Source organism: Panthera leo, chromosome F2 (genome assembly GCF_018350215.1).
Source record: "Panthera leo isolate Ple1 chromosome F2, P.leo_Ple1_pat1.1, whole genome shotgun sequence".
In the NCBI taxonomy this organism is placed as follows: domain Eukaryota; kingdom Metazoa; phylum Chordata; class Mammalia; order Carnivora; family Felidae; genus Panthera; species Panthera leo.
Genome location: NC_056695.1, coordinates 74,536,548 through 74,677,409, shown reverse-complemented (window position 1 = coordinate 74,677,409; position 140,862 = coordinate 74,536,548). Strand labels below are relative to the sequence as shown.

Here is a 140,862-nt window from a genome sequence, read left to right as displayed (position 1 = left end):
CTCTGCCCTCCCCTCCACGTTCCCATAGTGGGAGCTGTTCCAAGGATGCGGTCTTAAGAGAGTAAGGTGATATTGACACCATCTGGATGGTACACGTGACTGAACCCTGTTCAGGCCTCTCTGTCCACTTAAGATTCTGGCAGGCGGGTGCCGAGACCTTATCTTGCAGTGCCCAGGACAAGCCTCGCATATTGGTTCCCTTGTTTATTTATTTTTATTTTTATTTTTAATGTTTATTTATTTTTGAGACAGAGAGAGACAGAGCATGAACGGGGGAAGGTCAGAGAGAGAGGGAGACACAGAATCTGAAACAGGCTCCAGGCTCTGAGCTGTCAGCCCAGAGCCCGACGCGGGGCTTGAACTCACGGACCGTGAGATCATGACCTGAGCCGAAGTCGGACGCTTAACCGACCGAGCCACCCAGGCGCCCCAGTTCCCTTGTTTATTAAACCCGCCTCCTACCGATCTGGAGTAGCCTGCCTCTTTCTCAGTTTCTCCCCGCCCTTTGTATTTGGGGCCAATTTACAAACTGGCATGGGGGAAATGTTCTCCCTGAGCCTACACTGAAAGGTACGTCTCCCTGTGCCTTCTAGTCCTTCATCCTGGTTTTCTCAGGTAGCCTCACGAAGCAAATCTGCTCTTTATCCACACGAAAGCCCCCAGAAGCTTGACAATTCCCATTTCAGTCCTTCTCCCCATCCCCAGCTGCCTGTTCCCTGGGTTAAACTGCCCCTGCTCTTCAACTGCTATTTTAAGTCACGGTTTTGAGTCTCCCTGTCACCCTGTCCCCTCCTGTGGACACACGTCAGTTGGTCAAATGAAGCAAGTTTTCAACTTAGAGCTGAAAAAATGCAGTGAAGAAGGTTCTAAGAGGAGGAGAGGGAGGCAGGGGCAAAGATCCCGAGACAGCAGCACATTCCTGTGTGTTCCACGATCAGCAAGGAGCACTGGTTACCGCAAAGCATGAACCCAGGGGAATGTAGGTGAGAGATGACAGAGGAGACCACTGAGAAGGTGACCGCCATGGTCTAAGAGCTATGACTCTTTGTATGCCCTGGTGTGTAGATGTAGGGCAAGGTCCCTGCAGGAAGGTCAGTGGGAAATGAAATCACAAAGGTGGGGAAACCTAAACACGAAGGGCTGACATTATCTCTTTATGTTTATATGTGTCAGGCACTCTCCTAAGTGTTTTATGGGCTTTCACTCGTTTACTTCATCCAGGAGATAAGGTTGTTATAAGGATTGAGTTCCCATTTTACAACTAAGGGGACGGAGGGACAGAGAAGTAACAACAAACTCCACGGGGGAAAACTGGGGTACAGCTGGAAGGGGATTTTTAGTTTCCCGACTGCCGACCCCACATGCTTGTGCACCAGCCTTGAGAACGTACATTTCCATCTGAGGTCAAGGACGTCACTAGAGTGTGGCAATGTCATCCACACGTGGGTCCAGGGGCCCCACAACTAACCCCATTACGTCCGACTTGAATGGGAGGGAGCCAACTTGGCATGGTTATTTTGTGAAGGACTTCCACCCGGTCAACAGGGAGCCACTGATGGTTCTGAGGTCCCCTTTGACCATTGGCGTGACGCTAATAATGGAGATGAAAAGATGTGTGTCCTTGATCTCTGAGGCTAGGCAGAGACAGAGCTCATCATCAGGTTCTAAATTAACAGAAAGCCCCTTGGAGAACTTGTGAGGCTCATTAGTATTAGGGATGGGTTTGGAGGACATGCTTATCTGCACTTGTTCTTGGAACATTCCCATTGGACGCATCCTTGCTTCTGAGTGTTAATTAGAGTTTCTACACCGCAGCTTGGAATTTAGTGGGAAATAAGTTGACATAGGTTAATTCAGTGGACAAAAGAGACCATCCTTCCTTGAAGTTTCATTTGCTTCCAGGCTTGGCAGCTGGACAAGGTCCGAGGGCAGCACCTGGAGATCCCAGAGTGCCTTCTCCAGGTTGGGTAATATCTCCACAGCCTCTTTCCAATTAGCAATGTTAAAGCCTCTCTCCGGGCTCCCGGATCGCTTAGGTTAATTGAAGGGCAGAATGGTGAAGCAAAGTCCGAAACATCAGTCCTGGAGTTCTTGCGCTGCCTTTGAGTAGCTCTGAGACCTCAGGGAAGTTACACAACCTCTCTCAGCCTCAGGGTCTCCATGTACAAAAACAGGAACGAGAAGAGCAAGTTGTCCCTTGGAGCTGGCTGTCATGCGAATCCAAGGACCGAGCATGGAGTTGTCCTCAAGAAAGCCCCGTCTCAGGGTGCACGGCTCCCCAGCGTGGTTCCATCGCTGTCCCGTAGGCACACCTACTTTGAAAATGTACCCCCTCGTTGGGCCGCCTGGGTGGCCCCGTCGGTTGAGCGGTCCGACTTCGGCTCAGGTCACGATCTCGCGGTCTGTGAGTTCAAGCCCCGCGTCGGGCTCGGTGCTGACAGCTCGGAGCCTGGAGCCTGCTTCGGATTCTGTGTGTGTGTCTCTCTCTGCCCCTCCCCTGCTCGTGCTCTCTCTCTCTCTCTCTCTGTGTCAAAAATAAACAAACATTAAAATTTTTTTTTAATAAAAAAAAAGAAAATGTACCCCCTCGTGGTTCTAAGCTACAGCTGAAAGCACAGCTGTGTCTCCAGTACCCCAAGGAGCTCTGTTCTGCAGAAGAACTAGATCTCCCATCTCTTTGCCAGGGCAGCCTCCCCGGGAAGGAAATTTCAGACGCCCAAGGGGAGAGCCGGCGGGATGCAAGGGCTGATTGTACTTTACCCTTTGACTTGGGCCAGCAAAGGCACAAGTGGTGAATAAAACCCTCCTCTAACCTGTGCCGGTATCTCTTACAGACAGACCATCACATATGAGGATTCTACAGCTACCACTGTACGTATTAGGATTCTCCTTCCATACCCCTGAGGACCTTGCCACTTCAAAGCGTCTGATCTCCAGGAAGTTTTGCTCCTAACGGCACCTTTGTCACTCCGTCACTTCACTGAAGGGCTGCCCTGAGGCAGCAGGAGCCAACTTTCTTGGCCAGTGCCGGAAGCGGAGTGCCTGGGAGCAGCCTCGACTTGACGGAAGCAGGAATATCACTACCCCAGCTCCCTAGGCCCCTGGAGAGGACTCGTCTGAAGTCATGACCCGCCCTGGCCCCCAAAACTGCCCAGCAGGGTTGAGCCAAAGTCACCCTCCGAGGGTGTCGCAGACTATGAGCCTGGAGTCCTCTCTTGTCCAGCAAGAGAGCAGATGCAGAATTGAATACGAGAGAGGCTAGTGTCCGGGAGCAGACAAGAGCCCCAAACAGGGGTTTCATCTCTGTATTTATTGAGCTCTCGAGACCTCACGCATGTGGTGAACGTGAAGAAAACAAGATCTTACACATGTGAAGGTCGAGAAAACAACCAGACAGTAATCATTAACTTGTGCGGGTAAGAGGCCAAGGGCCTGGGGGGCAAGTGGAGTTTGTAATCAAAGTACATTGGTGCCAGATGAACAGTCATTTCCTGCAGGTAATATAACCAGTTACTTGTGATCTGTTACAATACCTCGCTGGCTAACGTTGGGCGTTTTTGTCCCGTGGCGACGGCTTTCCGCCCCCAGCTTTTTCCTAACCCAGTTACGTAAGTAGAACCTATTTCCCCACATGTGGGATTTTGCCTGACACCGCAGCCTCGCTTGACCTCTTGCCCTCCCCAAGCCAACTTTCTCACGATGATTTTGTGCAAACGCTTGCAACTACACCACTTTCACACGAATTATGCCAGGGGCTACTTCTAGAGAACCCAACTTAAGACGGAATAAAACTCAGACCCTAAGTATTTAGCATCCGCTCGGTGCAAGGCACCGAGTTAGGGTTTCCTCCTCTTTTTTTTTTTTTTTTTTTTTGAGATACATTATCTCAGGGTGGTTCCGTCAGTTAAGCATCCAACTCCTGATTTTGGCTCAGGTCATGATCTCACGGTTGTGAGATCGAGCGCCACGTCAGGCTCTATGCTGACGGCATGGAGCCTGCTTAGGATTCTCTCTCTCTCTCTCTCTCTCTGTGTCTCTCTCTGCCCCTCCTCCACTCATGCTCTGTCTCTGTCTGTCTCTCAAAAATAAATAAAACATTTAAAAAAGTTAAAAGTTAATAAATAAATAAAATACATTATCTCATTTCATTGTCACAATTAACGTTTTGTAAGTACGAGGGGTAAGGAAGCTGGCACCCTGAGATCTAAGCCCCTGACCTCGAATCACACATCTGGCAAGCAATGAACTTCTAGTCTGAGTGTTCCACACGCTTGTGTCTTCCGTCTGTGCATGGCAGGGTGGGAAGGCTGAGCAGGTCACTGGGTCCCCTGCAACCACACAGCAAACTGTCACCTTTTCTGTAGATTGGAGTTTCCATAGAATATTTTATTTTTTAAACAAGGTTCCGTTTAGGGGCTCCTGGGTGGCTCAGTCGGTCAGCGTCTGACTTGGGCTCAGGTCACGATCTCACGGTTCACAAGTTCGAGGCCTGCGACGGGCTCTGGGCTGACGGCCCAGAGCCTGGAGCCTGCTTTGGATCCTGTGTCTCCCCCTCTCTCTGCCCCTTCCTCCGCTCATGCTCTGTCTCTCTCTGTCTCTCAAAAATAAATAAAAGTTAAAAAAAAAATTAAAAAAGAAAAGGTTCTGTTTAAAAAGAGCCAGTTAAAAACCACTGCGCGGTAAGTGCTTCACGGGATAGCTGTGCGGATGAAATGGAAGAAGGAAGGCAGGGTGCTTGGGGCAGAGCTTGGCACACAGCACCCAGCTGATAAATAAATGTTAGCAGACGGAATTCTGTATTTATAACACGCGCTCACCATTTATATGTGCTCGTTGTAAATACACCATCTATAATTTAAGAAAACAATATATTTTCAGTAGATGCAAATACTCTATGTCTAGTTAGTAGAAATAAATTATAGAGACATGCACATATGCATTATTTCTAGTGCAGATTTAGAATACATGGGTACGCACGATCGGACTCTCAACTGGGCACAGGGGTGGCTTCTGGGATGCAGCGCCTCAAGGAAGGTGCAAATTAGCTCCATTAAGTGGCGACCCCGTTGCTGCCTCAGCCCTACCCCTACTCTTGCCCTCATTGTCTGCTGCGTGTTTGTCAGGACACTGAAGAAGTTTGTCTAACCATCATCAACTCATCCCAGCTCTTTGCTGCCGTGCATCAGCAGAGAGGACCTGTGAGCAACCATCACCCCCCACACCCAAGCCCGTGCCCCAACCCTGAGCTCCCCTTCCCTTCCACCCGTGGCCTGGCAGATACTGGGGAAGCCCTGCTAAATGCGAGGTTCTGTGATAAGCACCGGGACAGACCCGGTGGAAAAACAGTAACAGTTAAACCCACACGGTCCCCAGAGTGAGCAGGAATGACAGCAACCGACCACTTGCACCGATAAGTGTGCATGACCGGCTGCAGTGGCTCAGTAAGTGTTTGGAAAACGGTATCAGGAGGGGGGACCTGGGTGGCTCCGTCGGTTGAGCGCCCGACTCTTGATCTCAGCTCAGATCATGATCTCGCCCTTCATGAGTTCGAGCCCTGTGTCAGGCTCTGTGCCGACAGTGTGTAGCCTGCTTCAGATTCTCTCTCTCTCTCTCTCTCTGCTCCTCCCCCGCTCTCTCTCAAAAATACATAGATAAACATTAAGAAAAAAACTGTATCAGGAGTCAATACCCGAGTACCTGTAACCATTACCTGAATCTGGAGTCCCACGCTTATTGTGAGAAACCATTTCCTTCGGCTGCCTGGGCTGCTGTGTGGGTTCTTTGACAACTCCATCTGGAAGGACACTCAAGAGCCTGAGTGTCCCCGCCAGCTAACAAGAGCTGGGGTACTAAGACGATTAGCCAGGCCCCTAGCCACGGGGACTCAAGTCTAATGGGAAGACTGATGGTGTTGAGGCATGCGTTTACGGCTCGATGAGTGGGGCGCTCCGTGCTCCCGCTAACTTCGGCGCTTTCCTCCACCCCAGCCCTGTCCACACTGCGCCGTGACCATCTATTTGCCTATTGCTCTGGGAGAGGGACCAATTGTTTCTGAGTCTACGTCTACCTCAGTGCCAAGTTCTTTTCAGTACCTATTTGTCAGGGAAATTCGGAACCATTTGGAGATGGGTGGAGGCTCAATGGGGACTGGGGATGAGACAGGCAGATGACTATTAGCAAAGATGCTGGGAAAACATAAGTCAAGTGTGTTCAGTGTGTCTGGAGAGATCAGAAAGAACATCCTAGAGAACAGGATATTTGAACTGGCTCTTGCAAGATGAGTAAGAGTACGTTGACCGGTGAAGAGGCAAAATGGCGGCCCAAGTCAAAAGACCATTGGGTGTTAGGTGCAGATGCCTGGATAAGCAGGATGGGTCCTGGGGAGGGATGCAGGGAACGTGGCTAGAAACGAAGCAAGGTTAGAGGCAGGCTGCAGCCAGCTACGGAAGGCGTTGGTAAGTCAAATATAAGTCAAATGCAATGGCAGTGGCCAAGAAGGATTTGCAGCAGGAGACTGATGGCTGCTAGGGAACCAATTAGGAGTGGCAGGGTCCAGGAGGTAACGTGGGTGAGTCTCGCCACAATCCCTGGGGCTTCGGGCACACGAGGCCAAAGCTCACCACGTTTACAGTTGAACAGGTCACAGGCACTCCCAGAGACAGCCTGGACCGGACAGCTTCTCTTGCTACACAGTCAGCTGATTCGGGATCCATTATCCCCCCCTGTGACTGACAAGAACTCTAATTTTTAGACGAGTCAGTTGCGATAGAGGGAAATCCCACAGGGCATGATGACCTCATCATGCCGGGAGGGGTCTCAGAGGCCACCTGCCAGGGCAGCGTTCCACTGACCAGGGTCAAGGAGCCTCAGGACTTTTCCAAGAAAGCACAAAGTGGGCGGCAAAGCCCCGTCTTCAGATCCCAGTGAAGGGGGTGGGGGATCCTAGAGCCTTTGCACCATCCCCTGTGCCGGAAGTCTTAGAAAGAATGCTTTCGATTTTTCTAGGCACAGGGCAAGTGGGGGTGGAGGCCTGAGGCTGCTCCCTGCCTGGGAGGTTGGGGACTGAGGATGCTGTTCGTTGCCTGTTTCCCCCGGAGGAACAATTCAGCAAGGAGTGTAGGATGCCCTCACCCTGAGATCTGCTCCTGGCATGACTTAATTTCCAGTTCTGCTGGAGGCTGTTGATATTCTTGTGCCCCTTGCTGGGCTGGGCTGGGATCTGAGACGCCTGTTACCGGAGATGGGTAACAGGGTTCTTTCTGCACATAGAATCCTGGGGAAACGCAGCAGCACAGGCGGCTTCCAGGCCAGGAGCTGCCCATCATTTTTTGTCAAAACAAGACCACCTCCCCCATCGCTCTGTTTGCTCCCCGATCTGTAATTTAGGGGCTTGAGGCACCCCCCCCCGGAGTCAGGAATGGGTGCCATTCTCACTCCCGCCTACCCCACCCCAAACATCCCCCGCTAATGAGCACTTTGACCATGAGGACAAATATCAAGCCATTACTCCCCACCCCCAGTTTTCCTTTCATTCCATAAAATCAAATTCAGCCTATGAAGCAGTTGTTAGAAACATAAACTCTTTGAGTCTACGTGTTTGAAATGAAAGGTATTTTCTAATCAAAAGGAATTTCTAATTTGCTGCAGGGCTCCGTTTGCTGAACTTCATCTGTTTGAAATGCCACTTCCCTGGGTGACATAGGCTGGTGTCTGGGAGAGAAGAAAGCAGCCCATCAGCTTGCTCTTGGATCAGCTGTTGGAGAAGTCACACACACACACACACACACACCACAGAAAGACATCAATATGGAGGGGCGCCTGGGTGGCTCAGTCGGTTGAGCGTCTGACTTCGGCTCAGGTCATGATCTCACGGCTTGTGAGTTCGAGCCCCGCGTCGGGCTCTGTGCTGACAGCTCTGAACCTGGAGCCTGCTTCAGATTCTGTGCCTCCCTCTCTCTCTGCCCCTCCCCCACTCATGCTCTGTCTCTCTCTCTCTCTCAAAAACAAATAAACATCAAAATAATTTAAAAAATAAAAAAAGAAAGACATCGATATGGAGAGGTCTGCAGAGGCCCAAGGTGCTTGGGTCAGATGTGTCTGAAAACAGACGAAGCCCTAAATGAAACTCACCAGGGGAAAGCCACAAGCTGTTTTACTCATCCAAGTGTTTATTCAACACATCCTTATTTATGTTTGTTTTGGTGTGGAATGTCTAAGAAGGATTCACACATGGTCCTGCCCTCAAAGAATGCCCAAACTGGTCGGGGGTGAGATAGGCAGATAACACATCACAACACAGCACGAGAGCCTTCGTGGAGAAGGACACAAAGTGCAGGACAAGAGAGGAGAAAAACCGGATCCCAGGAGCCGCAGAAGAGCTTCCTGGGGCAGGTGTGGGGTGGGGGGAGCATTTTAACCGAAATTAGTCAGGACTCTTTCTAATCCCAAGTCACATTGGCTTTAAAAAAAAAAAGAAAGAAAGAAAAAGAAGAGGGATTTCATGGGCCAGAGGTAGAGATTCAGGTCTGGATGGACCCAGAGGAGTTAGCAGGAAGAAAAGCCAGTTCAAAGGCCCTGAGGCAGGATTCTCACCACCTTTGGGCTTGGCTTTGTCATAAGCTCCTCCTTGGGCACTTCACCTAAAGTAACAGAAAATGGCTTCTCGTAGCTGGGAGCTCCCAAATCAGTTCAGCAATTCCAGAGAAGCGAAGAGCTTCCTCCTTGCAGCTCCTGGGCTGACTGACTCTCCCTGGGCCAATCCCTGCCTCCAGCGGGGTACAAGGTGCTGCCTGGGCAGGCGGAGGAAACGTGCCATCCCGAGAGTGTGAGGAAGAGGGAATGGGCCACACCAGCCCTCTCCAAACTGCATTCTCTCCAGAACATCCCTTAAGGAACGTCGTGAGCCAGGCGCTGCTCTGAGAGCTGAGGCAGCATCGGGGCAGAAGGGGGAGAGCTCCATGCCCTCGGCAAGCTCGCAAATGGGTAAAACGCACAGGGCAGGTGCCGTAAGTAAAATGCTTGGGAGCAAAATAAACCAAGGATGGTCTGGGAGAGGGGCTGCAGTCACCAAATTGAAAGGATTGTCTGGGAAGGTCCCCAGAGGAGGAGACGACACTGTGCAGAGGCGGAGGTGGCCAAGGACTGAGCCAAGGGAATGCCTGGGGTCGGAGGGAAGAATGTATCCAAAGCACTGAGGCCGGAACCGGCTGACAGCCTTGAGGGGCAGCGGATGTCCCCTTGCCCCTGGTGATGGTGGCTGAAAAGCACATCAGAGGAGGTGGGATGGGAGCCACAGCAAGGACTTGGACTTTTACGCCCAGGGCAGCGGCAGCCCAGGGGACCAGCATGGGGGCGATGTGGTGTGTCAAGAGGAAAGTCAGGTGCTCTGATCAGAGTCCCGAGGGTGGGTCCCAGGGCGCAAGGACAGGAGACACTCTGCTCGGTGTCCAGGATGCACGTGAGCAGACGTGGGGGAGAGACTGTCCCTGACACACAGAATGGCCTGGACAAGACCAGACATTCAAGGGGCAGTGTGTCCGAGGCCCCTGTAGCTGTACAGGTAGAGTATTTAGGGGAAGAGACTGTGTCTGGGTTGCAGCCACCATGAGGAAGGCACAGGATGGGTGGCCGCGTGTGGCCCAGGCCGGGCTCCAGGCTCAAAACTGGAGGCTGTTGATGTTCAAGAGTCTCTGTGGAGTCAGAAGCCTCGTAGAATCAACCCCTCCTCATCTTTTCTCCCAGGAAACTGGCAACTGTCAGAATGACCACCCAAGGGGAACGTGATTTGACTTCCACTTGCACCGAAGGAAATCGTGCCCGTGCAGAAATTTAGAGAGAGGGGGAGAAAATATATCCTGGAGGTGGTTGAGTTTCCATTTCTTCTTCACAGCGTGGCAAGCTGAAATACTAAAAATGCTAGACGAAGAATATTGCAAACAGATAACCACTTGTGTGTGTGTGTGTGTGTGTGTGTGTGTGTGTGTGTGTGCGCCTTCCCAGGAAAGGGTAAGTGACATTTGGGATTCCCTTGGCAGATGATAATATCAGTGAACATTGGTGAAGCAGTGAACTTGGCCAAGCATGGCCCACAGGTGCATATCATTAGCACACATGGGAGCAGCTAAAACGTACTGGGGTCTCGCTCCCAACAAGTGTGGGGGAGCCCGGGGTCTTAGGAAACCAGCACCCCGCTGCCCCCTGCCGACAGACGCTCAAGCAGCTCCACAAACACCCAGGAAACCCACCCGTACGCCACACGGATGGCTTTCTTCATGAGCCAGGATGGTCTCAGAGGCCAGAAGATGCTCAGGGTAGAACAGCCACGCCCAGGGCCACAACCATCAACTCTGACCTTACCTTATATGTGTTGAGATTTTCGGAGTTGCAGCACTTTCTGGGGCCTGAATCCTTTCTTTCGTGGCAACCCTGTACAGCACGAATTGAGCCAGATCCGGGTGATGCTGGTGTTTTAGGTCAATAGGACTTGATTCTTGTCGGAAACTTCTGGATGCCCCCGGTACCGCACCTCCTCCCTCCACCAGGTCTCTTGGCATCTGCTCTCAGGCTGAGCTGCGTTTGCATAGATTTAATTCTCAGAATTACCTGCGAAGCGAGGGCCATTACTACCCCTATCTTTTGGTTAGGACACTGAGACTTCGATCAAAGGCAGTGCTTCAAGGTCGCTGCCCGGACTTGACTCCAAGCAGCCCAGGTCGGGAAGCCACGTTTTCAACCACATAGCTCTGTGCCTGGTGTCTGAGGTTAAGAGTTGAGCGTGAATATGGTTTAGAACCCAGCAGAGGCATCGTTTGTAATCCTCACCAGTCCCCGAAAGCTTTTGTCAGGTGAAGACGTGGGCGTCAGGAACCCAACACTGGTGTCAGAGCTCTCTCACTTATGAGGTGCCAGAAGTGGGATCAGAACCCAGCTCAGCCCCACCCAATCCACTGAACTTTGTTTCCCCACAGGACTTGACAGCTACTAATGGCTCATTCTAATATGCCCCGAGTCATCTTGCCTTGGTCCTCTCTTGTCTTCCTAGAGAACCCAACTGGCACATCCCTGACGGTTCAGATGCAGCAAGGGGGAGTTTTTGCCCCGATCTGTGTTGTTACCATTCCTGACCGGTCCTGGAAGAAGTGAGATCATCGACATTCCTGTGCCTTCCCGGGCGCAACCAGCCTGACCACAATTCAACTAAATGGGTGCAGGTCACTCATGGCAACGACTACGGAAGAACTGTGTTGGAAAGGATGGCTGGGTTGGGGTAAAATCAACACAGCTTGAATGACCAGTCCGTTCTGTTGTGAAGGCACATCCACTGTAGTGGAAAAGGACACCAGACACGAAAGCTCCCGCCTTCCCGTCCTGGCCACACTGGCCACACCACATGTCCGCTCAACACTGAAAACTATTCTGCGACTCAGCTGCCTCGGCTGTAAGATGGCCATCCCCCCACCCGGATGGAGGTAGTGAGGCCTCAGTGAGGGCAAACATGGGAAAGCACCCAGCACTCCATCCACTCGCAGTAGGAGCTCAAGAAACTCTGGTTAAACTGGCTGAATCTGAGTCCAACCGCTGACATGTGTTGACTAATGAGGGAATATTGATTGGAGTGGCTATTATCACTGTGTCAATAAGATAGGGAGTTAAACCTATCTTTCCCTTTTGGTGACCGGCCATGTTTGTAGAAGGGCCTTGTAAAGCCAGACTCGGCACTGGCCTCGGCCGCCTCTTGGTCAGGCCCGTGGTGAATGTTGTTGGCTTCTATTCACTGCTCTGAAATGCCATGGAGAAACTCAACTGCGCAAATCCCAGAAGCCACCCAAGGATTTGCCACTGCCCACTGGGCTTCTTTGGGGCCCTTTCGGCCCCGAGATCTGGAAGAAGGAAGCTGGTGTTGGGGAGGATACCCAAAGGGGCCCCGTGACCTGAGACTCGGGCCTCACTCTTCCACTGAGCGGCTGTTTGGCTTTGAAAAAGCCACTTCCTTTTCCCTCTCAGTTTCCCCAGTGAGAAGGGATGGGGTGGAAATCTAATCAGCACAATAACTGATTAGAAGAAGAAATATTTTCTGAGCTCAGAGGAGCCCACCATGGCCTTAAACCTGTCATGTCCCCCATCTTGCCTAATCTTCATGACCTTCCTGCTGGCAGGGGGGCAGCCTCCCCACTTTATGGATAAGGAACCAGGAGGGGAGATTAAAAAGTGAGCCCGTCATCACAAGGGATGCAGTGACAGAGGTGACTCTGGGGGCTAGTCCCACAGGCCCAACGTCTGAACGCGTGAACACTCCCTTCTTGGTTCTTTCGTGAAGATGGCCTCTGAAGGTCAACTCTGATATCTTAGGAGCTGGTAAGTCCAGAGTTCTAGCAAAACTCTGAATCACATTCTCTGCGACCCTGAATGCCATTTATTCTGCCTTCCAACAGGCAACAGACGCGAAGCCAACCTTCTGGGATTTAGGTTCAGTGCTTGCATCCAAGTCAAGAGGGATTTGGGGGACCGGAGAGGACACAGCACCAGGGCCCAGCTCCTGCCTTCTCTGGCCTCCGTAGAATGGCCCCACGTTCCCTGCAGCCATGCAGTCAGAGACCCCAGGGCCTGCCCCACACCTCCCTCATTCTGCCCAAATGAAATCAATCCCCCACTCTCGCCCAACTCCATGGTTCCAGTCCCCCTGCCCCTGGGAGGATCCAGCTTCCCCTCCTTTAGGTCAGGCTCTTTCTGATGTCCCCTGAGCAACTGCCCTGCCCCTGGTTTGCCCCTGTAAGCACATTCTCCGCCACCTCCGTCATGCTGATTCCAAAGTAGATGGCGGGCGTTATCATGCTCTTGCCAAAGCCCTCCGATAACTCCCAAGAGACAGAGAGTAAAGGGCCGGCTGTCAGCTGAGCTTCCAAGAGCCGCCATGATCTGGCCGCCCCCTCCACTTCCAGCCCCACCTCCCCACGGCCCCCTGCACAAGGCAGTGCTGAGCTGCCTGTCTCCACCCTTGTTCTTCCTCTTCTCAGAACCCTTTGTCCACGCTCATCACCTGATCACCCTTCACCCGCTAGCTCCTCCTTGAAGGCCAAGGTGTAACCCCACAGGGAGCCTCCCTGAGCCCTGTGGTGAGGACTGCAGGCGGGGTCTCCGCCCCCTGGCAATACCTCCCTACTCACCTGTCTCACCCATCAGCAGTGACTTCGAAGTCCACTCTGCTTTTCTAAATGTCCTCAGGCCTTTCCACCAGGGCTTCCGGGCTGGGGCTGCAGGATCTGTATCTTTAGCAGGCAAGCCCTGTTTTCTCTGGAAAACATGGTTCTAATTAGCGCTGACTCCCCAGGTTCAGACTGGGGCTGGTTCAGAGTTCTCAATGATGGGTCACGAGCAGGACAAAACCAAGCTGTTAAACCAGAGTCTCTTTAGAGTTTCTAAAACCTTCTACTCCTGCTTGACCACTTCCTTACCATTAAAAAAGCTGCGTATTGTTCTCCAGGCCCAGTTTTCCTTCCAGAACACAGTTCCAGCTAAGAGGGCAATGGGTTTTTTGGAAGATTTTCTGCTGTTTGTTCCTGGCCCATCTCGTTATTCTTGTTCCAGGTGATTTCAAACCCTCCCCTCGCAGAATCCAGAGGCTGGAGAGAAGGATAGCAGCCACAGGGTCATTTGGGTCCATTTAAAAGGGTGACTCTTTTTAAAGGTTGATGATTTGAGAAAGAAGAATGTTGCTCTGTGGCCGCAGGGATGCCTGTGACTAATTAATTTTTGACAAGCCCAAAACTGCAGGGTCGAGTGAAAATATCTCTAATAAAAAGTTTGGTGCCAAGAGGAAGAAAGAAATAGCATTTAGCAAAGACCCACTTAGCAAAGACCAGCACGGTGCCAGCCGTGGGATCTGTGCTTGACATACGTTGTTTTATTGAATCCTCTCAATATGCGTCCATTTCATCGGTGAGAGAACGGAGCCCCAGAGAAGCATATGTGTCTCCCAAGATTGTGTGATTATTACATAACAGGAGCAGGGTTAAAGGCTCATTGCTCTGTTCCCCACGTCTGTGCCCTTTCTACCGATTGTATCCAAGCTGGCACGGCAGTCAGGGAGCAAGTGTCCAGAGAAAGTCTGCCCTCCGAAGTTAGCAATGGATGGGGCCTCAGTCAACCTCTCTGGGCTACGGTTTCCATCCTTGCCTGTTGTGAGGCTGGGTTTCCTGGGTGCTTTCACGGAAAGAATCTTCCTCAGCCTGTAGACAAGTCCTTGCTCTCTTTGGATCTTACTTTCTACATTCCGGGTGAAGTTTTCCAATTGCGTTCCTTGGAAGTCCTGAAGCACCACGGATCCTGCAGTGGGGCTCGAGGTAGAGGAAGTGGGGTGGGTTTCTGGCCAGGTTCCCCCTTTTACCTTCCACCAGAATAATTCCACGTTGGTTGGTTTACGTATGAAGGCTGCATGAGGTTCTTATGAAGGAAGAGACCCATTGCTACGAATGAACGAATGAATGAATGAATAAGTGAGTAAAACAATGACTACAAAACCCAATGATTATGGAAGCTCTAAGGCCTCATCTCCCTCAAGTGCACTGGCCAGAAGTATTGTTCACCAAAGGTCTTTGTACAATGGTGGTGTCGAGGGTGTTAATGTGTCCACCCAAAGCCAACGCCTGCTGTGGACTTGTGGTGCCCAAATGTACCAACAATCGAGTTACTATCACGCTGCTTAGCCTCCTGGGGGGTCGTTCAGGGTGCTTCACAGTCTGTAAAGTACGTTCGTACACACGCTTGCCCGGTGACGTATGGTCAGTTCTACCGAGATCGGGAGCCTCGTGGTAGACGATTTGGAAAGCTCCGTTGTAATGGCCCCAGATTCTTGCTAACATACTCACGCCAGCTCCTTCGAGCCTCTGGAGACTTCCATTTGCCCTTCAAGGTCACTTCAAGCGCTACCTTCTCCGGGAAGACACACACACTCCCTTCCTCTTCTGGAGCCGCCCTTGACCCTGGTGGAGCATGTTCCAAGTGATGTGGCAGTTTAGCTGCTACTGCTACTTATCCTCCCTTCCTCCTGTACCATGACCATCACAAGAGCTCATGGCTCAGTTAACACCTGAGGAGATGAAGAATGAATGAAAAACGAACCAGCAAGGGCACAGGTACCCAGCTTCTAATATTAGCTAAGCTCTACCTCTGTGATTTCTTGAGTAAAATCAGTCCCACCCTCACGCTCACCCGATGTCACGTCCACGTGCCTGCAACTGTACCAGGTGCAAGGGACACAGTGGGGACAGGAAAGGCAAGACCCAGTCCTCGTGGCGTCTCCACCTTGCTTGTACAGTCAGAGCCCCCGTCACACAGAACGGTCGGTACAAACACTGGTGTCTGTTTCTCGAAATCTCTGCGAAGACCGGACCATGTCTCGCGTAGCTTCGTTACCCCCACACCCAGCTCAATGCCTGGCAAACATCAGGCACTCAGTGAATGTTCGGTGAATAGATGTGACCCCTCGCAAGCCAGGTGCCTCTTCCTGCCCCTGCTTCTGGGTCATACCCAGGAGCTAGGACTAAACTGTAAACGCATTTCCTCATATTCCAGGAATCCCAGGCATTGGGGTTTCCTGAACAAGGCATTTCCTGAACAAGGCAAACTTTCATTCTTCGATGCGTACGGTATCGCCCTCCAGGCCGGGGCCTTGATAAAGCCCTTCCTGCGAGCCTGCACGAGTGTTTTCCTGCACATACACATACGCATGCACATACACCATTTGGCAACACTGTTCACTTTACGGCACAACACAAACATGATTTCATGCCACGAAAACAAAACAGAAACGCATCTTCTCCTTCTGTCAGCTCTGTCCCGGACGCCACCGAGGCAGTGAGGTGGGTGGCAGGAAGCTTATTAGCCCAGGAGTCTGCTTGGCCGCCCCTTAGCGGCAAGAGCCCAGAGGAGTCACCTCGTCTTTCTGAGCCACCCTCTGTGGATCTTCAAGTCAGAATGAGAACGAATAGAGAACCACATTCCGGTTACTCACTCGCCTTCGCTGGTAGTTTTGCCCAGAGAAGCGAGGCCCAGAGCCCAGATCATAAAGGCAGGCAGGGGAGTTCAGGATGAATAGGGACCAAGGCACCCCAGAAGTGAGGGGGAATAGCAAAGTGCCCCGCCTGTTTGTCTGTTGGCTTGTTTGTGGCGGGGGGAGCGTGTAGGAGTCAGACAAATCTCGGGCAAATCCAATCCCTGTCTTCTACTGGCTGTGTGCCCTTGGGTAAGTCACTTCGGCATTTTGGGTCTCACTTTCATCATCTGCAAAATGGAAACAATAATGCTCTATCTGACCTCAGGATCTATCACTGTTAGGTGCCTCCTTCCTGCCGTGGCTTACATCCTTACCTCTCTGGTTTCGTCTGCAGCGGCCTGAACGGCTCATCAAGGGTGTCAACAATGCGCTCAAAGCATGGTGTAACGCCCCCTCGAGCGGCTAAAATGTAAAAGACAAAATTATTCATCGTCAGGAGGTACAGAGCGGTTGGAGCTCTTGGCCTGGCAACGTCTACAAACGTAGAATACAGGCCTATCCCTTAATGGAGCAACTCCACTCCGGGATATGTTTACCCAGACACATGCTTGAATACTCATCGAAACACTGTTCGTCACTGGGGGTCACCCGGATCCCAACCACGGTAGAATGAATAAGTACCCGAATGGTGGCACTTTCCTCCCATGCGATATGACACGGCACTGAGAGCACAGCCTCTATGACTACACATGACAGCACAGAGGAATCTCACAAACATCATGTTGAAAAGGAAGCCGGAGACGAGAGCAGGCACGGGCATGCATGATTCCATCTATATAAAGTCGAGAAACATCGCAAGTGGGTGTTGGGACGTTGGTGGAGAGTAGTCAGTGGAAGTGATATGGCAGGAAAGCTTCCGGAAGAGCTGACCATGACCTGCTTCTTTGCCTGTTTGCAGATTCTGCAGGTATGTGAAAGTTCACTCACTATGTGAGAGTTCATTCCGTCATATGTATACTTATGGTGAATACATTTTCTGTGTGTTTGTGGATACTTTATTATTTAAAGAAAGAGAGAAGGGAGAAAAGAGAGGAGATAAAGGTGGGAAGGCGGGAGGAAGGGAGGGAAAAGGGAAGAATGGAAGGAGGGAAAGAGGGAGGAAGGGTAGAGGTAGGAGGGAAAGAAGGAAGGAAGGAAGGAAGGAAGGAAGGAAGGAGGAGGGGGAGGAAGGAAGGAGGGAAGGAAGAAAGAAAAGAAGGAAGGAAGAAAGGAAGGAACGAAGGACAAACATTTCTTTCAAAGGAACCGCAGTATGGCTTACAGCTGACCTTTCAACAAAAATGATGCAAGCCAGAAGACAATGGAATGACACCCTCAAATTCCAGAAGAAATCGCCAACTAGAATTCTACATGGGCAGTAGAAATCGATTTTGAAAAATGAAAATGGAATTTTTCAGAGAAGCCAGAAGAGAAGGAAATACCGGATAATGACCGTTCTTTGGGTTAGAAGCAAACGGTCCCAGGGAGAAGCGTGGAGGGGTGGGGACCCTGGCGAGGGCAAACAGAGCTGAGTAAGGACCTCATGGCATGAAGCAATCATTGCCATGTTTGGTGGGTTTTAAAAGGTATGCCAAGTCAAAAAGCAACACACACACACACACACACACACACTTACATGCACACACACGTGCACACACACAGGCAGATACACACCCCAACGATGGTTGAGCCAGGCTAGCAGTGCCCGTGGGGCTGGTGAGAATTCAGTGAGAAAACACCTGAACAATGCTTCACACTCTGTGGAGATGAGGCCGTGATGCTCAGAGAGGCCAGGGCACTGGCCCAGGGTCACACAGCAGCAAGGGGCAGAGGGGAAAGGCCCCCCACTGCTTCCAGGTCTGCCTGTCTCCCCACCCCAGCTCCTCCTCAGGCCTCAGCCGCCTCTTCTGGTTCAGTTCACACCCTCCTAGGAGGCTTTCGTTGGCCTGTCGGCTCTGACACCTGTCGGGGCACAGCGTTGATACATTTTTACATAAATCTTTCACGTTTTTTCTTGCAGTGATGGAGATGAGCCAGACCTTCAGCCCCGCCTCCAACCTGCTTCTCTCAGTTTCTTCCGTCACTCGTCTTCCATATAAAAGTGTCACCTATCGGATAGAAGTCATCGCAAATAGAAGTTTCTATTTCATCCTTCTCCGTCCTACCTGGAGCGGGGAGGTGGTGGTCCGGGAGACTCCATATCCTTACCCTGTCACAGTTGTACTTATGGCTCAGTCTCACTTTCTCCAGTGGCCCCCCCAGTGACTGCGGTGGGGGTTAGGGGTCCAGCACGGGGTCCCTAGAGCTGGATCGCCCTTAGGCGGCGTCCTGGGCCTCGGTCCCTCATTTCTTTGCCTGTAAAATGAGGCAAACCGTAGGGCTGGTGGGAGGGTCAAATGAGATTATCTAGATTAACCATGTAGCAAAGGGCAAAAAATACTAAATGTGTTGTGGTGGTGGTTACTGTTTTCCAGGTAATTCTCCGGGCTCTTTTTGTGCATGGTTTTATTTCATCCTGTGGAGTCTGGATTCTCTGCTGCATCGTACGATTAAGGAAGCCGATGCTCTGGGGGCTTGTGTCCCATGACCCAGGTCAAAGACCTAGCCTCCTAGCTGTCACATGGGAGCAGGCGGAGGGCCGTTAAACCACAGACTGCAGACCCCATGACCCAGGATTCTGATTCGGTAGCTCTGGGGCGGGGCCCAATAATTTGTACTTCTAACCAATTCTCAAGTGCAAATCCAGGAGCTAGGATTTTTTTTACAAAAAAAATTTAATGTTTATTTTTATTTTTGAGAGAGAGTGGGACAGGGGCAGAGACAGAGAGGGAGACACAGAATCCGAAGCAGGCTCCAGGCTCTGAGCTGTCAGCACGGAACCCGACACGGGGCTTGAACCCACGAACCTTGAGACCATGACCCGAGCTGAAGTCGGATGCTTAACCGACTGAGCCCCCCGGACGCCCCTGAAGTGAGGGAATCCTGCAGAAGCGAAGCTTCCATCCCTCTCCATTCGCCTGCAGCTGGCACGACGCCCGCCTGTCCGAGCAGGAGCTCTGGGGCCACCTCTTGCGTACTGTGACCGAGCCCAGCTCCGTGCCCGTCCCGGTGGCAAATCGCCTCTCCCGCCGCTTGGCCACCGTGCCTCCCAGCGTCCTCATCATGCCCTAAACCCACCCCCACAGGGCAAGAGCATCGGTGCTTGTCGCAGGCAGGCCTCTCAAAATGAGAAGAAGAAACCTTGTCCTTGGAAGGTCTCTGCGAAGGTCAACTGGTACGAAACCAGTGGTTCTCAAAGTTCGGCCGCGCGGCACACTCACGCGTGGAGAGTAAACCAAGATGCCCGTGCTCAGATTCAGGCCCAATTGGTCCAGGGTAGGGCCAGGGTATCGGCCCCTGCGGGGTCGAGCTGGCTTCTGGATCTCCTCCTCTTCTCCTGGTGGGATTGCCTGGGTGCCCCACATCCCCCTCTGCTCACATCGCTCTGTCCGCAAATATGCTTGTGTCTCAGCCGAAATATCAGTGAGCTGAGCAGTGACTGGCCCTGTCCCCTTGGTCAAAGCCGAGGGCAGTCGGCGAGGAGCCGAGGAGGAGGGGTGTCGTTACAGCCGGCCGGCACAAGCCCCCCCGCACCCCGCCGCCGTCCTCCCCGACAATCCATTCTAGAACCGTTTCCCCGCATGCTGCCCCTTCCCCACCCCCGGCACCACCGTGGAGCTGAGCCCGCCCCACCACAAGCTGCCACAGAGTAAAAAGCAGAGTCTGGGATTCCGGCAAAGCTGGGTCTTGTCACAAGTCAGGCTGGGACAGTCACCGCCCCGCTCCGAGCCACAGCTGTCTCGCCTGTCACGTGAACGCACAGTTCCTGCCACCCGGGACTATCGTGCAGTTCACGTGCCACAGGGGCAGGTGCTCAGGGAACGCCAGGGGCTTCCCCTTGTCTTGTCTGACAACCTGTGAGGTGACCTCACGGAAGTGGGGCCGCTTCTCAGGGAGTGAAACGACTCTCTACAGCTTTCCCTTGGGGGACAAAAATACGAGGCGCTCCGAGAGCAACGAGGGCAGCTTGAAGCTCTCATTCTTCCATAATGAGTCTCCTGTGGGCACTCACAGCATTACAGTGACTGAAGGGCCAATCCAGGTCTCCCACTGAACAGACAGGAAAACTGAGGTCCGGGGAGAAAAATAGCAAAGCTTGGACGAAGGTACACGTCTCTCGACTGTCAGGGGAATGCCTTTTCGCGTCACCTCACCGTCTTCCTTTCCTGCCAACGTGCTCTCAAAGCTCACACCCAGTCGGGCAGCAAATCAAACCCAGCCCAGCAAGTGTTTTGAAAGTCCTATGATGTCGTCTAAGGACTGAGGATTCCGGGCTAATCGGAACGGATCTTCACACACATCCCAGGCTGTCACCGGTCAGCTCGGTGGCCTTGGAGAAGCCACCCACCTCCTCCACCTGCCTTCCTTCCCCTCTGCAAAATGGGCACGGCAATAATTACCTCACAGAATTGTTGCAAGCATTTACTAAAATACCGCGTGGATAAAGGGCTTAGCCTAGAACCCAGCTTACTACTGGAAATACCACACGATAGACGCTGGTGGGGTTATCACGTGGTTGGGGCCGGGCCGGGCACCGAGGTGATGGAAGGGGTTAAATATGGGCATGGTCTCCTCCTTCTGGGGATTTAGGATAACAGGCTAAGATGTCACGTTGGGGAGAACTCAAAGAACAAATGCCAGGGAGAGGGCGACGAAGTGGCTTTGTATGAGATAGGGAGCAGGACAGAGTTTACAAGACAGGAAAATGAAGAGAAGCATAGATAGGGTTGGCCTCCGACGGAAATGAAATGTGCATGTGACATCTTTTATTTTCTTACTTAAAAAAAAAATGCACGGTATCCGATATTAGATGCATTTCAAAGTAGTTCCCTTGGGAGGTGGATGTCCTTCCCATTTTACAGAATAGAGAGAGAATACGGGCGCAGAGAAGCGAAGGGACTTACCCAGAGCCACACTGTTAGACACTCTCAGGGCTTTTTGTGTGTGGTTTTGTTTTGTTTTGTTTTGTTTTGTTTTGTTTTTAGTGAAAAAGGAACATTTATTGCTACCTTTTAGTTTTTCTGATACATTTTTTTTCCACGGAAGTGAAATTCACATACTATACAAGTAACGATGTTGTTTAAAATGTACAATTCAGTGATGTTTACTGCATTCACAACCTTGTGCCCTCACCACCTCTGTCTGGTTCCAACACATCTTTCCCACACAAGCTAAAATCTCTTACCGATTCAACAGTTACTCCTTACTTCCTCCTCCCCCCATTCCTGGCAACTTCCCATCTGGGTTCCCTACGAATGCATTCACCTGCATTCGTAGATAGTTCATATAAGTGGAATCAAACCTTCACTTCACGTGTTGTTTTCCAGACTTATCCATGTCGTAACAGGTGTCAGAACCTCTCTGTGGCCGACCGATACTCCGCTGTGTGCGCGTGCCACGATTTGTTCAGCCGCTCATCTACTGACACGGGTCCAGTTGTGTCCGTCTTTTGGTCATTGTGGGTAATGCTGTTACAGGGGCGCCTGGGTGGCTCAGTCGATGAAGCCTCCGACTCTTGATTTCGGCTCGGGTCACGGTCTCACAGTTCATGGGATCGAGCCCCGCGTCCGGCTCTGCACTGAGAGTGCAAAAAATAAATAAACTTAAAAAACATAATGCTGCTACAAATATTCACGTATAAGCATTGGTTTGAATCCTGGCTTTTGAACCTCTACCTAAGAGCTGAATTGCTGGGTCATGTACCAATCCCATGTGTACCTTTTTGCATTTCCACCAGCAAGGTCCAAAGGGTTTCGGTTTCTCCATATGCATATCAACACTTGCCACTTTCCTTTTTTTTTTTTTTTTTTTTTAATTTTTATCACCATCCTAATGGGTGTAAAGTGGTATTTCATTGGGATTTTTAATTGCATTTCCCAAACACCTGATGCCACTGAGCACCTGTTCATGTACTCATTCGCCATTTGTGTACCCTTTTTTTTTTTTAAAGAAACAGCGATTCATATCCTTTGTCCACTTTCTAATTGTGCTGTTTGTCTTTTCTCATGTGTTACGCTGCGAAAATCCTCTCTCTCTTTTGGATACCAGACCCTCATCAGATAGATGGTTCGCAGATATTTGCCCCATTCTGTGGGTTGTCTTTTGGCTTTGTTGATCATGTCCTTTCATGCACAGTTTTGCATTGGAAGAAGTGCATTCAATGCTTTCTTTTGTTGCCGGTGCTTGTGACGTCCCCAGGGGTGATGTGAAGCCCTGGTCCTCTAGCAGGACATCGAGGGCCCTCCCGCTGCACGCTGGCAGCTTTCCCAGGGGCAGTGAAAGATGCTTGCACTTGAGGTGAAATGAACCAGGTCAGGAGGCAGTAGGAAGCCACCAATGAGCGAGGCCTGTGAAGGACAGTTCAGGGTCAGGGGTGGAGGCCCTGTGGCAGTCTCCTTCCTCTCTGCACAGCTAGAATGGCCACGTGGGGCTTAGTTGTAGCTGCCTGAAGGCCTGTGCCGCAAGAGGGGCTTGGAAAGGCCCCACCCCAACACAAGGGGACCTTCAAACAGAGCAAGGAACTGGGGCAACCAACTGGGGAGATGGTGACAGCAAGGGAGGGGAGGGGCAGGAGAGGAAGAAGGGGAGAGAGGGACATCCAGAGTGAGAACAGATGTTGGAAAAGAAGTTGCTTTTCCAGGGGTGCCTGGGTGGCTCAGTCAGTTAAGTGTCCAACTTTTGACCTCCACACGGGGCTCCAACTCAGGGAGACTTGATGTAGGCTTAGGTCATGACCTCATGGTTAGTGAGTTCGAGCCCCGAATTGGGCTAAGCACTGTCAGTGGTGTGAGAAATACGCCCACTGATACAATTAAAGGAGGGACGCAGAGACTCGGGAGCAGAGCGAAGCGAGGCTTTAATCAACATCTTGCAAGAGCGAGTGGCTGTCTGACGGACAGGCTCACCCTGGGCAGTTACAGCAGGCAATTTGTCTTCTAGCAGGCAAGTCCCTCCCCCGATTTCTCATTGGCCGAGTACTGTAGCGGTAAGTCCCTCCCCTGGTTCCTCACTGGCTGAGTACTACAGAGGTAAGTCCCGCCCCCGATTTCTCATTGGCTGAGTACTACAGAGGTTACAGCCTGACCCAAAAGTCACCTAGGCTTACATAAGGCAAAAAGCAGTCTGACTGGAACAAATGTACATTTCTCGTGGTGACACAGAGACTTCAGTTCTTTGGCCGATGCTCATTGCAAAGCCTGCAAAAATCAGCCTGAGAAACAGAAAGGGGAAGAAGAACCAAGAAGCGAAGTGTCCAAGGGTTTGGGACTCCATTGGTGGGGGGGGGAGGGGTGGGGGGGAGGTGGGGGGGGTCTTACATATTTCCATTCAGGTTGTAAAGGTATTGTTAACTAGACAGCACAGCTTTTATTTGGTATTTCTGAAAATGGGTCATCTCATTTCTCACAGTGGGGAGCCTGCTTGGGATTCTCTGTCCCTCCCCTGCTCGTGTGCTCTCCCCCTCAAAATAAATAAATACACTTGAAAGAAAGAAAGAGAGAGAGAAAGAAAGGAGGAAAGAAAGGAAGAAGGAAAGAACAGAGAGGAGAGGGGAGGAGAGAAAAAAGAAAACAAAGAAAAGGAAAGAAAAGGAAACAAAAGAAAAAGAAAAGAGAAAAGAAAAGAAAAGATAAAAGAAAAGAAAAGGAAAGTAAAGAAAAGAAGAAAAGGAAAGAAAAGAAAAAGAAAAGAAAATATAAAAGAAAAGAAAAGGAAAGAAAAGAAGAAAAGGAAAGAAAAGAAACGAAGAAAAGAAAAAAGAAAAGAAAAAAGAAAAGAGAAAAGAAAAGAAAAAGAAAAGAAAAGAAAAGGAAAAGAAAGGAAAAGAAAAAGAAAAAAGAAAAGAAAAAAAGAAAATAAAAGAGAAAAGAAAAGAAAATAGAAAAGAAAAGAAAAGAAAAGGAAAGAAAAGGAAAAGAAAAAGAAAAAAGAAAAGAAAATGAAGGAAAAGAGAAAAGAAAAGAGAAAAGAAAAGAAAAAAAAACCTGCTTTCCAAACTCTCAAGCATGGAGCCCACACTCCACCGTGGGCACTACGGGCGGGGGGCACCCTGAGGGTACTTGGAGTGAGGGCTGGCCTGTGAGAATAGTTTCAGGCTCAGATACATGTATGCATGTGCTGAGTGTCTTTACACACGTGACCTCATTTACTCCTTCCAGCCTTTCTGTGGAATGTTTATTTTTTTTCTCGTTCATACGTGAGGAAACGGAGACTCTCGGAGCCAAGACAATTTGCCAAAGAGCCCGTTACAGACAAGGAACAGACTACATTTGGACGCTCACGTCCTGCTCCCCAGCGTGGGGCTCTTTCTGTTGGGACTCAGCTATGAACACAGTCACAGAGTGACCCTACGTGAAGCCTAGAGGTCACTTTAAGTCAGGGCCAGCTGTGCACGTGGGATGTGGCACAGAGAGCCTCGCTACTTGGAGCGAGGTCCAGAGTCCAGAGGCCCGGCCGCATCGCCACCCCGAGAGCTGGTCAGAAACGCGGCATCTCAGACCCTGCCCCGGACCCGCTGGCTGAGCAGCCGCGTTTTTCACCAGACCCCTGGGTGATCTGTCTGTACATAACAGTTTGGGAAACATCTGTCTAGGGCTATCGTTTCAGACTTCCAAGAAGAAGTTTTACTATTAGAAATAAGGATAATAGCTCGAGTTGTCATAATTAGGCTCGGCCTCCTGGTCCAGCCACAGACAGGTCCAGAGTTTTCAAAATATCATGCGGCCGGAAAAGCTTATAACTGCTTTATCAGCCAACGGCTGACCTCAGAACCTTTGGCAAGACAAAATGTTCCGCTCTCTCAATGAGATCAATATTGCATTTCTGGTGATGTATTTATCTCGTTACCATTTCTGACATAGATTATGTAAAACCGCCCCTCTTGTTTCTGCTTTCGTTGGTTTATTTGAATTTCTGACTTACCGGACGCTTACGCAACAACTCAGATGAGTCTCCCTCCGTGTCTCTGGTGGCCCCACGGGGGCCTTGGCTCCTGCCCTCATCTCAGAGATAACAGAGCTGTGTCCCGCCCCGATACTCTAGTAAGCAATTAATGGGATCCGGCACTGGCTGAGTCCTTACTGCCTTCTGCTCTTTGAGGCTTTTCTGGACTTGACTGTGGTCCTTTCCAGACCTTCTTTCCCAACCTCACTGCGTTTAAAGAATGCTGGGAGAAAGGAGGGACCCGGCTCAGAACATACGCAGCTAATACTAAGCAGAATCTTCCTCCCCTCTCCATGGTGGGGGTGGGGCTGGGGAGAGCTGGCAGCTCAGGACCCAGGATGGGACCCAAGGAGTCAACGAGGGAAGGTGGAGGTCAGAAGAGAACGGCACTAAAAACCCAGGGCTCTAGGGTCAGTCAGAACTGAGACAGGATCCTGTTCTGCCTCATATTTGCTGGGTGACGTTGGGTAAATTTACTTACCCCTCTGAGTTCCCCTGACCTCATCCATAAAGTGGGGATGATCCGACTTCTAGGAGTTAAATTAAATGTAAGTAGAATACTGGGTCCCAGGCCTGTCATGTACACTCAATAAAAGGGAGCTGTATTTTGAGTCTAGAGTCTAGAGTCATCAAGGGACAGAGCCGACAAATGTCACGAATCTTCCAGTATTTAAAACACAAACAACCACATACACAATCATGTTTTCCTGTGTAAAATTCAAGAAAGGTTAACTGAAAACTTAAAAAGCAGGGGTGCCTGGGCGGCTCAGTGGTTAAGTGTCCAGCTTTGGCTCAGGTCATGATCTCACGGTTCAGGAGTTCGAGGCCCACATTGGGCTCTGTGCTGACAGTGTGGAGGCCCGCTTCGGATCCTCTGTCCCCCTTTCTCTCTGCTCGTCCCCTGTTTGTGCTCTCTCTCAAAAATAAATAAACAGGGGTGCCTGGGTGGCGCAGTCGGTTAAGCGTCCGACTTCAGCCAGGTCACGATCTCACGGTCCGTGAGTTCGAGCCCCGCGTCAGGCTCTGGGCTGATGGCTCGGAGCCTGGAGCCTGTTTCCGATTCTGTGTCTCCCTCTCTCTCTGCCCCTCCCCCGTTCATGCTCTGTCTCTCTCTGTCCCAAAAATAAATAAAAAACGTTGAAAAAAAAATTTAAAAAAAAAATAAATAAATAAATAAACATTTTAAAAAAAGGGGGGGTGCCTCCTGGGTGGCTCAGTCGGTTAAGCATCCGACTTCAGCTCAGGTAATGATCTTGCAGTTCATGAGTTCAAGCCCTGCATCAGACTCTGCTGACCGTTCAGACCCTGGATCCTGCTTCTGATTCTGTGTCTCTTTCTCTCTCTCTACCCGCCCCCCCCCCCCCGCCCAACTTGTGATTGCTCTCTCTCTCTCTTGCTCTCTCTCTTTCTCTCTCAAAAATAAATAACAAATAAACGTTAAAAAATGATAATTTTTTAAAAAGGTAAATGACTTCTTTATAGTCTTATTGCAATAGTGACCCATGGGCCAAATCTACCCATGGACGATGTTTTATGGCTCACAGACCAAGACTAAATTTTGCATTTTAAAAAAGAATTTGACCGAGGCGCCTGGGTGGCTCAGTCGGTTAAGCGCCCGACTTCGGCTCAGGTCATGATCTCACAGTTCGTGGGTTCGAGCCCCACGTCGGGCTCTGTGCTGACAGCTCGGAGCCTGGAGCCTGTTTCGGATTCTGGGTCTCACTCTCTCTCTGCTCCTCCCTTGCTCTGTCTCTCTATCTCTGACTCGCTCTCAAAAATAAATAAACATTAAAAAAACATTTTTTTTTTTTTAGAGAATTTGAGAAAAGTTTGCTGACCTGGATCAGAGAACAGTCCTGGAAACATGTGCCTTATCAAGTGTGTCCTATGTGTCCAGCGGCCTTCCCAGATGGTCTTGCTTAATCTTCCCAGTCAACAGACCCAGCGAGACACCCATCATCGTCTTGTTTTACTGATGAGCAAATGGGGGCTTGGAAAGCTTAAACAATCAGACCAGGATCACAAAGCTAATGAGCGGCTATTCCTGCACTAAATGCCCTGCTTCTCTAAACCGATCTCTTTACTGTGAACCTTCTGCATTGATTTGACAAGAGTCAAAACCAAGAAAGGAAAATCCTCAAATGCCAAGGATCCACTCAACAGCCCGAAGGAGTTGGGGAGCTCCAGGCTTGAGGCCCTGGCAAGGAGGGCTGAAGTCAGCTAAGCCAGGAGTGCAAAAGGTCTGGGTCAACCAACGAGAGACCTGTTAGGCTGCCAGAACATACGGTTCTATAGGTTGTGCACTGCACAAAAAAAAAAGATGAGCAGAGGCTGAAATCCAAATCACCCTCTTTTGGCCAAATGTGTTCTCTGCGGCAAGACTAGACCTGTCAAAATCAAGTGGGAATTTCCTTCTCGAAAAGGGATCACCCATTTCCCTGAGGGGTGGGGTTGTACTCACCCATCAGTCTCTAATTGCATAGAGACTCCATGTAAGCTAGCAACGTCCCGACTGTGTCTGAGGATTTGGAGGGACCCGGGTCTGAGTGGTCTTGAAGAGAGAGCCATCTTTACCTTTAAAGCACAGAGAAAGGGAAAGCAAATACCATTCCTGGGGTTTTACAGACGGGGGTCCCAAGGCTCGAGGCGGGCCAGGTGACTCAGTGGTGGTAAAATCTGGAGAACTGACCCTCGGGTTTGGCAGTCTTTCCTCTGAGGCCTGCGGTCTCTGAGGGCATATCTCGAAATGCAGAAATTAGACCGACGGGCATCGAAGGCGGGGCTGCAGGATGGCCCCGTGTCTTCATAACTCCTTGGAAACACAGTTCCCTGTGGTAGGAGTTTCTCAGATTTTTTACAAATGGTCATCATGTTATTGATGATGATACCCAGTAGGTACCTGGTGGAAAAAAAGTAGCGGCAAAAGCAGCAATAAATTGGGGCAATTTTCTAGTCAACATCTATTTTCCAACAGAGTGCTACATTTCAAAGGTCTTTTTTCAATCCCTGTAAGTTTCGAGCTGGGGGCAGTGTATTTTGGGGGCAAGGGAATAGATATTTACATCAAGCACGCGGACACCGGGATGTGCCTGGGTGCGGCCCCTTCTGGACGGAGATGCACTGCGTGTACAAGGTCACTGAGCTTTACGCTGAAGGTCGGTGCACTGTGCCCTATATAAGGGCAAACGTTCCTTCTCTGTGTCTTTCCGCCATGGGCCTTCCAGAGGCCTCGGCGGATTTCACCCTCACGCTACTCCTGAGGGATGATTAATGGGTTGGTGGCGCAGATTAGGCGCGATGCTCTGCAAACCCTTGGTCACCACGGAGGCGGCGAATCCACCTCCTGTCCTGTCTGCCCCTTGCCCCGCCCCCCCCCACCCCTCCACTCCCAGCCCTGCTTAGCCTGCCTGTGACACTAATTGCAGCGGGTGCCTTTGTGTGCTGATGACCTGAACAACTGGCCGGCTGCAGGTGCATCAGCGTGGACTCCGTCTGGAGACCTCCTGGGCCCCACTTGTCCTGTGCTGGCAGGCCTCTTTGCTGGAGGGCGGGGGAGCTTGGGCGGGTCCCTCCTGGTGGTGTGAAATGTTCCGTTGCAGACCCGGCGAAGCAGTCATAAAACTATTTTAAACCCCAGCTGGAAGGAGGGGCAAGCCTACTATTTCTGTGCTAGTTACTTGAGATTGCTGCTTCTTAAACCTGGAAAATACAGCGTGTGTGCGGGTACCTGTGTGTTTACATCTATGCAAGACGGGGGGGGGGGGGGGGGGGGGGGGGGGGGGGGGGGGGGGGGGGGGGGGGGGGGGGGGGGGGGGAGGGGGGAGAGGGGAGGGAGAATGTAGAAGGGTAAGCACCCGAAATTTCTTTGATTTCTTTGATCTTGGAGCCTGCCTGCCTCCTTTTTCTGCTGCCTTGTGAGTCTGGGCAAAGGACACAGACAAATGTGTATTCATTAAAAAATGCCTCTCGAGTGGCTAATTTGTGCAGGGGTTTGGAAGAACCGGTCTTTCTTTGCCTTTTCTCCACTTCTGTGTTTATTGCAGGGGAAAATGCTGGCTGAATTGAGCAGCGCGCAGAAAGGCTAAAAGATAATCCCTCTCCGCTGTGTTCCCCTGGAGATCCAAACAGGCACACACAGGTCTAACCAAGTCAAATCCCAAGTTGCCAAGTCAATACTGCGCTCCTGCTATGCACCCGAAAAGACAGGATTGAGTTGTTCCCTTGTTTCTGCAACAGGCATTTATCCGCGAAGCTCCTGCACTTGTCCGAGACCCTGAGCAGCGCCCAGGGCACTTAGGAACAGGTGGACCCAAAAGCTCCCCCCTCGCATAACCCAGTGGGAGGAGAGACACATACTCTGATAAATATAACACGGCGTGCTCCCTCCCCAGGCTCTTGCAAAGTGAGGGAGGGACAGGAGGTATCTGCTGGGCGGAGCCTGGTTCATGTTGCAAACTGATCTCAGCTGAAGTTCAGAAGTTCAGAAGGCGGAAGGGAAGAAAATGGGCATTAACTAAACTCGTCTATGTTCCTGGCATTGAAGCGTTTCCCACACAATGTGCAGCGTCCCTCCTAAGTCCCTTGTGAAGGAAGAGTTTCTTCCCCTAAGCCTGCAGATAAGGACACAGAGGCCCAGAGGTGACGGTAACTCGTTCAAGGTCAGAGAACTAGAATGTAGCAGATCGGGTTTGCAGTGCATTTTCCCTGGCACCAGCAGAAGGGCATAGGGTGGGAAGGGGTCAGTAGGGGTGGGGAGGTCGGCTGGGTAGAACATTCCACACAGAGTTTGCACTTTATCTTCCAGGCAAGATCCCAGCTTGGCAGCTTGGCAGACCCCGGGGGGCCAAATGCGGGTCAAGCTGAGCATCACCTAGCATCGAGGAGAGAGAAGTGCACGGTATCACCTGTACAGCCACAGGCCTATGTGACATGGGGCGAGTTACTTAACTTCCCTGAGCCTCGTTTTTCTCGTCTGTGAAATAGACAAAACCAGTGTCCATTTCATACCAGTTCCCATCTCCCAGGGCTGCTGGAGGGACCCAGGGAGCCGCACAGGTTACCCTGCATTGAGCTGTGCCCTGAATGGCAGAAGTGCATAATTTATGTTATGTTACGCACAATTCTACTGGAGATGTGGCACCTAGCACAGTTTCTGGTACCTAAGAGTGGCTTAATACATGTTGATTGTTTGTATCTTGTGCTTTTTCTAAATGATCAAATGCCTTCAATGCTTCGTTGATCTGTGTCGCCATCGGGTAAAGAAGGGAAGTATTTGTCAGCTACGGATGCCATCTTGAGGCAGGGGCATTGTTTATAAATTGAGCACGAAACCTTCTTTGACCACTCAGAAGCCAGGGAATGAGGAGAACTCACTTTCTTGACCCTCCATGAGTTTACATGGAGGCCCTGATGTCAGCCATTTACAGATGGCTCCCATGAAGTCTGCACGGGGCTTTTTCTCCGTGGCTGGCTTCCAGATGGTGAAAAGTTTCTTCCTCTCCAGTGTTGTTTGAAAAGCACCCTGACGTCGCTGCAAAAGCTAGATATTTCTTTTTGCTCTACCATCAGCCATTGTGTAATCTTGGATGCGTGCCCCGTCTGTTCATTAGCTGATCTGATATTCATAATATCCCATTTAATAAATGGAAAAGCAATAGAAATTAAGAGACCTGCCCCAAATTACAGAGTCAATTAGCTTAAGGATAAATAGGAATGAGGAAAATACGACAGACGGGGAAGTCCTGGCCGGATCTGGACGGTCAAGAGGATTCGACACCTGCTGGGCAGGTGTATCAGACCCCCCCCCCCCCCCAGCACACAGCCCAGCTGCTCAGAGCCTCCCTCTCCACACCCTGGAACCCTCCACGCGTTCCCACGCCAGCTCAGCCCCTCCCACCATGACAAGCTTCTCCCGGGGTCTCTGCTGCTTCCAAGGTGGGATTCCTAGAGCCCGGGCATGACCAGCATCCTTGGCCCAGGAAGTGCTGGTGAGTGGATGACCCATGAGGCCAGACCTGCGATGGATGAGAAGTGGAAGGAAGCCAGGGAACTCGCTCCCCTCCCCCCCCCCCCGCCCCCCAGTCTGCTCGCTGGTGCAGCAGTTCTGAGTCTCTTAGAGACGGTCCTGGTGATAAAACAATACCAAGTGGTGCCCCCCTCCCCATCACATACCCCCCCACTGTGTTCCACTCCCTCCCAACTCGCCTCCCCTTTTCTCTCTCCAGCTTCTTTGGAAATCTCTCTCCTAGAGTAACGTGATAACGAGCAAGCTTTTCCTCAGCCTTTGCTCGGTGGGATTCGAAGAGAAAGTGATTTCGCTCTCATTATTATTAATTAGGATAGCTAAAAGGCAGGAGGAGGCAGAGTGTGACAGAGAGAGGGGGAGAGGGGGTGCCCTTGGCAGTGGGCGGGTGTTAAAGAAGGATCATGCACATTCCAGGAGGGACACAGTGCTTCCTTGCACAGACTTTGCAGCCGGCCGCCCGGGTTTGCGCACCTCTCTCGTTAGTTACAAGCCTCCGAACCTTCAGTTTCCTCATCTGGAAACTGCAGGTGAAAATAATTCTGACGTCACAGGGGTCTGCAAATATTAAGAGTACTGATATTTGCCAATGGGGTGCCTGGGTGGCTGGCTCAGCGGCTCAAGTGTCTGGCTCTTGATTTCGGCTCAGGTCATGATCTCATGGTTCATGAGATCGACCCCCAAGTTGGGCTCTGTGCTGACAGTGTGGAGCCTTCTTGGGATTTTCTCTGTCTCTCTCTTTCTCTCTCTCTCTCTCAGCCTGACCCCTCCCCCAAACTCTCTCTCTCTTTCTCAAAATAAATAAACTTAAAAAAAGAGTACCCGTATTTGTCAACCACCTTAGAGCAGCGTCTGATAGGTTGTAAGTATCATTTACGCATTTGTTAAACATACCAGTCAATGGACGACTCTCCCTTGACTTTGCCTGCAGGACTGTAAGGAAGTCAGGGAGTTTCTCTGAACCACAGAGAAAGTAAAATGAACGGTTTGAATTAATAAAGGGCTTGGCCAGTTCTGGCCCTCCATTTTCTAAAGAGACCCCGGGGCACTAATGTGAATCCAGCACCGGTTGTGGGTCAGGGAAGGTCTTAAGATCTTATATATAAATGGTCTTCAGATTTATATAAATCATGCCGTAATTAAGCCTCACGAGAGGTCTGTGACGTTATGGTGAGTTCCCTGTATTTGCCGACGAGAAAGAGAAAGCTCAGAGAGGCTGAGTGACTTGTGCACGGTGACAAAGTGAGCTGTCAGTACGCAAACTTGGGTTGTCTGGAAGCCCCACCGCAAGGTACGGTCGGGGTCTAGGGAAAAAGTGGGACTGTAGAGATCAAAGCTTGGCTGTTCAAGATGTGGCTGAAGGGCTGGATGCCTTCCTGGAAACAGATGATTGAATGGGAGTCATTCCACGTGCTCGACGGCTCATGGTTGAAAGGGTGACAGCCTCCCAGGGGTCTGGGACAGAGGTGTGAGGGGTGGATTGGTGGGCGCGCGCTGACGCAGGGTCTAGGTAAGGAAAGGAACACGCTGGGATCAGAACTCACGCGTGTGTCTCTCCATCCGCCAGGTCACGTGCACCTTGCACGTGGTGGGTGCCCAGCCCTCGTTGGCGCGTGGCTACTTCTTTCCCAGAAGTTTTGGACAGAGGCATCTTTGATTTGGGTTTAAAATTTTTCTTAAAGAGGGGGCGCCTGGGTGGCTCAGTCGGTTAAGCGGCCGACTTCGGCTCCAGTCATGATCTCGCGGTTCTTGAGTTCGAGCCCCGCGTCGGGATCTGTGCTGACGGCTGGGAGCCTGGGGCCTGCTTCGGTTGCTGTGTCTCCCTCTCTCTCTGCCCCTCTCCTGCTTATGCTCTGTCTCCTTCTGTCTCAAAAAAAAAAATAAAAACATAAAATTTTTTTTTTAAATACCAGAAAGTTTTAAAAAAATTAAGTTTATTTATTTTTGAGAGAGAGAGAGAGTGAGCAGGGGAAGGGCAAAGAGAGAATCCCAAGCAGGCTCCACACTGCCAGCACAGAGCCCAACGTGGAACTCGAACCCACAAGTAGTAAGATGGTGACCTGAGCTGAAAGGAGGAGTCGGAGGTTTAACCGACTGGGCCACCCGGGCTCCCCAGAGCCCTTCTATTTTGTACACAAATAAATAAAAATGGGAAAAAGTGGAAGTTGTGTTTTGAGGTTTTGATTATTATTATTATTCTATTATTGTTACGAGACAACGTTTGCACAATTGAAAACTATTTGAGTTTTTAAAAATGTTTTAATATGAAAATCAGTAAAAAAACCCATTTTCCCTTAGCTCTTTCAATTCAACCTCTAAGTCTCTTTTAACATAGACTATATTTTAACAATTACTTTCAAGGAGTCTCTTGTTTAAAGAACCCTAAATAACTTCACACAATGGGCCCAGATAACAACTGGATTCCTTAAATCCTCTCCATTGCTTCAACCGACGTGACAAAAGCCTGCCTAAGTATTTCAAACATCTAGTGAAGCAGTAATTCAACTTATAACCAAGGGTGAGACTCTCGGATTCTTCCGAACAGTCAAACTTGGCACACTTTCTAATTAAAAAAAAAAACAAAAAACTTTCCCAATGAAAATTTACAAGTCTAAATTACCTCACTGCTCAGTTACATTTTAATTGGCATGATCAGACTAATCTGACTCTAATGCATCAAAACCTTTTTCTTTTTTTTAATTCTACCACATACTTCGAATATCCGCCATATGCTGATTTCCCCCCAGACTTGACTTCTGGGATTTCCTTTCTCTTCACTCCGCAGAATACATTCTGAACTTTGCCAGGGCAGAAGTGTTCGGCACCAGGAGAAGAAACAAGTTGTTTTAACATCACAAGCAAGTCCCGACCTAAACTTATGAAATTATCGACCAGAGATTTCTGGCCAGAACACAGGGGCTGAGGGACAAGGACGATTTTTTTTTTTTTTTTTTCTTCACGACAGTTGGCAGGTTCAGGCTTTTCTAGTCGCTATGGCAACAAGCAACTCCAAGCCCACACTGCGCACCTGAGATGGGTTTCTGCGCTCTTGCCCCTGGATCTAAGTTGAATGATCTAACCTCTTCTAACCTGGCAGCACAGACTGCTAATTGTCCCCGAATACGTGTGTCGCACAGTGTGTGTCCCAATATAAGGACTGCGTTTACCAGTGTCCCCTGCAGCTAGGCAGCTGGGAGACGGAAGTGGAAGTCCTGGGGACAATCTGTAGAATGAACGTAAAGGGAAAGGGGATGTTCTTATCTCCTTCTGGATGCCTGGAATAAAGATTTGATGTCTGGAGCTGGGGCAGCCAGGTTGGACCAGGAAATCAAGTTGGGGAGGATGGTGTGCTCTACAGTGAAGCAACGAGCTGGCTGAGCCTGCGTCCCTGACCCTGTACAATGCTACACCAACCTTGTGTGCCAGGACTTAGGAAAGGGAAAAACTAACTTCTACCCAGTGAAGCCACTGTGATTTGGGGTTTTCCGCTGTCGAACCTAATCCTAACTGCCAGATACTACTGCCTGATTTGCGTAGGTGAAATTCTGGATCCTTCCCCCTGACCCGGTACAATGCTACACCAACCTTGTGTGCCAGGACTTAGGAAAGGGAAAAACTAACTTCTACCCAGTGAAGCCACTGTGATTGGGGGTTTTCCGCTGTCGAACCTAATCCTAACTGCTAGATACTACTGCCTGATTTGGGTAGGTGAAATTCTGGATCCTTCCCCCCGGAGGGGATTCTTCACCAGTCAGCTATTTGACTGCCCGATGGAATTCTGCCTCCTCCCGTGTCCGGTTGTAGACCACAGTCCTAGGGCACCCCAAGTGATTTACATGATTTTACCAAATGGATGCCCCAAATCGGTAGCAGGTGTCGTATCTCTTAAAGCTGAGGCTATAGCTCCCAACCCAACGCCACAGTAGATTGGGCTGCCCCCAGAATCATTAAATGCAGATCGTTAAATGCAAGAAGCTAACGTTAATTTATATTTTATGAGTCTGTAGTTGAAAATACATAAGTGAGCACCAAAATACCGAGTAAATCAATAGACGCGAAAATAACAATAGTTAACGTACTGTGCACTTACTGTGTGCATGGCTAACAACCACCCTATTTATCCTAGAGGGTGAAGTCTATCGTTATCCTCAGTTTAGACATAAGGAAGCTGTGGCCACATGTTTTCCCCCAGCTCAGCCGTGGAGTCGCACCCCATAAACTAAGTGATAGAGGTGTTCCCAACTGTGTTCAGTCTCTGTACTGTTTTAAGGATCCAGCCAGAGAGAGAATAAAAAACGCACGCATGTTTGGTCTCAAGGAAAGTTAGGGCGTTCAACTACAAGAAATACAAAGGAATGATTTCAGGGCTTTTTTGTAATTTCTCCGCAACATTTATGCCTGTCATCTTTATTCTACCTCAATGTGGAAACCTATCCCAAATTTGGACATTGGCTTGCTTTCTACTGAGAAAAGTAACTTGCTCTCCTTTGGCGGGGGGGGGGGGGGGGGGGGGGGGCAGCGCTGGGGGGAGGGCATGGGGCAGAGGGACACTCAGAATTTCAAGGCCGCCACCATGGGCGTGTAGTTTCAAGAAGAGGGAATTACAGGGCTTTCTTCCCCCAGAGATGCAGTTGGCCTGGCAGGACCCTGATATTTGGCAGCTCCCGTGCTGAGCACTTTTCCATTCTCATCTATAAAACATTTGCAGGAATGTTGACAAGTATAATATGCATAAGAAAGATACTTAAATTAATAATGGCCATCATTTATTGAATGCTTACTAAGTATCTGGCACTGAGCTACTAATTTTGTATATATAATCTGTCTCCTTAAAACAACTCTGGGGGCCAGGTACCATCTGCCCATTCTGCAGACAAAAACTGGAAGGCTCGTGGGTCCAGAGCCCCCCGCCCCCGCCCCGCCTGCTGTTTCCTCCACAAGCAGGCACGGCTGCTTTGCAGCTTCCCAGTCTGCCTTTCACTCAGTTTCCCAGGTTAAGGTGCTGGTTCTTCACTGTCAGAAAACCTTCTAAAGAGCCTGAAGTTTCTTTTCCAGAACGAGAGGGTTAACCTGGGGGGGCCCTGATGGATTTCACATCCAGTAATTGCATTCTGCTTGTTTTGATGTTGCTCAGAAATAAAATCATCGAAGAAACATCACAGAACAAAAGGTTTCCTGCCGCAAGGACCCTTAAGATGATCTAAGCCAGCAGTTTCAATCCCGGGAACAGTTTGTCCAAACGGCAATTCAAGCGGAAGGACACGCACAGCGCAAGCCATCGTTGTGAGCTCCCTCTTACCCCTTGTTGCACTTCTTTGGAAAGAACGTCCATCATGATAATTAATCACTGATCCTGTAACATCCCCGGTATCCACCCGTGCCATGAATATTTGCTAAATGGATTAATGGAGGTGGGTAGCCAAGGTGCAATCCCCCTGAGGGATGACAGAGCCCAGTTTGAAAACATCACTCTAACTCAACCTCCTGAGCGTACAGACAAGAAAGTTGAGGCCAGAAAAAGGAAACTGTCCAAAGTCAGGTGGCTGCAAAGTCGCAAGAGCCGGGACTCGGGGCCAGAACATCCTATCAGGAAGACTTTGTCCCTGGTCCCTTTGGAATTTATGGTTGAGCGGCTGAGCGGGGTGCCGTCCACGCGTCCTTGTAGCTCCATTACGGAAGGAAGCTGTTTCAAAAGGCCGATTCCTGGACCCCACTGCAAGGCAAGTGAATTTCGAGTCTCTGGGAGTAGGACCCGGGAATCTGAGCTTAGAATAAGCCTCCTGGAGTCATCCTTGTAGGCAGTGAACTTGGGGAAATGGCCCTTACGGGTTCCTTGTCTGGCTCCAGGAGGTAACTGGAGACGTAGCCATGATCCTTCTCCTGCTTGAGGCCAGAATGAAGAGCCGCTGACTTGGGCGGGGTGGGGGCTGGGGGGGAGTTACCTATAGTTACGTTCTTGAAAGATTGATTTATTCCATAACCATTTATTGGCCATCACCACGTCCTCAGGGCTCCGACCTTGTCCCTCTTCATTTTCTACAACATCCCCAGGTGACCTCATCCACACCAGGTCCCCCCCACCACCCGTTGTCTGTGAATCTAGTCCTGCAACCCAGTCCCGAACATACTACAGCCTGCAGCCTGCCACCGCCTGCACCCTATCCCTTCCCTTGTGTCTGCACGGGCTCGTGACGGGGAGCACAGAGCACAAAGATGAGGCTATGTTACTTCGGAAGCGAGGTCATAAAGGGCATAGGGCTTCTACCCGGTTCCCCTGGGATGCTCCCCGTCTCAACATCTAGCCTCTATGGCCACGTGGAGGTGCTCTGGCGGACTGAGTTTCGTCTTCAAGTCAACTCATCCCCGATCCCAGACCCACGAGTGAAGAAGCCTCTGGACTCCGGCCTCAGCCATTCAAGGTACTCTCAGCTTCCCAGACACGTGGGGCAGAGATAAGCCCACCCTGCGGGGTTCCATCCAAATTCCTCACCCCCAGAACCCAAGATCAAACGCAGGCAGGAACAGCCGTCTCATGCCTCTAGTTTTGGGGATGTTGTGTTACGCAGGGTTGGTAACCAGAGTCAGCGGCAAATGAAAAGTCCCGCAAAAAACCGAAATGGGACATGTGAAAACGGTTCCTTTCTCCTTCCACAGTCCAAGGTGCTGTAGTTTAGAGACGGTCACCATCCACTGAGTGTCAATTATTTTTGCAGTTGGGTTACAAATAATAATAAAAAATAAATCTCAGGGCGCCTGGGTGGCTCAGTCGGTTAAGCATCCAACTTCAGCTCAGGTCATGATCTCACGGTTCGTGAGTTCGAGCCCCGTGTCCCGCTCTGTGCTGACAGCTCAGGACCTGGAGCCCGCTTCGGATTCTGCGTCTCCCTCTCCGTCTGCCCCTCCCCCACTTGCACTCTGTCTCGCTTGCTCTCAAAAATAAACAAACGTTAGACACTTTTTTTTTTTTTTTTTTAATAAAAACAATCTCACTATGGTACCTTCAAGAAACCGGGCTGAGCATGGTTAAACGTTCTCCCTCACAAAACAAGGGACCTGAGGGACGATGTTACCCACCCTGAACCCGTTGTGAGGCCTTCGGGGATCAAAGGTTTTTCTCTCAACCTATCATGCTTCTGCCGGCCTCGCCATGAAAGATGGGTGATGCCTGCCCAGATGTCTCACTTCTGCTCCTTCCTCAGCTCAGACCCCTGGCCTCTGCTGGATTCCCGGAACGAACATGGCCTCCAGTCTGGACACCCCAGCGCCGGCCTCCCGAGGCTGCGGGAGTGGTCTGGCCAGCATGCAAATGTCGCCGCGTCCCCGTTGCCTCTGCCCGGTGTGTGAAGTCTCGGCGCCTCTGCCAGCATCCAGAGCGAGGTCCACAGTCTGCACCACCCGGCTTAGCAGGAGGTAAGTGAACCTGCACACCGCACCCACCCCCCTCCTCTCACCTAGTTCTCCCTGAGATCCCAGGACACCTGTCCCCCAGGAGCTGCCCTCCGGTGGAGGAGGTCATCAGGAAGACGTGACTGCCGGCTGACCCGAGAGCTGACCCCGGGGGAGCGGAGGGCCTTCTCCCCCTCCCCTGTCCTGGGAATGTACATGCAGTCTCTCCCACACCCTGTTCCCACAGAGGGAGCCGTCTTCAGGGACAGGTGTTGTGGAGACCACCTCGACGGCGTATATGACCGAACCTCACAAAGGCCTCTCTCTAAACTTTTAAGATTCTAGAAGGTGGGTTCAGGTATCTATTCATCGTGAGGCACTCAAGATCAGGCTTGTAAGTAAGTTCTCTTGCTTATTCAACCTGCCACTTACCAACGTGGAGTGACCCGCCTCTCCCTTCGGTCTCTCCCTGTCTTCTGTGCGTGCGGTCAGTTTCAGACTACACTCCAAATGCTCCCGGGTTTGTGAACCAACATCCTCTAAGTGACCTCACGACACCCACCTGTCAGCCTGTCACAGCGCTGCCCCAACGTGGTGAAATCCCAAGCATGGTCAGTCCCCTGCCAAACTGTGGGCTCCTGGTGGGCGGGGACCGTGTTGTGCCCACCTCCACGTCCCCAGCATTTAGCATAGTATGTGGTGAATTAAAGTGGGCCCCAAGTATCCAGTGACTGCTGTCCTTACAAAAGGAGGAGGCGCGCGTGCACACACACACACACACGCACACACACACACACAGAGCCATGTGAAGGGATCATCTACAAGCCAAGGAAGGCCGAAGATTGCCAGGAGCCACCAGAAGCTGGGAGAAAGGCACAGGCCAGATTCTCGCTCAGACCTCCCAAAAGGAGCCAATCCAGCGGAAACTTTGATTTCACACTTCTGGCCTCCTGAGCTGTGAGAAAATACATGTCTGCTGTGTGGGGCCCCCGGCTCGCGGTAATTTGTTATGGTAGCATCCAGGAGGGCTGGACCCAGTGTCTACGATGTGTAGGAGGCATGGTTCTCTAAGGGTCCTGCAGCCCAGAACAGCAAAAGCTCTGAGAATACAGTGATCAGTGCTAAGAAGCAGAGTTCCCTCATCCCAGGCCTTGCATTAGACCTCTGGATCTCTAGGCTCAGAAGTTTGGATTGGCATCCTTAGACAATGGCAGCCATTGAAGATTTAAGGGTTTTGAGCTTGGGAATGCCTTGGGGGCAGTGAAGGGACTTTGGGGAAAAAGGAACCTGGCTACATGTAGCTGTGTATGGTTCTCAAGCATCTGGCAGCAAGTAACAGAACCATGACCTAAAGTGGCTTAAACAAAATAATTGTTCTAATACAACAGAAAGTCTAGAGGTAGGCTTCAGGTACGGTGTGATCAGGGCTCTGGATCTACTTAGCTTCGGTTTGTCTCCCCTCATGGGTACAAGAGGTCGTCCAGAGAAACTTGAGCTAAAAATACCTTCGTGTTCACGTCCAGTTGGAAATAAAGAGAAGCTTCCCAGGCCTTACTCTTAAGGACTATTTTCCTAGAAAACACAAATATATTTCTTTGTCTTCTTGATGCAAACAGGGATTAAATCTACGTATTCCTGAGCCAAATTCAACACAAATATATTTCTTTGTCTTCTTGATCCAAACAGGGATTAAATCTACGTATTCCTGAGCCAAATTCTGGCAAAGAGATTAGTGCAGTCATGATTGGACAAGATTAATCAGCTGCCTTAGCATGGATGTTGGGTCTAACATGTGTGAATAGTGTAAAGCGTGTGATCCTGCAGAATAGTTCTGCTGACTCAAATGCCCCCAAGATTCTCAGAACTGGAAGGGGGCTTAAGCGTTATGAGTCCTGCAGTCCCCATAATGCAAAACGTGTAGCTCTCCTTCCACGTGCTTACTCTTCAGGTGGGCACTTGCTGCCTGGGCAGCCCATTCACCGCTGGGTTGTTGACCCAGGACCCGGTGAAGCCTGCCAGTCAGATTCCTCTTCTGGAAAAACTAAAATCCGGAATAGATGAACAGTGGAAAGTGAAACTGTGAAACAAGAAGGACTGTTTTGACAGCTGCCCCGCCGTACAGGGGCTGGGGCCGCAGACACCAGGAACATTTCAGGGCAGACCCTAGGACTTAGCAGAAGGAGACCGTGGGCAGGGATGGAACAGAGCAGAGAGGGGGCAAGAGCAGGGAGAGAAAGCGGAGGGAGGGAAAGAGGGACAGAGCCAGAGCCAGGAAGCCTGGCTGTGTCTCTCCTTCCGGCTGCTGTCAGTACATCCCCCTATTACCTCTTTTTATCTTAAGGGAAGTTGGGGCCCCAAAACCGTGGTAAGTAAAACCCTGCCCAAAACAAACGGCCACGTGCCCAGCGGCTCTGAACTCACCGCTGACAAGCCGGGCTGCCCTTTTCTGCCCAATCACCCAGATAGCATCAGGGCCCATTAGGATCCCTCCTTTCTGATGTGTGAAGAAAGGGGGCGGGGAGAGGATGAAATCAATTTCCTTCACCATTATTACCAGAGCTTTGCAGTTGCTCTGAACATACGGGGGCGGGAGGGGGGTGAGCATTAAATCAATGTCAGGGCTCCCTGGGGGGACTCACTGTGCAGACACTCCCAGTAATGACTATGGCGGCTGTACTAGGCAGGGCATGTTAGGAGACACTCGGGATGACAACGAGGAATGCCCTCACACACACCCCTGACACATAGCCCCGGAGGATGTGGGCTCCCCGAAAGGTCCGAGGGCCTCGCAAGTGCTGCCTCCATGGAATAGAGGACAAACCCGAGAGGGGGAGAGGCCCTGTCTGTCACCTGGTAAGAAATAACATTGCAACACAACTGAGGCGGGCGAGAAAAAGCCTGGCCGGGTTAACCCCTCCGAGACCGAGACCGGGAAAAGGTGCAGCTGATGGAAATCTTTTTCTAGATAAGGTGGTGATTTATGCATGCTTCACCATAGAGTCACTTAATTAGGAATTTCCATTTTACTGTGGAGTCACCGGCGGGAACTGCCAAGGACCTAGGGCTGAAATTAAGAGCTGTCTTTGGTTCTTGGCTGCAAAGGAGAACCAGCAGCTGGATGTTTGGGGGCCACTTACTTGCTGGTCTGAATCTGGTCGTCTTTCCAGATTCACCTAGGATAAAATGGTGCAGTCTTAATTACTAATTCTTTAATTTTCTAGTGGTGAATTTTCGCACTCTCTCCCCTCCTGTTTTTCAACCTGCTCCTTTTCTACTTCTCTATGCTCTGAATAGCTCCCTTTTCCTCCTCCAAGGCTGAAAAGTCTCCTGGACCACCCTTTACCCATCCTCCCCCCCCCCCCCATTGTGAGTAGGGGCCCACGCCAGAGGGCCCAGCATCCATGAAAGCCAACTTTCACTGGGTACTTACTATATGATAAGCTTAGTTCAACATGGATGGATTCACTCGTTTATTAGAACAACCTTATGGGATAGACAGCAATCAGTCCCATTTTCACAGAAGAGGAAACTGAGGCACAGGGCTACCTAAGCTTAGATTCTGTAACCAGCCTATGATCACACATCCAGTAGGTGCAAGACTAGACTGGAAGCATTAAGTCCCATCCAGCCCCTGGTCTGAAGCACACTCTGATGAATGACGTGCTAGGGAGCTATCTCCACTGCATAAAGGCAGACCTCTCCAAGGGAAGAAATGGAAGCCAGAAGAATTAAGCGCCCCTCAGGCCACGCTGTGCCTCTGTCCTCTGAGCATTGCTCAGAGAAGTTACAAAAGAGGCGAAATCCCTGTAAGGGGATAAAAGCTGTACAATCACACGTTTTTAATGCCTCTTAAACCTGACGTCCAGCATTTAGTCTCTAAGACTGTCAAGTCCGTCACTGAGCAAGAAGTCTCCACTGGCCTCACTTCCCTAATAAAGGAGAAACGGCAAAACCCCCACAAACCTGAGTCCCCCAGGGGGTCCGGTCCCAGAAGCCCCAGTCCCAGGTCGCCGTGGGACCTGCCCCTGCCTGGCGTCCCGCTGCCTGGCGCTCACCCTGCCCTGGACCGCGGTGCAGCCTCCGCATCTGGGAGGAAAAAACTGCGGCGGGCAGGCGAGCCGGGGCGGGGACCGCGCCGCGGTGGCCGCTCTGCGGCTCGGAACGGGGCCCAGGCTCGGGCCTTACCAGGGCCCCAGCCCCGCCGCGCTCCTCCCCTCCCCCTCCCTAAATCCCACCTCGAGTCCCGCGCCCTTAAAGGAAGTCCATGGCTTTGCCCGGTCACCAACAGGGTGTCGGCCGGCCCCTTCTGTGCTACGGTGCGGCCGACTTGGGCTCTTCAGGACACCGCCACGTCCTCTGGGCGGGCGCCCGTCGCCTCCTCCCCGGGGTTGACCCCACGGGTCTCCGGGCGATTCTTCCCTAGTCTTTCCAGCCCGTGGGCGGCGGCGGCGCGGAGTGTCGCGGAGCTGTCCCCGCAGAGCCCTCCCGGGGCGGCGATCCGGTCCCCGCGCCGCCTCCGGCGTCTCCCCAGCCTGGCCTCCGCCGAGCCGGCTGCGGTCCACGTGGCTCCGGAGCTCGCAGGAAGCCCCGAGCGAGCCGAAAGCCGAGCCCAGAGCGGGCGGAGGGGGCGCGGGAGGAGGGGGGAGGGGGGGGAGGGGGGGGAGCGGGCCCGGGGGGCGGGCACTGGGCGGAGGAAGGGGAGGGCCGCGCGCAGCCCAGGCGCCCGCCCCGCTCCGGCGCGCCCCGCTCCCGGCCCCGGCCGGCCAGGGAAGCGGCCCCTCCCCGGCCGCCCGCCGGCCCCTCCCGTTACACCCGGGGGAAGGTGTTCCCGAGACCGCTCCCGTCCTCACCCCGCCTCCCCGCTTCCCCGGCTCCAGCCTCCGCCGGCGGAGCTCCACTATGCCAGACAGTTTCGACACTTTGCAAAGACAAAGACCAGAGGGAGGAGGAAGAGGAGGACAGGGAGGGCGAGGAGGAGGAGGAAGAGGAGGACGGCGCGATGTGAGCCGGGAAGGGGGCCAGTGTTCGGGACAACCCCCCCTTTAGTCTCCCCGGAGCCCCTCATCTCCAAAGCCGCGGAAACTCCAGCGTGTCTCCGGCTGCGGTGAGTGAGCGCGCCGAGCCCAGCGCGGCCGGGGTGAGCGGGGGGCTGCGTCCGCCGGAGTTGGGGCAGTTTCGAGTGTGTTCTCCAAGTGGAGGGGCGGTTGCCCGGAGCCGGGAACAGAAGTGGTCGGGAGGGGTCTAGGAGGGCTTGACAGTGGAAGTGGGACTGTAGACCCCGGGCGCCCAGGGGAAGACACGCGTAGGGAGACCCCCCCTTCCTTAGCCACGGCGTCACCGGGGTCTTCGGGGGAGGGAGGAGGTCCGGGAGGAGGCCGGGGCTCCGGGATCTTTTGCCGTTATTGGAAGGGCTGCTGGGACCTCAGCGGGGAGCCTGCGCCAGGTCTGGGGCAGCGGTCCCCGGGGTGGCCCCAGTGACATTGCACCGGCGCCAGGCTGGAATCTCCCTGGTCCGGGCCGCCAGAGGGCGAAGCGGCCAGCGGGGCCGCCGGTGGGATGAGTCCCCTCGGGGTGGCTGGCTCCGGGGCTTTCGAGTGGAGCGAGGGGCGCGGGGACCCGCGGAGGCCGCCGGCGATCCGGTAGAGCTGCGGCGGGACAGTGTACGGATCGAGCGTCCAAATCCGCTGCGAGCAGGAGCACATCCGGGAGTTGGCCGTCGCCCCCGGGGACGCCGCCGGCCCACGTTACTCCGGAGACGACCGAGAAGTTGGCGCCCGGGACGCGGCAGCTGGACGTGGCGTGGTGGGCAGGGAGGTATTGGGTGGGCGCAGGGGAGCGTGGCGGGGGTGGCGCGGGTGGCAACTCGAAACTCCGGAGTCCGCCCCAACCCCGTTAGGCGCCGCAGCTGCAGCGAAAAAATCTGACAAAAGTTAGCAACTTGTCTGCGTCTCGTGGGCGTGTGACCTGCGCGGGGCAGGGGCCGCCGTTTGGGAGAGCGCAGGGCCAGGGCAGCGGTGACCCTGGGGCGGAGCGCCCGGATGGGGCTACGGCTAGATTCGGAATCCGGACCGTGGCGCAACTTTGAGCTCCTCCTTTTCGCTGAGCCTGAGTGTGTTTGAGCGTGACCTTGCGGGAGGAAGCGCGGCTGAACTTGAGATGGGGGTTGAGGCTGCGCCCGGGCTGCCTTCAACGTGCCCCGCGGCCCGGTCTCTGGGGACGGGCGTCTGCAGCGTCTGGGTTCCGATCGGCGGCTGGAGCCCGGAGTCCTTCCAGCCTGCTACCCGAAGGTCTCGGCCAGCGCCTGCCACTCGCAGGGCTCGGTGGGGGCGCTCGGCGGGCGGACACGTGCGCGCCCAGAAGTGCGCGAGTGGTGGGGGCTGGGCGGGTCACTGCGTCTCACGGGCTCTGTGTGTCCCGCAGAGGGAACCGGCTTCGTCCCTGAGGGCAGCGACCACTTGGCCGAGGGGCCGCATCAGGCATCCGCCTGGCTCTCACGTGCCCCACCTCTAGGGACTCCTGGCTCCTTCTGGCTCACCACCCTCGCGGGTCCCCTCGCCACGCGGATTTGGGCCGAGATGTCCCCTAGGGAGACAGCGAGCGCCCACCGCCGCTAAGGCTGAGCGTGTGTGTTTGGCTGGGGGGAGGGGGAGGGTGGAGGAGTGGGGGGAGAAGGAGATTAGCAGAGAACGAGGTTGTCCAGGAGCGGTAGCCACCGCGCCTGACACACAGTAGGGACTAAGGCTGTTTGAAAAGGCCTCTAGATGGAAATGCGCTGGCAGGGGCCGGAATGTCCCCTTCTCGCCTTCTCCTCCCCATTTCTACCACCGAATTTACGTTCATCCCCCTACCAAGGCCTTTCGGCCTCTAGGCGTGCCTTGAGCACCTACTACGCGCCGGGTTCAAAACTGGGCTGTTTAGAAGCTGAGGGCGGAGCCGCCTGGTGTTCCTTCCTTGGAGCTGCGTAAGGGCGCCCAGGCGGTTCGCAAAAGGCAAGGCGCACTGCCCCCTGCAGGCTGCTACGGAGACTGCTGCTTGTGTCCGAGGTGGGGAAGGGGCGCCAGTGAGGGCGCCTTGCCTGGGCTCCTTGGAGGTACCTTCCTGCACCTCTTCTTCCTTCCCCCAAAGCCATGGCCTGGCTGTTTTCTGAAATCCCACAGTTGGCTGGAAAGATCGACCAGAGTTCACCATTCCAGCACACTCCCACCCTCCCCGTAGATCCCAGGTCTTTCATCATCTCCGTCTCTGACCTTCGAGCCTGAGACTTGGAACTCCCAGAATCTCAGTTTTCATATCTGTAAAATGGGGTCATCGCTATTACTTTACAAATGTGTTGCACAGAGTTACATAAAATTGTGCGAATACGTGTGCACGTGTGGATATACACATTCACACATTCACACTACATATGCATATCCACATACGGTGGCTCAAAGTCCGGGGAGAGGAATCCCATCTTCCAAAATATTTAGTTTTGCTGAACAAATAAATAACAGAATGAGTAGGGGGCCCCTTCCTCTGCCTTTGAACACCTCCACAAGCCTGGCAATGTACTGTCCCTGCATTTTGCCAGTCCAGGCTTTACCACCGGGGCAAGGCGAGGGCCTGGGCCGGAGCAGGATCTTCCCCTCACCTCACTGGGTGGGCAGGCCTGCGGAGGCCTCTTGAGCCTTTGGCTGATGGAGAAAACAGGAAGTGTTGCCAGAAGAAATGGCAGAGGGTTTTTTTGTTTTTTTTGTTTTTTTTTTTTTTTTTTAGGGGGTGTGGATTCTGCTCAGTGTGGCTCTGAGTAGCCCGCTTGCTGACCTCAGGCCTGTGTTCCCTTTCTGGGGGCAGGCTAGGCATTCCCCCAGCTGGACATACCAGCAACCCTCTGACGTCAGGGACTTCCACAGAATCGGCTGTCTGGAGCCTTTGGTCCCCTAGGTATGGTGGGGCGGGTCCGTCTTTGGGCCTGGCAGCGAGGGGTCCTTGCAGATCCTGGAGCCTCAGGGATGTGAGGGGCTCTGTCTCCCCTCTGCACCAAGCAACCCCTAGGCCAGGATATCTCCTGGGGGCAAGTTCTCAGCAGCACCCTCCGCCCCCAGGAAGGGGTGCCTTTGAACCTCCTGGTCAGCTCACCTAGCTTGAGTCCCTTGCTGTGTGTGGCAAGCTGCTGACTCAGAGGAGTTATATTTGGACAGGGCTTTGCCTTACGGGATCTAGACCTTAACCCTCTCCCCAGGCTCCCTCCCACACCATGAAAAGCAACCAAAGTAAAGTAAAACAAATCCACCAGTGATCTCCTTATCCCGCTTCCCAATAAATCCTATCTACACAAAGGACAAGCACCACCCTCCCGTGGAAGAGCTGGCCTGGTCACAGAGAATTCTAGAATAAGGCTCACATGCCCTTTGTTAAGTTGTGGACCACACGTGTAACCTTGGCTCCCCCCTTGCAGACCCAAGGCTCTGAGAGCGCTCTTCTCTCATTTGGGCACAGGAGCCCCAACCTTGGGCCCCAGAGGAAGTCCCGGAGCCAGTGCGCAATTGCTCTGTAATTTGGCACCCGTCTGTTCCAGGCTCTGGTCTCAGTTTCACTCTCTGCAAAATGAGAGGCTTGGAGTTCTGCTGACATGGCCTTGGGGCCGTTAAAGGCTTTCTTCATGAAGACAGCCTGTGCCCTACTTGTTTTTTGCTCCAGCACCGTCCTCAGAACTTTCCGGGCATTCCTGGCATCACAGACAACAGGGCCACCCCGTGCAATGACGCCTCCTTACTCACTGCGAGTGCTCCAGACTCCCAGAGCCCACGCCCGCTTGGTGAAGTCATTCGTCAGCAATTCTCAGCACCGGACATTGAGAGACGCCCCAGAAGTTTCAGACTCCGGGGTCTGAAACTGGGCAGAGCCGAGGTGGCATTTTGGGGGAGCCCCGATGATGTGTATTGCAAACAGGGACCTTGGTGACTTCACCAGGACCAACAGGGTTCCCACTCGAGCTGAAAATGTTCATAGAAGTCATTTTGTCCAATATTTTCATATTAATTCAAAAATACTGAAGCCCAGAGGGGAAATCAGGGGACCCTGAGTGACAGAGCTGATCTAGAAAACCAGTTGGTCTCATAAACTCCAAATAGGTGAGTGCCCTGTGTTTTCCCTTCCCCCTACCCTCATTCTTTTCCCTACACTGAAGTCCTTGTTTCCCTCTTGGAAACCCAACATTCCTTGGGAAGCCTGAGGTTTGACGGTTTCTTGGGTCTTGTTGGGCGGATTGTTTTGATTTCCGTTGTTCCAACATTTATTAGGAACTTACCTGTGTTCTACTCACCATGCAAGATGCTGGAAATAGAGAGTTGTAAGAACTCTGATCGACCCTTGTTACCATCCCCCCAGAGGTCACCGCGTGGCGGGGAGGCGCACGGGTGCACTTGAAGAGTTTGTCGCAGTATGGTTTGCACGGGGTGGGAGCACGCATGTGCCGAGGGAGGGCTGGGACAGAGAAGGGAGTGGATTCCTGTGCCTTGCGGGACCCACAGGGAAGAATTCACTGGGGATCCAAAGCCCGAATAACCAGGGAAGTCACGACGCAGGAGAGCGAAGGTAGTTTCTTGCCTGCCTAGAACTGGTATCTAATTTACATGGTGTGCGGCTAGTGAGCCCAAGAAAAGTGAAGTAAAATAAAATAACAGGCCGGATGTAGGTCTGTTCTGCGTGGTTCTGCAGAGGTGAGGGAACTGGGATTTCAGGGTTTCAGTGATGTGGCCCCGTTCCTGCAGTAGGTGTCGATTTCTGGTTTGCTTGGGTGGGATTCATCATTGCCGCTCAGCCAGAACGCAGGTCCCTGAACTGAGATCTTCCAAGGGTTACGGGCGCTGCAGTGATGGCCTGTCAAATAGAAAGTAGCTGCTTTGCTTTCGCTTCAAGAAAATACAATTCTGTGCTTTATTTTTCGTCCTTGTCCTTAAACTTGATGGCAGAATTACATGGCTGCGTCGAGAGAGGGGGTTTTAAAAGGCATGGCAGGCAGGTGGGGGACAGTGCCCAGGTTTTCAGGCACATGACCACATCTAATTGTGTGAGCTCAGGCAGGCCCTGCACCTCGGGCGCTAGGGTTCAAGTGCAGGTAGGTTATCTCAGGACGCACGGTGAGGGTTAACGATCCTGCACGGAAGAGTGCCTGATGCCCCAGCTGAGAGCCCGTGCGGGCGGGTGAGCACAGGAGGTGCTGCTTTCTGGAGGCACCGGATTCAAACAGAGCACTTGGGAAATAAAGGAGTTGACTGAAGGCGGAAAGTTCTGGAAAGCTCATGGAAAAACACTTGACGTACGAGGCCGGTGTTGATGTTAAACAGTTTGTTAATAGCCCCCACTGGAAGAAGCAAGGCCAAACGATGAGGTTACAGGTACAGCGTGCTTTTCTCATTCCTGTGGGTTGTGAAAAAAAAACAAACAAACAAAAAAACAAACTTTGAAAGTTTTTTTATCCCTAGGGCTTGGCATGGGGAATTACCAGGAGCTGGAATATGGGGTGGGGTGGGGGGAGGGCGGCGGGGAAGTGCACGGGTGGGGGTGCGCCGTGCCCTGAGCCCTTCCTGCGTGGCCTGACAGGCTCAGCGACAGGTGCGACCTGCGTCAAGTTGAACACACGCCACGTGGACTCGGTCTGTCGGGGTTCACGCTGGGACGAGTGTTAGAGACAGGACTTTGGTGTCAGGATGTTTCTTACAGAGTCAAGTGGATCCAGGCAGGGCAACCCCTGGCCTCGGATTCAGGACTCCTAGCTCCTGGTCCTTATCCCATACCACCGGGTTCCTGGCCGAGGACTTAGGTCCATCACCGAACCTCTTGGAGTCTCCCGTTTCCTCGACTGGTAGATGGCCGTCTAGAATTCCCACCCTGCGTGGGACAGTTGGGAGGTGCCCCCAGCAGGAGGCCGTGAGCTTGCCTTATTGATAATAAATAGAGTAACACCTGCTTTTTAGTAAAGCACTTAGGGGTGTGCCCAGTACAGCGGCAGGTATTTTGAACAGAGAAGGATTCTGGGTCCCAGTAGCAAACACGCACTCACAAACTGAGTGGAGGGTTTACCTGAGCCCAGTTACCGTCCCCCCCCACCATCTCCTACCCACCCCCCTCGCCCCCCAAGAGGCAGACGGAGGGATGGGTGAGGGGCCCTGGGAGTGTGGCATAGGAGCTGCTAGAAGCCTCTGAAGAAAGCCTCTCTCCTCAACCTGGCAGGGAAGAGCCTGGGAGATAACGCTGCTCTCTTGATGAGTCCTGCCTGCCTTCCACAATCCTTGGGGCACCAGGAGCTGAGCCCAGCCAGCAGCCAGAGCCCAGAGAGTTCCTTACTGGGGCCTCTCAGGAGCAGGACCGCCCCTGGAGGGTGATCTGGCACTCACCTGCCTTCTCATTTGATTCTGCAGCAGCCTGGGGCGGGGGTGGTCACAGGATTCCCAAAGGACAGAAGCCGGAGGCAGGAGGGGAACTCCCGTACTCCAGGCCCTACCTCTGGGGGAAGCCGGACTTTTAACCCTTGTTCTCTATTCCCCTAGTAAGATAAAAGAATCAAGTGTAAGATACCATTGGGGCACCTGGGTGGCTTAAGTGGGTTAAGCACCCGACTTCGGCTTATCACGATCCCAAGGTTCGTGAGTGCGAGCCCCGTGTCCCAGACCCCGCTTCAGATTCTCTGTCTCCTTCTCTCTGTTTCCTGTTCTCTTTCTCTCTCTCTCAAGAATAAATAAACTTTTTTTTTTTTTAAAGTGCAAGATGTTGTTATGAAGACCTTTGGGACTTCAGTAGCATCTTTGAAAGAAGCAGAGTAGCCTCAGAATTAAGGTTTTGGTCTGAGGCTTATCACTTATTTCTCAAGGATCAAGTTACTTACCTTGTCTGGGTCTCAGTTTCCTCTTCTGTCATGGGGATGATACTCCGTAGAGTTGATGTGAAAAATCAAAGAGTCGCTCAACAAATGTTGGCTTTTGTGCACAAGGGTCAGGGTTCAGACGTGTGGTTTTGGGGTTGGTGGAGATTCCTCCTGTCCTTTTAGCCTATGTGATATTCAGATAATACTCTTTGCATGTTTTTATCTTAAAAGTTTTTTCCTTCGGGGCAGCTGGGTGGCTCAGTCGGTTAAGCGGCCGACTTCGGCCCAGGTCATGATCTCGCGGTCCGTGAGTTTGAGCCCCGCGTCAGGCTCTGTGCTGACAGCTCGGAGCCTGGAGCCTGCTTCAGATTCTGTGTCTCCCTCTCTCTGACCCTCCCCCATTCATGCTCTGTCTCTCTCTGTATCAAAAATAAATAAACATTAAAAAAAAAAATTAAAAAAAAAAAAAAAGTTTTTTCCTTCCAAAAACATCCGGGGATGTTCTTCTGACTCTGCGTATGTGTATGTGTGTACATATTTTTTTCTCCTGTGAAATATGTAGAAGTTCTCTAATCAAGTCTGATTCTGGAGCCCTTAAGAGAATAAAAAATAACAAGTTAAACAGCCTCAGTCATTCAGAGGTGAGCAGGAAAGGACATTCGTTCCAAATTATTTGGTGGAATTAAAAAAGAGATTGCTAATGACTTTTGGTAGGTCCGCATTTGGGTATGCAAAAAAAAAAAAAAAATCTTTTTTTTTTTTTAATTCCACCAGCGACCTTCAAAAAAGAAATCAAACCCAAATGGATATCATTGTGATAGATTTTGCTACATTAAAAAAAAAAAAATCTGTTTGAGTCCACATTGAACTAACAGACCAGAGTGGCTAAAAATTCCCTTCATGAATATTTACTTAGCAGAGGGCTCTTGAGAAAAACCCAACCGAAAAAAAAAAAAAAAAAAGAAAGAAAAAAAACCCAAAGCAAACCCAGCTTCTTCTCTAACTGAGAGGGTGGAATGACTCCAAAATATTGTTTCATGCTCAAAAAGCCTACAACAACTCCACATGAAAGACGAAAATCCATCTAATTGGGCATTTACCTTTTCAGAAATAAAAGGCTCAGTGGAAAGAAAAGAAAAGGAAAGAAGAAAAGAAAACCTCTTTCCTTGGAAGACTAGACTGGAGCCCAAAATAAATCCCTCGAATCGCTTGGCCCGGTGCTGCGGGGCCTCGTTCCCCCTCCCTTTCTTTATTGTGCTATTGCGGTAACAGGCAAAGAGAGTTGCTAGCGGTGTGGGAGCTGAAGTACCTCTTGAAACCCCTGACCTCTGCGTTCACAGCCATGGGCATCTGCAGCCCTGACCTTATTTGGGCTCCATTGCAGCTCCCCTAGCTGCTACCCTGGGATTAGGGTCCTGCCCAGGTTGCAGAGGAAGTGACTTACCCAAGGTCACACGGTCTCTGCAGGCAGATCTCCCATGTGCCCGCAGTTACCGACGTGCAAAGTGGGTCGCTCCTGGGAAGGCATAAGCCCACGCCTCCGACGCACAACAGCACCAGACAGTGGCCTGGCTGCCCCCTCACTCATCTAACTCAGCCCATCGCTCACAGCCCCCACCCCCGCCCCTCCCACCTTGAATGGTACAGACGAGTCGGGTGACCTGGTCAGCGACTTGACCCTTCCTTTGATACTGCTTTCCTAGTCTTTATAGCAGCCCCGTAAGGTCACTGCTTGTATTTCCCCCCTACTCCCGTTTTACAGATGTGGAAACTGAGGCTCAGCGAAGTGAAGCCGCTTGCCCGAAGTCCCACAGCTAGAAAAGTGGCAATTCCTAACTGCTCCGTTTCTGCCCGAAGCCCGAGATCTCAGGCCTCATGTTGTGTAATTCCCAGGATCATCTGGTGTCTCTACATCGGGGGGCCGGCAAGGGTAGAAATAGACTCCCTCAGAGGTGCAGATATAGAACACATCGCACTGGACATCTGTCCCCAAGCCCACCCAGGCTGCGTGCCATCCCACCCAACGGCCACGGCAAAGGGACCCAGGTTCTGTAGCCTCTTCTTTGGCGGGAGCGCGGTCCTGATTGTCCTCTGCACGCTGTGTCCCGACGGGTGGGGCTCCAAGGCTTTTTCCCTGCTTCACCATTTGGTGCTGGCTGGATGGGTTTATTGAGCTAACCTTGATAGACTTGCCGGATTTTTCTGCCTCCGTGTCGGACCCTGTGTTGCTGATGGCAAGCACCCTTCCTTCCGGTTGTACTCATACATCGAATTCTGAGATCCCCATGGTGCCTGGGGATTGAGGAAGGTCTGGGAGCCCGCGGGGGTCGGAGACAGGGCTGTGAGCAGCAGGAAGGCTTAATTAATATGAAGCTTGTCACCAGGCATGCAGACCCACCCAGCTCCCCAGGCAGGTGTCTTTGAGCGACCTGCTCCAACTAAAATGATTAGTAGAAGTTGCTGTTGCAACACTGGAAAATTCCCTTTTAATAACATCTTCACAATGGAGAGAAAGGTCTGCTGTTGTTCTCCTGCCTCGAAAACACCGTTAATCCTACCACCTGGTGGAGAGTCTGATGAATAAAGACCTTTGCTTGGGAAACGTACCAGCGGCCACAAACAAGAATGTCCTTGTGGGGGGTATTCCTGGTTGTTGCTAAAGCAAAATCTTAGATTTGGGACCTCAGTCTTCCGGCAAAAAAAGGAAAGTAAAATGAAAAAGGGAGATTAGAAGCCAGCGAGGTCGTGCTCCCCCACCTACCAGAAATTTCCAATGAAAATCACGCCTTTCAGAGTGGTTTGAAGAATTGGTTCCGACATAGTTTTTCTGTCTCCTGCTAGTTTTTCTGTCTCTACCTATGACAGGGAACAAACTGAACTAAGCAAAAACGATCTGTGAACTCTAGGATCATAAAAACTAAACTGATGTCTCTACCAGGCCAAACGTCCGAAGAAGGTGAAAAAATTTACTGGCCCCGGACACAGCTTTGAACAGCAGAATATCTCCGCATCGTTGGGAATCTGCCCTGGGGTGAAGTAAAGGAGGTTTCTCCTTTTCTCTGAGCAGGAGCCACAGTGTCAGAAGCTGTGACGGGATCTGGAGCCAGGGGGGTGGAGAGGGAGGAAGGTGTGTTTGAGTAGATTGAATGATAACACATTACAGACGGTGCACGTTTATAGAGCATGAAACAAGAAGGAGCTGTAAAATGCCAGCATTTGCAAAGAGGCTTAGCAGTGCCCTTGTTTAACCTTCCCCTATTCCAAGATTTCAATTATTCATCTACTGAGTCATTCATTGATTCGCTCAATAAAAATACTGGCTCTGCCGCGTCTTAGCTGTGTGACCTTGAGCGAGTTGCCTAACCTCTCTGTGCCTCCATTCCTCATCGATAAAATATGGGGAATAGTACCCACCTCCCAGTAGGTACTAAACGAGCACTAAATGAGTTGGCACTTAGTGTTTAGAAGGTGCCCTGCAGAGTGCCCACTCCAAGTGCTTGCTAAGTGTGTGCTTTGGTCGTCATGATCCCTGTTCCAAGTGTAGAAACCCCTTGCACGGTGTCCCGGGAATTGTTTCCTCCCTTCCACTCTCCCCTGTGGTGGTTCTGCGTCTGCTTGAACACCGCTAGCGATAGGCGAGATCCGTGCCCCACGCAGTGACCCTTTGCTCTCTGGTCACCTCTGTGGATTAGGAAGCTCTTTGCCACACAGACCTTCCAGCCGTGGAGGGCTTCCTGGAGGAGGTGATAGGGTGCAGCTCTGGGGCTGTCCGAATTTAAGGCTGAGAAGTGGTCTGGGCTTATGAAGCTTGGGGGTGGCACTGGACCCTGGAGGCACCTAAGACTTTGACGTGACATTTTAGATATTCCCTGCCCCCTACTTTACAGCTAAGCAGACAGAGGGCCAACCTGTGTGATTCCTCAGCCCGTTAGCGGGCAAAGCCGGGGCGAGAAGCCAGCCCGCAGTTCACAGCTGCCAAGTCCTGCCTTTACCGCTGGGTTTCTGCCCGACTTGGGAAGCTCGGGGTGTCCTAGAGAGCGAGCCTCCCTTGTCCTCCCCAGGCCAGCAGCCAGGGACCCCAGCGGCCGGGTCTCCTACGTGACCCCCTGCACCAAGCCCTCTCTGCTGCTCTGTTGGCACAGTGCTTACACCGCAGCCTCCCAGACCACCCCTGCCCACGGGCTCCTGTAGACCTCCCTCTGAGCAAGGCTGGGTTGCATTTTGTGGATTCTGGCGGCCGTCTGCCCTTTTATCCCTCCGGAGTTTCTGCTCAGGAAATACCGCGTTCTGGACATTTCGGGCTCATTTAACGTTCTAACCAGGGCTCTGCGGTCATTATAGTTATCAGTGTTTTGACAGTTGGGAAAGCTGAGGTTCATTAAAGTTGGCCGTTGGGCCTGAGGTCCCCCAGGTTGAGTCGAGCGGGGTTGGGGGGACCTGTTACACCCCCCCCCCATCTCGCGTCACCAGATCCTGCTGTGACACGCCCACGTGGCAGACACACCCACGTTTCCTGGGTCCAGTGTGTCTGGTCTGACCACCCGCACTCACACACCCCTGCCCACCTGCCCCCCCACCTCCCTTCCCTTCCTTTTGTTCTGAAGAATCAGATAAGAGGCCAAAAGAACAAAGCCCCCCCCCCCTCCCCCCCACTTCACCAAGCCACATTTCAAAGGGCTATAAATAGGACGGTTAATGGTGGCATTCAGCTCGGACAGACTCTGAGTGACGCCAGCCCTGTCCTCTGGCTCAAGGTTTCCATGGTCAGCACAACTTCGCTTTCTTCACTTCCTTCCCTTTTTCTTTCTCCCTCCCCCCCACCCCGCCCTCCTTCTTTCCCCTCGTCCACAAACTGTTGTTCAAAAGTACATAGTTGTGCCTCCCTAATTAGGCTGCGATTGCCTGGAAAACAGACACAGGCATCTTCTTTCACAATCCCTCCTAGATCTGAGCGCGATTCTGGGCAGTACAGAGAAGCCGGGAGGCCCAGAGGAGGCTGCTAGGCCTCCAGCGTCGGTCTCCCTGCTCTGAAGGCGAATTCAGGTTCCCCAGCGAGGAAGGCCGAGGGGACACCTCCGGGAAGGCCTGGGGCCGGAGGGGGCGGCGAGGGCCAGGAGAACACGGGCTCCGGGGCAGAGTGTGGGGGACACCGTTTGTCATCTCTGAGACTGGGGCAGGTGACTTCCATGTCCGAGCCTCAGTCTTCCCACTGGTGCTCTGTGGCCGCACCACCCATCTTCCTGGCTGGGAGTTGGGCTCGACAGAACAAGAGAGGAGGGGGCATGGGGGAAAGCCCCAGAGAACAGACAGTCTTCAAGCTGGAAGACGGTGGGATCTGGTGACAGTGGCAGTGAGGGTGGAGACAGCCAGGGCCCAGGGGACTTCATGGAGGAACCCTGAGACGGAAGCAGGGCACCCCCTCCCTTCGTGTGCTTTGAGGAAGCGGGTTGTAAGAGAGGAAAATGGCAAGGTTGCGGTTTGGGGGTTCTGAGCAACCTTCAGTTCATAGTGAGGTACGACCGAGGTTTCTTTACCTGCTTCTAGAAAGAGGCGTAGCCAGACCTGCGTTGTTGGAAAACCAACAGACTGAGGCTCGGGCCGGTGGGAGGGAGTGACGGCCAGCCGTGTTTGGGGTGTTTGCCTCGGGTGAGAAGTTCCCACGTCTTTATTTCTCTGGGCTTGGAGAACAGACTGCATTCGGTGCTGGGAACCAGAAGCTGAAGCCGCTGCAGAGCTGGGAGCCACCGATGATGTTAGGGAGCCCAGAGCGGAGGTGCAGGCCAGTGAGCCGCCCCAGCCCTCCCCCCCAACTTACACATCTGTGGGGTGTGAGGTGGGGAGACGACCTTCTAGAGCCCAGCTGGGCCAGAAGGCGAGGAGACGGGTCTGTGTACGAGGTGACCCTGACTTTGAATTGCACCTCTGCCCCTTGCCTAACCTGCGGCCTTGGGCAAACGACCTCAGAGCGTCAGTTTCCACGTCTTTGAAACGGGGGTCAGCCTGCCCCCGGCCACCAGAGGACTGCTGCGCAGACCGAATGAAATCATGCACACAGGCTGCTCAGCCCGCTGCTGGCCTCATGTCCACATCCATCCATTCGCTGTCGGTAATCATAACGTCTCCCCGAAGCTGCCAGACCAGCGCCTGGCCTCCGAATTCAGAAATCCACTCGGTCGGAGAAACCGCCCCCAGCTGAAGCCCTGTCAGAGGGGGAGGGGACGCATGAGAGGACAGCCCTCCCAGGACAAGCGTGTGTACTTCCTGCCGGGTACAGTGCCCTTCCTGCCAGCCCGCCAGGCCGGGGCCGGCTTCCTCAGCCCCTGGGCCGCGAGAGGGCAGACACGGCTGCCTCAGGAAGGGGCCGCTCAACTCCTCTACCCTGGAGCCGGCCCAGGCACCTGTGGCTCCCCTGCCCTGCACCCTGCTCCCAGCTGGCCAGCAGCCCTGCTCTGGGTACCCGGCTCCTACTCCAGGCGTTTCTGGGTCATCTCACTGCCCAGCTTCTGATCCGTCCCTGCACCTGCCTACATCTGGGACACCCGTCCCCGTGGCAGACAGATCTGCCCGTCTCTGTGGTCATCTCACTCTCCACGGTCGTGATCATCGTGTTCCGGACAGGAACTCGGATTAAGAAACCACCCACTTGTGCACTGACAGGCTCCCCCCTGGGGTGCAGGGTGGCGCGGCTGCCGGCTGTGTGCCCGCACCCCTCCCCACTGGGTGGGCTCCTCACTGGCAGAACCCAAGAGTGTCCTGTGGTCCCTGCCAGGGCCGAGCAGCGAGCTCGACGGGCGCACCCGAGGCTCAGTGAGCGCCGTCGTGAACTACGCCGTGCTAGGCAGGGTAGGAATTGGTTTATCACTCGGCCTCCAGTCTTGACTGCGACCTTGAACGAGTTGCTTAGCCTCTTCAAGCCGCCAGGTACTCATCCGCAAAATGATGCAAAAATAGTTCACATGACATCCTTGTGAAGATTAGCAGAGCGTTGGAGAACAAAGGGCTTAGTTTGGGAAAGTGCCCGTGAGCCATCACAAGTGGTCTCGGAGGCTCTCGCTACTGCGAGTTTTACTTCATTGCCGTTGTTGTTAAAGTGATTTCACGTTGGTTTTTATCCGCTTGTTTCGCAGTAGAGCCTTGCAAAGTAGTGGAAGCAGGTGCGGTGTCCGTTTTACTAAGGAGCAAACTAAGGCTCAGAGAAAGGCCGTTTGTCTACAGTCACGCAGCCTGGCTTGACCGGCCTCTCCTGGTCTGTCGGCACCTCCGGCAGTAAGGCAGATTATTTTGGAGTATGACATGGCCACCGGCCTCTGGGAACAGACTCCTGTACCTTCAAAGGGCAGCAATATTACTCAGCCGGGTCCAGTGTTCACGGTTATCTGGATCATCACTTCTCACGTGGAGGAGAAAGCCGTGATTTATTAAGCGAACCGGCCGCGCTCCTCCAGGGGTGATGCAGAGTTTTGCCTCCAGCCCCCTCCCCTGCTCCCCAAAGAAACAAAATCAGAGAACAAAACCCCCTGACAAGATGTATCGTGTTCTATTGCATGATGGGAAGGAACGTCAAAAAGAACGTCAGGGGGCTCGCCGATGGTGATGCTCTGTTAGGGGTAAAGGAGGAATGACTTATGGGCCCTCATCTCCCACGTAGCAGATAGAGTTGGTGGACGTGTTTCTTGCTTCCAGATCTCCTGGTTTAAACCCAGCAGTTGGCGTCTGAGGGCCTGGGCCGGGAGCGGCTACCAGTTGGATGGATAGAAATGAAAGGGCGAAGGCCCGGGAGAGGAAGGGTAGGGAAGCACGTGGAAGGGTAGGGAAGCACGTGGAACGTAGGGAGATGCAGGAGGGCAGGGTGCCGCGGGAAGAGAACCACCTCGGAAGAGGTTTTCGGGGCGCGTGTTGACAAGCAAAGGCCAGGAGAATCTCCGTGCATAATAGCTAGGCTGCTCCCTAGGACCAGCAGGTGCAGAGTGGGGTAGTTACCTTCTCTGCGCGCTTAGCCCCCCAGTTGTGCGCCAGGAGCTGAGAAACGGAGGCCACGGAAGGTGGGCGACACCTGGGGGACAGCTGTAGTTTGGAAAAGCCCCGCAGTTGCAAGCTTGCCAGGTCGGGGCCAGGAATCCCGCGCAAACGAATGAAGGTAAGCACAGCAAGCCGCGGGTGCCCGACGGCAAGGTGGCTAACCCAGCTTGGAGTGTGGAAAGGAGTACGTTAAAGAAAACATCTCGGACGGGTGACACGTGAATGTTTCTGTTCGTTCTCTCACTCAGGAAACAGGAACTGACTTTGTCCCACGCGGTAAGCCGCGTGCCAGGTGGTGGTGACGGAGTGACATGTAGCACGGGCACACCTGTGACCCCAGGGAGTTATCAGGCCAGTGGCGCATGCTGTTTGGGAGCACAGGGAATTCTGGGCAGTGGCGGGGACCGGCCTTGTCGAGGCGGCCGGCAAAGCTGTCCCTGGGAAAGGCCGTCGATACTGAAATCTAAAGAGTGTGTGGACAGCACAGAGGGAAAGAGGACGGTGCCAGCTGGTGATGGGAGGGAGGAAGGTCGGGGTTGCAATTTACACGGATCCCTCCGGGGGCCGCCAAGAGCAGGGAAAGGCATCAGAGGAGGTGGGAAAGGCAGGTCCAGCCAGGAGGCTGGGGCGGTGAGCAGCTCACCTTAATTCTTCTTTCAGACAACAGGGGCTGAAAAGAAAGTTCCATCCCGGGTGCTTGCATTTGCTGTGACACTGAGCCCCAACTGCTGTGGCTCAGGCCACTTGGCGTGTCGTCTGTGGCCACATCCCGCCCCCTCGGCGAGCTCCAAATAGAATCTATTTATTGTCAACACCAGGCGCCTTTAGACAAATCGTGGGTCGGTCTGTAACTAAATCCTGTTGACCTTACATCTAAAATAGCTCCTTGAACCTCCCATATCTCCTTTATCCCACAGCCCTGCCTTAGTTCTGGCCCTCCTCCTCTCTGGGCAATCACCCACACAGGCCGATCTTTCGTTTTATTATCGTGAGGATTAAAAGAAAAAAAAAATGAAACCCAAGTTAGTTAACATATAGTGTAATAGTGACTTCAGGAGTAGAGTTCAGTGATTGATCTCTCACATATAGCAACCCCAGTGTTCATCCCAACAAGTGCCCTCCTCAATGCCCATCCCCCATTGACCTGTCTTTCTAAGTTGCAAGTTGATCGTGTTTTATCACCATTGCCGGCAGCGTAAAGCTTACTTGGTGATTGCATCGGTGAGCTTTCCCTGCCTAACAGGCAGCTCCAAACCTTAGTGCCTTAAACAGCAAACACTTGTTATCTCTCCTGAATCTGTGGGTTGATTGGACGCTCCTTGTGGTCCCCGCAGCTTGGCTGGGACTCAGTGGGGTGGTCCACGCACTGGGCAGGGAGGGGGGGGGGGCAGCCGGGCTGGCTGGGATGCCTGGAGCCTCTCCCATGGTGTTTGTCCTCCTCCAGGGGACCAGCTCAGGGGCCAGTGTGGCCCCAGAGTGATTCCTAGCAGCGAGGAAGGGGAAGTTTTGGGCACAAGCGCCTTTGAAGCTTTTTGTCTTTTGTTATTGGCTCACTGGCTAAAGCAAGTTACATGGCCAAGTTCGGATTCAGAGGGTGGAGAAGTGGACCTCAGTTCACGTGGGGAGAGGGAGCAAAACCACTCTGCAAAGGAGCGTGCGTACACAGTGGCCAGAGAAAATGGGAGGGGCCGTTACCGTACGCACCTGTCCTGGCGGCTACGATGAGGACAGTAGAACCAGACAGAATGGGGGTGTCCCCTTGGGGGCCGCTCTCTACCCCTCACTGCCTTTGTCATCTTGCTCAGGGTTGCTCACAGGAGCTCTCCCAGCTCCAGCTGCCCATCCATTGAATGGGAATGATCCTGGAGACCACCCCAGGGATTTCGTGAGACAACGTGTGGTCGGTACATCTCTCAGTGCTTGGGGCACAGTAAGAACTCAACTGTGGGTCTCTGTTCTTACTCAAGGGTGAGGCCTTCCCAAACCATCTCCCACCCGGCCTCCCTGGTGCATCCTAGCCCTGATCTCACATACATTTTTCTTTTCTCATCTTCCTCAGAGACCCTTTCCCCAACCCTTTTCTTTTTGCCAAAAGGCGTTTCACTTGAGCAAGGAGCAGCTAAAACGATCCATCTGGCCTCCTACTGGGCTGGTCATTTCTCCCTTCGCTCTGCCAAATATCATTCACGTCCTTGTATCGTGTTGCCATGAGATGCTTATTTATTTTTCTGTCCTCTCCACCAGCCTGAGCTTCTTAAAGGCGTGAACTATGGTTTACTCACCTTTCTGTTTCTGGTGCTTGGCTGTGTGCACTGAACGGGATAGGTGTTTCTTTCAAAAAAAATACTTGACGCATAAATCACTGGGTGGGTGTGTGGGGCATTGGGCGAATGCCTTTTAATCGTCCTGAGTCATTTTCAAAAGACCACGAATGAGCAAAATGTCAAAAGTGACTTCAACTTTTCTCCTCTTCCTCTTCCCTTCCAGTTGGGACCGTTTTCAGACTCCACCTTTCTGACCTGGAAATGCCAGAAGTGACTATCATCGCCAGGGGCTGTGGCGAGCAAACGTTTTGAGCTTTGTGGCCAGGACCGGAAGTGGACAGTCCCTGGGCATACTTAGGTAAATGACTGCCCTCTTCCCCTTGCACGAGTGAGAGGTATTGTCTTTTCTGGTTTCTTCCGTAGAATAATCTTGAGTCGCGGAGGAGAGATGTCTTGTCTTGATCTCTTTATAATTTGGCCTGCCCTCCCCGGGGACATTCCGTTAAGAGGGAAGGCTTTCTCCTAAAGGGAAAAATGTAGGACCGTTAGGATATCAAGTGACCTCTTTTTCTTGAAAGGAAAGCCTTCTGTGTTTTCATTAAGCAAGTACTTAAAAACCGGATTGGGAACAGCCTCGTATGACCAATGCCTGCCATCTCAAAGAAGGTCTGGAATGATGCTGTGCTGGAGTGAGCATCAGCAAACAACTATGACCCACAGGACAAAACTGGCCTGGCCATTTTTTATAAATAAAGTTTTATTGGTACCCAGCCACACTCCTCTGTTCAAGTATGTCTGTGGTTGCTGTCACAGCACACCAGCAGTGGTGACAGAGGCTGTGTGGCCTGAGAGCCTGAAATATTTAGTCTGGTCCTTAATGGAAAAAGCCTGCCAGGCCCTGGACTAGAGTTAAGCTGTCCGCAGGTAGCCACTCCATATACAGCTATTTAAATGTTCATTCATTAAAATTAAACAAAATTAAAAATTCAGCCCTCACTCAACACTCACCACATTTCAAGTGCCACATGTCACCACATGTGACCCACGGCTACCATTTTGGACCGTGCACATTGAGAACGTTTCCATCAGTGAGGAAGGCGGGCTTGGGGAAACTTTGATCGCCCTGCCCTGGGCTGTCTCTCTTCGATCTGCCAGTGTTTAACTCAGCTTGGATATCATGGCAACCACTGTGGAAGAAGGAAGGTGGGTGCATGTATTTGTGCGTGTGTGGCTGTTCTATATGATTATTGGTGAGGACATCTATATCTGTGTCTACCTGCCTGTCTATAAACATGGAATTGCTTTTAAAATTTCTTTGGACAGCCAACCTGTGATTGCTGTATATAATTCCATGTAAAAACTAAGCCGCTTGGACCTTAGGATTTATTGGTTTTATATATACAAATAGGTCGATACAAATAGGAGCCTTTCTATGGTCGTAGGAAGGTCAGACACAGTATGGGGTCTCCTGAAAAGGGGAAGAAGCAATGGCCATAGTGTCTCCATAGGCTGAAGATAGGGGCAAGGGAGGTGAGAAACGAAGAGAGGAGGAAAATGAGCTAAAGGTATGATTTCTGTGAGTCTTGAGAGAATGAGGAGTGATGGGGACAAAAGATGATAGGGAAAGGACTGTGGGTTTACTTTTAAAGAACGTGTTACACACATTAATGATGATTGGGACCTTGTCACATCCCAGAAATGGTCTGAGCACAGAAGACCCTTGGGGAGAAGCTTGGACTTGGCAATAGTCCCGCCATCTTGGATGGGTCAGGACTGGGGGTATAATAGGAGGTTCCTCTTATTGAATAAGGCAGTGCAGTGCAGAATAAGAGGCCCAGTCACTGAGATGCCCAGTGTTTACGGATGGGTCTGAAGAGGGAACAGAGAAGAAACTCTAGGTATCCAGGAGGTCTATGGGCAAAGGCCCTAGGTTGTGTCTTTAGGAGCTGGGCTTAGTCGACCTTGGGTTGCCCAGGAACTAGCAAGAACAAAGCAGAGATTCGGACGATGGCAAAAGATTGAACTGATATGTGTCCGTACGTGTAGATCTGAATGGGCCCTACCTCTCTTCTCTTGGTTGGTCTTCAAACTCAGCACCGTTGCAGGTGAGGGCTGGAAGCACCTGAAACGGGTGTTTCCATAATGGACCTTCAGACGATGGAGTTGAATGCAGATATGAAGTAGTTAGAAGTCACAGTAAGAAAAGGTATTGAGTGTTGTGTAGTTAGTATCAAGCACGTCAGGGATAACAGGGGTGATGGTGATGATACTGACAGTGATAATATCATCTATCCATTTTCAGCTTATTATGTGCTGGGTACACTGTTCTGGTAACAACGATATTATAAGAGCTTCAGATTATTGTGCTAAGCACTATATTCACTTTTTCTCAGTATGTGAACCCAGGGTATTCTTTTCAATTGATTTTTTTTCAATTACTTTGTCTTGATATAATTGCAAATTTACAGATAAGTTGCAAAAAACAGCCCCCCAAAATTCCCGGGGACCATTCACTCGGATTCCTTAAGTGTTAACATTTTATTATTTTTGTTCTAGCCTTTCCTCTCTCCATTTTTTCCTAAAATCAGAAAATTCTTACAATGACGATACAACTAAGGCAGAAACTTAACATTGATTTGTTACTATTATCTGATCCTTAGACCTTATTCAGATTTCAGCAGTTGCCCTCTGCGAGGTCCTTCATAGCAAAAAGAAGCCCATGTGGTATGTGTCCTTCTTGGAAAACTTCCTTAGCCTTACATTTCGTGACATTTTTGACACGTTCAAGCCAATTATTTTTCGGACTCTCCCTCAGTGTTTGATGCTGCCTCGTGATCCGATTTAGATTTTATGCTTTTGCCAGGCATCCCACAGGCATCCCACAGGGTGTCCTGAACGCCTCACATTGGAAGGCTGATGCTGGGCTGTCCCATTCCTGCATTGTTGGCTTTATCAGTTGGTTAAGGATGGAATCAGCAGTTGGTCAAGGAGCCTTGGATCCTTTCGGTGGAGAATGGCATCTAGAAATATCCTCTGGTCACAAGATGTGTCCATTGCTACTGAGGTGGCATTGCCTCTAGGCCCTCTGAGCAGGCAGAGCTGAGAAATGGGCAGTGTGTGTGTGTGTGTGTGTGTGTGTGTGTGTGCATGTGTATACATATACATTTGTCATACATATACACACATCCGTATTTATAGACATGTGTATACACATCTGTATATACACCCGTGTACGTCATATGTATGTGAATATCCATACATAGGTACATCATCGAGATCGTTTCTAAATCAACTGATGTATTAAAAACACCACGAGCGCACACGGGAGATGCTGGCTACAACGTTCTTGATACCCACATCTGTCTTCCTGACGCTGAACAGTCACCCAGGCCCAGTGCCAATACCACAGACCATCCCATTTATTAAACTATGGATCAGGCCCTGTTCCAAACTCTTCCCTTACCGTGACCACTCATAACAGCCCAGTGGCCCAAGTACGGATGAGGAAACGAGAAAGGAGAATTAACTTACGCAAAGCGACACGGCTGCTAAATGTGGCAAGTTTACAGCGGGCGCCTGTTTGCCTGTTGGCACTGGACCAGATGGCCTGGGGAGACCCCGCTGCCTCGGATGAAAAGCCGAGCCAAAGGCGGGGCAAGTGTTCGTCCCCGTGGATCCAAGACCGCTGACACCCAGAGCAGCAGGAAGGCGACAGCACGGTGGTGGTCACTTCCTTCACTCCCCAGGAAATGTTTACAGGCGGCGTCCCTGATGGAGTCGCGAAACACACAACAGGGTGTGCAGAGATGCACATGGGGCGCAGGAGCGTGCAGCCGTGGGGGACTGTGTATGTGCGCACGAGCGTTTTCGTGGGGGGAGGGGTGTTGTGTGGCTGCTCTCCCGGGCTTGCAAAGACCTTGATCAGGTTGAGGGTGTGAATGCGGAAGTCGGCGTCTCCGGGGGAGAGGGCATTTCCTGTCTTGCAGTGGGGGTATTCCTGGCCCAGTTGCTTAAGCTCAGAGGCTTTTGTATCCCTAGCTCCCAGCAGGACGATGGTAGGTTGTGAATTTGACGAATGCTAGTGTCAATAGCGTGTGCGTTAACGACGATTCCTGAGCCCTTTCTATGTGCCGGGCACTGTCCTGGGCAGACAAAGGGAGCTCACGTCCTGGCAGAGAGTGGGGAAGAGGAAGAGACTGGCAGTAAGCAGGCACCTAACCATGCGGGCGGCAGGGCGGGGGGACAGGTGGGGACGAGTGTAGGATGCTGGTCCAGGAGGAGCTGTCGGTGGAACCCAGTGACACCGCCCAGAGGAGAGCACAACAGTGGAGGTGAGGAGGCCCCCGATCGGAGGACCCACGGGGACTCCTCCCTGGCGTTCGCTCTGGAAAGCCAGGCCCGTTTGCTCCAGTGTATCTTTTCAGGCTCGAAGAGCCATGTAAGTGGGCATTATCCCTCAGGACTCAAGCATTTCCTCCAAAAACATAAATGTTATCAGCGGGCCCAGAGGCGGACTGGAGGCGAAGGCAGCCTCACTAAATAAGAGGCAGTGTTGGTGGTCAGAGATACGGACAGCAGTGAGACCCAGATGGAATTTCTATTGCTGATAACCTTTAAGAGAAGAGCAAGGGTTGGGGAACAGGGGCTGTTCCCCTGGAAGAGAGGAGACCCGGGGGCCCCGGCTTTGAGCATCTGAAGACTGGCCAGCACCTTGTACCCGACGATTTTAAGGAGGGCGTCCTAGCGGAGTGAGTAGAATTAGCAGGGAGGTTTCGGTTCAGGCTGTGTTTTTCCTTCTCACCCATGCGTTCGTTCGTTCATGCACACATTGATTGATTGATTCATTCATTCATTCATGCAGCAGACGCTCTGGGTCCCTGGCACTGTGCCAAGCAGCCAGCCTGGGTGACGGGTGGGGAGGGAGGACAAAAGGGGAAGACAAGAGCTCTGTCCCTTGAGATATTAATACTTTCATGGGAGAAGCAGACAAATGAACAAGTCAAGAGTGTGCGCACTTTCAGTTCTGAGTGTGGGGAGGCCTGAAGCTAAAACAATTTGGGAGTTCTCTTTGAGAAATAACGATACGAATTATGAGTTTCAAGTGAAAGACAAGCCCCAGCTAAGTGGGGTGCTGCCAGGGGCTGGGGCTTAAGCTTCCCGGGGCCGGGACCTCCTGCGGCGTGGGTGAGAGTGCTCTCTCTCCCGGGGTACCCGGAGCACAGGGGGTGCCTTACAGCAGGAGGCTGGACAGAGCTCGGCAGAAAGGCTGGCTCCTTAGGTCCCCCAAGCCCTTGTTCTTGGGCTAATCCGTTAGGGCTAAAGACCTTTCTCTTCTTAGACTTTCAAAGGCAATTTCCTTGCCGTCTACAAGGGATCTGTCTACCTTATGATCCCACTTCCAGAACTGTTTTCTAAGGAATCACCTGAACTTCGCGAGTATAAGTGCTGACAGACTGTTTGCCAGAAGGTCTGACTGCGGGTCACGTGCTCTCCTAAGAGCCCTGCGCATTGACACATTTAACCCCCCACAGCCACCCTGGGGGCTCCCTGCTCTGTTTCACCAGAGATGGGACCAGACCGAGGCACAGAGTGGCTAGGTAACTTAACCGCGGATGCACAGCTGTCAGCAGGTGCGGGAGCTGGGCTTTCAAGCCACGTGGTCGGCCTCTGGAGCCCAGTCCGCTTGCTGTGGTGCCCGTCCATCCATGATCCTCGCTGCCTGATTCCTTTATAGCAGCGCATCAGAGACAGCCCGAGTGGCCAAGGTTAGGAGAAGGGGCCAAAGTACGGTCCCAGAACTCGTGGATTGTGGATTGATCCACACAAGGAGCTTTAGCGACAGACACATCACAGGGCTTGATTGCAGGTGCGGAGGTGGAACACAGAGAAAACGAGAGTAGACGTTAACTGCGTGTTAACAGTGCTTGAAACTCCCTCTCAGCTTCCCCCCCACCACCCCCCGCCCTTCCTGGACAGGCTCATTCGCAGGTAGTTTCTGAGTGCCCGACACTGGAGACGCAGCGGTAAGGAGCTGAGACCTGGTTTCTGCTCTCATGCCGCTTACAGGGCAGGCTTCTGCGCTCTCCCTCTGCTCGCACTTGTTCCCAGCACCTTGCACGGCGTATCTTCCCGCAGCCCCCATAGATCCCTCACTGGTCCTGGTGCCCTTGGAACCAGTGTCTCCCTGCACCTGTTACCTCGTTTGTAAAACGGAGCGGGGGACCCACACACCCTCTGGCCTTGGGAGCGCACACTCCTTACAGTTGTTGAGGGAGGCGCACTTTGCAGGCATCATTAGTATCTTCTAGAATGGTCAGGCACCCACAGCTGAGACCGGGGCAGTTGCAGCAGCGCAGGGGCCTCCCTGGGTGCTCAAAGATCCAGTTCTGGTCGACGGCCAGGCTGGAAGGGGGGAAGCAACAAGCCACAAGCCTCACCCCAAGCTCGCTGTGACCCCGCACCTGCCAGCCGCGGGCCCTTAACCTGCTGAGCCTCGTCGTTCCCTTGAGAAGATGCGGCTGGTCCCGCCCGGCAGGCGAGGTGGACCCCACAGGGATACGAAAGCTCCGAGGGTTCACTGGAATAGATCTCAGGGTGGACTGGGCCTGGCGCCTCCTCCGTCTGTCTGTCTCCGGCTCTGTGACCTGGATGCCCGTTTGTAAGGAAGACAGTGGAGCACCCACCTGCCTATCGGGGTAAGAGGGTGTGCACAAAGCGGGGCGCGGTGCCTGGCCCGTGACCAGTGCTGACCCCTCACGTCTGTGGTTATTCATAGCTGAGCCAGAGCGGGGGGCCGCGGGTGAGCCGTGAGGCTGTAGCAGAATTTCTTCCACGGGAGGGTGGACGTTCTGGGGTAACCACTGCGGCCAGGCCCCGTGGCCTTGATAGTACTCGTGCCACAAGAAGGGGGGCCACCAGATGCGTGGAAGTTTTCTATGTGATTCTGGAAGCCAAGCCCCCAGATTGAGTTGGCCTCAAATGACTGATGTTTATTCCACTCGTGCCCGGATGGTAAACACTTGGGCATTCGCCAATAACCTTTGTTCCTAAAGGGCATTCAGTCATGTCCTCCCTCTTTTCAGTGTCCACGTCCCTAATGGCCCTGGGACAGAGTCCACATTCCACAGCAGGACACAGCTCACCATGACCCGGGCCCCACCTGGGACCCTGGCCTTATCACTGCCCCACCCCACCTTCTGTGAACCACAGAGTAATTTTAAGAATACTATTCAGAGTATTAGAATGGTTTTTTTTTTCAATGTTGATTTATTTTTGAGAGAGACAGAGTACAAGCAGGGGAGGGGCAGAGAGAGAGGCGGACACAGAATCCGAAGCAGGCTCCCGGCTCCGAGCTGTCCGCACAGAGCCCGACGCGGGGCTCGAACTCACGAACCCTGACATCATGACCTGAGCCCAAGTCGGACGCTCGGCCTGCCGAGCCACCCAGGCGCCCACGAGTGTAGACTGTTAAGACAGATAGTCTGAGTCTAAGTCACACTTAACTTGCGTACTGTACCGTGTTGGGCAGGCCACAAGGCCACTGTCTTGATCTGCATTTCCTCGTCTGCAGAATGGACGCAGAAGATGTCAGTGATGCGAGCCTCATAGGGTGCTGTGTGAGCATTAAATACGTTAATATATGTAAAAACGCTTAGGACCCTTCTGGACACACAGCAGTCCTAACTGCCGGTGCTGTGTGTCAAGTACCCTTCTGTGTCAGTCTCAGCCTTCAGACTGCCTGGGGCGCTCCCCTGGGCCCTGCTGCTCTTACTGAGCCCCCCGGGGACATTGCCCCTGACCAGAGTCAGTGTTGTGGCGGGGCGGCCCTCGTTAGGGTTAGGGTTGCAAATACCTCTCAGCAGCAACTATGGGGAAACCTTGGGAAACAGTAGGGTTTATTATTTACCAATGCTTGAGGGTACACAGCACCGCCCGGGGGGCCACACGGCGAGGTCACCGGGAGAGAGAGGGACAGAGAAGGAGTTCTGCCTTTATTGGGGTTGAGGGTGGGGCACTATGTTTGTGCAGCTTTCCTCTTTATTGATGAGTTTATTTATTTATTTATTTATTTATTTATTTATTTATTTATTTTAACGTTTATTTATTTTTGAGACAGAGAAAGACAGAGCATGAACAGGGGAGGGGCAGAGAGAGAGGGAGACACAGAATCTGAAACGGGCTCCAGGCTCTGAGCTGTCAGCACAGAGTCCGATGAGGGGCTCGAACTCACGGATCATGAGGTCGTGACCTGAGCCGGAGTGGGACACTTAACCGACTGAGCCACCCAGGCGCCCCTATTGATGAGTTTAAAACGTAGAAGCAGGAATTAGGGCACGGGAGGGGAAAAGTGGGGTCGCTCGAGCCTTCAGTTACATCGGCACCCAAGGCTTTCTAAAAGCGGAACTTGATGGGTGGGGCGGCCTCTTGTTTAGGTTTTGTAGCTGGCCTTGCATTTCTTTGAGACGGATGTCTTTAAAGTGTTTAGGCAATCAAAGCTTAACAACAGGTACCATCACGATCGAAAAAGCCAGTTGTCAGGTACTTGAACTACAGATAGTAGACACAGATGGGGCTATGGCTATAGATACACGTATGCAGATACAGATATATTCTATGTTTATCCTAAATAAATTCACTCTCCATGCAGCCTCCAGGACTTGGAACTCGCGGTTTGCATATGCACATCTCTCCGCCTAGAACACCCTTCTCTTTGTACCTTCTTTTTTTTAAAATTTTTTTTAACGTTTATTCATTTTTTTTTTTTTTTTTTTTTTGCGAGACAGAGACAGACTGTGAATAGGCGAGGGGCAGAGAGAGAGAGAGGGAGAGAGGGAGATAACAGAATCCGAAGCAGGCTCCAGGCTCTGAACTGGCAGCATAGAGAGCCTGACGCGGGGCTCAAACCCACAGACTGTGAGATCGTGACCTGAGCCGAAGTCGGATGCTTGATTGACGGAACCACCCAGGCTCCCCCTCTTTGTACCTTCTTGTTTAAATCCTCCCTCTTCAGAACTCAAGGGTCACCCCTTCTGGAAATCCTTCCCCCTAGCCTGTCCCACATCCTCCCCCTGGGTCCCCAGGAATACCCCTGTATGTGTCTTGACCACACTGCCTGCCATGCATGGCCTGTGCATGTTTTCCCCGTTAGATTGGCAGCTCCTTGGGGAACAGGACTGTGATTCGCTCTTCACGGGGACTTAACTGAAAACCCACCTGTGCCGGGCACGTCTCTGTGTCTGCAGGGCCGAGAATGGATACGTGAAGGCAGGCACACCTAGGTGACCACTTGTGCCGGGCACACAGAACCAGCCCCGGCTGCCGGTTTGCAAAACATGTGGTACAGCTAGGTGACCACCCTCTGGGCTCCTCACAGGCTTGGGTGCCCTTGGGGATTATTTCTCTCTTCTTCAATACCCCCCGGGGATCAACCAGCCCTCCACACTTCTTGTGACTTCTGCTTCCAGCTTTCGGAGTCCTGGAAATGAGGGATCCCACGTCTGGGGGCTCAGTGGTCCTTTAACTTTGGGATTAGCCGCTATCTCCGTGCTGCCTACAGCTCAGCCTGTGTGCCAGCACGAAGAGCTGCTGATTATAGATGTACATGCCTCAGGTTAAGTTAAGCAAACACACCAGCCGCAATAGCCAAGTGTACTTTCTGATCTGCATAATGGGGAGGAAGAAGAAGGACGTGGGAAGGGACCAAAGCCAGCCCGTCCGAAATCCATTTGGCAGGCACCGTCTTGCGGACCGTGTAAGTCCCAGGGCTGTGCCACCGTGTTGCTCAGCAGTCTTCACGTAGGCACTTCCTCACGGGCACTGAAAATGTCCTCTGTGTTGGGAGATTGGCCATCAGGAAAAGAGAAGGAAGGGGAGGCTTTGGGGCAGGAGGGATGGACGTGTTCATTCTGTTGGGTGAATAGAATGGAATCTCTGCACTTCCAAAGCACGGCAGAGGTGCAGTCACTTAACTGGAACCTCCTCGAGGGCAGGGGCCCTGTCCTTCCCTGTTGCGTCGTCAGTAATTGGATGGGGTTGGGGGTCTCTCAGGGGGCGCTTCTGGAGTTGACACGAACAATTGTCGCATTGTGTGGTTGTGTAGTGTTTCATCAAGTGGTAGTACTGTGTGGCTTAACCATTTCTTTTGTTTTAATGTTTATTTATCTATATTTAGAGAGCGCGCGCACCTGAGTGCAAGTGGGGGAGAGGCAGAGGGGGGCAGAATCCCAAGCAGGCTCCGTGCTGATCTCAAGAACCGTGAGATCACGACCTGCGCCGAAATCAAGATTCGGATGTTTAACCGAGGAAGCCACCCAGGTGCCCCAAGCATTTCTGTTACTGCATATTTCTGTAGAATACATGCATATAATATATGTATATATGTGTGTGTGTATATATATATATATAATATATGTAATATATCATTATCATCATCATGGTTATAAATAATATTTCGGTGAGCATCTTTATGCTTTTAGCATTTTCCTTCATTTGAACTATGCTCTTCAGATAAGTTCCCAGGACAAAGATCCTGAAAATGTTTTTGCCACCTGTTACCAGCTGTGACTTTGTTTCGGAACAAAGAGAGGAAGGCAGACTGGGGGACAAGAGCTGAAAGCCCATCCCTGCTGGGGCTAGGGAAAACCAGGGCCTGGATGCAGCAGGAATGGGGTCTGGGGTTGGCAAGGGAGTCTCCTTTCAGCTGGGCTCTGCTTCCAGGTCCAGGAGGAAGGGGGGAGGGGAGGAGATGCAAATGAGGAGACAGGAAGTCCAGACAGAGAAACCTGCTTCTGGTAGGAGAGAGAGGGGGTCCTGGGGCCCCTCCTTTCTTGGGAGCAGTGTGCCCCATGATGGGGGAAGGGAGGGCACTCTGGGCCATGTGCAGGTGGGACTGGAGCTTGTGAGGTGCCTGGTTCATCTGTAAAACTGGGGTGTCGGTAATTCACAGGGAGAAATGTATTTCTGCTGCACAAACAGAGATCCTGACATTCTGGGCGCCTGCGACATCTGCAAACCCTTTGCTCTGGTTTCTGGGCACCGTGGGCTTCAGGACATTTGTGGAACTCCGGGGTTTGAAGGTTCCACAGGTCTTGAAGCTCAGAGTGCCATTGGCCTGGGAGGGGCACAGAATGCCCACATACTGTGGAAACCGGGGGGGGGGGGGGGGGGGGCGGAGGAATTCCAGAATCCCCTGGGAATCCAGAGAGCTCTGGCTCCAAAGTCATCCCTCTGAAATAAAAATAGTCAAGAAAGACAAAGAACGCACGGGAACCCACCCACAGCAGGAAGAGGCATATTGGCTGTCACAGCATCTGGGGACCCTTCGGGAATTTTGCACGTAGGGGCCCGGGGTGCTCTACATCCTGCACGGACAGTCCTTCACGGGCAGGAAGGGTCGGCCTGTCCCAACTGCCAAGTGCAGCCTCCCCAGGACCCTGCGGGATGCTGGCGTGGGGCAGCGTGGCATGGTCCATGGTTCATAAACTGCCTGTGTTCAGACTCCTTTTCATTAAGGACTTCTTAAACACTACTGATGGTCCCAAAGAGCATTTGTTTACGTGGCTTATATCTGCTTGTTTTTTTTTTAAGTCTTTATTTATTTATTTTGAGAGAGCGCACAAGCAGGGGAGGGGCAGAGAGAGAGGGAGAGAATCCCAAGCAGGCCCTGAGCTGGCAGCACGGAAGCCCCATGCGGGGCTCGATTCCGTGAACCATGAGATCAAGACCTGAGCCAAGATCAAGAGTCAGACACTTAACCGATTGAGCCACCCAGGCGTCCCAACACGGCCGATGTCTGTTAATATGTTCCAGGTTGGTTATTAAAATTGAGTTGTGCTTTTCATATGTATTCCTTCATTTAAAAATAACAATAGTAGGGGCACCTGGGTCGCTCTGTGGGTGAAGCATCCGACTTCAGCTCAGGTCATGATCTCATGGTACATGAGTTTGGGCCCCGCGTCGGGCTCTGTGCTGACAGCTCAGAGCCTGGAGCCTGCTTCGGATTCTGTGGCTACCTCTCTCTCTGCCCCTCCCCTGCTTGCGCTCTGTCTCTCTCTCTCTCTCTGTCTCTCTCTCTCTCTCAAAGAAAGAAAAATACATAGAGAAAATAAAAATAACAATAATAAATTAATCGCATGGTAGCACAAATATGAAAAACAACTACTTTCCAAAACAGAAAAGTAGTGAGAAGACTGGTATGGTTTTACAAATCTCTTCAGTGTCTTAAACGAAAGCAGCTGGGTTCTCCTCTCTGCTTCTGCATTTGATCTGCGGTAAAATCCCTGTCACTCACCTCTGGGAAACTCCCCTGTACCTTTGTGAGAGAGGGAAAAGGAAATGACATCTTAATATTATTATGAAAATGGTTTGGCATCATGAACTCCCTGGAAGGGCCTTGGTGACCCCCAGCGGTCCCAGGAACATAATATGAGAAGTGTGGGTGCAGAGGTTAAGAGTATAGCTTTTCAAGCAGGCTGCCATGGGAGGGGGGCTCTCACATCCCAGGTCCACTTGGAACCAGCTGAGTGACTTTAGAGAAGATACTTGACTTTTCTGTGCCTCACTTCCATCCTCTATAAAATGGGACAATAGGACCCATTTCATAGGATTGATATGGAAATTAAGCAGTGCCAGGCACATAGTAAATGCTTCGTGTGCTATATAACTTGGTGCACATATACATATACATGCTATATGTGTGTATATATGTATATACTGTACATGAACATGCATACATTTGTGTGTATACTATATATAACACGTATCATATACATACTGAAGCCAATAAAGTATTTTTAAAGATACTACAACAAAAGTCACACGCTTCAAATTTTTCTTTAGTGTTGATTTATTTTTGAGAGAGAGAGACAGAGCCCAAGTGGGGGAGGGGCAGAGAGAGAGGAAGACACAGAATCCGAAGCCGGTTCCAGGCCCTGAGCTGTCAGCACAGAGCGTGATACGGGGCTCGAACTCACAAAGTGTGAGATCGTGACCTGAGCCGACGTCCGACACTTAACTGACCAAGCCACCCGAGCGCCCCCAAAGTCGCGCATTTCACATCATTTCTAAGAATCAGAATTTTAAACACAGCCATTTCTTAAGGCGGTATGTCTGTCCCCTTACTGGGGTGAGGGACCCTTTGGGCACAGCCATGGTTGTGCACAGGGAGCGCCCCGCGGAGCAGAACCGTAAGGGCAGGACCCAGATGAGAGGTCAGCTGTGCAGCCCTAAGGCCGCCAGACTGCTGCTCCCCTCTGCTTTGCTTGCCTGGAGACCCGAGTGAGGGCTCGGTGACGACTTCTGACTGTACGCCTCCTTTTCTCTTCGTCTGTTTGCTGGTGACGCAACCGTCTTCATTTGGCCGCCCAATTGAAAACATCTGGCCACTGGGCAAGACAGAAATCAAAGCAAGAGCCTGAAGTTCCCGGCCCAGGGATTTCCTGAACCCCCCGCCTGTACCTGATGGATAGCACCGTGCTCAGTCGGGGGCGCCTCGCATGCTGGGAGCCTTGTCCCAAAATACTTTTCTCTGGAAGTTCACGGTGTGAGCCTTACAAAGGCATATACATCCCGTTAGCCTTTGGAAATATGTGCGTAGGTTCAAAAAAATGAAAAGATAAAAGGTTGGCTTGGATTATGTCCCCATTGCATTGCACCTGTGTGAAGGCGTCAGGGAGGTTTCGCCCTGAAGCCTTTTCCACCTGCTTCTGTGCAGATTGCTGCTCCCCACTCTGGCTCATTCATTAATTCAATTAACAAGTATCCGCCGAATGCTTCCCCGTGCCAGGTGGGCTTCAGAGAGCTGGGAATGCCTCCGTCAACAAGCAATCCCTTGTGGCGGAGGGGACTTCTGATAAAACTCCAAAGTTGGGAAATGGAGTCTCATGTTTGCAGGACGGTGAGAAGTGCTCAGAGGGAGTCATCAGAACGCTGCCGGTAGAGGGTGGCTGGGGCTGGCCACGCTCCAGAGGCTTGGAGGAGGGGAGAGCCTTGTCCATGTGGCACCATGGGACACCATGTGTCCCCATGGGGGACAGCCATCGTCAAACCCTAAGGGGGCAGGAGCATACCTGGGGAATCTGAGTGGCAGACACCCTGGGGAGCCCCTGCAGAGCGAGTGAGGGGCTGGCAGATGGTCAGGGAGGAAGCGGGAAGGCCCGTCGTAGTGGCCTCCCTGGCCTTCGGGTGACCAACATCTCCAACTGCGACACCGTGCTTCTCAATGGACCGCAGTGACCTCCTATGGCTAATTCCCTAAGCTATTCGGATCACAACCTTGCCTCCTCTGGGAAACCACTCCTGTACCCATCTCGGGGCCCGGACCCCTCCTCTGGGTGCCCACGACATCCCACGTGGGCCTCTAGCCTCCTGTCCCCCAACTTCAGACGCAAGTTAATCTGCCTGCCCGTTGGTCTTCCCATCAGCTGGGTCTTTCAGTTGTTTGCCTGCCAAGTGGTCCTGAATTTCATGACCTCCTGCCCCTTTTGAGGAGCACCACCATCGACCCCCTAACATCGGACCCGCTAGGGTCCCCTGGGACCCTTCTCATCCTGTCTTCAAATGGAGCTGCTTCAGAACCCCACTCGCGTTCTCCCCGGACCCCTCCCGGGCCCTCAGCCCGTGCTGCCTGGCACTTGGCTGTCGGATTCCCCTGCGAGATGCTAAATTCTACGGGGCAGGACGGGGTCCACGTCTGAAAGGGTGGCCTGCACTCCATGTGTGTTGCGTGCCCTGCGGCTGGAGAGCCGGGAAGTCCTTCACTGCCTGCTCTGGTCCGTCAGGATGGGGACTGGCTGCTCAGGGTCTGCCCCAGAGGCTTTGGTGCCTGGTTCCCGAACACCTGTTGCCCCCTCCACCTGCCCCGTATGTACGTCCAGCTCAGCACCTGCAGGGTCCATGTGTCCTCACGTGAGCTGTTCCTCTGCCAAGAGCCCCCCACCGCCCCCCGCCATTTCTTCACCCAGCAAGTGTGTCTGCCCAGCTCCTGCCATCCCTGGAAAACTCACTGATGCCCCATCTGCTTTAGTGCTGGCCCCTGCCCCTCTGTTCCCAGTGGCACACCATCCTCTTACCATGGTGGCTGAGGGCTAACGTGCCAGAAGGATTCATGCGGCCCCACACTTGCAGGGGCAGCAGATTTGATCTTTAAAGGGCCAGATAGTAAATATTTTCGGCTTTGTGGGCCAGATGGTCTCTGGTGTGACTGTTCAGATTCTGCCATCGCAGAGCAAAAGCAGCCGCAGGCAATGCGTAAGGTGAAGGGGGGTATCCTTGTGTTCCAGTAAGACTTCATTTACAAAAACAGAAGCCAGGCTTGACCCGGGGATTGTGGTTTACTGACCCTCGGTCTCGACTCCATCTAGGCTGTAGAGGGAAACAGCTGGATTAGCCTGTATGATGCACCGTATGCGGATTTTTGTGTCCCCCCCACCCTCACCGCTGGATCTGGGCTCTTTGGGAATGCACGTTGGGTTGAACGGAGCTTTGCACCCTCAGTGACTAGCACGGTGCCTGGCACAGGGCAGGCAGCTGGGATACACGAGTGGGTCGGTGAGCCAGGGGATGACTGTGTCACAGGTACTGAGTCTAGTCCTCTGGGCTAGGCCCGCGCCTTCCCTCCAGGCGTCTAAGCCGCCCCCCCCCCCCCGCCCCGGGCACTCAACTAAATCCCCTCCTCCAGGGGCACCATTTCTGGAATGATTTTATTGAGCTCCGGGTGGGGATGGGCACAGTCCTCTGGAGGTCGCCCTAGGAGGAGTCTACTCAGCCCTCTTGACCCTGACATCTGGGAATGCCTCTCTTCTGGAAGCCAGTGGGCAAACCCACAGATCTGTCCAGCCTTGACCAGGGCCCCCCTGGATTGACCTATCCGCAGAGCTGAGATGGGGGTTCGGGCAGGTAGAGCTTCCTATGTGCTGTTAGTCCCTGGAAAGGAGGCACCGAGCTGTGAGACCCACCAGCGGGCGAGCTGTTTCCTTCCTGCACCGCGATTGTCCCGGGCTCTGCGTGGGCCTTGAGTCCCCACGTACACTGAGGCAGAGCCCCATGTGCCCCCCCGCCACACTATCTCATTTAATCGTCATACCAGCCTATGCCCTGGGTAGTATCAATAAAATGAGGATTTTATTCGGGGCAGACCGAGTCACAGAAAAGTAACTTGCCCGAGCTCCCATCATCCAGGGGCAGAGGGAACCACATGGATCAAACAAGCTGCCTCTCCAGCCTCCGACACCACTGCACAGAGAACTGAAGCGATCTGCCCACGATCACACAGCATTTGTAGTAGAGGCAAGATTTAAAGCTGGGTGATTCGATTTCTAATCCGGTGCTTTATCCACAAGTCCGAACCCCTTCTTTGGCTTTTGACCTGTAAGTCAACAGAGCCAAGGTGCCTCCCTTCCCCTAGAGTAAAACAACCTCTCACCGCATCCTTTGCTAAGAAGCCGCCCTCTTCTCCTGGGGCTGACAGTGCAAACACACACCTGAGTTGGCCAGGATGCGTGTCCCGGGCCTGGGATCAGCCGGATCTGGGTTCAAGAATCAGTACTCAGTTGGGCTTGGGCAAGTCGGCTGGCCTCTCTGACCTTCTGTGTTCTCATCTGGCACCGGGGGCTGCATGGCCCACATTGGCCGAGGTGCTCTGAGAACTGAGCGTGGTGATGTGTCCCAGTGTCCCCGCCCCCCCGACCCCATCACTGCGCCTCTGTTCCCGGGAGATGTGGCCTCCTGTCTCCACTTCCTCACTTATTCCCGAAGCTTCTTCAGCCCGTCCGCACCGGGGAACTGCGGCACAGCCTGCCCACGGCATTCAGCTGCCAAACTTCAGCCCACGACCGCCTGTGAGTAACCACTCTGACCTCTGACCTCTGACCTCATCCTGGGCAGTGCTGCAAGTCCAGGAAACCACGCCGGGCTGTTTCCACCCCGGACGCCATGGCAGCTCCCTTTTTTGTTCTTGCCCTGTCATCGCAGGCTTTTACAGTGGTTTCTCTGTGCCCAGAAGTCCCAGTATTCTCTCCGTTTCTCTCTGACGTGGAATTATATATCAGGAACCCACAGCGATTAGGCTCCTGGCCCCTCAGTGGATGCCTTTTTCTCTGGAGACGGATGTCTGGGTAAAAAGAAAGACATTAGGGGCGCCCGGGTGGCTCAGTCGGCTGAGAGTCCGACCCCGGCTCAGGCTGTGATCTCGCGGTTCGTGGGTTCGAGCCCCGCGTCGGGCTCTGTGCTGACGGCTCGGAGCCTGGAACCCGCTTCGGATTCTGTGTCTCCCCCTCTCTCTGCCCCTCCCCTGCTCATGCTCTGTCTCTCTCTGTGTCTGAGTAATAAATCAATGTTAAAAAAATTAAAAGTAAATAAAATAGAAAGGAAGGCATTAGCTGGTTGAAGCCAACTATATGCTTAGACAGACCCTTTAATGAGACCTCCACAGGGATTTGCTGGCTCTGGATGTGGGGAGGCTTAACGTCTTCATCAACCAAGTCTTCTAGAACAATCTACAGGAACCCGGACCCTGGGTGCTGGCTGGGGAATGAATGATGGCAGAGTGAACAGCACGGGTGGGGGTGTCTGGTGTCCAGGGGACTCCAGGGCTGGACAGAGCTGTCAGCTCAGGAGACCAGGCCCGGGGTTTGCGTCCCGGCTGTACCACTTCCAGGCTGGGCGACCTTGGACAAGTTCTTAAGCTCTCTGTGCTTCAGATTTGCATCTGAAAAATTGGGATGAGTAAAACGTGTTCAACTCTCATTCAAGAGAGGTATTTTTTTGAGTGGTCAGCGATGCCTTACCTGGGGACAGCGCTGGCCCCACCTCAGGCCTTCGGGAGGTCCCGGGAATCCCCCGAGAGTAGACTGTGCATTTGACACGGAGCAGGGAGGGGGTCTGGCCGTGCGGATCTCGGTCGATGGCCCGTCTCTTCTAAGTGCTCTGCGCGAACTCTTGGCCCCTCCAGATGCGGCTTGGAGGCAGGTGTCAGTTTCAGCATCCCCATCCCTGCTTTAGAGGAGGGAAAGGGCACAGAGATGCTGAGATCCTTGCCCAGGGGTCCCGGCAAAGATTTGCCAGAGCCAGATTCAGATTCCGGCGACTTGGCCCTGACTCCACGCGCTCACCCACCAGGCCTTGCTGCCTCTTGGTGTGTGGGGAGAAACAGTCTTGCACAGGTATGGGTTGTTGTGACCCGACGCGTGCTATGACAGAGGCGTGCCTGGGGGACGGGCTCTGTTAGTCTTTTGGCTAACGCAGGTCTAGATTCCAGGCTCCTCCTCTGTGGTGTTAGGAGGAACCAAGGAAGGGCTGTGCCCCACCATCCTCCCGCTCTGTGCAGCCCCCCTTTAGTCTGGCCGGAAGCAGAAGGCCCCAGAATCGGGGGGAGAAGGGGGGAAGACGGGAGGGGGAGAGACCATGGAGCAGGGGCGGCACAGCACAGACCCATCTGTTTGGAATCAGACGGGCACTGAGCACAGTTGGCCAGAAACCGGTTCTATTTGGCCAGAAAGCAGCGTGGAAACATTCTGCCAAGTCTCGAAGCAGAGCCAGCTCTCCTGAGTGGCGTCCTCCTGGTCTCTTGGTCTCTTTGCTGTAACGCTCATTTCCCAGCAGTGTCCACGCTGGAACCCGGGGACCTCCGGTTCGCACACGAAGCCTGGTTTCCTAGCAGGGGCCGCCCAGCAAGGCACGTGGCCATTGAATGCCTTCCTGGCGAGGACTTGAACCCAGGCTTGTGGATGCCGGTGCTTGGATCCGGGGTCAGCTGTGCTGTGGGGTAGAACGCTTCAGGTCGGAAGGCGCGAGTCCCATTTACTGCTCTGTCCCCCGACCAGCTGTGTGGCCTCGTGCAAGTGGGACGACCTCTCTGAGCCAGACCTTCGGCTATGACATACCGTACGTGATGTGATACATTCCCGCAGGGAGGGTATAAGGAGATCCAGCCACAGTGAGCCTGTGTCAGAGCTTTCAGACTCCAGGAGGGACCTGTCTGCATGCCTCAGTGACAAGCACTGAGTGATTAGTGCCGCTAATCCACAGGCTTTTCAGCTGGGCGGTGTGAGGCTGGACGGAGCCCTGGGGAGCATGGGAGTCGGGGACAGTCTCCCCATGCCCTCATTCCTGGGAGCCATTTGTGTTATTTTTATTCTTTTTTAATTTTAAAATATTTTGCTCGGTCTGCATTGTCACACGCCCATTACCTTCCGTCCCTTGCCGGCGTTCTTTATTGCTTGCTAGTTTTCCTTCTTCACTTTGGGCCTAAGCCTCTGGAAATGAAATCCCAAATCCCTGGGAGGCTTTCTTGTTAAATCGAGCCCTTGGGAGAGCTCTAGGTCAAGGTTCTGGGGAGACTCCAGCCCAGCATTGGGCTGCTAGAGAAGGTTTTAAAGGTGCCATTATTTTTTAGGGTTTGTTTTATTTTGTTTTGTTTTGTTTTTGGTACTCTTATTAAAGTAGCCATGACCACGGAAGAAAATCCTGAAAATAGGGAAAAATGTAATGGCCCCGAGGGTAGGGAAGGGGGCAGATAACTCATGGAGCCCTCTTTCCAGAAAGTACCTACGTTAGCATTGTATTTCCTTTCCCTGGATTTTTGGCTCCTGTATTGTTGAGACTATAATTCTGATTCTGATACCCTTTCTTTTGTTTGTTTATTTTTTCCAATTTAACAGCATGGCAGATGTTTTCCTGTGTTATTTTGAATTCTTCTTGAACGTTATTAATGATGCAGACTTTTCCATCATATGATGGGTATTTGAACATATGAGGTTGCCCTTAATAGTTTCTTTAATGTGGAGCACATTGGCACTCTCTGGCATTTTGCTATTAAAAATAACCTGGTGGGGCGCCTGGGTGGCTCAGTCCGTTAAGCATCCGACTTCGGCTCAGGTCACGATCTCACGGTGCGTGAGTTCGAGCCCCGCGTCGGGCTCTGTGCCGACAACTCGGAGCCTGGAGCCTGCTTCGGATTCTGTGTCTCCCTCTCTCTCTGCCCCTTCGCCGCTCATGCTCTGTCTCTCTCTGTCTCTCAAAAATGAATAAGCATTAACATTTTTTTAAAAAAAAATAACACGGGGATAAGCCTCTTGGGCACAGACTTGTGCACATCAAGCCATTTCCTGGAGGGGAATTACAGAGTGGAAGCAAGAAGGCTTTTGGGGCCTCTGATGCCCCACACGAATGGCCTTTTGTCACAGACAGAAGGCTGACGTCTGGCAGAGCTAACGGGAACACAGCCGCCTCTGCAGGGGGCTCGCGTTGCCCCGGAAGGGGGTTCAGAACCCATGCGCTTCCTACTGCCGGGGAAGGTACCCGGTGGGCCAGGCTCAACCCCTTTTCTCGAAGAGGCTCTAGGAGCTGTGATGATCCAGGTTAAGTTCCTTAAAGCTGGAATGACTAGCAGCACTCGGAAGGCAGAAGTGTCTGTGCACAGAAGGTTCTGTGATGCTGGAATAGGTTTGCCCCCAGCAAGACGGAGCTCAGCATAGAACGTGCCCAGCACACCCACCCCCATGGTGCGTGCTCCTTGCGGGGCCCCTGTCTTCCGTCCTCGCCACCGGCCTCTGCACTTCTGACCCACAATGCCTTTCCTTCTTTGCTGATTCTCAGGAGCACCTGGGATCTAAGCTGCTTCGTGCACAAGCCTTCCCTGCGGTGGCCCCACCGCAGGGAACGTTACATTACGTGGCACGCAGCAGGTGCTCAGTACCCAGGTACTGAATGAGTCAGTGGTGAGTGGGGGAGAGTATAAAGACCTTCTCAGAGGTCCCGAAGCAACCATACTTGACCACGTTCATTTACTGGATTCTTTTTTTTCAATGTGTATTTATTTTTGAGAGAGAGAGAATCCGAAGCAGGCTCCGGGCTCCGAACCGTCAGCACGGAGCCCGACGCGGGGCTCACACTCCTGAATCGTGAGATCATAACCTGGACAGAAGTTGGGTGCTGAACCGACTGAGCCACCCAGGCGCCCGCACTTCTTGGAATCTTAAATATGTGCCCGGCCTCCAATCCCGGACACGCCCCAGGTCGCCCGACGAGCTGTTTCTGTCATCGTCCCGTGTGTTTCCTGACTCCTGACACCTTGACGTTATCACAAAAAAACATTTTCCTCATTTTTGTTTTTTCTATGAGCCAGAAGTTTTCTCCCTGTGACACATGTGAGAACATTCTGGAATGTGCTTAATGGTTTCCTCCATACTTTGGCTAGCTCTCTAATCCCACCCTGGAGTGCAATTCCTGGGGCAGAGAGCGCGCCTATGTGAGACTTGCCCCAGGACTGTGGGTGGTCCCTAGAATGGCCGACCCCGCCCACCCTCCCATTCGCTGGGCATGAGGCTCTGTGTCTGCACGCACCAGAGATGCTCGGCATCACAGCACCCCCTAATTTTTTGCCAGGCTCAGAGGCATCGAGTGCTGCCTCGTCCTGTCTGCGTTTGCATTTCTTGGATCGCTAGCGAGGACCCTGACTTCTGCCCCTGCCTTGCCCTCGACCCGGCCCCTCACCAACCCCACGGCCCCCAGGATCACTCTCTCTTCTGCCTGTCCTTCAAAGTAAAGATAGACACTTGCCCCTTCCGCAGGCTCTGGTCTCCGGCCTCCCCCTCTCTCTGCTCCTCACGCTTCCAGAAAAGCAGGATGAGATCATGTTTACAAACCCAGTTCGGGGCTCTCACCCCGCTGGGATCAAGGTCTGTGCTAACATTACACAGGCTGTGCAACCTGCACCGAGGGCCTTAGCCTCTCTGAGCCTCGGAGTCTTCCCTTGCAAACCAAGTGTTACAAACAGCACCTCCTGGGAGAGTTTTTTTTTTTGTTTTTGTTTTTTTTTTTTTTTTTTTGAGAAGTCGGAGATATTATTCGCACGCAGTGTTTAGCACCTTGTACAGCCGGGTACCTGGTAGCTGTTGGGTATCAGAGTCCTGGTGATCCTGCATTGTCATTACCTGTTGACGCGACTGGCCTCCGCCGCTTGTGAGGACTCCAGGGTGGGGCTGCTGTCACTGCATCTTATATTTTCAGCTCCCGACAGTGCCGGGCAAACAGCAAGACAGTAATGACGGGTTGGTCTAGATGCCATTTTAAAGTCCCTTCCGACCCTGAAATTCTATGATCAGAAAATTACCTGGGAAAAAGCCTTCCTTCCTAAGGTTTCTCAATGGGGCTTTATTACACACTGCAGGTAATTATAGAGGCCGTGGCAGGAGCTCTGCGTGGCCCGAAGGCTGCCCGGTGCATTTCAAGGACTATCATCTTTCCACTGACCGGGGGACTGGAATCCCGGCAAAGGCAAGGGCCTCTCCCTTCACAGGGCCGTGAGAGGCAGCCCCGGAGGACCCAGCCTCAAGCTGGCAGTCCTCCACTCGCTTCCCCGGGGGCTGGCAGGGCGGCATCTGGTGGCGTGTGAATATCAGGAAAGTCATGGAAAGCAGGAGCCGAGGAGGCCTTTGGAACCTCCGGTCCCGGGGGCACGGTCTCCCAGGTGCACAGGGGCCACGTGGATAATACCGACGGATAAAGAGGCCCGGGTAAGCGGTAGGGAGTAGTGGGGTCTGTGGCAAACTGGCACACTGACCAGGTTCTGACCAAAGGAGATGGCCACTGCTTAGCCCCGGGGAAACAGGAGTGCCAGCATCCTGGATCTTTTGTCCTCTTGCCGAGGAAGCCAGAGGTCCAGATTTTTAGGGACAGTTTTCTGATTTTTAAAAGTTATAGCAAGGGGCGCCTGGGTGGCTCAGTCGGTTGAGCGTCCGACTTTGGCTCGGGTCATGATCTCACGGTTTGTGCGTTCGAGCCCCGCGTCCGGCTCTGTGCCGACAGCTCAGAGCCTGGAGCCTGCTTCGGATTCTGTATCTCCCTCTGTCTCTGCTCCTCCCCTGCTTGCGCTCTGTCTCTCTCTCTCTCTCTCAAAAATAAACATTAAAAAATTTTGTTTTAAAGTTACACCTAATTCAGGGGCACCTGAGTGGCTTAGTTTGTCGAGCGTCCGAATCGACTTCAGCTCAGGTCGTGATCTCCCCGTATGGGATGTGGGCTTGAGCCCCGTGTCGGGCTCTGTGCTGGCTGTGCGGAGCCTGCTTGGGATTCTCTCTCTCCCACTCTCCCTGCTCCTTCCCGCCCCCACAATAAATAAGTAAACTTAAAAAATAAGTGACAGCTCACTCAACGTCTTGTCGATTGCTGTAAGGCACAGACAAAACATGCCAGGAGGCAGCACTTTCCATGCCCTGTGATTTAACACAAGCTTTGACAGATTGGGAAACTGAGGCTCAGAATTCGGGAACTTGCCAAAGGTCCCCTCGAGTGGTGACCCCAAGGGACGTAAAGCACGGTCCTTTGCAGCTTAGTGCTGGCATGTTGCCCACCACACTGATGCCCACCACCCTTTCCCCCGGGCAGGCACTGAAGCCCAGAGAAGCAAAGGGACTTTCTCTAAGTCACACAGCTTTGTGATGGCAGAGTCTGGAGTAGGCCTGGGCCTTCTGAGCCTGTCCAGCCACTGTGCGGCCAGAGACGATCCTGGAACGGTGTTGGCAAAAAAACTTGGCCCGGAGCTTGGCACGGGGCTCGTTCTGAGCGGGGGCCAGTCAGTGGTCAGCGGCTGGCCCACCAGTGAGCAGTAACGGTAAGGTACCACCGCTGACCCGAGCGGAGGACAGTTTGTGGGTAGTTTGTAGGCTTGCTGAGCTAATAGACTCAACCCCGAGAGTGCAGAGAACATCTCTGGTCTCTCCTGAAGCGTCTCTCCAACCAAGTGCCTGGAGTCTGATCGAAGGACATGACCTTTCCCTGAACTGGCATCCTCAGATGTGAAGTTTCAGACGGAGTGGGAGGTGTTTATTCTCTGTGACCAGCCCCATGGCCTAGGAGAATGAAGCTGGGCTTACAGTTATGAGAGTAAGGAGCCAGTTCTAGCTCACCACGTCCCGACTATGACACTGGCTGGCCATTTTAATAATTGTTGCCCTGCTGACGTCCCAGAGCGATTTATTGTGAGAGTGTAGTCCGGCCGATGGGTCCCGATTGCCAAAGAAAATGCTAGAGAAACGTAAATTATTTTCGGCCTCAAATTCCTTTTGAGCTGGGGTGGGAATGCTAGGGAGGAGTCAGAGCATCCGGCAGGTGCAAAGGCCCCGAGGCAGGAATGAACCTGGGGACTTCAAGAGCAGATATGGAGTTGGCAGGACTGGAACAGAGAGATCAGGGGAGAACGTGTAAGAAGCAGAAAGAGGTGGCCCGTGGACTGTCAGGAACAAGGGGAGGTCTCTGGAGGGAGGATCCAGCTGGCTGGCATCTCACAGGAAGGTGAGCTCCTCCCCACCCTCTGAGGCACAGCTTTCTACTGAGGCCTGGGCAGGAGAACAGAGAGGTCCAGAAAATGGAGAAAACACAGTAGGGCTGGGGAGAAGGATCACCCCAAAGACATCGAGGAAGCGGGGTGGATCCTCTGGTCTGTGAAGTGTGAGTAGGGCTTGGACTGAAGACAAGGCCCACAGCCCCCAACTGGCAAGGCCAGGAACCCGGCGGACCTTGAGGGTCTTAGCAAGACGGACCCGGGTCATGTCTGGACCCTGTGTGTCCACCTGTGCCCTGAGATCGCAGGACCACACGGCCCCCCGCCCCCCGCCATTCCTGCCAGCCTCATTCATTTGCTCAGAGGTCCTGCCTGAGAACCCAGGAGTCTGAGAAGGCTCCCGGGATCCCTCCACTCCTGCCGTGAGAAGGCAGTGTGGTTCCGGTCCCACGGAGCCGGCACAGGGGGGAAGGCAGGGACCCCCCAGAAGGAGACTGGGCAGCTGTTAGAAGGAAGAAGGGCAGCCACAGGTGGTCCCTCCTTTCTTGACCCCTGGCCATTCGCTTCTCTTCCACAGCACACGTCCGCCCTGTGCGCCCTGCGGGGGTCACAATAGAGGGCCGGCGGATGTGGCCCTGGGGGGCGCCCTGAGCTAGTCGGTGACCCTCGAAACCACAACGAAACGCACACATTCCCTGTTGCCCGGGAGCAGGAGGGGGTCACACGAAGAATGAACTAGGGCTTGGTCAGGCGTGTCGTTTGTTCTTGAGTCCTGCGATTCCAATACCATAAGAAATGACATCTCTCTGTTATTTGTATCACTTTGATTGTTCGTGCACTAGAGCTCGCTACTCTTTGTAGCTGACAGGTCACTTGCATTTCTCCTGAGCTGTTGTGCCTTTCTCGTCCTTTCCCCACTTTAAAAAATAGGCGTGTGTATGTCTGTGTGTGTGTGTGTGTGTGTGTGTGTGTGTGTGTGTTCTTAGTTTGTAAGAGCTCTTTATATATTACGATCAGCCAGGTGCCACAAATATATTTCCTGGTTTGCCTTTATTTTTCTCTGTTGTTCAGGGCATTTAATCCCATAGACAGCTTTTTCTTTCAAGGGCCAGGCAGTAAATACTCTAGGCTTTGAGAACCATAGCCGTTCGGTCACTGCTCCTTACCTGTCATTGTAGCACAAAAGCCATCACACGCAATATGGAAATAAACGTGCACGACTGTGTCCCGATAAAACTTTATTTACACGAATAGAGGGCCAGGCTGTAGTTCACCAACTGCTGCCTTACGGAAGTTTCCATTTCTAATATGCTCCATCTTTTCCTTTGTGTAAATACGGAATTTTATGCGGAACAGAGGACTTCCCCGCTTCAAGGTTAAGTGAAGGGGGAAAACTAGAAGAAGAAAAAAGTACTCACAAGTGGTAAGAGCAAAATGCCCCATGAGTGATTCATTCTGGCAGTTGGTTCAAGACAAGGCATCCTGGACGTCCTGGCCCGAATCTGCACGTTGGACATCCCAAGTCCTCGGGGGAAGGGAGGGAGGCCCCCGCTATAGACGAGGCACAGGGCGGGGTCAAGGCCAGAGGCATCGAGACGCGAGCAGGGTGGGCCAGAGTGGAGGATGGCTCTCGAGGGGTTTCCTGTGCCCTGTGTGCCCTGTGCCCTCCTCTCTGACCTTTGTTCTCACCACCGACCTTGACTTTCAAGTGTGTTCTCAGGGGACACTCCTGTCCATTCAGCCAGTTAGTCCTGGGTAGCCCCAATGGGACCCCAAGCGAGGGTCCCCAACTTCCCCGGACGCGACGAGTCCCCTTTGCTCCCTCTCCTCCCCCCCAAATCTGGACCCTCCTACGGACTGAGTTGTCAGCCTGATGTTAAGGAATCACACGTGGGTTTTACGCCACGCCTGAGGAGACTGCTCTAGACTTGTCTTCGGATCCTTTCTTGCAGGGGTTCTTCTAGTCAGCGCTGCCTGCAGGAGACAGCTTGCCTGTCAAAAATTTTAATTAAAAACTCAAAAGCCCCAGCAGGTTCTGCAAAGGGCCAGTGGAGAGATGCATTTGCTTGTCCGGATTTGCGGGGTCCAGTGGCTTTCCTCCTCCTTCCCTCCCAGCTTCCCTCCCCTGCCCACCCTTGGCTTGGGTGGCCTCAGGGCACCCTGAGGACAGGACGCTTGGGTTTGGGTCTCCAAGTGTGCTCACAGAGAGACCCTTTACTGCACCTTGACGGATGCTCCTTAAGAATACAAGTGATCGGGGCGCCCCGGTGGCTCAGTCGGTTAAGCGTCAGTCTCTTGATTTCGGCTCGGGTCATGATCTCACGGTTCGTGAGACTGAGCTCTGCCTTGGGCTCTGTGCTGATGGTCCAGAGCCTGTTTGGGATTCTCTCTCTCTCTCTCTCTCTCTCTGCCCCTCCCCTACTCACGCTCCATCTCCCCCTCTCTCAAAATAAATAAACATTTTTTTAAAGCTAAAAAAAAAAAAAAGGGCGTGATTACATGTAACAAGGTCTGTGGTCTGTAGCCCAGGGGAAGGGAGATGACTTTCAAGTCCCGTGTCACCATCAGCGCCAGCCCCGGAGCCTGGCAATCTGGATTCAGGTACTGACATTGCCATCTACTGGCCATGTGACCTTGGACGAGTGACTTCACCTCTCTGTGCTTGCCCCAAGAGGAAGTGACACGAGGCCCCTAATACTAGGTTGTTTGGAAGATGAAATGGCTTAATCCACATAAAGCGTTTGAAACTGTGCACATGTGAGTCGTTGGTAAACGTTACCTGCTAGGTACCTAGTAGGTGTCCACAGTCGCCCTTCTGTGTTTCCATTATATTCTTTTTCACTATTTCCCCAGGGACTTAGAGGTTCCCTGCACGTCTCCCTCCCCCTACACCGCTAACAAAAGCCCCAAACCCGGATAACCTTGCCTCTCCATCCTTCGCGGGCCTCGGCTTGATGAGAATTTTCAGAAGGTGTTTGCTGCTCTTTTCAAACCCCCTGAGATGAGTATGTACTGCCAAAATGTGCAAGTACATCGAAGGGATTTAATTCGGGCACTGGGTAAGAACGCTGGAGACTCAAAGAGGGAGAGTGGCGAGGGTTTCGCTCCTCTGCCCTCTGTCCGCTGTGACCGATCACTTAGATTCCTAGTGGAAGAGTCAGTGGCTGTTACGGAGAATTGCACAGTATGAGGACTTCGGAAGAAAGAACTGGGGGCTGGCCCCCTCCGACTCCTGCTCCATCCCGCCCCCCACCCTGGGCAGAGGAGAACCGCCCCCCCACCCCAGCCCAAGCACACACACTGTCGGTGGTGATGAGACCAGATACCCGTGCCCAGCGTGCCGAGTCTGCGAGCCGCCTTCGCTCCTCTGTGTCATGGCTACCGACGTGCCCATTTTCCGGACGAAGAGACTGAGGCTCCAGAGGCTTTCAGTACTGGTTTCAGGCTGGCTGGCAGGCAAGCGGCAGAACCCGCTTCAGAGAGCAGCGAGCCCCTTCGAAAACCCACCCTCTTGCCTCAACTCGTCTCCGAGTTGAGCAGATCTTCCCCCACGCCTCCCGCAGCCGCGTTTCATTTGATGTGGGATGAGACGGAAGGACAATGAAATATTTATCGGCCTCGTGTCTGATGGGCACCTTCACATGAAAGCCCAGAGAAGCCGTGTGGAAGGTGGAGCTGGCACTTGTCGAAATAATCCGGCGTGAAAGGTGGCGTTGGCCTGGGGGCCCCGGTGGTGTTCGCTGTGGCCTGCTGTTTGATGTGATCCGGAAGCTTCAAGAAGAGGGGGGTGCTGCCTTGTTCGCCCTTGAGTCCCCAGCATCCAAAACAGAGCCTGGCACATTCTGGGCCCCGATGAGTCTTCGCTAAATGACCGAGGGCGTCTGGTTGCTCATTATGAAGCCAAGGGTTTGGACCAGGCGGTTGCCGAAGAGATCCCTCGCTCTTGCAGAGTTCTCTGAACTTGAAAACGTTTCACTCGTGCAGCTTCCTCTTACTGACGGTTGTGGCTCAGGCCAGCTCTGTGCAGGGATCTCCGTTCCCTCCCAGCAGAGCCTGAGGCAGGCGTTCGGCTGTGTGTGTGGATTACCCAGGAGGTGCTCCAGGAGAAGGGGGGGGCGGTGAGGGGGACAGGACAGAGCAGGGTGGGGGAGAGAAGCTGAGAAGGGCTGGGCCTCCAGCTGTAGTCAACCCTTAGCCGACTCCATGGGACCCCTGAGCACAAAGCGCGCCCACAATAGGGTTGGTTCCACACTGAGCCAAAGGATGCCAGCATCCCGTAACCCCGGGCACCTCCGTCATTGTCGGGGGGCTGCCCGGGGGGAAGGGGACCAGGGTGTGCTCGCCTCCCAGGGAGGGCAGCTCCCGTCCAACCGGGCTGATCCCCCAGAGCCAACGGTCACAGCAGCTGAGGGGGGGAATGGCCATTCAGGCTGGTGCCAAGACCATCTGCTCTATGGGGACACAGAGCCGTCCAAGTAGCCCGACCCTGGCTACTTGCGAGAAATGAAAACCTGAAACCTGCCTTTCCAGCTGAAGGGACTCCGGAGGTCACTGGGAGTAATCTGCAACCTAAGGAAAGCCCAGCATCTCTTGGTTACCAGCTCCTGCCCCTCGGTGCCACTCAGGTTTCCTGCTTGTCCTCTAGGCCAGCCCAGAAAAGAAGATTTTCTTTTCCTCGTGTCCCTACTCTGTGCCAGAAACCGGGAGCTTTGCACGGCTCGTCTCACTTAACTCTCTCGATAACCCTGCGACGTGGGTCTTATGATGCCGGTGTCTGCACGGCCTAAGCCCTGGCTCTTGAGGTAAAACATCTGGCCCGACGCCTTGCAGCTAGCGGTGCAGAATGTCACCTCCCTCTTCTGGGCCAGAGCCTGTGATCTCTCTTCTCTCTGTGCTGCCTCCGTGAGCTTGGGTTGGGGCAGAAGAGGCATCCGTCTGTCTACAATCTTCTAAGGCTCCCACTCGCCTTTGGCGTAAGGCAAGGCCTCTGGGCCTGGCTTCCCAGGCCCCTCTGGGTTTTGCCACCTTCCCACCTATTCCGTCGCCTCCCTCATGTTGCCTGCCACCACCCTCAACTGTGGTGTGAGGGGGGGGAACTGGCATTCGCTCACTACCTGAAAACGTTAGCTCTTGGTTAGGGAGCCCTCACCGTAGGCCCAGGCTGGGTATACTTTGTACGGGTTATCTTGTGAAATCCTTGCGAGAATCCGTGAACTCAGCCCTGTTTCTCTGGCCTTACAGATGAGGAAGAGGGGCCCAACGAGGTGAAGTAACTTGCTCAAATGCTCCTGGCCAGTAAGTAGTAGAATCAGGGATTGAACCCCAAACCCTGTGCTCTCAGCTACTAGACCAGGGCCTGCCAAGAGAACTTTCCCGGCGATGGAAATGGTCCAGATCTGTACTGTCCAGTCCAGTAGCCACCCACCACATGGGGCCGTTGCGTCCTGGATATTTGGCTAATACAACTGAGGAGCTAAATTTTACATTTCATTTAGTTTTAAGGAGACGTAGCCACGTGTGGCCAGTGCCTGTAAAGAACTGAGGAGATCCGGAGGCGTTACTCTGCTTGCTAGCTAAGACCTTAGCTGGATGCCAGACGCCGGCGGAAGACATGAGTTTCCTGGATCAGAGACAAAGGACTTTGTTACTCACAGCACAGCCCGCAGCCTGAGCTTCATGTTGGCCTCATTTCCCCTGGCTTTGCTTCGCGGATGAGGAACCATGATCTTTTAGAACGGGCTGCGAGCAAACCTCCCCAACTTTTCCCCTGGGGGGGGGGGGGGGGGGGACATGATGATACTGCTCCAGACAGACACCCTCCCCCTACCTTCCATTCCCTACACATCCTTGAAAAGCTAGCCCAGAACAGAAGCTGCCAGTAATTCTGCTTCTAAGAGACATAGATGCACAAGAGACCATGAGGGACTGTCTCTCACCAGGAGCTGCTGTGTTGGGGGTGCCACCTGTGTGACTACGCTGAGATACTCCACATGTGTTCCATCATTTGCTACCCTCCAGGAGCCTGTGCCGTAGGCCTCAGTTTCCCCATTTTTCAGACGAATCAACTGAAGCTCACTTGAGTTGTCCTCCCTGAAAATTCCAATTACGGACTCTTCTACTCTTACTCATTGTCAGCTCTGCCCTCCCCCCCCTCCCCCCCGCCCCCCGCCCCCCACAAAACAAAAACAAAAACAAAAACAAAAGCAAAAACGTGAAACCTTTGTTCTCCTTGCTCCCTTTCAAAACTTGACCCTACAGGACTCTGGAATTCCTTTCCTCTTGTGCCTTGTCACATTCTTCCCATCTCTCTAGATCCGGGGCCAGGGCTGCCTCCTCCCTGAAGCCCTCCCTGCCCAGCACAGTCTGTGTCTTCTCTAACATAGAGCGGCCGGTCCCATGCTCTTGACAGGCAGTTGTCTATTGCCTATTGCGAGGCTTGGGGGAACACAGACCAATGAACAGGGACCCTCAAAAGAACAACTCTAGCAACCACCGACTCCTGTTGTATGGCCTGCCCATGTATTCACAGCTGACAGCCTCACCACCTGTTCCAGGATCCGGGATCTGTGAACAGGACTGACTTTCCCAGAAAGAGAAGGGGGTGTTTTGAAGTGACTCAAAGGAAAGCTTGTTGAATCAGTGTTGAGTTTTGGTAAATCCACCCACGAGGATAGAGACACTTGACATTTGCCTTCCAAGCCAGCATGAGGAATGAGTCTCATATCTTCCTAAATGAGCAGGAGGCGGTGGAATGATGCCTGAGCTGCTCTCAGGAGACCAAGGTTCTGGTCCAAGTTCTGATGCAAACCAGCTGTATGACCTTGGGGAAGACACTCCCCTTTCTGGGCCTTAGTTTCTCATCTGTGACGTGGGACTGGAGTGAGAGAAAAGGAGCCAGTCCTTCAAGGTACCTTTCTACCCTTCTTTCCAACCCATGCTTCCCCAACAACTCTGGGCCTGGGAGAGAGCCCAGCTTCCCCTTCACAAGACCCAAGGGCCTCCCTGCTCCTTCCTTATCCAACCTCCTGCTGCCTCCCTGAGGAGGACCGGGCTCTGGGTGTCCTCTGGTAGAACGTAGACCTCCACACTGGCTGGCCAAGGGGGCGCTAGCCATAAGGATACACTGAAAGAGGAGCACTTGATCTGAACCCAGCCGTGTTTCTTTAGCTTTAACACATCACACGCATCCTACTTGACAACCATAGTGAGCCCTTCCTAGGTCGGGCACTACGATGAGGACTTGATATCCTCTCTCGCAGACTCTTTGCGTCAACCTCAGGATGTAGGTACTATTATTATCCCCATTTTGCCACTGAGGAAACCGAGGCGCAGAGAAGTGAATGCCAAAGAGCTGGCGAATGGCAGAGCCTGTGCTGGAAGTCAGATCTCCTGAGCTCCTACTCCATTCTTACACATTGGATGTTGGTTGGTTGCAGATAGAATAATTGCAGGCCGAGCCCTACACGTGTCAGCTTTGCTGCATAACAAACAATCCCTAAATCTCACTGACTTTCAACACCGACGCTCAACCAACTGTGCCACCCAGGTGCCCCCGCATAATCAAACTTAAGCCTTCTGCCAAGAGATGGCACACTTCCTATCTGTTGACATCCCAGTGGCCAAAGCAAGAGAGCTGACCAAACCGAACATCAAAGCAGGAGTGAGGTATAGTCTTCTCACAGTGAAAGTAGGGACCAAGGAGGCAGGAAATACATATTTGTGTGACGCAGTTGGCCATAAACTGCTGGGCTCTGCAGCCAGACGCGTAGGTCTGACCCCTGGCTCTACCATTTAGTAGCTGGGTGGCCTTCCGGAAGGTGCTTCTCCTCCTCATGCCCCAGCTTCCTCATCTGTAAGATGAGCATGACAATTACAGCCCTGCGTGAGTCTCCTGGGGCTGCCATAACAGAGTTCTACAGCTGGGTGATGTAAACAACGAAAACTTATTTTCTCTTTCTCACTTGGGCTAGAAGTCCAAGATCGAGTTGCCGTCAAAGGTAGTGTCTCGTGAGACTTCTCTTCCCAGCTTGTAGATGGCCATCTTTCTGCTGTGTCCTTGCTGGTCTTTCTTTACGTGTGCACTGTGAGTACATTTCAGGGTCTCTTCTTTTTCTTTCTTTCTTTTTTTTTAAATTTTTTAACGTTTATTTATTTTTGAGACAGGGAGAGACAGAGCATGAACGGGGGAGGGTCAGAGAGGAAGGGAGACACAGAATCTGAAACAGGCTCCAGTCTCTGAGCTGTCAGCACAGAGCCCGACGTGGGGCTCGAACTCACGGACCGCGAGATCATGACCTGAGCCGAAGTCGGACGCTTAACCGACGGAGCCACCCAGGCGCCCCTAGTCTCTTCTTTTTCTTACAAGGATGCTGGTCTGTGGGACTAGGGCCCCAATCGTATGACCGCCTCTCCCCTTAATTACCTCCCTATAGGCCTTGTCTCCAAATAACAGCCCCGTTGGCAGGGGTGGGGGTGAGGGGGCGGGTAGGGCTTCACAAGGAAGCGCTGAATAGGAGCCGGGTTGCTATTCGTGCTTGGTTTTCGCTTGGCCCGAACTGTACTGATGGGGCATTTCTCTGCCGTGGTGACTCCTCATTCCATTCTTCTTTATGTCCTTGTCACCTGTCCCAATTCCCTGGCACAAACTAGGTGCTCAGAGAAGACATTTTTTGTCATCCTGCGGTGAAGCAGGAAGCAGTTAATGGGAGCCCCCCAGGTTTGGGGGAACCCTGGGTGTTGCTCACTTGCTGTGGCTTGAGGCACATCCTTGTCTTATGCCAACCGGGATCTACCACATCAAGACGGATGTTTTGCAAATGGCAAGACTTCACTCCTTTTTTTATGGCTGAATAGTATTCCATTGCATAGATACACCATGTCTTCTTTACCCGTTCATCTGTTGATGGATACTAAGGCTGCCTCCATAACTTAGCTACTGTAGATAATGCCACGCTGGGTAATATATGGGACTGTTGAATCGCTGTATTGTATGCCTGGAACCAACACAACGCTGTATGCTAACTCTACTGGAATTTAAACAAACAAACAAAAAATAAGAAAATGGCCCAAGTTCTCGCCAGCAAAATCTCAGTAGATTTTCATTTTCTTGTGGCCTTTGGTGCCTACACTAAGGTAATTGGGCAATGTTCAGAACCGGAATTGACTCCGAGAGATTCTTTTTACAAAGATGCTGTTGTAAACCCCCAAGCGGCAGTAATTCTCCAAGCCCCCTGCCACAGATACTGTCCCCCACCAAGAAAGCACCATAATGACCCTGCACAACAGGGCTGGATATGGATGGGCATCAGGAGAACTCACTCGCACGGCTTTGTGTCCAGGGAAGCTTCTGGGTCTCGTTTATGAGTTTGGGTATTTGTCTTGAGTAGCCATTCATAGAACCACCAGGCTCAGAGTCTCCTCTTGGGATTCAGTGGCAACACTCCAAACTCCGTGTTCGTCTCTTATGCCTAATACATATGTGGCCTTGCTTGGGGAGGGATGTGTCTGAGGCTGTGTGTTTAGCAGGGGGATCCACCAGCTAAGGAGAAAATGATCACAGGACATGGGGACAGCCTGCCTTTCCAAGTCCTCTGCTTGATGTGGCTCAGCTCAGCTCAGCAGTGTTGGGGCAGATGGTGCCATGTGCCTCCTCCCAGATCACTGCTAATTAATTATTGGCACAATGAATAAGTCTGTGCGTGTTGACTCTCGCAGGCTCAATTTCCTCATCTGGGAAATGGGATCAATGACACATCCCATAAGATGTGTCGCATCTGGCCCAGAGTAGATGGTGACGGTGAATGGTGATGGAGATGAGAGCAGTGATGATGATGATGGTGATAGTGTTGGCGATGATGATGCTGATGGTGATGATGTTGATGGAGATGGTGATGATGTTGTTGATGGAGATGGTGATGATGATGTTGATGGAGGTGATAGTGGTGATGATGTTGATGGAGGTGATGGTGGTGATGATGGTGATGATGCTGTTGATGGTGATGATGATGTTGGTGGAGATGTTGATGTTGATGGTGATGATGTTGATGTTGATGATGATGTTGATGGAGATGGAGATGGTGATGGTGATGTTGATGGAGGTGATAGTGATGATGATGTTGATGAAGGTGATGGTGGTGATGATGGTGATGATGGTGATGATGATGTTGATGGAGATGGTGATGTTGATGGTGATGGAGATGGTGATGGTGATGGTGATGGTGATGGTGATGATGATGTTGATGGTGATGATGTTGATGTTGATGATGTTGATGGAGATGGTGATGGTGATGTTGATGGAGGTGATAGTGGTGATGATGTTGATGGAGATGGTGGTGGTGATGATGGTGATATTGATGGTGATGGAGATGGTGATGGTGATGATGATGATGTTGATGGTGATGTTGTTGATGATGATGTTGATGGAGATGGTAATGTTGATGGAGATGGTGATGTTGATGGTGATGATGTTGATGTTGATGATGATGTTGATGGAGATGGTGATGGTGATGTTGATGGAGGTGATGGTGGTAATGATGGTGATGGTGATGGTGATGGTGATATGATGATGGTAATGATATGATAATGATAAAGATATAATGGTGATGCCACTGCTGTTGATACGATGGTGATGAAGATATGATGATGGTGATGGTGAAGGTGATGATGAAGATATGACGATGATGATGGAGATGATATTGATGGTGGTGATGATGGCGATGGTGATGGTGGTGGTGGTGGTGATGGTGATTATGATGATGGCAGCTTTTCCCATAGAGAGGACTTGCTATATGCCAGGCATAGTTTAAACACTTCATATATGTTGGCCTTCTTAATCTTTTAAGCAAGCCGGGAGCTAGATGCTGTCATTCTCCCTACTTTACAGATCAGGAAACTGAGGCATGGTGGAAAAGTGACTCACTGAAAGATACACAGCTAGCCGCTGCCCTGATGGCCTTGAAGCTCATCCAGTGTTAGTTATGCAAGACTATGTCCCCGTGCCCAATGCTCCCCGACCTGTGGCAGGAAAAAGGGTGCAAACAACACACACTGCTTATTCTAGAAAGTAATTACTTCGAATTAAACTATTGTATACTTTCTAAAAATTTCTCCTTTCATGTTGTTTCCATGGAGAGTCAGACAGAGGCAGGCCAGCCCATCCTGGGCACTGACTCCCGCTGGCCGGAGCGGCCGCTCTGTAATATTAACATCCATGGGCCTCTGGGTCATCCATTGTTGACCTGCAGAGGTCAGTGAGCTCAGATCCACGGGCGCAGGTGCGTTCAGGTGAGAGGGAGAGAAACAAGCCCAGGTGGTCTTGACTATGCCGAAAGTTCTTTTCTTGCTTGCCTTGGCAGGCACACGTACTAAAATTGGAATGCTATAGAAAGTTCTCTTCATCCCCACTCCCAGAGGGAAAGCATTTTGCATGCCTCACAGGTGACGAGAGCCGCGATAGCGAGTGGCTGAAGCTACTGCAAGCTGAGGGCTTATTATTAATACCATGGGGAGAGCTGGGGCGGGATTTTCATCTGTCCTTATTACTGTTTGGGGAGCCTCCCTCCCCGCCCCCCCAGCACTTAGGAAAAAAGCCCAAACAACAATAATACTTCCTGAGTCTCAGATTCAAGTAACCTCTGCCTTTACAAAATGCCCAGCTGTCTGATTCCTGCCAGTTAGAACATTCCAGAGTCAGACCCTCCTCCCCCGGCCCCCCACGTGAGCCAGGACTTGCCACCAGCCCGGCTGCAGGTGCTACCTGCACGGGCCTCTCTCTTCCCGTCATGGGGGAACAATAGCTTCCAGCCCCGCGCCGCCCCTCCCCGCTCCTGTGGCCCCACCAAGCCACTCCGCGTGTCTGAGCCTCAGTTTCCTCCCAGGTCCGACGGGAGGCCGGAGCTGCCTCGGGGACTGTGCGTGCAACCGTGAGGTTGCACAGGGTGTGTGGAGTGGCTGACCCTGCCGGGTGCACGGGACATCTCCAAATTAGGCACACCCCGGCCCCTGGTCTCCGATCTAGGGCAGGAAGTGGCCTCAGAGATCGCACAGTACACAGCTTTCGTTTACATTTTGGAGCACAGAAGCCTCCCCACTCAGTGCTCCCGGCTCTGACCCCGCGCTCTGCTGGTGACTCTTCTCTTTCGCCACCAGTGGGCCTGACAGGGCTCTGCCATCAGAATAGCACTTGCTATTTACTCTGGGTGTGTGAGCTTAGCTTGTTGCTGGCACAGTCTGGAGAGATCTTCCCGCCTTCTCCCTGCGGTAAGTCTGAGTACTTTTTTTTTTTCTGTTTTTCAGATGAAGAAGCCGAGGCTCAGAGAGGTTGAGGCACTCCCCCCGAGATCGCACAGCTGGTGAGTGGCTGGAACTTGAGCCCAGCTCTCTGTGACTCCAGAGCCTGTGCTGTTAATTGCTTGCTTTCTCTGTCTTAAACTGCGTTGAAATGGTTGTCCCCCGGCAGCCAAGGGTGGGAGACCTGTGACCCGGTTAGTGTCGTAACTCTCCCGGTGCCTCCTACCGAGCACAGTAGGCCCTCCAGACATACAGGATATTTTGAAGGGGATCCTTTCTAATCCCGCGCGGTGGGGCAGTGTTCAGGGAACCGGACGCTCATCGAATCACTGGAAAGTTCTGCTTAGCCAAGGGCTTCCCCTTTTTGCTACGTTTAAATGCCCCAAGTCACCAACGCGTGCGGCGTGAGAAATGCATTCTGCGCCCCGTCATAAAGCATGTCTTACATTTCATGTGCAGACTGTACCTATAGACCATTTTGACCGTGGAGGTATCTTTGTGATTCAGAAAGTACGATCCTTGACTTCGCGGTGGGAGGGAGGGCAGGACAGGTGGCGGAGGAGGGGTCCAGCACAGGGCTGACACCAGCCCAGGCCCCCAGTGCCCTCATCCCACACCCAAGCAGGTGTCTTGCCAAGGGCTAACCTCCGCCAGCCTTTTCTGCACCCTCAGTGTGATTCTGACCATCTCTGTTTCCCGGTCCTGCTACTTCTCACGCTCCCCCCCCTCTCCTGTCACCAAGAGTGCCCGTCTCCGTTTCCTCATCCTTGAGGCCCACTCTCTTGTTTTCAGAAGGTTTCCTAGAACCTGCTTCTGAAAAATCTTTGAGAATGAACAAGCCCCACTTAGTAACGTGACCGCAGATGAACCGCCTGATTTGGTCTCCTAAGTCCTCAGAGAAAACTCTAGAGTAGGGGTAGAGGTGGGTGTGATGTTGGTTTTCAAGCCGTCTTCGGGGTGGTGGGGAGGCCCCAGCGTCCGGGCTGGGCCCTGCCCACCCCTCAACTGGAAAATCTGTTTCAGTAGCTAGTTTCCGCCCGGGTAAGATTCTAGTTTAAATAAAATCCGGAAACCATGACCTCACTAACGTCCTCGTCCAGAAGTCCGGAAAGCTGGTTCTAGGTCTGGTTCCGCCACGTTGCACTGGGTGGACTTTGCCAAGTCCTTTACCTTCACTGGGCCTCAATTTGTCCATCCGTACAGTGGGGTCCTTGTGGTTTCTGGCCAGAGCGGCAATGAGTCTTCGATGATGCTCATGCAGCCGCTTATGCTCCTGAGTTGACAAGGAAAAGCCCATCAGGGCAGGGGACTGACTGAGAAAGGGGCGATACTTGATGAAAACAGCCCCACCCTCCATGGGTACCCTGGTTGGGACAAATCCAGAGTCACACACACTCCCGGGGGGAATGAGCCCCCCTCCGTCTGACATCCCAGTATTCCATGGAAGTCACTCTGAGGCTGCGGGCTCTCTGGGAACCAGACCCGTGGGCCCCGTGGTAGGGCCGGGTGCCCCTCCCATGCCGTGAGCCCCACATCCTGCCTCGCCACAGAGGACCCCAGGAGGCAGGATGCACACTTGCTCGCCACAGCTCTCGGTGCCTGCACAGATGTAGAGTGCGGTTTTGTAGTATTTTTGGCTTTATTGTTTTTGCAAAAGCCAGAGGAAGTCTGTAGGCGGAGCTCTGCCTCCCGTCCCCGAAGGTGACTGGTCTGCTCGGTCCGGGGCCAACAGAGCTCAGGTCGGAGGGGGAAACTTGCCCTGGGCCATCCGTGGGCCACCCTGCCTTGAGGATGTCACTGTCACCATCCCATTTTCCATATGAGGACACTGAGGCCCAGAAATGACCCAGAACTCCCCCTCCCCCACCACCTCCCACTCTACACAAACCCAAAGGGACCTCTGCTCGCTGAGCTCTGAGCACTTTGCATCCTGTGTGCGGCCCACGCATATTGAGGGCCCACCGCTGTTCTCAGTATGGGGGACACAGCAGTGAAGGACACAGGTGAGGTCCCTGCCCCCCCTAGTGGGGGAAGAGAGACAAATAGAGAAGGAATACCGTGTACAGTGAAGTGTCATTTTGTGACTGAGTCTGCAAAGGGAAATGTAGCTGAGCAAGGGAGCACTGACAGCGATGCGACTTTAGGGGGATCAGGGAAGGCCCCTCCAGGGAGGGCATGTGGGCAGAACCATGAATGCAGCCAGAGAGCAGGCTGTGTGGATTCCAGGCTAAGAATTTTCTAGGCGGGGCAGGAAGGGTGGCAGGTGCAAAGGCCCTGGGGCAGGGAATGTGACTGTTGTACCAGAACACTCTTCGACCCTCTGTGTGTTTGCCTCCCCACTCTCCCACCAACACAGCTACTAGTCTCTGTTGTTTCCTTCATCTGTCACCTCCAAGTGTCTGCAGGGGTGAGGTAGGGGGTCATGGCTATGTAGAAAAAAAAAAGAGAGAAGGAAAAAGACAAGAAAAAGGAAAGAAATCAAACAGAATTGAGTGGAGCAGAAGAAAAGTGTATATCTAATAGGAAACGACTCATCTGATTCCTTAACCCATTTTGCACAGTTCATTCCTGGTTGACATTTGAAGTAGCTTCATATTCGGTAGGGGGTGAGGGGGGCGGGGCAGAAGCAGGCACACCTGTGGCCCGGCACGGCCATCAGCAGGCTGTGATCTTGGGCAGCGTCCCGTCCCGCCTGGAGGTCCCTTCTTCCTCTGTCTTGGTTGGTATTGACACCTGTCTGGCACCTGCTGAAGCAGCTCACGGGCGGGGTGTGCTGGAAGGGACATGTTTGGAGAGTTAGGGACCACGAGTTCAAGTCTTGCTGCCACCACAGACGCCTATACAGCCTCGGACAAGTCACGTCCCTGAGCCTCGCTTTCCCTACCTGGAAAAGGAAGCCGAGAGGTAGGGTCCTCCCTCCGTTCCTCTGTGATCCTGAAATGCCACAAGCCTTTGCCTCCGAGGCAGGCGGCAGTCAGGCATCGGGACAGAGCCTTCCAGCAGCTCCCTTTTGATTTTGTGAGCCTGGAACTCTCAGCAGAGGGATGCCCAGTGTAGGGGGCACGACCTCGGTGATCCTGCCTCGGGCATTCAGATAAGAGCCTCAAGCAGTCCTCGCCTCTCTCTGGTGTGGGGCCTGTGGCCGTGGAACCAGAAATTCATTTCTAGGAGCAGAGGAACGTCTCTCTTTCCCTGGGACCCAGAAGGACTTATTAAAGTGTTCCATTAACTGAAGCTCATTCAGCTGGAAAAAGAATAATCAGACAGCAGTTCTGCCTGGTTACTGGCCTGTGAACTCCTTGAGAGTTTCCCAGAAGGAACGCTTAACAAGCCCCCGTGTGGGGGCGCCTGGGTGGCTCAGTCGGTTAAGCATCTGACTCTCGACTTCAGCTCAGATCATGGTCTTACGGTTTGTGGGATCGAGTCCCACCTTGTGCTGTATGTTGACAGTCCGGAGCCTGCTTGGGATTTTCCCTCTCCCTTTCCCTCTCTGCGCCTCCCCCACGCTCGCTCGCTCGCTCTCTCTCCCTCTAGATAAGTGAATAAACTTAAAAATAAAAATAAAAACTCCTGTATGTAAGAGAGCCCAGCCCTTCCCGCTTCCTCCCCGACGAGCAGTCAGTGTGGGAGTCGACCAGCAAGGCTGTTATCGTTCGGCGTCATCCCTCTGTCCATCTGCCCGTGAAACAGGCCCCCATACGGGTACAGTGCCAGAGATACAGAAGTAAATGAGACACGGCCTGTGCTCTCAGTGACCATTCGGGCTCAGCCTGACCACTTTCCTCGTTCGGTCGAACTCCAGACCCTTCATGGCTGAGCGGACTCTGAAGGTCACAAAGATGTAAACATTTGAGCAACTTTCGCCTGTCAGTGTTATCTGTTTTCCACAATGCCTGCGCCGAATTCATTGGCTTAGCCTTCTTCAGTCAAATAAATTTTCTTTTGGTTCCTTCCTTCCAACACATCCTTGTCTCACGTGAATTTGGGGGGAAGGGAAGTGGCCAGAAAGTTGCTCGTGGGCAACGAGGCACTTAACAAGGGCATTTTACTGATTATAAAGTTCAGGATTTTGTAGCAAACGGTAAGCAAGCCCTCTTTTGGTCCCGGACTACCTCAGGTCGTGCAATTGGCTGCTGCAAACATAACCCTGAAAAACAATCCAGATAAAGGACTGGTCAGGGCTTTGCATTCTGAGCCCACCCAGTAAGACGTGTGGGAATGCATGAGACCCTTGGAGGACTGTCTCTTGACAATAGGTTGGCACAGAAAAAGTCTGGATTTGATCCTGAGGTCTAACACTTACTAACTGTGAGATTGTGCAAATTGCAATTGTTCAGTGTCTTTTAGCCTCAGTTTTATCATCTGTAAAATGGGATAATACCTACCTTTCAGGTGATTGTTCAAGATGATGTAGGATCGCTGTTGTAGGAACATGACGGGGAACAAAACAGAGACTGAGCTCAAGGACCCTAATTGCATGGAGAACCTTTTCAGCTATCCATAAGCATGTAACGTTGGAAAACAGAGGTGGGCCAGGTGCAGAGGGTGGTAGACGGTGTGATTCGGGCATGCAGAAGGTTCAGAGAGAGTCTCTCTGATGAGCTGACATGGGACCCAGCATCCTGAGTTAAGTGGTGGGTGGGTCCTGTCTGTGGGAGGAGCATCCGGGCAGGGCGCACAGGCGGTGCACGGGTCCTGGGCTCGTCATCTTGCAAGGGGGCACGGGGCTGGGGAGCACAGTGGGCAAAGGGAAGGCGTGGAGAGTGGGGTCGGAAAGTAGGCAAGGACCAGTTCTAGGAAGATCTCGCAGGCGTCGAGGGGCACGGGGGAGCAGGAGAGCATGTTCGGTCCGGGGTTTGCTTTTTATCGCCGCCCGTTAACTGAGCAGCTAACCTGTTACCGTTGCTTGGATCGCGGCAGGCGCCGCGAGGCTCCTGGGTGTGGACGAGGGCCTGTTATGAATGGGAGAGATCTCACACCTCTTCTGCCCAGAGCCCGGGCTCAGAGTTTCCCCTTCTGAATTTGGGGGCAGGATGATAGCTCAGTCAATGCTCACAGAGGCTGAGCTCCCAAAACAGGAGGGAGTGAAGGTTCTTGGGGCCGGGTCCAGGCCAAAGCTTACCAGAAGTCCCTTATCTCGCCAGGCCTGGCTACCTATCTGGAAAAGAGGGAGAAGATTAGCAGCCGGGCACGTTGTGAGAGCCTCGTAAATAGAAGTTGAACCGAAAGACCATGTGCTTATTATCTGCATTAGCAAGAATATTGTATTCGAGGCAAGTTCTGCTCAGAGACTGAGACTGTCTCTGCCAATAATTTAACACAGCTTCACTGAGGGAGTTATAATTTATAATAGTAATATTTCACAAGCCAGTAGGATAGAGGATGATGTCTCTTAATAAGCCATTAAAGAAATAACATACTCCAAACCAGTGATGAATTACACTGTTGTTCCAGGCACAGGGGCGACGGGAGGAATAGAGTCCAAATTCAGTTGAGGTGCACCTTGCTAGGAGCTGGTTGTCTGTGGAGTCAGGCCTTCCAAGCACCAGCTGTCGGCTTGGGTCCCTCGATGCCGGGGCACGTAGCTCGCGGTGAGGGCACCGGTGTTGACAGGCGAGGTGGGCTCCTCCGAAGGTCCAGGGACGGCTGGTCCAGGGGCTGCTCCGTAGTGGCCCAGGGACAGCTCTGTGGCTCACACCCCTGCCCACGAGGAGAAGCCTCACCAAGGCAGAAACAGATGTCCCTTCTCCTCCTGAGACGGCTGCCGGGTTAATGCCACTGCCAACTGGGAATGGCCCGGCCAAGGCAGGAGCAAGTGTCTCAAGATTTCCGGAGAGTTCCTTAGGTCAGCAAAGAGGAGCCTCGCCCGGGGCCAAACACTCAGTGAGTCCTCGCAATTCTTGATATTTAACGTTTAATACTTCTTTTTTTTTAATGTTTATTTTTAAGAGACAGAGAGACAGAGCGCGAGCCGGGGAGGGGCAGAGAGAGAGGGAGACACGGAATCCGAAGCAGGCTCCGGGCTCCGAGCTGTCAGCACAGAGCCTGACTCGGGGCTCGAACTCATGAACCGCGAGATCACGACCTGAGCCGAAGTCGGATGCTTAACCGACTGAGCCACCCAGGCGTCCCTTTGGTATTTGAAGTTTAAATGCCCATCATGTCATAGCCGCCGCTCCGTATGTTTTTATCGCCAAGCCCCCAGCAACTTGGGCACTGCGTGAGCTCCCGCGTGCTTACGGCCAGCAGGTGTGAATGACAGCGTCCTGACACGGCTTTCTCGGTGGAAGGCAACCCACCCTGAGGTCAAAAGAGCTTTGCTGAAATCATAAGGAGGTGGGTTTGAAACCATAACATGCCAATACACAGCAAAGAGGACGCAAACCCACCCTGATAGCTCCTCTTTCCAGGTTTTCGATGGTTATTCCTTTTCTCTATGGATCATAGAAATGTTTGCTATGAAGCTGTGGTCCACAACACACACACACACACACACACACACACACACACACAGATGCAAAATCCACCCGGGAGTGTCTTCCCCAGTAAAGGATGGTGTTGGTCACTCACTGGGACAGGGAAGGAGAAGGTGTAGAGGGTCAGGACCCCAGAAGGCCAAAGACAAGTATGAACGGAAGCCTGTGGGACAGCCCCTCTCCAGACACACCAAGGCAAGGAAGGCTTCCCGAGGTCGCCCAGCTGGCAGAATCTGAGGGCTGGCACTTGGGTCGCCATTCCTGCCCTGTGCTGTGTATGTTCCGCTACGCCCAGAATCGTGCCGGGGCCCCCCCGTCCAGCCTTGGTCTCTCTGAGACCCCGGGATGGCCGCCCGCCCTTTCAAAGTCCCGTCTCTCACCGCTGCCCTGGAAGAGATGAAAGGACACCTGTTTGAAAGCAAATTGGGCAGAACAAGAAAGTGCTGGCAAAGGTGCTGTGTTCCCTGAGTGGGAAGCCCTTTGACAGGCAGCCGGGGACGAGCCGTGCAGTCTCCCGCCCCCAGGACTCAGCAGAGACACAGATGGGGGACTCCCAGGGTCAAGTGCCCACCTGGCGCCCCGGCCGCAAGGGCGTTCTCTGTCCTGTGGGTCAGCGAGGCCCGCTCGTCCCCTCTCTCCTGCCCTGCCTGCCTCCTCCACGGATAGAGGGTGAGTGGCAGCTGTGTGCACCTTGTGGGGGGTCAGGGGGAGTAGGGCGGAGTGGAGACAGTCCCCCCGCCTGTGTGGACGCACCCTCAGGGGAGGTGATGGCTCTGTCACCTGAAGGGCAGATACGTAGCTCGAAAAGCTCCGGGTTTGTGGCTGTGCTTGCTTGGGTCGCCTTTGGGCTTCACGTTTCTGAAATGTACGACTCTGGGCCAAGCGGCTTAACCTCCCTGGTCCTCCGTTTTCTCATCCGCAAAATGGACATCTGAACGGATTGGATTCAGTGAGTTAACAGGAAAAGAACTCTGAGACCAGCTTGTCGAGCTGTCCTTGGCACCAAGTTGGTGACTGCTCTCTAGAGGGTCAATACAGAGCAGCGATCACATGGGCTAACGGCCCCCGTGTGGGCCGCCGTCCCCTCACCGTCCCGTGCCGCTCCCTGAGAAGCCGTGAGGCATGTGCTGTTGCTGTTTTGGTTCTGCGCAGGAGGGCAGGGTATGGCTGAGCGTGGCCAAGTGGCTTGTCCGAGGTCGCACGGCTAATCAGGCTTTGGAGCTGCTTCCCACGTGGCATCTAGACCTGAGGTCTCTGGCTCCACCCACTGTTGGCCACGCGAGTGGCCCCGAGTAGGTCCCCTGGCCTGTGTGCGCCCCTGTGGGCCATAGGTGCCGCAGGATGAGGCGTCTGGCTCGTGCTTGCCTAGGGCTCCTGCCCGTCTCCGAACCCCAGTGGGTGCTGGGCTCCTCTCGCCATACTGGCCGCTGGGTTTATCCTGTAGTCTGTATCCCCATTCTGGATGTCACTGGAGATCGTCACCTCAACTCCTTCAGGAGCCTTCACGATGCCCCTGCACATTAAGAGTTAAACAAATCTCTCCTTGGAAGTCGGAGCCTGGGAGGAACGTTATCTCTTCAAGCTACCTACCTATCAGCTGTCTAAACCTTCCCGCCAAACCCGCCAGGACTCCACCTGTCAGGTACCCAGGAGCCCTTTAGAACCAGCGACAGACCTCCGAGGCGGGGCCGGGGCGGGGGTCTCAGAGTCCCGAATAGTCTTTCCTTTGTCGGGACTTCTGCACCACCTAGATCAGGGAGATCTCTTTCTTTCTGGGGGCAGGCGTGAGCCTCGGCGTGCAGCCCCAACCGTGTTACATGCTCTGCACGTTGCGTGGCTGTCTTCAGACTCTGAATTGAGCACGGCTCAGTCTACACACATAAGAAGATTTGCGGATTTGCATTCCTTTTGTGCGGCTGAAAATATGAAAATATATCCACTCCTTCTCGTCTGACCCTAATCCCGCTTAATCGTGTTTCTCATGGACACGTCTCCAAACGTCCCATTCTGAACCACTGTTTGTGCTCCAAGGAATCTGTGTTTTCCCCTCCAGCCGCCCCCCCAGCGAAGGAGCAGGCAAGAGGTACCAGGGTAAGGAGGGGAGGATTTCCAACCGCAAGAAGGGGGCTCTCTCGACCTGTCAGCACCGCCTGGGTGTGGGGGACCCGGGCGAACCGTCGAGTCAGCGCGGGAAGGAGCGGGGAGACTCAGGCCCCAAAGGAGATGAGCTTCCGAAGCTACCAAGATAGAGACAGGGCTCGTCTTCAGTCTCCAGGGGACACCGTGTGCACCCCATCCAGTCTCGTTTCCATATGCCAGTCGCATCACTGCTGTGTGCTGCTCACCAACCATCAGTGGCTCCCAATGCCTTTATCTCAAGACCACATTCCAAAAGACTTCCCCCCCCACCCCGCCTGCCCACCGCAGCCACTCAGAAGGGCACCCTGATTTCCGTAACTGCGTGAGATGCCCCCATCATCACCACCGCCACCGCTCCCGCCGCCATGCACTTTTTTGGGACCCCACCCTCTCCACCCTCCTCAGTCTCCACGGTCACCTCCTCCATGGAGCCTCCCTTCCTTCTCTGGTTGTCATCAGCCCAGCACTTCTGAGTCACCGGGGCCCTTGGGTGTGCGGAGCAGAGAGTTACACGTACGAACTGCCACGTGCGGGATCCCAGTCTGGCCTCGCCGTCTGGAGGTGAAGAGAGACAGGCCCCCTGGTGTGGGCAGTAAAGTACAGGTGTCCCCACAGGTAAGAGGCCCCGTGAGAGGCTGGGCAGAGCAGCACTGAAGAGAAGAGAGGCCTCGGGCGTCAGCCCCGCCCTTCCTAGCCCTGTGACCTTGAGACAGTATCCTGAGGCCGAGGGCCTCAGCTGTCCCGTCTGTAAAATGGTATTGATAGTCGTACCTTCCCCAAAGGGCCTGGAACTGCCTCTCTCACACCCTGGCTTCCCTAAGAAGCCGTGCAGCCTTGGGAAAGCTTAGCATCTCAGAGCCTAACTACCCCCACCCCTGCAAAGCGGAGTGGAGGGTACCTGCCCCCAGAGAGCCGCTGGGCACCTTGCCAGGGGTCCAGCAGGAAAACGTGTCAGATATCGACGCTGCGGGCCGGGCCGACTGTGCGTGGATAAGATGGGGAGGCAGCCAAGCCAATCCCGAGATACGGAGGAGACACCCCCGGGGGCCACGGCAAAACAATGAGGATTCTGTCCGAGAGTTTGATGTTGGGGTGCGACAGAAGTCGGGGGGCCGGCAGATGGGAGAGGCAGGTGAACCGGTGGCGAAGGGCTCCGGAATGGGCGGGGGGCAAGCTGCAGTCACCACCTAGAACAGCCTGGGGCTGGAGGGGCCTGGCCCTGTGGCTGGCCTGCAGCAGCCGCATTTTCCTGGAGGAGGCAGTGCTGGGGAGCCGGCTGGGGCCCTGAGTGTGTTAGAGCGCCCCCTAGTGGGACCTGGAATGTGGGGAGCCTGGAGACTGAGGGGAGCCCAGGGGGCTCTGGCTCTGTCCTGGCCATAGGCCATCTCCACAGAAGACCTCCCAATGGGTGAGTTCCTGGGCAGCAGTGGGAACGGGGTTGGGAAGGTTCCAGAAAGATCAGCTACCCAAGGTAGGAGGGTTGCCAAGGCTCTGGGCATCCAGCTGGCCCCAACCAGCCCTTCACGTGAATCCTCTGAGGTTGCCAGGGCTGTTCCTAGAAGTGGGGGGCAGGGCCGCCCGTGGGGCACCCCCTGGGGCTGTTGGTACAGGACCGGCCGGGGTGGGGGTGGGGGGCTGCTCCTGCCAGCAGGATGCAGTGCACTGCACGTGGGCCACTGAGGGCGGCTTGAGGGAAGGGTTATTTACCAGGATGTGGTCTGGGGTAGAGGGACCGCAGGGCGGAGCTGTCCCCAGGGATGGAAACAGTGGGGGGTTTCCAGCTCTAGGGCTGAGGGGGTGAGAGGTTAAGGACGGAGATGTTGCCGAGATCCCAAGACAGAGCTGGTGGACGCACGGAGGGGCCGGAGCCCCAAATCTCTGCCCCCTGTCCCTCCAGTCTCCCGCCTGTGTTCGTTCCCGTGGGCCAAACCCACAGGAAGCCAGCCCGAGTGGGAGCCCATAGATGCGGACCCTAAGGCCCGCCCCCCGGGCGCAAAGCACGTGGGGAAGGTGGAAGAAACATCTGGAGGGAAAGCCCGGACGCCCAGCTCTGCACCTGAACCCCCAGAAGGCCTGGGTGCACGCGTTCTGTGCTCCCTGGCCTGCAGGGCCAAGAGGGGATGGCCGTTCTGTCAGCCCCGATTTGGCCTCCTTGCAGCAGGACGTAGGCAAGCCTTGACCTCCCTGAGCCTGGTCTGGAAGCCTCACCGTGTCAAACCCTGCAGGGGCTTCCTGTGACTCCCGGGATGTCACCCCAGCCCTTGGGCCCAGCCCACGCCCGCCCTCCAGCTTCGTTTTGCATCTTGCTCTCTGGGTTTCTGTTCTGCGTGGCCTTCTGTCTTTCAGTTCCTTCAGACTCAGCTGCTCTCCCCGAGACACCTTTCGCACCTGCAGCTTCCCCAGTCCGGAGGCTCTTGTCTTCTCTACCTAGTTACCCATCTGTCATGGAAGCCTCAGGCTTCCTTTATTTGTTTGTGTGTCTGTTTGTCTAGAGCAAGAGTGGGGGAGAAGGGCAGAGGGAGAGAGAGAGAGAGTCTCAAGCACGCTCTGCGCTGAGCTCCTATGCAGGGCTCAGTCCCACGACCCGGGGATCGTGACCTGAGCCAAAACTCAAGAGCCGCATGCGCAACTGACTGAGCCACCCAGGCGCCTCTCCCTGGCACAGCTTTGAGACAAAATTCCTTCTCCGGGAAGCCTCCGTTTTTGCACTGAAGGCCTTCAACTGATTAGATGAGGCCCACCACATTTTGGAGGCTGATCTTCTTTATTTAAAGTCAAATTGATGATAGATGGCGGCCACGTCTCTAAACCGCCCTCCCAGCGACGCCGAGGCTCGTGTTTTGACCAGGCAACTGGGCGCCATGGCCTAGCTGAGCGGACGCACAGAGTTGAACCACCACCCCTTTTCACAGTTCCCTGGGTGATTCCTTGGTAATGGCAGCCTCCGCCCCACTCTGTAATGTTAAGTTCCAGGAGGGCGAGGATGAAGGTCATTGGCTTTCCCGAACCGTTGGTTTGACCGGCACGTCACAGAGCTGCGGCCACATGGCCTGTGCCCAGTCATTGTTGCAGGAGAGAATCCGAGGGGGAGACGGGATCTGCACGGCAGGTGGCGGGGTGCAAATCGGAGTGAGGCGTTCGCTCCGCACAGGGCGCTCCCTCCATCTGAACCCCACCCCTCCCCCCACAAGGCATGCTTGTTTGGTTTCTCAAACGTGTGATGACACCAGGGCGGGGTGAAATCTCCCTGATGTTACTGTTGGTAATGACTGGCATTTCCTGAGGGTCAGGATCATTCTGGACGCTTTCTATATCCTTAAACCCTTAGCACCGATTCTGATCCCTGGTACATATTCAACGTTCTGGGTAACGTTTTCATAACGTGGGGGCGACCCGTCCCTTTGGGAAGTGGCTGTCCACGCTAACCTCGTGTGCGTTATTTTTTTCTCTCTCTTCACTGAGTCTGGGGTGTGCAGGGGCTGCATCATTGTCCCGTCGTACAGACGAGGCACTGAAGCCCAAGGATGTGGACTCGCCTGAAGTCCTGAGGTGACTCGGTGTCACTGCCGGACTACCGGGCTCCTGCCCCAGAGTGGGGGGGGCCGTCTCCGTTGTCCTCTGTCCTCTGGGAAGCCCAGAGGGGGGAGAGAGTCCTCAAGGTGAGCAAAGTTGCTGGCCGGGTTCATCGGGCCTGGTTTTTACTCCGCAAAGAGAGAAATAGCCACACCCTACCCTGCGTGTCGGGGAGCCTGTCATGACCCCCATCTGCCTCTGCGTGCCTGGGGCCACCACTCAGGCCTCCGCTCGTCGTGGCCCGGTTCCTCCCGGCTGATAGTTTGTGCAGGGAACGGTTGTAGCTTGGCTGGTCGGTCCTTCCTGCCCCAGGGGAGGGGAGAGGCTTGGGGCCAATCCAGGCCCAGCCGGGCTGTGGGGATACAGCTGCCAGCTTTGTGGGTGACTCAGAGTGGGTGGAGAGGAGCTGGAGCGAGCCCCCCAGGGCGAGAACCAAACAAGCAGGGAGGTCTCTCTCTCACCCCTGCCTGGCGGGGCCTCTCACCCTCTCCTGCACCCCCCGCACCAGGCTCAGGGCAGGGCAGACCCCTGGGCGCCACCCGCCGGGCTCTGCCTGCCCCTTTACCACCCGCCAGTGGACGGTCTGGGGCAGGTGACCTGACTGCTGCGAGCCTCTGTTCCCACCTCGGAAAGATGGAGATGATACCCCGTCCCGGCAGCAGGAGTGTCGTGGGCTCGGGCACTTTGACCTGCTGTCCTGCTTAGAATAGGGTCCGGCAGAGAGAACGCCTCCTTCCTGTTAAACCACCTCAGAGGCAGGGCTGGATTTTACCCCCCATTTACAGACAGCAGACTGGAAGCTCAGGCAGCCCACGTAATGTCCCTGGGGTCACCGTCCCAGGGGCTCAGGTTCGGATTTTCCTGCAGGGCCTCGGCCCTGGTTGCAGCAGCCGGACCACCTGGGCCTCTGCTGGCTCTTTCCCTGCTTGGGCTCAGCCCGCAACGCCTTCCGAGCTCCTTTCGCCAGCGCAGCTGCATGAACAGAGCACTTCTGTCTCCGGAACCGGGCACGTCTGGGAATCTGGGGCCTGGCTCTCCTCTGAGCGCTGGTGCCATTGCCCTGTGTCATTGGACGAGTCATTTCCCCTCTGCGAGCTCAGCCTCTACATCTGTCAGAAGAAGTGGGGCAGAGATGTAAGGGGGGGTGTAGTCCGTGCAAGAAAACGGAACCCACTGAAGGAATAAACCCTAAAGTCCCGAGAGCACTCGGGATGTGCTTGGGCGCCGTTCTAAGCCATTGACCTGCATTGACTCCTGTTTTTCTCAGCCCAGCCCTGAGAGGTAGGTTCCATGCTTATCCCCACACTATAGGGGAAGACAGACAGAAGTTTTAAGCAGGCGGGTTGGATTCGCCGGATCTGGTGCTTACAAAGTTGTTGGAAAGGTGACAGGAGCGCAGTCCTTGGGTATTTTGGCCCTACTCCTCCAGGCCGAGGTCCAGAGGCCAGGAAACTACAGGAAGTCAGGCAAAATCTGCAGGCCGGAAGTGAGGGAGGCAGGTGGTTCTGGGCCCAAGGTTCAGACCACAAAGCAGCACCCATCCCTGTGGGAAGGAGGATGGTCCTGCCTCCCTTTTGCCCGTCCAACTACTACTGGCCCGAATCTCAACCGCATCCCGAGCCCTACAGGCAGGGGAAGCTGGGAAATGTGGTTCCCAAACTTTCAGGCCCTGGGGGGGACACTGAGGAGGGAGGAAAGAGTCCTCACTCCAGTGGACTGGACCCAGCCTAGCGGGCCGTGCAAACAGCAGGATGCCCTCACATGTGGACAAGGTTGATGCTCTACAGATTAACCTTTGCACAGAGAATTGGGGCTGTGTGGACTCCATATACTTTGCCGGCTGCTAGCCCCTTCGTGGCTTTGGGACCCCTTCCCTGCAGGTCCTCAGGGGTCGTGGCCAGTAGAATAGGGAGCAGCCCTTTAAGGAATGGGCGTCACGAATGCAGCAAGCTGGAAGCATCATTTTCATGATGCCCCCGGGGTTGTTCGTGCCCGATTTCATTTGTTCTTTTAAACAAGCCTGCCAGGAGGGCAAGCCAGGGGTTCTGTCGGATTTTTTTTTTTTTAATAAATGAAGGCCTGAACCTTAGGGAGGGCAGAGAATTGATGTTTATCATGCACCGCCTCTGTGTGAGACCGGCTGGTCGCTTCTGTGCGTGTCCTTTTAAATCTACCATAGCCCTCCTGTGTGGGCACTATTAGTCCTGCTTCCTGGGTCCAGAAATCAGTATCAGAGCAATGAAGTGCCTTTCCCATGAGCACACGACCAGGAATAGGAGGAAATCTCAAGAGCAAACGAGCAGGAATGGAAGGAATCGGGATTCGAACCCGGGTCCGTCTGTGTCGTTCTTCCGACAGCTGTTGACCGTGACTCACTAGCAGGTGCCTCACAGAACCAGACGAGGTGGATTCCAAGAGTCCAGTGAACAGGCCGGGGCTGGGTAGCGGTTCAGGGGAGAAGGGATCTTCTTTGCTAGAAGTGATGGGACCCTTCACCAGCTCGTTCCTGTTTCATGCCACCCTGGGCCCCCAGGCGAAGCCGCCGGGACCCCCAAAGGCCAGGACGTTGAGTGGGAGCCAGTTTCCAATGACCCAAAGCCTCGTGGGCGCTAAGTCCCCGTAGCCGCTCGTCATGCTCTCGGGATGGGTTGAGCTGGGAAGTCCCCCTCGCGGTGCCTCCTGAAGCTGGTGTGTGCGGAGGCCAAGTGAAAGCAGACGGAGCAGGGGAAGGGGGTGGCAGACGAGAGGGGCAGCCGTGGCCCTCCACCTGTCCATCTGCCCACCCCGCTGGTAGGAGGCGGTGCAATCTGTGTGGCACCCCTGGGGCGTCTTTGGGCCCCACCCCCTCCTCCAGGTTTGCCAAGCACCTGATGCACCCAGGAATGTGCCAGGCACCAGGCCTCAGAGAAGCAGAGGAAAGACTGTGGCCTCCACTTGCAGCTGTGGAGGAAGCTTGTAGACCATTTCTCCCACCGAGGACTATCAAAGCCGGATGAGACAGAAGTCCAGCTCTTTGAGGGGCACCTGGGTGGCTCAGTCGGTTAAGCGTCCGACTTCGGCTCAGGTCGTGATCTCACAGCTCGTGAGTTTGAGCCCCGCATCGGGTTCTGTGCTGACAGCTCGGAGCCTGGAGCCTGCTTCGGATTCTGTGCCCCCCCCCCTGCCAAATATAAATGAACATTTTTAAAAAATAAAAAAAAAAAAAAAGAAATCCAGCTCTTTGAAGGTGTTAAGAGAGCAGCCGAGGCAGCCGGGACTTGAAAGAGGAAGATCGAGAGAGAAGGGACAAGAAGGGCTTGAGTCTTACATCCTGCGGCCTTCCTGCCTGAGGGACGTGCTGGCTGGTAGGAGGCTCCAGAGACAAACAGAGACAAACAGCTCCGTGTTGGGCCGTCTCACAAGGCTGGGGGTAAAACTAATTAAATTAAAAATGGAACTCGGGACCACCAGGTCAGCCCAACCCTAAGTGACCAAGAACCTAGAGCAAAGGAACCAGAGAGAAAAGAGGGATTGTCCTGCACCTTTTCTTCCTTCCAAGGCATTTACCAGTATTTCAGTTGCACGGGACCAGACCCCGAGAAACCAAGCCGAAAACAGCAGCCGAGAGGTTAAAAGGCTGGACCCCGCTTTTGATAACCTCACAGTGCAGGGGAGACAGAAATCGAAGGTGAGAGCAGGCAAGGAGGAGGGGCCTCGGTAGACATCCCCGCTATCCTTTGAGAAGGGCCTCTGAGTGAGGGCAAACCAGAAATGACCAGTCACTGTGAAAACTAGAGCGTGGCCCCACTCATCCCAGTCACCAACTGGAACAAAGTCCCTGCTCACGTTCCTCTCCGAATAAGGACAGCCTGTTCCAGGGCCTCTGTGCTTTTGGCACATACAGTATGCACAGTTACCAGGCATGCCGGGAGACAGAACCAAATGATGGAAGAGAAATAAAGAGAGAAAATAGACAATAGAAGTAGACCCACATGTTCTCCAAATGTCACAAGGGACAGACATGATGGTCTTTAAAATAACTGTGGTGAATAATTGCAGGACGATAGAGAAGAGGGGGGATCTCACCTGAAGAAAACAAGAACCCATAAAAGTTTGGCTCAGATGGAAATTCTAGAACTGAAAAATACAATAACTGAAATGAATGCAATACCTAATTCAAAGACATTAGATGCAGAGGGAGAGGGCATGGCAAGGTAGTATGTGTCTTAAGAAATTGGAAAGACGACAGATTTCAAGCCCAAAGAAATGACAAGAAAGGAAGTAACGAAGATGAGAGCAGGTGTTGATGAAATAGAGGAGTAGCTGTGGCTGTACAGAAAGATCTAGAAGGGGCAGCAGAAGGCAGGGGCGGAGTGCTGGCTCTGCCACCATCTCTGTGTGACCTTAGACGAGTCGCTTGCCTTCTCTGAGCCTCAGTTTCCCATGTCAGGAAAATAAGCATGATTATCCATTTGGCCCGGTTGTGTGGGGATCCACACGGAGGGGGGTCCACACAGACGGCAGCACTGCACTTCTTCACGCGACGTGCTGATGTACCCACCCATCGACTCGCCCCCCTTGGTCATTTCACTGGCAACTCTCCTGCGGGGGCTTTGCGGAGAGCCGGGGGCATCCCAGCCTTGGGGGATCTGTGCACCGCGGCAGGCGTGAACGGAACAGAAACCCGTGCGGTTCATTCACCAGGCTTTCCAAGCATTTAAAACAGCTCATCTGTCAGTGGCTGGTCATCGCCAGCCTCTCCCTGTTGCCAGAGAGGTTTATCCTTGCTCAGCACCCTCTTGAGGGAAATCGTGACTTTCTGGATCCTTGAAAAGGTGCTAACGTGTGTCACCATTGTGCCAGTGACCCCTTTAGACTGTCACAAACACGTTCTCCGTGCCTCCTGCAGGACAGGCATACCGTGGGGATCTCGAGAGTTCAGTTCAGGGCGATCCAACGGATATTGTAACAAAGTGAGTCAAATGAGTTTTCTGGTGTGTACAGAAGTTATACTTCCACCGGGGGAGTCTGTTATGTGTGCAGTAGCGTTGTGCCTTAAAAAAATCAAGGTGCATACCTTAACGTAGAAATCCTTTTCTGTTAAAAAGTGCTAACCATCATTTGAGCTTTCAGCCCGCCGTAATCACTGATCACGGGCCATCTTAACAAATCTAATAGTGAAAAAGGTTGAAATATCGCGAGGATGGCCAAAATGTCACGCAGAGATGCGACGTGAGCGAACACTGTTGGGAAACAGCACCGATAGGCTGGCGAGGCACAGGGATGCCGCGGTCCAATTCGGAAGAGACGCGGTATCTGCCAAGTGCGACTAAAGGGAGCGGGCTTGTCCTCCAGCACGTGGCTGAGAGGTGCCCGTCACTCTGCAGGCGGGCCAGGGGGCCGTGTCCCCGGGGGAGGTGTGGCCGGCCTCCCTCGCCACACGCGCGCGGAGGTCTCAGGCCCGTGGCATCTTGGTCCGGGTTCCGCTCCCGGGAGCAGGGCTGGCTTTCGCCCGTGCGTCACAGGCTGCGTCACTTACTGGAGTACAGGGCAGTCACGCTTTCCTTGTTTCTTCCCCGGGGCCGGGGAAGGGGTGGAAGGGTGTTCTCGCTTTTCCATTGCCGTGCACGCGAGGGCTTTGGAAAGCACTCACTGATGCTGGCACAGAAGGTCTCTGCTGGGATGGGATCCGGGCGAGCGCTCTGGCCTCGGAGATGCGGCTACCGGGACGTGCTGAGCGGACGGGAGGAGGGTGTTGTGGTTCCCCTGCTTCTGCAGCCCAGCCTTGCCCTCTGTTCCCCCCCTCTCTCCAGCCCAGCATCAGCTCAGAGCATGAATATCTGTCCCATGGAGCCATGCCCTTGTAGGGACCCTGACGGCTCATTCAGAACTTGATTTGATCTGTGCGGTCCAACAGTCCTCTATTTGAGTGACTTTGTCTCTGCCCTTGGTGTCGGCGGGTCCCCATGTCACTCTGAGCAAACTTAGCCTTTCTAGTGGCTTCCACAGCCCCGTGCTCCCCACCCCACCCTCACACATGCCTGTTCCTCTCCTCCACATCGATCCAGGTGGACCAGCCTCCTTTCTCCCAAAGGCACCGGGGCCTTGCATCTGCCTGGGAACCTCCCACCTTAGACTCTTTCTTGATGTGTCCCAACCACCTATCCCAGAGCCTGGAGCATCGCAGAGCCCTAGAAAATATGCAGTGCGTGGATCAGATGACCGGACAAGCCTTGACTGGGTGACAGCCCAGCAAAGTGGAAAGAATCTGTGATACCAGCCCCATTTTCCAGTTGAAGAAACGGTTCAGAGAGGGCAGGTGACTTGTCCACGGCCACACAGCAAACGGGCGGTACAGCCTGGTTGAGAATCAGCGTCTTCTGATTCTCCATCTGTGCTTTTCTGCCCAGCTCTCCCCTCTGGATGGTTGGCCCTTGTCTTTCCCGGCATCTGCTTTGGCGTTCCTTTTGTGCCGTGTGTGTGTGCCAGGTGACGGGGACCCATCAGTGAGTGAGACTGAGTTCCCGTCCTCGTGGAGCTCCCGGCCCAGGGAGGAGACAGATGAGTAAACAGTACACCCGGAGTGGAGCCAGATGCTGTGGAAGCCAGAGAGGAGTCTGCTCCTGCCAGGAGGAGGCAGGCCTTCTTCCGGGAGTCAGCACCAGCTGATCCCCGAAGAATGAGTAGGAGTCAAGCAGGGCGGGATGGTCTTTCCGCACAGTGGGGTCAGCCTGGGCAGGAGCCCAAAGGCAGGGACAGCTCTGACCTGTGGATCAGTCGCACTGCTTCAAGTTAGAAGCAATCTGCTTTACAAAATAAAGGGGCTTTGTTACCTGTCTCATGTCACGCAGATGTTAAGGCGGAGGGTGGACTGCAGGTAAGGCTGGACCAGGTTCAGTACCACTTGCCCCGGTCCTGCTCAGCCCTCGCTTCGTCCACTTGAGCCATTAAACCGGCCAGCACGACCTTGACTTTTATGTCCAAAAATCAAACAGCCAGAGCAAGATCAAGTTTCTTCGCCTCCTACAAGTCAGGGGGTTTCAGTCTGACTGGAGGACTTAGCACACATACCCATCCATCCCTGGACCGAGAGGGCCGGGAATCCCCTGCCAGCCAAGTTAAATCCGAGCCCGCCCTTGACGGTAAGCAGGTTAATCTAACTCAAGTGACAGAGCTGCTTCTTCCTGGAAGAACCGGGGTGGGGGGGGAGGGGGAATGGCCAGAAGGGACAACTCTGGACACCCGTAGGTCACCAGGACAAGTGGGGTTGTTTTGAACAGTGAGAAGTGGTGCACTGGGCAAATCACGATGTCCCCTTGCCCGCTGGGCTGAAGATCAGGAAGGTCGTAGAGGGCGGTAGCACATTGGACCCCTGGATGTCTCCAGGAATGCGCTATGGATTTAATCTGATTTTTGCCCCCCCCCCCTTTTTTCTATAGTAATCAATAGCCCTCCAACCATTACTTTCCTAGAAAAAAAATGTACCTGTGGCATCTACACATTGAGGATGGGGACAAATTGACCCAACGGAGATTGGGGCTGGGGCGGGGGACACATTCTAAGCAAAGACCAGAGTCAGTATGCTCACGTGAAGAGGTGTGACCGCCATAAGGTCAGGGACGTCCGGGGACTTGTGCTGTGCATATCCGAGGAGTCCCTGTTGGCTTCCTTTGATGAGATCTGCTCCCCCTTTCGGTGCACCCTTCCAGCCGAAGACCAGTTGCCAGATAGCGTATCGCTTCCCGAGCAGAGTCCTTGATCCTGGAACTCCCCTCCCCGCGTGTGGAATCAGAGGGGTGTGGATTTGGATTCAGGACCTGCTTCCTCTTTTCCCCATGACCTGGGGAGGGCCATGTGGTCTCTTTGAGCCTGTTTATTCTGAGGACAAAACGGGGAACCCCTGTTTGTCTGGCAGAACACTTTGGGGACTCTTGGATGAGATAGGTACGCGGGAATGATCAACCATCGTGTCCGGGTTTTGGTGGATCATCCAAGAATCCTCATTCAGTCATGCGTGGAAAGAGGAAAAGGAAAGCTGAACGATCACCTGACAGAACCCAGAAGCTCAGCGTGTCGCATTTTACGTTACCTTTCTAACCACTTCTGAGTGGAGGTGTTGTTTTCCCATTTCACAGAAGAGGAAACTGAAGGCCGGGAAGACTGACGGACTTCCCAAGACCACAGGGCTGGTAAACCAGAACTTGAACCTGGGCCATCGGAAGCCTGCTTCGTAGGGCTGAGGCTGACCGGCAGAGGGTGCATGCCGGGGTGCGGGGAAGCGTAGAATTGTTGTTGAATTCAGAATCCAAAGGAGAGTGAAGGAGCGAGAAAGGAGCACGTACGTAGCAGTCTCTGGGTGCCTGGCGCTGTTCGTGCATCGTTGACTCATTTCACAAACTTCGGTTGAACGCTTACATGTACAAGGCTCTGGCTGCAGGAGAGATGGGGCGGGGGGCAACTTCTGTGTCCCTTAGCAACCTGGCAGAATAGGCGCCAACATCCCGTTAGCCACAGGCACACCCTGAGTCTCAAGATGGGGAGTAAATCGTCCGTAGCCTCCCATCTCGTTGGCTTGACAACAGAGTGGGAGATCACGGAGCTCATCCTGGAGGAGGTGAGGAGAGAGAGATGGGTTTTTAAAACAAGCTAATGAGATTTCACCCTGTTTTCTTCCTCCGTTTCCTTGCAGGTGACAGACGGCCCTCAGTGCCTTCGTCAAGCAGGCTGCTTAATGGTGACAGCGTGGGAAAGACCGGGTTGTAATTAAGTACCAGCACACATCATCCCTTCCGGAGGACGGTGGCAAAGACAGCTTCCCTCTCTCCTGCACCGTGACCCTTCCTTTGAGGTCCTCACCACCCCCCTCCGAGAGTCCCTGCATCTGTCACAAAGATTAATTGCCCCTCAACCCCTTTGGATGGGAACGGAAATCATATTATTAAGTTTGATTAAAGCTTCGAGAGACACTATTGGCTGTTTAAGGACTGCTGACCAAGCCGCCTGCTTATCTCCTGGAAAGACAGATTATATGCAAGGGGAATCAACCTCACCCCGAGTGGTCCCTTAGCCGCCGGCCGTCACAGGGTGATGTCCGGCACACTGGGGTGGCCACTGGCCCGCGGGAGCGAAGTCGGCCGTGGTCCCCCTGGGAGTCCCCGCCTTGCCTTGTGATCGAGCCTCCGTCTCTGGGATTTTTCTTCCGCGTCCCCCCCGCTCCCGGGCGTGATTTCCTCCAGCCCGTCCCTGGGAGGCGTCCTTCCGGACAGAGCAGAAATGGTGACCGTGAGGAAAAGGACTCTCAAAGTGCTTACCCTCCTCGTCCTCTTCATCTTCCTCACCTCCTTCTTCCTGAACTACTCCCACACCACGGTGGCCACCACCTGGTTCCCCAAGCAGATGGTCGTCGAGCTGTCCGAGAACTTCAAGAAGTTCATGAAGTACGCGCACAGGCCCTGCACGTGTGCCCGCTGCGTCGGGCAGCAGAGGGTCTCGTCCTGGTTCGACGAGAGGTTCAACCGGTCCATGCAGCCGCTGCTCACGGCCCAGAACGCGCTCCTGGAGGAGGACACCTACAGCTGGTGGCTGGTGAGAGCCGGGGACTGGGTGTGGGTCCGGACTGGGCGGGGGCTGGGCCCCGGGGGGCCCCCCGCCAGGCTCTCATTCATTCACCCAACAACTATTGGTCGGGGACCCGCGACGCGTAGATCAGAGCAAAGCGTTCTGCGTTCGCTTCCTGTGTCTGCGTAGACGACTGCCCCAAACTGGGTGGTTTAAAACAGCAGACACATCAGTGATGCCAGGCTCAGCCGCCATCTTCACACGACCCTCCCCTCTGGGTCTCTCTGGGTCTCTGGTCTCTCTCTCTCTCTGCCTTTCTCTCTAAGGCCACCTGTTACTCGGTTCAGGGGCCTCTAAATCCAGGATGCTCGTTCATGACCCTTTTCCACAAGGGCCCCTTCTCAAGTTCGGGAGTTGGGACGTGGTCATAACGTTTGTGCAGGGCCACCGCTCCGCCCGCTAGATATCGAGATGCAAAAAAGAGACACGGTCCCTACTCTCCCGGAACTCTGTTCTGGCCGAGAGAGACAGATCCGAAACGGAGAAGCCAAGCTCAGGGGGAAGTGCCCTGAGGAAGACCGGAGGAGGTTTGTGAGAGAAGCCAGGGGCCAGGGGGCTCCGTCATGGGGCTGTCGGGGGAGGTCTCTGAGGAGGCAGGACTTGAGCTAAGCCCCAGAGGTAGAGGAGGCGCCGGCCACGGAAGGGTCTGGAGAACGTGCCGGAGTCACGGCGGCAGCGAGCGCAGGGGCCCTGGGGTGGCGCCCGCTGGGTGTGCTGGCCTAGAGGTGGGTGGCACCACGGTGAGGCGTCGGGTTTGTTCTGTGTGCACCAGGGAGCGTCCGTGGATCTTAGCCAGGGGCGTCCGCGATCCGGTCTAGTGGTCTGAAAGGTTATTCCGGGTGTTGAGCCCCAAAGTGGATTGAAAGGGAGTAAGAAATAATTCCTCCCTTGGAGATTCCTTGGGCACTTCCTGTATGCCAAGCGCCAGCCTATGGAGATGGAAAAGTCTTCCCTTTCTTGGGTTGCAGGGGTGGCGAGGGAGGAGACGGACAGCCGCACGCCAGGGCGGTAGAGCGGTACTTGGGAGGGAGCGCAGGAGATGCGCAGGTGCAGAGGAGGGGCGTCAAACCCCACCCTGGGTCTGGGGCTGTCGGAGGAGACCGTGGCCATGCTCATCATAAAAGATTCAGAGAGGTTGTCCGGGTGGGGACCGGAGGAAGGGCTCTCCAGGCAGAGGGACCGCTTGGTGCATCGGCCTAGAGGCGTGAGAAAGACTGGTGTGGTTGCTGGAGGCATAGAGCTCCTGGCTAAAATCCGAATGCGAATGGGGGGGTGGGGTGTGAGCCACGAGGCCATTGACCTTAGCTCATGAAGGCCTTCCTGTATCATGTTACGAAGTGGAGTTGAGTGAAGGCTGAGAAAACCAGGGGGGGCTTCCTGTAAGAAGCCGACTTTCCCTTTCAGCAACTCTTTTTTTTTCTTTCTTCTTTCTTTTTTTTTTTTTTTTTTTTCGTTTTTTTGTCTATTTTTGGGAGAGAGCGCATGGGGCAGGGGAGAAGCAGAGAGAGAGGGAGACAGAGGATCCGAAGCAGGGTCTGTGCTGACAGCATAAAGCCCGACATGGGGCTCGAGCTCACAAGCTGTGAGATCATGACCTGAGCCAAAATCAGATGCTCAACCGACTGAGCCACCCAGGCGCCCCTCTTTAAGCACCTCTTGCACTCCGGGAGCTTGTGGTCCACTTGGACAGCTGCGAAGAGGCTGAAATGACTCAGAAGAAGTGAATCGGAATGCCTGGGCTGAGCCTTGGTTCACTCACTGAGCTGTGTTGATCACGTCAGTGTGCAGGTCCTGGGGTGCGTTCCGGGGAGGTGACAGAACAGAGCAGGCAGGGTCTACACCCCCTCGAAGATTCCAGAGTCTGCTAAAGGAGGCAGTGGACCAAAGCTTGGCCAGGCAGGGTTTCGCCCTCACACTCTTGACACTTGGGCCTGGATACCTCTTTGTTTCTGGGACTGTCGTGCACATCGTAAGACGTTTGCCACAAGTATCCCTGGTCTCTATCCACTAAATGCCGGCCTCACCCGTCCCCCAGCTGTGAGAACCAAAACGTCTCCGGATGTTACCAGATGACCCTGGCAGGGAACTTCTAGAGTGGACAGCCAGGACGGTATTCATCGACCTCCTTCCCTAAGGCCCTCAGGGAGGGCAGTTTCTAAAATTCGCAGGCTGGGCCGAGCCCAGAATGTACAACAAGGTGTAAGAAAAGCACATCAGTTTCTCGCTATACCCTAGGTATCTTCACAGAACATGCTCTGTGCCTTCTAGACTTAGAAATCAGGGCGTAGCGTCACGGTCCCTGGGTTTTGCTCCTGACGTCCTAGGTCTTACCAAGAGTGCTTTTGAGTGAACCTCTTCATCTTGCCGAGTCTCAGACTGAGGTTATGCTGGCCGCCTTGCCCTGTTCTCTACGACACGGCAAACATCAGCTGCTATCATTTCTTTAAAAAAATTTTTTTTTAACGTCTGTTTATTTTTGAGACAGAGAGAGACAGAGCATGAATGGGAGAGGGTCAGAGAGAGAGGGAGACACAGAATCCGAAGCAGGCTCCAGGCTCTGAGCTGTCAGCACAGAGCCCGACGCGGGGCTTGAACTCACGGACCGTGAGATCATGACCTGAGCCGAAGTCGGACGCCCAACCGACTGAGCCACCCAGGCGCCCCTAGCTGCTAACATTTCTATTTATTTATTTATTTTTTTTTTTTGCTGGCTGAATGGGCAAGTAGTAATGAATTTGCTTTCCGCACCCCACCCCCAGCGCTTATCAAGGCTGAACATTTTTTTGAGACTGTTAGCATTTTATCAAATTGTCCTCCCACGTCCCCACCCCCAGCTCTTATCTACAGCCCTTCTTTTTCTGCAGCTCAGCCCCTGGTGGCCACTTGGAAGAGATGGGCCCTGGGAAGAGGGAGCCCCGGTGAACAGAAATCGATAGCAACGAGCCGGGCGTTAGAGCTTCCGGGTTCCTTGCCAGGATGCGGGCCACATGTCTGGCGTGAAGAAGCGGGACACCACGTCTGACAGGCACCCCTGTTCTGTGGGTGGAGGCCCGGAATATTTGCAATCAAAAGCAGCTTAGGGATTCCAAGATGCGTCAGGGCTGGGCTTGTGGGCCCCCAGACAGCCGGGGCAAAAGGTCCCTGACGGATCCAGACCCAGGGCTCCAACCACAGAGCCCCCGCCTTTAAAATGTCGTGAGCCCAGCTGCGGGGCGCTCGGCTGGCAGGGAGCCAGCGGAAGGTGGCTCACACCGTGTGACTCCCACACTCGCCGCGTCCCAGACCCCTCGGAGCCCGGCGTGGAGCCGACGGCTGGAGTTCCAGCTCGGTCCGTACCCAGGGAGCACCCAGCCAGGCGAGGCCACTCAGCCACCAGTGGGGGAGCCGGGCCCACAGACCCTTCGTCCCTCCTTCCCCGGGGTTTTGGGAAAGTGCGGAGGATGTGATGTCGGGGCCCGGGGCCGACCAGCCGAGCCGGGGGGACTCTGAGGCCAGAAATGTGGGGTCCTGCGTCTCTGAGCTTCAGGGTCCCCGTGGGCCTCAGGGGCCTCCCGGCAGGTGAAAAACACAAGGCAGATGTAGCCCCGACGGGAGCAGGAAGACCGGGGCAATCGCACAGGGTCCCCCTCAGGCTTGGTGCCCACCCCCCATCTGCCTGCCCGGTGACCTTCTCCTCCCGCCTCTGCCCCAGGCACCCCGTGTCCCGGCCACATTTCCACTCCTGAGACGGGCCACACGGAGTTGGGCCCTCCCGCTCCGTGGGGCCCGGGGTCCTGCCCCAACCACAGGAGACGTCTTTTCTGCCCCGATCATTGTGCCCAGTGCACTTGATAATCGCAGCCCCCATCCAATGCCAAGCGCCACTGTGGCCAAGCTTTCCAGGCACTGCCCTCCAGCCCCCCCCGACTTCACCACAGCCCGGGAGGTCATCTTACCTCCGTTTCTCACTGGTGAGGCTCACCTCACTGGTGAGGGGCACAGGGGGATCACATTCTAGTGCCTAAGCCCTGGAGCCAGGCCCGGCTACTCATATCTTGGGGGGCCCTGGGGAACCCACTCCACCTCACCGCACCTCAGTTTTCTCATCTGTAAAATGGGTGCCTCGTATCACCTTTCTCGTAGGATGGTTATGGGAAATAAATGAGAAAACGCCTATGAAGTTCTCAGCGCAGGGCCCGGCGTGTAAGAGGAGCCACAGAATGTGTGGGGGGCGCCTGGGTGGCTCGGTCGGTTAAGCTTTCTGACTCTTGGTTTCGCGGTTCAGGTCGCGATCTTGCAGTTCGAGAGGTCAGGCTCTGCGTCAGGTGCAGAACCTGCTTGGGATTCTGTGTCTCGCTTACTCTCTCTCTGCCTCTCCCTCTGAATGAATAAATAAATAAATAAATAAATAAATAAATAAATACACAAACTTAAGAAAACAACAAAAAAACAATGCATGCCCCCACCTATGATGGGCTTTCAAAGTCCGCCAAAAGTCCCTGCTCTAACCTGCCCACGCCACACGGCCTCGAGCACATGACGGGACCCGAGGTTCCCAGCACATGCATAAGGGCCAGGACCAATATCGTGGGGGATTGTGGGAGGCCTCCCAGGTGCCGCCCGGCAGGCTGGACCAGGAAGGAGGAGCAGGGTTCACTGGACGGAGAAGGAAGGAGGGATGGGAGGAGAGGGTACCTCTTTGCAGCGCACACGGGGGCTTGCGACAGGGGGCACAGAAGGCCAGACATCACGCCTCCAGGCTGGGCTATCTGTGCTGTGGTTCACGCCCCCAAGATCCCCGTGGGATCACGTGCAAGGGCATGTGCAGTGAGGGAGGCTCTCCCAGACTGTTCTCCGAGCGTGAGTGTGCCCAGGATGTGCGCCCCCCTGTCCCAGCCCGCCGAGGTGGGTCCCGCAGTGGAGACGGCGTGCCCGGCCCTCCCTCGCTGCGGACGGCTCCCGCCCCTCGCGGACGCATCCCGGACTTGGCCTCTGCTTCCCGGCCCCGCCCGGAGTCGCATGCGTTCTCGAGGTTCCCCGTCCACAGTTGGCAGGTGCCTCCGGAGCACGGACTGGATGCAGACAAGGATGCTGGGAAACTCCTCAGGACGAGCGAGAAGGGGAGGGTGAACTTTGAACGCAACATTCTCTCCGATGCGCAAGTCAGCACCTGGCAGCGCCCTTCCTGTTACTTACAAAAGGCAGGGAAACGCGACAGACTGTTCCTTCCCAAGGAGGACAGGGGCAGGGACGCAGCACTGAGTGCCCTGCCCCGACTGATCCAGCTGGCGGGTGGGTGATTTCGGATTCTAACCTGCAGAAACACAGCCCGGCTTTCCTCCCCCACGTTCTTCCCGGCTGTGCGGCTGACGCGGCCAAGGGCCTGGCCCCTTCCCCTCTCGGGGCCTCGGGGTCTCCAGCGCTGCCAGGAAAGCCCTGCAGCGGACCCCGAATTGCTGACATGGGGCCATGTGCCGCCTGTGCGTGGCCAGCGGCGTGATTCTAGGTGATGCGAGGGCGTCAGACGCGAGGGTTCCAGAATCGCGCATCTCAGAGCGAGGAAGGGAGTCCGCTGTCATTCTCTCGCTGGGTCTGCAGTCGCGAGGACTTGAACCTGACCCGATGTTTCCTTTTGCACTTCAACACCTGCCGGCTTTCCTTCTAACGGAGGGTGGGCATCTTGCCCAGGCAAGCAACCGAATGAGACGAAATGAAATAACGTTATTTTGTTTTCATTGTTTTCTGCAATTACTTTCTTCTTCTTCTTCTTCTTCTTCTTCTTCTTCTTCTTCTTCTTCTTCTTCTTCTCCTCGTCCTCCTCCTCCTCCTCCTCCTCCTCTTCCTCCTCCTCCTCCTCCTCCTCCTCCTCCTCCTTCTCCTTCTTCTCCTTCTTCTCCTGCCAAGTAATCCTTGCTGTCCCTTTGTGGTGGGGATGTGAGAGTTCCTTTTAAAATGAACTTCCTTTTTTTTTTTTTTTTTCCTGCAATGAGTCATGAATGATGAGTAAGTCAGTAATAGCCGGGCTCAAGAGGATGCTGTGCTGTGCTCCCGAGTCACGTCCCCTGCCGGCTTCAAGCCCCGGGGCCTCCGAGGCAAAGCACGCACACAGGTGATATACTAGGTGCTCAGTAAATACTGCTGAGCGCTGGATTGAAGAATGCCACGTCACCCCTGAATCCCACAGACTGTGTCAGACTCCCCCGAGGTAATGACACAACGTGAGGACGCTGGTCCTGAGCGTGTCTTCGCAGTGCTTGGGCGCAAAGGGGCCCTTCCTGGGTGGGGCCGTTTATGGAGGCTCCTGAAGGAGAGCTTGGCTGGGGCCCTCTGCCTGTCCCAGCATTGCCCGGGAGCGGTTGGAAATGCAGGTTCTTGGGCCCAGCCCAGCCCTACTGAGTCGGGCTCCTTGATTCGGTAGCTTCCCGGGAGATCTTATCAGAAGCAGGTGTTTAACCTGGAGATTATTCTTTTTTTCTGTGTTAAAATGTACCTAACAGTATTTGCTACCTTAACCATAAGGTAAGCGTACAATTCAGTGGCTTTAAGCACATTCCCACTGTTGTGTAACCCTCACCACCACCTATAGCCAGCATTTTTTCACCGTGTCCCCCAAACCCTGCACCTGTTAAACCCTAACTCCTCTTCCTCCTCCCCCGGCCCCGGGCAACCACCATTCTGCCTTCTGCCGCTATGGATCTGACCCCTCAGTATTTGTCTTCTTGTGTCCGGCTTACTTCACCAAGCATGGGTTTCCAAGGCCCCCCCATGCTGTAGCGTCCATCAAAATTTCCTTCTTTTTTATGACCCGAGTGATGTTCCACGCCTGAACTAAAGGAGCCATCCGGGCTTACCGATGGGCCTCTCCTTTGGAGATCTGATTCCTTCCGTCACAGGGCGGTGGGGGCCTGCGTGCCTCTGGGTCTCCCTATGTGCCCCGTCACTAATATCCTGGACAATGGCCAAAGCAATCTCTAACCTCTCCTTTCTTTCCCAGTCACTGCCCCGGGCCTGGAGCTGGGAGAGGCTGGTGGGACTTACCCCGCAGCCACCTCCCCCAAGCCCAGGGGCTGGGCTTTCCCGAGGTCTAGGTTCCAAGGGTCTGAGACAGGGGCCGTGTTGTGGGAGAGACTTTACGTTCGGTTTCCAAAAGCCTGGGTTCAAATACTGGCTTGGATTTGGGACATGTGGTTCCACCAGGCCAGGCCCCAGAACATCCTTCTCACCTACATTCCAGTGTGCTGTGATATATACACCGCAACATGGTGACAGAGTCCGATGGGATGCTCCTTAGGAAATGTCTCCAGGTTCTACCAGGAGTGAGGAAGTCAGAAGTCTCGAGCTTGGTCTTAAAGGGTGAAAGCGATTTGCCAGGCAGACATTGGAGGCCTTGACGAATCCAGCAAAGGGCTAGTTTCTCCGTCTTGCTGGAGCCCAGTGGTCCCTGGGGGGTGGGGGGTGGGGGGTGGTCAGGAGGAGGAAGGGAGCAGAGGCGGGGGTGGTGGGCACGGAGGGTCACCTGACCTTTCTCTCGTGTGGCTTTCTCATATTACCGGGTCTCGATGCCTCAGTGGCTGGCAGAGTAGCTCGCACACAGTAGGTGCTCAATAAACATTTGCGGAATATAAGTGAATGATCTTTCCCACCTCCCTGAGGGGTTCCTGGGCTTCCGGAGAGAGCTGTCTGAGCCTCCTCAGTCTCCAGGTGCCCAGCAAAAAGGAAGGTGCCAGGGAGGGACCCAGTGAGCACAGGGGGGGAGCTCTGGGCCCAGTGAGCACAGGGGGGAGCTAGGGGCCCAGTGAGCACAGAGGGAAGGGGCTCCGGGCCCAGTGAGCACAGCGGGGAGGGGTTTGGGGCCCAGTGAGCACAGCGGGGAGGGGTTTGGGGCCCAGTGAGCACAGCGGGGAGGGGCTTGGGGCCCAGTGAGCACAGGGGGCAGCTTGGGGCCCAGTGAGCACAGCGGGGGAGCTCTGGGCCCAGTGAGCACAGGGGGGAGCTAGGGGCCCAGTGAGCACAGAGGGAAGGGGCTCCGGGCCCAGTGAGCACAGCGGGGAGGGGTTTGGGGCCCAGTGAGCACAGCGGGGAGGGGTTTGGGGCCCAGTGAGCACAGCGGGGAGGGGCTTGGGGCCCAGTGAGCACAGGGGGCAGCTTGGGGCCCAGTGAGCACAGCGGGGGAGCTCTGGGCCCAGTGAGCACAGGGGGGAGCTAGGGGCCCAGTGAGCACAGAGGGAAGGGGCTCCGGGCCCAGTGAGCACAGCGGGGAGGGGTTTGGGGCCCAGTGAGCACAGCGGGGAGGGGCTTGGGGCCCAGTGAGCACAGGGGGCAGCTTGGGGCCCAGTGAGCACAGCGGGGGAGCTCTGGGCCCAGTGAGCACAGGGGGCAGCTTGGGGCCCAGTGAGCACAGGGGGGAGCTAGGGGCCCAGTGAGCACAGGGGGCAGCTTGGGGCCCAGTGAGCACAGCGGGGAGGGGCTCGGGGCCCAGCGAGCACACGTGGGGCGCTGGGGGCCCAGCAGCCGGCTGGCTGAGCAGCGGCCAGAGGCAGCACAGCTGGGCTGACCTGTCTCCTTCCGTCCTCGGCCCGCAGAGGCTCCAGCGGGAGAAGCAACCCAATAACCTGAACGATACCATCAAGGAGCTGTTCCAGGTGGTGCCTGGGAACGTGGACCCCCTGCTGGAGAAGAAGTCGGGGGGCTGCCGGCGCTGTGCCGTGGTGGGCAACTCCGGGAACCTGAGGGAGTCCTGGTACGGGCCTCAGATAGACGGCCACGACTTCGTGCTGAGGTGAGCGCCCGTCCCCTTAGCTGCTAGAGGCGCCTCGGCCCAGGGTCAGGAGGTCGAGACACCCCAGTCCTGGCATGGCCGGGCTCCCCCGCGGGCCCCAGCCCCCCCCCCCCCCGCCCCCCGAGGGCCTCAGTTTCCCCAGCCGTGCATCGTGGGAGGGAAGCGGACGAGCAGCGCCTCTCTGGACCCAGATGGGAAACGACTCGCGGGAGGAAGCCAGCGGGGCCGGGAGCTTGGCACGGAGACGCCTGGCGAGAGGGCAAGATTCAGTTGAAGACTCCCGTTTAATCTTGAAAACTCAGTCCCGTTTTGCAGTCGAGGCCGTAGTAAAACCGCATGTCTTTAACGTAAATTCGTTTCCCCGTCACCGAGTAAAAACAGATCCTCCAGGAAGACGCGTATCCTGGGTTTCTTGTCATAATCTCCACCACACTGTGCGCTCGGCCCCCGGGGTCACGAGCGCCTCAGCGCGAGGACAGGCAGCAGGGGGCTGCTGCTCCCCAGGGGCCTTCCAGAACAGTCTCCCGTTGCCGTGGTCTCTGCGTTTATGCCCCTAGACCCCTCGCCTGGCTTCTGGGAGCCTCAGTGTGCCCGGCGTGCAGCAGGAATATTCGTGGTGAGGGGGAGCGGGTCAGACAAACCTGAATTGGAGCCTGCCACCCGGAAGCTGTGTGTCCTGAGACAAATTCTTTGCCTTCGGGTTTCTTCCACCGGAAAATAGGGCCTCAGGACGCCTCCCAGGCCTGGTTGGCATTACCATTAAGGTGTTAACGAGGTGCATTGAGGGGCCAGGGTGGTGCCCTGTGCTTCCTAGGTCATCAGCAGAGACGATGGTCAGGCTCGCGTGAGGTCGTAAAAGAAACGGAGAGAAAACGAACAACGCAAGCTTTTGCGCTGCGTCTTAAGGCCTTGAGTCCCTTTTCCAGCTCAGGAAGCTGGGGCCCAGCCGCGGAGGGTGAGGCACCAGAGGTGACATCACAGGCTTGTGGAGCTAAGGCTGACCCGTGCCCGTGGGATGCGACGCGCGACCTTCTGTCCCTTGTCCCCCAGGATGAACAAGGCCCCCACAGCGGGCTTTGAGGCCGACGTCGGGAGCAAGACCACGCACCATCTGGTGTACCCCGAGAGCTTCAGGGAGCTGGGGGAGAACGTCAGCATGGTCCTGGTCCCCTTCAAGACCACCGACCTGGAGTGGGTGGTCAGTGCCACCACCACGGGCACCATCTCTCAGTGAGTCCCCTGGGGGCTGGGGTGGAGAGGCCCCTCCCCTCCCTCCCCTCCCTCCCCTCCCTCCCCTGCCCTTTGCCCCCCTCCCCCTCCCCCCCCTCTGAAGAGGGCTCAGAGGCCCGCCCTGAGCATGCTGTCCTAGCTTGAGAGCCAGGCTCGGGTTCCTAGCTCCCTCCCTCTTCCTGAAAGGAAGTGGCTTCACTGTCCTCACGGCCAGAAGCCTCCTTGTCTGAGGGCCAGCCAGCAAGCCTGACGGATTGGGGTACAGGACGCCAGGGGCCGCCCTCCCAGGAGGGCCCTGAGGGAGGCGGGCTCAAGCAGGGGAGGAGCGAGTGGGCCAGGCCTGGGCTCGGCTGCCCTCCCACCCTGTCCCCCTTAGAAGGAACGTGAGGCCGGGTGGCCGGGCGTTTACACCTTCACCTTGGGGCACACGTAACCTTGCAGATGGAAAGGGGGCGTTCGTGGGGCTCATCGGCCAGCGCCCTAGCAGTGGCAACGTGCGCTCTGGCCTCTGCCGCGCTCCGTGGTGTGGGGGCTTGGAGAAAGTCACCCCCCTCCCCCCACCTTTCTGGGGGAAAGGCGGCGGTTTGAAAGAAGTTCCTGAATTAGCCACGAGCGCCCTCTGGTGTCTACAGAGGGCCACTGCTGCAGGGGGACGGGGCTGTGGCAGGGAGGCCGCATCCTTCCCTCCCTCTCCAGTGTCCCCCAGCCAGAGCTGCGTGCAGGCAGCCTGCCACCGCCCCCCCCCCCCCCGCCCCCGCATTAACCGCTCTTTCTCCCCTTGCAGCACCTACGTCCCTGTCCCCGCGAAGATCAAAGTGAAAAAGAATAAGGTGAGTCGAACTCGGCCCCTTCTCCTCTGAGCTCAGGCTCCTTTCGAAGGAGCTGTACGAGGCTGGAAAGCACCACCTCCCCCCACTGCCGGCGCCTGGCCGCAGAGAGCCCTTGGGCCCCCCGTGCCCGCGGAGGCCGTAGCCCCCACTCAGCTCCCCTGCTCCACAAACACCGGGAAGCTGTCCCCGAGTGGGGGTCCCGGACCAGCAGCGTCACTGGGATCCTGTCACAGATGCAGAGACTCAGACCCACCCCAGACCTGCTGAATGAGACACTCTAAGAGGAGGGGAGGGGGCAGCGATCCGGGCTTTTACCAGCCCTCCAGGGATGCTGATGCCGGCTGCTCTTTGAGACCCAGCGCTGTATGGCGTGAGCTTCTCACAGCCAGACCTCCCCTCCTGCCTCCATAGCTCCATTGTCCCCCGGGGGCCCCTGGTATGGGGGTTGGCCAAGACGTGGGCAAAGGGCGGAAGGATGGAAGAAGTGAAGTGTCCACCCCACTGGTCCTTTGCATATGCTGTCCTCTTCAGATGGTGAGGTCAAGATCAGAGAGGTCGAGTAACTTGCTCAGGAACACACAGCCAGTTTGTGGTATGGCTGGCCCCGGGCCTCCAGCACCTGCCATTTGCATGGGTGCGTCGCCCAGGGAACGGGGGGAGCCCTATGTGGGCCCAGTGGGTACATGGGAAAGCCTCCCAGAGATGGCAGTCCCTTGAGGCCTGGCTGAGTGATGACCGGAGACCTGCACGGTCCTCTGTTCCAGTCCATTCTTGGGGGCTGGCCTTAGGCTTCCTGGACATGCATTCCCTCTACCGCCTGAGACGCCCCCTTCGCTGTCCTCGAAGCAGCCGTGGGGGTGGAGTCAAGGGCAGGTCTGATACCAGGCACCTCCCAGCTTGGCCACCCTGGCTATGTGACACCGGGCACATCACCTAGGCTCTCTGAGCGCGGTTTCCTCATCTATAACACGAGGAGAGGGAAAGCTAGCGTGCGGGGCCATGTCGTGGCACAGAGATCATTCGACGGGTGGGCAGCTCAGCGCCTGTGTTTTCCTGCCCTGTGACAGAGGCGTCCCTGTCCCAGCCACACGCTGTTCCCTGGAACCTCCCTGGCCCGATGTGAATGTTGCCGGAAGTCCTTTTCTCAGCCAGCCTTCTCCCCACCCCCACCCCCGTACTTTATTGCCTTTCTGCTTCATTTCTCTCCGTGGCTCCATAGCTGTGCTCTATCTAGCACTCTCTGCCTCCGCGGTTAGGCCACCGCCGGTCCTTCCCACTCGGAGGGAAGGCCCACGAGGGCAGGGCTGCCGGCTCTGTTCGCTGCCCTGTCCCCCAGGGCCACGACCGTGTGGGGCACCCCGCAGGCGCTCACGGGGGGCCCTGTCCTCTCCCCGCAGATCCTGATATACCATCCGGCCTTCATCAAATACGTCTTTGACAACTGGCTGCAGGGCCACGGGCGATACCCGTCCACCGGCATTCTGTCCGTCATCTTCTCGCTGCACATCTGCGATGAGGTACACCCACCCCCCGTGCCTGCCAGGCCGCCCCCCCCCCCGGGGGGGAGCCCCTCATTCCGCGTTTCTCTGAGCGCCCGGGGGTGCGTCTGCAGTCAGGCTGACCCCCCGGCCTCACCCGGGCCCCGACGTAGCTCTCCTCCCAGAAGCTCCGGTTCCTTCTCTCTACGCTCTGGGCGTTCCCGAGAACGTCGGCAGGGGCAAGGGTGCCGGCTCGCTCTGTGCAGGCTCCGGAGGCCGAGTCACAACTGGCGGGTGGAGGCTCGGATCTGGGGGCAGAATAACGGAGCAGGTCGTAACGGGGGAGAGCTGGGGTCTCGATCCCGGCCGCTCTTAGGATCGTCCCCAGAGCTAAATCCCAGCACCCGGGCCACGCCCGGGCCCGTGTTCGCCAGAATTTCTGAAGGTGGAAACCAGGCACCCAGGGCTTCCACTCTTCACCGACACTGAGAACCAGTGATCTTGCCAAGTGCGCGTTGTGTTTTCCTTCGTGGGTCTGCCTGACCGTCCGCCAAGCCATGCTGATTTGGGGTGCTCACTGCCACCCCGGGGAGAGGAGCAGGGGGGCCACAACACCTACACCCTTCTTCCTCCCTGGCCCTGCGTCAGGCGGGGCAATCAGAGGTCACATGCAGCCATCCCCACCCCTGCCCCACCTGGATCCTGGGGGACATCCAGGGAGGGGGGAGGGGCTGTTCTGTCACCACCCTCCCCGTGCACCCGCACTGTCGCCAGAAGCCTGGGCTGTCTCTCCCAGAAGCCACCTCTCATCCTCACCTCCACCCAGCTGCCTCAGAAATGCTACTCCCTTCTCTTCCCTCCTGCCCCGGGGCCGCTGTGGCCCTGCTGGCCTTCACAAGAAAGCTGTGCTGGCCAGCCGGCCACCGAGGTGTCTCCTGCCCCCGGTGGGGCCCCACCCCCCGAATCTGCCCTCCCCGCTGCCGCAGCCCGGAGAGCATTTCCTCTCCCTGGAGGGCATGTTCCTTCCTGGACATCTTCAACGCCTCCCCTGAGACCCAATTCAAGTGTCACCTCCCATCTCAGATCCCTTGCGTCCTTGGCCCTGCTGTCCTCTGTGCTGCGGGAGCCCTGACGTTAGCCCCCGTCCTCACTGGTGCTTGTGGGAAGTCACAGGCTCCAAGGTCTGAGACCTGACTCCTGAGTCCCTGATTTCCCCAGCACCCACCCAGGTGGCCCCGGTGATGAACTCTGATGTATTTATCGCAGTGCTTGGCACAGAGTGAGTACTCAGTAAACGCTGGTCACGTGTGGGAAAGGCCCCCTGGCCACTGGCCAGTGAGGGCTCCCGAACCGCATGGATATTAGCCTCAGGGAAGAAAGAGTTCAGCACCTACCACCTGCCTCAACGCGGTCATTCTTCTTGGCCCATTTTCCGGATGAGGGACGCGAGGCTCAGAATAGCGGTTTGGTGCTCTCTGGCTCCACGAGGCAGAGCTGGGAGCCCTGCTGGCAACTCCACTCCCCCTGCCCAGTCCCAGGAGCCTCCCTCTGAGAAGAGGCTGTCCTGCGCCGGCACCCTCGGGGCCACCCACGCGCTGGCCTCCCGTCGTGCCTTCTGGCGTTACACTTGACTTTTACGGAACTCGCTTTTGCTTCCCTGAGCCCCTGGGAGTTCCAGTAAGGAACCGGACGGGTTCTACGGAGAAGGGTTTCTAGGAGTCTTGGGAAGCATTGCCTACAGACTCGGGAGATGCCTGCAGGCTCCTCTTCTTAGAGGTTCTACCTGTGGCCCTGCCGTCTGGTTCTGACCTTTGCTTTGCCCCCGCAGGTAAACTTGTACGGCTTCGGGGCAGACAGCAAGGGGAACTGGCATCACTACTGGGAGAACAACCCATCGGCGGGGGCTTTTCGCAAGACCGGGGTGCACGATGGAGACTTTGAGTCCAACGTGACGGCCACCTTGGCGTCCATCAATAAAATCCGGATATTCAAGGGGAGATGACGCTGCAAAGGAGAACTGAGGCACGCCTCTCTGTGTCCAGCCCCAGCCTCTCGCTGGGGCCGTTCTGTCCTGGGAGCTTTGAGGGCCAGCCTCGGGGGTGGGGGCGTTCAGGTGCCCCTCGCGGCCTCCCGCGAGCCAACATTGGGCAGCGTCTGCTCAACAAGGTCCCCGAGCCCCGCCGGGTCTGCGAAGGAAGTCTCAGGACTGGTCTTAGATGGAGAGGGCCCCTCACTGCCATCCTGGAGCTGGAGGGAGGTGGGGAGATGCGGGGGAGGGTCCAGTCTCCAAACACCGAGGTCCCTTTGGCTTCTGGGGAGGGGGCAGATACTTGGGACTCTGTGTTCTAAAGGAAAGGACAGTTTTCCGGGACAGATGGGCAGAGACTTTTCCTCCGCCCGGGGACCCAGGGAAGACCTCGGGACAGAGCCGTGTTGGGCCATGTGGACACGGGGGGCAAGATGGCACCTTTCTTTGCACGATGCCCGGCCCCTCCCTCACTTGGCTCGACAACCCCCCGCCCCCCACCGCCCCGCTGTCGTCCCAAAGCTCATTTATGGTGGCCGGAGAGGCTCCCCGCCCCGAAGGTCTTCACAGACACGTGGCAGAGTGTTTCAGGCCCCGGCAGATGTCTTCTTCCCAAGCCGATGTCCCTTGAGCGATGGATCTTTGTGGCTGTAACCGTGGCTGAGAGCAGATCTGACCACTTCCGCGTGCCTTTGTGTCTGGGGAGAAATACGCGCATTGGCCGAAACAAGGCAAAAGCCTTGACTCGGGAGAGGGGACCCCCAGCAATGCCGCCCCCTTGCCCTGTAGCTCGGGGCATCTTTTCTAGTTTCCTGAGGCAGCGCCTGAGTTGGAGCAGAGCTAGGATGACGGGCAGTGCTGTCCAGAGGCGCGTCAGCCGTGGAACATCATTCTTGCTTACATTCACAGACTGCTGGATGTGGCGCCCATGACCTTCCAAGGCCACGCGTATAACCTCCACCAGCCGGCACTTTCCCCAGGAAACCCACGTTCTGGGCCACGTCCCTGCTGGCCACCTGCACGGTGTCCTGAGGGCTGCAGGGCCATCCCACGAACATGAGTTTCAGAGCGGGAGAAGACATACCTCATTCTCTCCCTCCCGGGCTGCTCTGATCTTTCCTCTTCAGCCTTCCTGATTATTTATTGATTTATTCTTTTAACTCCGCTGACGTCGTGTGCACTTTGTGGCTCTGTGGCTGGTCCTGACGGTTTAATTGAGCTTGTTCTTGCTTCGCCTGGCAGCCGGGGAGTGGGGGAGCTTGAATCTAGGTTCTTGGGGAGCTTCAGACTCGGGGTGGGGGGCGTCTAGGGCTTGGGGCCTTGCCGGTGGGCAGATCCCAGGGTTTCAGGTTGGCAGCTTTGCGGGGTGCTCCGTACCTCCTTCCCTTCGGCCCCGCCTTCCTTCCTCATCATTGTGGATTGGATTCGGTCTCGGGCTAAGAATCTCCAAAACCCAGAGGGACTCCCTTGGGGCCGGGTGGGGAGTGGGGTCACACGTATAGAAGGACAGTGATTGTTGGCTCTAGTTACTGACCCTTAATCAGAAAAACCGCTTTTCCTGTTGAGAGCATTTGCTAACAGGCCATGCCACCTTGAGGAGGCGTGACAGCTTCCTGGGGGAGCATGAGGCATGCCAGTCTGGGAAGCCACGGGGCCTGTCTCCTGCGCTCTCGCGGCTCTCTGGCAAGCCCCGTTCTCCCGGCTGCAGCCTCTCCCTCTACAAACAGGGAGGGAGGCATGTTGTCAGCTCCGGGGCCGCAGGTGGTGTTGGGCAGTTCCCAGGGGTCCCCAGAAATGGCATGCCGCGTTGGTCTCCCCCCCCAAGCCTGTGCATATGAGCATCGTCACCGGGAGAGATTCCTTAGCCTTTGTTAGATTCTCAGAGATTCAGAATCCGGAATGTGATGTATAAAAAAAAAAAAAAACAAACCAACACACAAATGGCGTGTGCCCGTTTTAAAGTCCTCCAAAGCATGAGACTCTCGTGACCGGTGAAGGCTCATCAGTCACTGTGAGGTCAACATCTTGATCGTCCACGCTCAGAGACTAGAGCAGGCATCTGTCGATTGGCTGATTGAGCCCAGGGACAGCCCTTGAGAACCGTGGCCACTGACACAGGGAGCAGGGTGGACTCCCGAGCTCTTCCTGGGTCCATACAGGGGTGACAGGTTCAGGGCGCGCAGTCGGCTCCTGGGCGTTGCTGAGTCAGAACAGGTCCCCGTGGGGAGGAGGCGCAGGCTGTCCGGCCCGGCTGCCCGGTCCTGGCCGTCTCGCCCTCCCGCTAGGCCCGTTCAAGCCCGCCTGCCTTCCCATTTAACAGATCAGAAAAGCAGGACCCGGGGAAGGGAAGCGACTTGCAAAAGTGAACCAACAATCGTGACGGCACGAGTCAACCATTTTGAGCAAAACCAGGAAATCGTCGGCTCTCTGTTTAAAACATCCTGAGGTGGGCTTTCCCAGCTGGGTTCCATCCAGCATCTCAGAGAACTGTGATGGGGGGTGGGCCTCTGCCTTCTCCCACCTGGCTCGTCCCCAGGCTGCCTATGGTGGCCCTGGCAAGCCCTGGTGTCTGCCTTTGCCTCCTTCCCCCCAGTGGGGGAGAAACCTTGCTCCTCCCAGTGCCCCAGCACACGTTTGTGTTCATTGGCTTGGTGAAGGGGTCTAAACCCAATACGCTCCAATCATTTGGACTGGGATCGAATGCGCCGATTGGCTTAAGCCAGTTAGCGTCTCTACCCGGGGTAAGGATGGCTGAGAATTGGGCAAGGCTGTTTCCCACAGAGCATTGAGCGTGCTGTGGGCGGGATAACGAGAAACCCCCAGCCAGAGGAGGCTCTCGAGTGTCCACCCCGCTCACTGTTGGACTCCCAGCCCAGGGCTCTGCCAGGTCTCCAGGCACAGGGCTCCTGGGAGGCCAGCCCCGGGCCCCAGGCATGGAGCAGAGGTGTCCCCGCCCGCAGTCATCAGTGCTGAGCCTAAAGCCAGAAAGATCGGGGCTGAGGAGGAAGGGAGATCTCAGCGCTGTTTCCAACCCCCAGTGAGCCAGGACGCTGATTTTCTTGAGCTGGAGTCACCTCCTGCAAAACCAGCACCTGCTTCCACAGGCCCCCCTGGAGCCCCTGCCCTTACCCCCTCCCCCCGTCAGGGCACAAAGCAGGGCAGGTTTGTAGCGTCTGGCCCCCAGAGCCATCGAGCAGAAAAGAAAGTTCTTAAACCCATGCCTTTTGAGACTCTGGCTTCAGCGGGTGTTGTCGGGCAAACCCCACGGGCTGTGCTCAGTGGGAGAAGCCAGATACAAGAAAACAGGACTTAAAATAGGGAAGCCAGACAAGAAGGTGGGGAGGGCGATTCTTGTAAGTGCTGGGGGCAAGAAGGGCTGGGCCTCTGGGTCAAGGGTGGAGTAGAGTCACAGAGAGTATTTGGAGCCGTGACCTCTGCTTTAAGTGTTCTTGTCAAGGCAGCCCGAACGCAAAAACGGGAAACGGAAAAGAGCTCACCGTCCCCTACATGGGGAGCACCAGAAATGCTTCCTCCAGGGAAGGACAAGCCCCGAGTGGCCGCTGTCCAGCGACAGATGGCCGGCTGCTGGCCACGTGCCATCAGGAGCCAGCAGCTGCCCCTGCGCCACCCCCCCCACCGCCGCCCCCCAGAGCTCGGGGTTATCACTGTGTCCATCACGGACATCTGGTTGGAAGCAGACATTCCCACAGGCCATGTGGTCTGGGAGACGGAGTCAGCTTTCCGCTTTCTCGTCCTGAAGAACCTCTGCCTCTGGGGCACAGAGAGGAGAAGGTGCTGTGGCAGGAGGGGCAGAGACCCCCCCCCCCAAGGTGGCATTCACAGTATGCTGGCATCCGGGCATTAGCAGCTTCCTTGCTCATTAGACGAGCGGCAGTGTGCTTCCCACAAGCGTCCAGCCCACCCCCCCACCCCCCACTTTCCCTCTCAGCCCGTCAGAGACCTGCACTGGTGTTGAACTTGACCCCCTGGCTCAGCCGCCCTCATTGGGCAGAACTCCCATTTGTGTCCACCTGCGGATGGCCGTGACCCCGACGCCAGCTCTGACCTGCCACCTCGCCCCACCCCCCACCCCGGGAGGCGAGCGCCCTCCCCAGCCGCGTCAGCACGTCGCTGAACTCACGTCCAAGCCAAAGGTTCCCGAGCGCTTTCTGCTCCTTGCGGTCTCGTTTGGTTCCTCGTCGTTGTTGTAAAATTTGCTTTCTTTTCCCTCTCGCCTCGTGTTTGTTTTGTAGCCGAGCGCTAATCTGGATGCATTTGGAATGAAGTTAGCCAGAGTCCGCCTTCCTCAGCCTTTGCTCTGTTTTATTTATTGTTGGACATTTCCAATGATCCAAATCAAAGTGAATCAAAAAAAAAAAAAAAGCTATTTTATCGTTTGGGTGTGTGTGTGGTGTTTCTGGGCGGGGGCGGGGCATGCCTTCATGTTGCCCCCCACCCCACAGCTTCCGGTCAGGGGTTCTGCTCAGTGGCTCACCAGCTGAGGGTCTCCTGGCTCTGCGTCCGTCCCTACCAAGTGCCCAGAGGTTCAGGAAGCAGAGCGTTGGCCTCTCAAATGCCACCGTGACTCTCACTGCTGTGTGACTATGGCGAACCACCTCACCTCTCTTACCCTCCGCTGCCCCATCTGCCAAATGGACCTGACCATGCCAGCCGTCAGAAGGGGTGTGAGGTCAAGAATAAAAATCACTCAGGAGGCCCGCCCGAGGAGATCTGCGTCGGCCGCTTCAGGCAGTCGCTGAATGAGCTAGCCTTGGCCGGGGCCCGGGGTGGGCGAGGTAGGGTTCATCTCTTCCCAATAAACGGGTACATCCGTGGATGAATCCCAAGTTTGATCCAAAGTCGGCACAAGTCTCTGACTTTGTGAATAGTCCAGAAATCCAGTCGTGGGGTTCTATAATGTAAAATTTGTGTAAATGGTGAGAGTCCCCAGTTCGTGACGGCTCTCACAACGGCCTGCTGGGCATGAACTTGACTTCTCAAAGCGGTCCTGCGGAGCTGGTGCGTGGTTCCCGGGTTTCCATGTTTGCAAACAGGTGCAGAGTTAAAGCCAGACGAGGGCAGGGGTGGGGTTCAAAGCAAGCGTTCCCTCTGAAGGTCCCGGGCTCCCTGTCACTCTGCTGCCTCCCCAGGGGACGTCTCCCAGGCTGGGACGTTAGGGACGTCTTCCCAAAGTTCTTTGGGAAGTTTGTGGTGAACTTCGGAAAGCAGCCCTCAGAGGCAGGAGGGGACAGAGAGGAACACAGGTGTCCTGGAGTCGGGCGGCCTGTGTTCCTACTTAGCTGTGCGAGTTTGAGCATGTCCCTGAACCTCTCTGTGCCCGAGCTCCTTGTGGATAAAGTCTGGGTGAGGGGGTACCTACCTTAGAAACACGCTTGAGAATTAAATGAGTGAATGCACACCACAGGCTAAGAAGAGAATCTAGTGCCCAGGGAGCCTCCTGTAGATGTCAGCTGTTATTAAAGTCATGAGGAGATGGGGCTCCTGGGTGGCTGGGTCGGTTAAGCGTCCGACTTCGGCTCAGGTCGTGATCTCGCGGTCCATGAGTTCGAGCCCCGCGTCGGGCTCCGTGCCGACCGCTCAGAGCCTGGAGCCTGTTTCCGATTCTGTGTCTCCTTCTCTCTCTGCCCCTCCCCCGTTCATGCTCTGTCTCTCTCTGTCTCAAAAATAAATAAACGTTAAAAAAAAAAAAATTTAAAGTCGTGAGGAGAGAAGGAGATGCCAGCAAAACCGTGAGGCCCCCTGGGGCACCCAGTCCGATTTCTTCTGCCCCCTCTCCTGCCCTGCCCCTGCCGGGGGCTTTTGTGCTGCTTTCTTTCCAAGTGGTTTCTTCAACTCTTAACATTCCCTTTCCTTGTTCCCATCACTTGGCTAACCTCACCCCATCAGGGACCCGCTCTCAGGTATTATTAACATGCGGCCTGCTCCCTCCATTGAGACCCGGCCTCCCCCAAGTTCCCGCCTGGGCGAGCTGCCATTATAGCTGCAATGTGGGAAAGGGGCCACCAGGCGGCGACACACTCAGCCGGGTGGGTGTTCATCCACCCAGTCCCAGGCCCACGGGAAGGGGTAGGAATTAGCTAGGACCCTCCACGGGGAGCCCTGAGGACCTGAAAACATTTCTTCAGGACCCTCTGGCACCTGCCCAGACACAGAGGACAAGAGCCAGAGCCCTCCAGGCCCAGTGCTGTGCACCCCCCACGCCTCCCACAAACGTAGGTCTTCCAGGATTGGGTGTTGGGAACCCTGGGAAGGTCCCCCAGACACACCCCTCATGCGGCCCCAAACACATGCTCGGCTGCTCAGCAAAGAGCTCCTGGAACCAAAAAGAAGTTCCTGGGAAGAAACATTCTCCCTGCTTCTGATTTTAAAACATGAGGACTTTTTTTTTTCAATTTTTTTTTTTTAACATTTATTTATTTTTGAGACAGAGAGAACATGAACAGGGGAGGGTCAGAGCATGAACAGGGGAGGGGCAGAGAAAGAGGGAGACACAGAATCCGAAACAGGCTCCAGGCTCTGAGCTGTCAGCACAGAGCCTGATGCGGGGCTCGAACCCACGGACCGCGAGATCATGACCTGAGCCGAAGTCGGACGCTTCACCGACCGAGCCACCCAGGCGCCCCTAAAACATGAGGACTTTTAAATACATGCACTGATTGAGAAGAGACGAACCCCACCTCAACAATCACGTTTTCCACACCTGCCACTCCCTTTTTAAAATTCTTCCTTTTTTCGTTACTGTCGATGTCCCACGGTGTTTGGGGGGACAAGTCTGCCTCAAAAGTCATTTTGCCCCCGCGTCCGTGAGGAAGTGCCTAGGAAGTGTGCCTGTCCTGTGAGACACAGCGTCACCCAGCAAGGTGGAGGGTGTCCCCGCTTCCTCTGGTGCCCGGCCCACGGGGGACCCCCTCAGCTGTCCTCACCACGCCTCAGGCAGCTGCTTTACTTATACCAGGATTCACTACAGGTCGCGTCACAAAAGGAAACGTTCTGTGTATTCAGAACCAAGTGACGTCCAGGTCAAGGGAGGTCCAGGGCACCTTTGCTGCAGGGGCCCGGTGAGGAAATGTCCCCCAGTGATTCAAGGGTCCCTCTGCACCTGCTGGGGAAGGACCCGCCTCTGTTTCTGCTTCTGCTTCGTTCACTGATGCAACAACACCTGCCAAGTAGAGGCATCCCCGGGGCCCGGGTTCTGTCACCCCAATTCACGATCTCCATCTGTGGGACGATGCTGACAGATTCACGTGCCCCTGTCGCTCCCCTCCCTCTAAGCGCTCCCCCTCCCAGACCTGCCCAAGCCCTGGAGCCCCATAGAACAAGGTGAAGCCCTTCTGATCGTCCTCAGCTGAAACACTGGGTCCTCACAGGATGGCTGAATCCCAGGTAACCTGCTTCTCAGAGACGCTGGCCGCCTGCCCCACCTGACGTCCCGTAAGCACACGGAATAATTCAGACCCTGGCCGTACTCAACCCCAACCCACTGCTATGGACCGGGTGGTGTCCCCTACATTCCTGTGTTGAAGTCCTGACGCCCAGGGTGATGCTGCTTGGAGGGGGGCCTTTG

General features: G+C 54.2%; 1 protein-coding gene across 7 annotated transcripts; it reads left to right on the top strand.

Moving 5' to 3' along the window:
* Positions 1-43,227: 43,227 nt before the first annotated feature.
* On the top strand, positions 43,228-138,828 carry ST3GAL1 (ST3 beta-galactoside alpha-2,3-sialyltransferase 1). Of its 7 annotated transcripts, XM_042924147.1 has the most exons (10): positions 43,228-43,581; positions 60,829-60,963; positions 97,177-97,232; positions 115,406-116,479; positions 118,027-118,922; positions 127,517-127,713; positions 128,764-128,943; positions 129,728-129,773; positions 131,171-131,290; positions 133,080-138,828. In XM_042924147.1, the coding sequence occupies exons 5-10, from the start codon at positions 118,611-118,613 to the stop codon at positions 133,251-133,253; spliced, it is 1,029 nt and encodes a 342-aa protein (XP_042780081.1). In that variant the 5' UTR covers positions 43,228-43,581; positions 60,829-60,963; positions 97,177-97,232; positions 115,406-116,479; positions 118,027-118,610; the 3' UTR covers positions 133,254-138,828. The 7 variants fall into 7 exon arrangements, with proteins under 7 accessions (XP_042780081.1, XP_042780080.1, XP_042780082.1 ...); XM_042924146.1 differs by lacking the exon at positions 115,406-116,479; XM_042924148.1 differs by lacking the exons at positions 43,228-43,581; positions 60,829-60,963; positions 115,406-116,479 and adding an exon at positions 96,890-97,079.
* The last annotated feature ends 2,034 nt before the right edge of the window (positions 138,829-140,862 follow it).

Excerpts from the sequence above, each read along its gene's own strand:
- ST3GAL1 (XM_042924146.1), top strand. The coding sequence starts at position 118,611 with ATGGTGACCGTGAGGAAAAGGACTCTCAAAGTGCTTACCCTCCTCGTC. Across the intron at positions 127,714-128,763 it reads GGCCACGACTTCGTGCTGAG|GATGAACAAGGCCCCCACAG; the intron begins GTGAGCGCCCGT and ends CTTGTCCCCCAG. Across the intron at positions 129,774-131,170 it reads TCAAAGTGAAAAAGAATAAG|ATCCTGATATACCATCCGGC; the intron begins GTGAGTCGAACT and ends CTCTCCCCGCAG.